The 139,817-nt window shown below is 46.3% G+C and overlaps 30 protein-coding genes across 30 annotated transcripts in view, besides 18 other annotated features; 14 read left to right on the top strand and 16 right to left on the bottom strand.

Moving 5' to 3' along the window:
- Positions 1-37: a repeat region.
- A 4-nt stretch (positions 38-41) lies between these two features.
- Positions 42-77: a microsatellite.
- Positions 78-127: a repeat region.
- Positions 128-202: 75 nt separating this feature from the next.
- Positions 203-258: a repeat region.
- A 19-nt stretch (positions 259-277) lies between these two features.
- Positions 278-400: a repeat region.
- Positions 401-412: 12 nt separating this feature from the next.
- Positions 413-450: a repeat region.
- Positions 451-1,819: 1,369 nt separating this feature from the next.
- Positions 1,820-2,591, bottom strand: FPSE_10144 (uncharacterized protein; the record flags this gene model as incomplete). The annotated part of the gene is made up of 3 exons (XM_009263261.1): positions 1,820-2,260; positions 2,340-2,405; positions 2,559-2,591. 3 exons carry the CDS (start codon positions 2,589-2,591, stop codon positions 1,820-1,822), a joined length of 540 nt encoding a protein of 179 aa, XP_009261536.1.
- A 10,933-nt stretch (positions 2,592-13,524) lies between these two features.
- On the bottom strand, positions 13,525-17,114 carry FPSE_10143 (uncharacterized protein; the record flags this gene model as incomplete). The annotated part of the gene is made up of 8 exons (XM_009263260.1): positions 13,525-13,818; positions 13,874-13,993; positions 14,044-14,415; positions 14,459-14,500; positions 14,549-15,248; positions 15,368-16,259; positions 16,311-16,768; positions 16,819-17,114. 8 exons carry the CDS (start codon positions 17,112-17,114, stop codon positions 13,525-13,527), a joined length of 3,174 nt encoding a protein of 1,057 aa, XP_009261535.1.
- Positions 17,115-18,652: 1,538 nt separating this feature from the next.
- Positions 18,653-19,213, top strand: FPSE_10142 (uncharacterized protein; the record flags this gene model as incomplete). The annotated part of the gene is made up of 2 exons (XM_009263259.1): positions 18,653-18,928; positions 19,127-19,213. The coding sequence occupies 2 exons, from the start codon at positions 18,653-18,655 to the stop codon at positions 19,211-19,213; spliced, it is 363 nt and encodes a 120-aa protein (XP_009261534.1).
- Positions 19,214-27,784: 8,571 nt separating this feature from the next.
- Positions 27,785-27,935, bottom strand: FPSE_10141 (uncharacterized protein; the record flags this gene model as incomplete). Its single annotated transcript, XM_061988456.1, has 2 exons — positions 27,785-27,813; positions 27,890-27,935. The coding sequence occupies 2 exons, from the start codon at positions 27,933-27,935 to the stop codon at positions 27,785-27,787; spliced, it is 75 nt and encodes a 24-aa protein (XP_061844431.1).
- A 6,388-nt stretch (positions 27,936-34,323) lies between these two features.
- Positions 34,324-34,358: a repeat region.
- A 5,566-nt stretch (positions 34,359-39,924) lies between these two features.
- Positions 39,925-39,949: a microsatellite.
- A 2,164-nt stretch (positions 39,950-42,113) lies between these two features.
- On the bottom strand, positions 42,114-42,810 carry FPSE_10140 (uncharacterized protein; the record flags this gene model as incomplete). Its single annotated transcript, XM_009263257.1, has 2 exons — positions 42,114-42,389; positions 42,712-42,810. 2 exons carry the CDS (start codon positions 42,808-42,810, stop codon positions 42,114-42,116), a joined length of 375 nt encoding a protein of 124 aa, XP_009261532.1.
- A 1,149-nt stretch (positions 42,811-43,959) lies between these two features.
- FPSE_10139 (uncharacterized protein) lies at positions 43,960-45,615 on the top strand (the record flags this gene model as incomplete). Its single annotated transcript, XM_009263256.1, has 1 exon — positions 43,960-45,615. One exon carries the CDS (start codon positions 43,960-43,962, stop codon positions 45,613-45,615), a length of 1,656 nt encoding a protein of 551 aa, XP_009261531.1.
- A 2,134-nt stretch (positions 45,616-47,749) lies between these two features.
- Positions 47,750-48,310, top strand: FPSE_10138 (uncharacterized protein; the record flags this gene model as incomplete). The annotated part of the gene is made up of 1 exon (XM_009263255.1): positions 47,750-48,310. The coding sequence occupies one exon, from the start codon at positions 47,750-47,752 to the stop codon at positions 48,308-48,310; it is 561 nt and encodes a 186-aa protein (XP_009261530.1).
- Positions 47,754-47,809: a microsatellite.
- A 2,676-nt stretch (positions 48,311-50,986) lies between the features above and the next one.
- On the top strand, positions 50,987-52,078 carry FPSE_10137 (uncharacterized protein; the record flags this gene model as incomplete). The annotated part of the gene is made up of 1 exon (XM_009263254.1): positions 50,987-52,078. The coding sequence occupies one exon, from the start codon at positions 50,987-50,989 to the stop codon at positions 52,076-52,078; it is 1,092 nt and encodes a 363-aa protein (XP_009261529.1).
- A 613-nt stretch (positions 52,079-52,691) lies between these two features.
- Positions 52,692-54,991, top strand: FPSE_10136 (uncharacterized protein; the record flags this gene model as incomplete). Its single annotated transcript, XM_009263253.1, has 6 exons — positions 52,692-52,755; positions 52,971-53,847; positions 53,894-54,100; positions 54,150-54,305; positions 54,355-54,532; positions 54,584-54,991. 6 exons carry the CDS (start codon positions 52,692-52,694, stop codon positions 54,989-54,991), a joined length of 1,890 nt encoding a protein of 629 aa, XP_009261528.1.
- Positions 54,992-55,499: 508 nt separating this feature from the next.
- FPSE_10135 (uncharacterized protein) lies at positions 55,500-56,561 on the top strand (the record flags this gene model as incomplete). The annotated part of the gene is made up of 3 exons (XM_009263252.1): positions 55,500-55,657; positions 55,707-55,884; positions 55,935-56,561. The coding sequence occupies 3 exons, from the start codon at positions 55,500-55,502 to the stop codon at positions 56,559-56,561; spliced, it is 963 nt and encodes a 320-aa protein (XP_009261527.1).
- A 3,033-nt stretch (positions 56,562-59,594) lies between these two features.
- Positions 59,595-61,772, bottom strand: FPSE_10134 (uncharacterized protein; the record flags this gene model as incomplete). The annotated part of the gene is made up of 1 exon (XM_009263251.1): positions 59,595-61,772. One exon carries the CDS (start codon positions 61,770-61,772, stop codon positions 59,595-59,597), a length of 2,178 nt encoding a protein of 725 aa, XP_009261526.1.
- Positions 60,462-60,492: a microsatellite.
- A 2,799-nt stretch (positions 61,773-64,571) lies between the features above and the next one.
- FPSE_10133 (uncharacterized protein) lies at positions 64,572-66,584 on the bottom strand (the record flags this gene model as incomplete). Its single annotated transcript, XM_009263250.1, has 3 exons — positions 64,572-64,643; positions 64,704-64,753; positions 64,805-66,584. 3 exons carry the CDS (start codon positions 66,582-66,584, stop codon positions 64,572-64,574), a joined length of 1,902 nt encoding a protein of 633 aa, XP_009261525.1.
- Positions 66,585-67,066: 482 nt separating this feature from the next.
- Positions 67,067-67,097: a repeat region.
- Positions 67,098-67,676: 579 nt separating this feature from the next.
- FPSE_10132 (uncharacterized protein) lies at positions 67,677-68,328 on the top strand (the record flags this gene model as incomplete). Its single annotated transcript, XM_009263249.1, has 4 exons — positions 67,677-67,704; positions 67,766-67,821; positions 67,875-67,916; positions 67,969-68,328. 4 exons carry the CDS (start codon positions 67,677-67,679, stop codon positions 68,326-68,328), a joined length of 486 nt encoding a protein of 161 aa, XP_009261524.1.
- Positions 68,329-74,069: 5,741 nt separating this feature from the next.
- Positions 74,070-75,905, bottom strand: FPSE_10131 (uncharacterized protein; the record flags this gene model as incomplete). The annotated part of the gene is made up of 5 exons (XM_009263248.1): positions 74,070-74,242; positions 74,293-74,864; positions 74,915-75,114; positions 75,174-75,454; positions 75,548-75,905. The coding sequence occupies 5 exons, from the start codon at positions 75,903-75,905 to the stop codon at positions 74,070-74,072; spliced, it is 1,584 nt and encodes a 527-aa protein (XP_009261523.1).
- A 940-nt stretch (positions 75,906-76,845) lies between these two features.
- Positions 76,846-76,866: a repeat region.
- Positions 76,867-77,164: 298 nt separating this feature from the next.
- Positions 77,165-77,194: a microsatellite.
- Positions 77,195-77,437: 243 nt separating this feature from the next.
- Positions 77,438-77,468: a microsatellite.
- A 35-nt stretch (positions 77,469-77,503) lies between these two features.
- FPSE_10130 (uncharacterized protein) lies at positions 77,504-77,944 on the bottom strand (the record flags this gene model as incomplete). Its single annotated transcript, XM_009263247.1, has 1 exon — positions 77,504-77,944. The coding sequence occupies one exon, from the start codon at positions 77,942-77,944 to the stop codon at positions 77,504-77,506; it is 441 nt and encodes a 146-aa protein (XP_009261522.1).
- A 1,680-nt stretch (positions 77,945-79,624) lies between these two features.
- Positions 79,625-79,646: a repeat region.
- A 4,588-nt stretch (positions 79,647-84,234) lies between these two features.
- On the bottom strand, positions 84,235-85,936 carry FPSE_10129 (uncharacterized protein; the record flags this gene model as incomplete). Its single annotated transcript, XM_009263246.1, has 3 exons — positions 84,235-85,426; positions 85,479-85,537; positions 85,589-85,936. The coding sequence occupies 3 exons, from the start codon at positions 85,934-85,936 to the stop codon at positions 84,235-84,237; spliced, it is 1,599 nt and encodes a 532-aa protein (XP_009261521.1).
- A 1,184-nt stretch (positions 85,937-87,120) lies between these two features.
- Positions 87,121-88,932, bottom strand: FPSE_10128 (uncharacterized protein; the record flags this gene model as incomplete). Its single annotated transcript, XM_009263245.1, has 1 exon — positions 87,121-88,932. The coding sequence occupies one exon, from the start codon at positions 88,930-88,932 to the stop codon at positions 87,121-87,123; it is 1,812 nt and encodes a 603-aa protein (XP_009261520.1).
- A 6,818-nt stretch (positions 88,933-95,750) lies between these two features.
- On the top strand, positions 95,751-95,949 carry FPSE_10127 (uncharacterized protein; the record flags this gene model as incomplete). The annotated part of the gene is made up of 2 exons (XM_009263244.1): positions 95,751-95,761; positions 95,856-95,949. The coding sequence occupies 2 exons, from the start codon at positions 95,751-95,753 to the stop codon at positions 95,947-95,949; spliced, it is 105 nt and encodes a 34-aa protein (XP_009261519.1).
- Positions 95,950-96,938: 989 nt separating this feature from the next.
- Positions 96,939-97,526, bottom strand: FPSE_10126 (uncharacterized protein; the record flags this gene model as incomplete). Its single annotated transcript, XM_009263243.1, has 3 exons — positions 96,939-96,980; positions 97,060-97,187; positions 97,241-97,526. 3 exons carry the CDS (start codon positions 97,524-97,526, stop codon positions 96,939-96,941), a joined length of 456 nt encoding a protein of 151 aa, XP_009261518.1.
- A 1,311-nt stretch (positions 97,527-98,837) lies between these two features.
- FPSE_10125 (uncharacterized protein) lies at positions 98,838-100,400 on the bottom strand (the record flags this gene model as incomplete). The annotated part of the gene is made up of 3 exons (XM_009263242.1): positions 98,838-100,019; positions 100,071-100,205; positions 100,257-100,400. The coding sequence occupies 3 exons, from the start codon at positions 100,398-100,400 to the stop codon at positions 98,838-98,840; spliced, it is 1,461 nt and encodes a 486-aa protein (XP_009261517.1).
- A 947-nt stretch (positions 100,401-101,347) lies between these two features.
- Positions 101,348-103,017, bottom strand: FPSE_10124 (uncharacterized protein; the record flags this gene model as incomplete). Its single annotated transcript, XM_009263241.1, has 4 exons — positions 101,348-101,694; positions 101,748-101,931; positions 101,985-102,308; positions 102,364-103,017. The coding sequence occupies 4 exons, from the start codon at positions 103,015-103,017 to the stop codon at positions 101,348-101,350; spliced, it is 1,509 nt and encodes a 502-aa protein (XP_009261516.1).
- Positions 103,018-108,835: 5,818 nt separating this feature from the next.
- FPSE_10123 (uncharacterized protein) lies at positions 108,836-110,076 on the top strand (the record flags this gene model as incomplete). Its single annotated transcript, XM_009263240.1, has 3 exons — positions 108,836-109,133; positions 109,188-109,628; positions 109,685-110,076. The coding sequence occupies 3 exons, from the start codon at positions 108,836-108,838 to the stop codon at positions 110,074-110,076; spliced, it is 1,131 nt and encodes a 376-aa protein (XP_009261515.1).
- Positions 110,077-111,157: 1,081 nt separating this feature from the next.
- Positions 111,158-111,225: a microsatellite.
- Positions 111,226-111,798: 573 nt separating this feature from the next.
- On the top strand, positions 111,799-112,571 carry FPSE_10122 (uncharacterized protein; the record flags this gene model as incomplete). The annotated part of the gene is made up of 2 exons (XM_009263239.1): positions 111,799-112,070; positions 112,124-112,571. The coding sequence occupies 2 exons, from the start codon at positions 111,799-111,801 to the stop codon at positions 112,569-112,571; spliced, it is 720 nt and encodes a 239-aa protein (XP_009261514.1).
- A 272-nt stretch (positions 112,572-112,843) lies between these two features.
- Positions 112,844-113,935, bottom strand: FPSE_10121 (uncharacterized protein; the record flags this gene model as incomplete). The annotated part of the gene is made up of 2 exons (XM_009263238.1): positions 112,844-113,001; positions 113,056-113,935. The coding sequence occupies 2 exons, from the start codon at positions 113,933-113,935 to the stop codon at positions 112,844-112,846; spliced, it is 1,038 nt and encodes a 345-aa protein (XP_009261513.1).
- A 3,606-nt stretch (positions 113,936-117,541) lies between these two features.
- FPSE_10120 (uncharacterized protein) lies at positions 117,542-119,149 on the top strand (the record flags this gene model as incomplete). Its single annotated transcript, XM_009263237.1, has 2 exons — positions 117,542-118,815; positions 118,870-119,149. 2 exons carry the CDS (start codon positions 117,542-117,544, stop codon positions 119,147-119,149), a joined length of 1,554 nt encoding a protein of 517 aa, XP_009261512.1.
- Positions 119,150-120,016: 867 nt separating this feature from the next.
- Positions 120,017-122,048, top strand: FPSE_10119 (uncharacterized protein; the record flags this gene model as incomplete). Its single annotated transcript, XM_009263236.1, has 2 exons — positions 120,017-120,142; positions 120,189-122,048. 2 exons carry the CDS (start codon positions 120,017-120,019, stop codon positions 122,046-122,048), a joined length of 1,986 nt encoding a protein of 661 aa, XP_009261511.1.
- A 131-nt stretch (positions 122,049-122,179) lies between these two features.
- Positions 122,180-122,213: a microsatellite.
- A 297-nt stretch (positions 122,214-122,510) lies between these two features.
- FPSE_10118 (uncharacterized protein) lies at positions 122,511-127,537 on the bottom strand (the record flags this gene model as incomplete). Its single annotated transcript, XM_009263235.1, has 3 exons — positions 122,511-126,198; positions 126,245-126,544; positions 126,591-127,537. The coding sequence occupies 3 exons, from the start codon at positions 127,535-127,537 to the stop codon at positions 122,511-122,513; spliced, it is 4,935 nt and encodes a 1,644-aa protein (XP_009261510.1).
- Positions 127,538-129,707: 2,170 nt separating this feature from the next.
- Positions 129,708-129,731: a microsatellite.
- Positions 129,732-132,156: 2,425 nt separating this feature from the next.
- FPSE_10117 (uncharacterized protein) lies at positions 132,157-133,848 on the top strand (the record flags this gene model as incomplete). Its single annotated transcript, XM_009263234.1, has 5 exons — positions 132,157-132,838; positions 132,895-133,160; positions 133,214-133,462; positions 133,511-133,627; positions 133,675-133,848. The coding sequence occupies 5 exons, from the start codon at positions 132,157-132,159 to the stop codon at positions 133,846-133,848; spliced, it is 1,488 nt and encodes a 495-aa protein (XP_009261509.1).
- Positions 133,849-137,335: 3,487 nt separating this feature from the next.
- Positions 137,336-138,195, bottom strand: FPSE_10116 (uncharacterized protein; the record flags this gene model as incomplete). Its single annotated transcript, XM_009263233.1, has 2 exons — positions 137,336-137,951; positions 138,014-138,195. 2 exons carry the CDS (start codon positions 138,193-138,195, stop codon positions 137,336-137,338), a joined length of 798 nt encoding a protein of 265 aa, XP_009261508.1.
- Positions 138,196-138,675: 480 nt separating this feature from the next.
- Positions 138,676-139,817, top strand: part of FPSE_10115 (uncharacterized protein) — a gene marked incomplete at both ends in the record, with an annotated part of 1,795 nt that continues 653 nt past the window's right edge. Inside the window, 2 exons of the mRNA XM_009263232.1 lie at positions 138,676-139,027; positions 139,086-139,817. The exon at positions 139,086-139,817 is cut by the window's right edge and continues 94 nt beyond it. Coding sequence (XP_009261507.1) covers positions 138,676-139,027; positions 139,086-139,817 — 1,084 coding nt within the window. The remainder of the gene's footprint in view (positions 139,028-139,085) is intronic.

Below are 139,817 nucleotides of genomic sequence, written 5' to 3'. Positions count from 1 at the left end.
ATTATATTTTTATTATATATTATTTAATAATAATTAAGATTTTTATTATATTTATTTATTTATTATACTTACTTATTAAATATATTATAATAATTATACTTTAAATAATAACTATAAATAATAATTACCTTTAAAGATAGATTATATATAGACTTTTAAATAAGTTATTAAAAGCCTTAATTATAAAAAGGCTAAACTTATCTTTTTTAAAAATATTAAAATATCTTTTAATAATATCTATTATTATTAATATAAAAACCTAAAGAAAAATAACTCCTTTTATAATATTAATAAGGCTTTTAAAAATATAATTAATAATCTATTTATTAAAATATACTATTTTAGCTATATAGCTTTTTAAATATTTTTAATTATTTATTATAGTAATAAAAAGAAAAAAGCCTAAGAGAAGATTATTATACTTAAAGATAATATTAAAAATAATATTAAGGATAATAGATTTAGCAAGGAAGAAAAAGAATTACTATAGGCTATAGTTAACCTATAGCAGTAATTAGCTAATTAAGCTAAAGAGGATAGAGAAGTTATAATATTGCTTTATTACTAGTGTTAATAGGGGGGAAATCGGTTATAAGCTAGGAAGCTAGACGCAATCACACAATAAAGGGCACACATTGAAGTTTTTCGCCCATCTCAATCAGACTTGGCATGACTTATTACATCTCCTGTGATGGTACTATTAATGTGCATCCATTGATATTACTCTTATCTCAATTGAAAGCTAATAAACATTTATTCTAGTGACTGAACTTGAGAACTTCCAGCGTTGTTGTCTTGGGCGTTCAGTAACCTTGGTGTGATTTGTAGTTATGAAGATTAATCATGACACAGACTCTAGTAAGCTGTGCCACATTACTTCTAAGTACGCGTCGTCATTGCTGTAGCAATTGCTTCTGTAAGACATAGAACACCATGAACCCTTAGTCACTCGACGGTATAAGTAATAAAGCCGATATGATATACACTGAATATAGAACATAAGTTCGCAATTAATTCTTTTACTAAGAATTGTCTAGGCAATTAAGCTCCCATCTCTCTAAGACCCAACTATAGACCTTTTAGTGTATTTGGTGGTTAGTACCACTAAAAAGGCCATTTTACCCTGATCACTTCTATATATTACCTGGCTTCAATGACAAAAAAAGAGACGGTATCTTCCATCCGTTCAAGCCTCTGGGTTATCATCGCATAATGAAGCTGCCTTACTCATTCTCCGCTGTGGCATAATGTGGACCGTGATCAATTTAATGGAAAAATACGGTACTTGAGGTACGCTTGATCTCTTAGTCAAAACAATAAAACTTTACTAACTGGGTATTCCGCTTTTGTATCTTCGATGTCTCCCGCTGATCAGCGACTTCTCATTGGATTACTCAACCACACACTAAAAGGTCCATAGTTGGGTCTCTAAGAGATTGACAGGTCTGAAGAAACGACTGTAGCTGTGAAGAGTGTCTAGAAGGATCACGTTCCCAGTCATAGACCGGATTATGATGTACGAAGTTTGCTCTCAGGGCATTTTCACAAAGGTCAAGCTGACAGTACTGGTGGTATTAGCAGAGCTCATCTTGCGTATTTCTGATGGAAAGGCCGTCCTCTAGAAGGCTTGTAGGCTAGACAACTACGGGGCTTTGCGCCAGGCACATATGTCAATTGAAAGCATTAATGAAAGCGTGGGTGTGACAGCATCTGGACTATTTCGTTTTTCGCCTTGTCTTGTCGTCTGTCTTTTACAACTGTGTACTTATGCTGAACAGTACATCACCAGTGAGCGGCAACAACCTGTTCCCAGTAGCCATTATTGCGGGTTTGGTCTCTCAATGTCATCTCTATTGAACTGCCAGTACGAAGGCGCGTTAAAGAGATTCTGCAGAGGGTGGCTTCCACCGGCAACCACCGAATATCCTTCCATCGTTTTGCGTTGGGGGTTAGGTACTGCATCTATCATTATTGCCACGTATTCATGCCACTCCTGCACAAGCATAGCGTGGTCTTGTTCGCTGCCGATGTGCTGTACAATGGTCTTGACATTCATTGGCTTCACATCTTGCTGCGACATAGCATATGACACGCTCAAATTGCGCAAAGTGCCGACGATAATCACTCTCAAAGCAACAGGTGGCTCGTGTTGCTCATTATTGTTTACGTCAGCATTCCTGGAGGACTTGGCCACCATCATCTGACGTTGAACGAATTGGGTTTGGTCGCCATGGCCCTGGTGCACGCGCACCTTAGCCCACTGTTTCTCAAGGTTGTGCCGGTCTGGGTATTGAAGTTGTGAAAACCGTTGATTCCACAAGCCAAGCGGACGTAGTCACCTCCAGATCGCCGAGGTCGGGGGCTTGAGTTAGCAGCTTGTGGACATACTCGTTCAACTCATTGTCCTATCTGTGATTAGTGGCGGCCCATTTCACACCAATGCTGTATGTGACGCGTTAATTGTAGTCACAACGGCCGGTTAGCAGAAAGCGAGCGCCACTGCACTCAAGGGCCGCCTGTATGACCTCTCCTCGTATCATGATCTTCACATAACTCACGCCCTCCCAATTGCGTTCTAGGAGACAAATCATGGTGTGGGCAAAGAACGCCAGCGCGTCCTTATAGATTACCTTGGCTATTAACATCAATCCTCTGCGTCTCATCTTGATTTCTAGAGCCTTGGAAACTGAGCGGAGTTCGTCAAGATACAAGGCTTCCAAGGCCGCGCTCACGTTCGAGCGTGGAGTTGCTGCAACGTAGGTGGAACGCGTAGGAAAGGCTCGCTATACGTTGTTGCGGTACAGGTTTCGCGGATAGATAATTATACGTACTCCAATTAGCTGTTTCTTTAGTTGGACACGGTATCCTTAGTATAACGTCGATTTCACAGTTGCCGTCGCCTTCTGCATCGAAGACAACGCTTTACTACATCATCAGCGCGGTTGTACACGAACATCGAGGTATGATGCTTAAGATTGGCAGCGCGCCCCAGTGTTTCCGCGTCATAGACCAGAAGCCTTGTTTTGCTGATTATTTTGTTACTGTTGAGTGTCGACAAGACCTCCCCTGTTCTCTGACTAGGTCAAAGACTGGAATCGCGTTTTTACCAGTAGCACCGATTCGCTCTTTCCATGATGACGTCGACATCAACCTGGCAACGCGCGTCTGCGAAAGATTGCTAGCGGTAAATAAGTTCATTGATGCTTGCACAGGTTAGCTAGTTCAGCTTCAATGGTCTAGTGAGCATCTCCGTTCGTGTAATTGTTGATGACCACATTTATAGTCTCTATCATGATAGGGCGTTCCAGATAATGAATGCAATAGTCCCACGCTTGCCAATCCCAACATATAAGCGCATTATTTTCGCGATGATATGTTTCCGCGTCGTTGTAGCCCTCAAGCAGCTTCATGTATCGCGTCAATACTTGGACAGAGCTTTCACCGACGTCAAGGCGGCCACAGCGAACTTATTTGAGACCATTCTAAATGACACCATTCTGAGAGATTGTCAGGCACGTCGTGGCGAAGATGGGCAGTATGAACCGCGCTCGTCTACCTTGGGCATCGTTTCAATGATCGTCTTGCTCCAGCCGACATTGTAGACGTCCCATTCGCTGCGTAACATGACATGCCCTGTCAGTGAGCCTATTGGCGCCATTTCAGGTCCCAGAACATTGCAAACCATCTGGGGTCCAGACCTACACCTGCTTACAGTTTTTACTCATAAGCAATTGCCTTGCCTACAAATGTAATCTAGCTTATCTCCAACTGTGATTCCACAGCACGTGAGACCTCGTTCACGTATGAAGAGGATCCGGGCATCTGGCTTTCAGCTGGTGGATTTGTAGTTGTCCACGGAAAACAGAAAAAGTTCAATCGAAGTAACTTCTATGCTAGGGTTAGCGTTAGGATAACTGACCATGTCGCAAGCAGTCAAGAACTACTTAAGCTGGAAAGATAGTTCGCGTATTTGCTGGTGGAAAGAAGCAACTAAGTGTCACCTGCGAGATTGACCCCTTCAATCACAGTCTTCATTGCGCGTCCATTGCGTATAGTACCGCATCAACTGAGCAAATTGGGTAGCGCGCGCCATTCCAAGCTATCCTGAAGAGCAGATATTATATGCAGATCTTCCTTATTGATATCAGACTGGCCAGCTAAAAGAGAAGAATCATATCCACAAGAGGTTAGAGTAAAGTGGCGCGCACTACCTAATTTGCTCAGTTGATACAGCATACGTGTCTTGGGCAAATGACGCGAAAATTCGCGCCTTGATGGACAGATGTACCATAGACCATGGTGAGGTAGATGCATTCATACAAAAGACCCGCGGAGTAAACCTAGACAAGCAGGTACTTAGCTATGGCTGAGAGTAAATCCCACCGCACAAGTTCAGTCACTTTGTTGCGTGTCATCTTGTACAAGCCGGCGATGTCAAGTGGTTGCATCTCTTGTTGCCAAAGTGGCTTGGACATTGTTCGGGCGAGGCAGCGTGCACGCGACACGTAGGCGGGGCTTGCCATTGTGTTTAAACGGTGGGTCCGGCAAGATGCATCCGATCCACCCGCACTTTAGCTATGGGGCTACCCACGATAGCTTCAATTTAACTTTCCCCTCATTGTAGTCAGCAGATCGGCGGCCATTTCGATGCAACGTGGCTAGTGGAGCAGTCAGATCGCCAATGCACAAACTCTGCCTTCGTGTCATAACTTCAAGTCCACATGTCAACGCTCCCACCAATTTGAACATGGAACTTGAGGTAGTTAGCATAGATATCAAGACAGGACGTGGCATTGGGAAAGGGGCAACAGGCCAGTCACGCAGTTGTTCATGCATGTGCGATCACGTATCCTCACGCAGTCTGGGAGGCTTACAGGTCATTGGCGGATCACATTGCCGCGCCTGCTGACAAAGCCGAACAGCCGACTTACCAATCATGTCCCGTTCTTGTGCCGAAGTGCAGCCGGATAGATATCAAGAAGCCCAGCTGTTCAATCTGTCATAGCTTCCCAGGCGATAATCTTGCTCCTGTATTTATTGTCCCATTGTGTTTTCAACCCTATCACACCAAGGTATATCACTCATCTGCAATTGGCGATAAACAGCTGCTAATATTTACTCGTGTCGATCACAAGTACCAGTTGTGAGTACAGCTGCTCACTAAACGGCTCCCAGATATGGCAGTTCCCATTTCCTTGATTGCTGTGGTGACCACTTTGGAGATGTCAAGCTTATTGCAGACTGGACTGTGAGTCTGCAGTAACTAATGTCTAGATTACTATAACCTACTTGGTTTCTCGTTCTGGTATCGCCTTGGTATTGAATAGATATTGTTTCATTCTGCAAGTAGCTGGTGGAAGGACCCAATTAAGTCGTGGTGAATGAAACACACATATACAAGTGATACCAAGGCTGTCGGTAAACGACATCTCTGTTGACAGAGCCAGGTGGGTACGGTTAAAGACTGAACCCTGATGGAAGATCGTCGGCTAATAGTCGGAACACAATGAGCCGTTCACGCCCCCAGCCATCTTGAGACTCAAGTTCGGTGGAAAAGTACAATACTGTGAAAGCCCGTCGCGGAACGTCGCTTCTCTCTACTTTATTTGAATCACTATTGATGTCTCAGCAGCCGATAACAGTCCTAGGTCCATGTGATGTAGACAGAGCTAGTGTTTTCAACGCACCCTGTTGCTTCTTGCTCGAAAGGCTAGTTGGGGCTGCATCCCTCCAACTATTTTCGCATAGTATAAGAGCGCATTGTCAATGCCGGCAGAATGGCGTCATTCCACCACGTCAACACTGACAGACAGACCCTCAAAAACTGGGTTGCACGATAGCAGAGACTATTCATGCCGTGCCTTGATGAATGAGTTCCTTATCGCGTAGCTGGTTCAGCGCCTATGCTATCAGAACTGGTTATACAAGTCACAAACCTCCAGCCTGTACCCGTCTGCACGGAGAAAAGAGGTTACAGTAAAGATGAAATACCTCATGGAGGCGATCAACTCGCATGGTAGTACACAAAGCAGCGGCGAATGATGTACCTGAGTCAAGTCAAAAGTGATTGGTTCGATGTTGGAAGTCGTTCTTCATCACGACTTCTGCTAGTAGGCTCTGGATTGTAATATTATACGCGGAACTCAGCACCAGCTCACCAATTGCCAGCGATCAATTGTCAGGGCGTGATTTACTTGCCACACATTGCATTTCGAGGACGACAGTTGGGAAGTGTTGTGTTTGCTCTCTGATATATCAATAAAGTCCTCTCTATGTTTCGCGTAATTCAATACATTATGCTGAGTCTGCTATGTATTGTCTCAAAGTCGGTGAGGCTCTGTGACGTCTTTTAGAAAACAAGAGGTCTTGAGAGGAGGTCAAATGTCTCATGTACAAGTCATTTGCGATGTCCTACCCACTATAGGAATATGTCACAGTAGATTCTCAATGTAATCAACACTGTGAATGGTCACCATATGTGTCGAAACGTTTAGGTCTACCTTGATCTTTGTGGTTATTGTGCATGTCACATGGAATTTCACACTTCTACTCGAGGAGTGAACAGTTGATTTGTCGGCATCTCTCACCACGAAGCCGTAGGAGCTCCACGTAGGACATCGCATGATGTGTCGCAAAGAGCATATATTAGAAATATCATCGAATTATTTACGAAGAGCTAGGTTTCACTCATTGTATCTGGAATTAATATCGAAGACTGAAGATTAATGGAAGACGTTCGTCATCGGATGTTGTCAGTACGATAGCTTAAGACTTCATTTTTCCAATTCATTATGTTGCCAACTCAATGACAATCGCACTATTGCTATCACCACAGCTTCCATCAGACTGGGCGTTCTTGGAAACCTAAGGGGATTAGAAACACGGTGTTGAATCGATGACAAAGTGTATTAGCATTCCGTCATTTATGTCGTGACACCTATGTCTACAGTGTCGGTATCAGCATCTGCCAACTACACTCGGACAGTTCGATGCCGTCCTTGGATGAGCTACCTTCAATGACGATAGAACGAATTTACAATGTATCATTGAGGTAGTGGAGGTATTGGTTGACGCGTCGAGACAACACAAATGGGGACGCTATGAAATAATTCCCCGCAAAGATATCCATCCAATACATCTCATCCTAAAAAAGGAGATGTCCCGATCGCTGAAGAGGATGGTGGAGATGCAAGGCAATGCCACCATTCTCATTTGTGTTTACCTTGACATAGCCATGGCGCATGTCAGTAAAAATGAAGATCTGCAGGCATGTCAAGGTCTACCAATCGCCATTCCATACTTGCAAATCCAAGTCTGGTAGCATGTTGAGGTTTGGGTGCGGAACAATGCTGATTAATTTGGGAAAGGCCTTTGCTTCATTTGCATCATGTCCACCGCGCCTTTAGAAGTCCCACGGAGGTTCAACCGTCACGAGGTAACCAGCAGTTCTATGACCAGGCGTCTCATCGACGTCACCAACGTAGGGTCTAAAAGCGGGCTTTGTCGGAACACGATTACAAAGAGGGTAGGAGATGCGGTCATGACTGAGTAAGCGCGGCAGTGTCAGTAGGCAATAGGCCTCAAAATCGGTGAAAGTCTCATTATCCGGAAGATCCGGGATGAGTGTCGCGTGACCATGGTTAAATGAGACTAGCCGGGCATTCAGGCCGGTTGTGAGTCTTGAATGATGGAGGACATTGTCTATACAGTCCTATGACTAGACCATGAAAGACCAGATAGCAGAAACAGCTCTAATACTGTCAAGGCGATCCAGTTCGATCGCGTGATGGTCTTTACATAGTTGATCCTGAACATGGGAGAGTGCTATCTCATAAGCGTGACCATGCGGATTTCTCTCAAATACCGTCCCAGATCTAGATTGACAAACACCCTGAAAGAAACTGGATGACTCTGGGTTCGCTACTAAGACCAAAGTTTCTTCGCAAATATGCCACGTCCCCGCCACCGAGACCTCACTACAATGGCGTAGGGCCAGGTGGTATGAATAAAACATAGGGCAAGTATTAAGCAATTGGACTTGGCACCTCATAAACACGTGTCAGCAGCGGCTGACCTTGAGGCGACACTTCGTGATTGGAACCCGATGTCAACGCAACAGAAGCTCACCCAAGCTAGCTACTGTTGTTCGTTTCTGAAAGGGATGGCAGCGACTGTCCTCTTCGGTTCAGAAACTGAGTTACCAGCTTTTGAAACAATGACAATCAAAGACTAAACCGTCACCCTCTTAAGGGCAGTACAGTGCTCCGTTCGCGAACAGCTTGCGAGACGGCATCGCAAAGCATTGTGAAGAACATTTGATCACTCTGTAAAACCGGGGACTAGCCCGTGAATCGCGGGCGGCTAACCAATGGAGTAATTGGGGCCTCGTGGCTCAACTGAACTGAGTGTTGAGATCTTCAACCCCCGAATTCTACCACTAATCAATTGAAGGTTCACAATTGAACGGGGTTAGTAGTTTTACCTTGATGTTGAATATTCTGACGTCTCGACGATCTGCCCCTCCCCAATTGCAGTCGATATTGCCGAAGGCTTTGAGCGATTCACTAGAGGAAGGACCTAGAGAGTGCAAATTCAACAAGATGTCTGTTTAACATTCCAATAGAAGGGCTAAACGGTAGTCTTAAACATGCTCTGCTGACCCCATTGCAGCTGAAGGTGTATGACGTTACGAATCGTGGTTTGTTGTCACTCGATGACAGAAGCGCATTTCGACACGAGAAGGGTCTCAGGTCCATTTGTTCGTTAGAAGAGCTTAAACAAAGCCTTGAGAATCAACGTCGTAAGAACGTTCAAGCACGAAGTAGGTATTAGATGATAGAGTAGTATATGACTTATATATCTTGTTTAAGCTGCCGACAATCACTGCGTTCAGAAGAATGGGGATACCTGAACATTCGGCTACAGAAGTACATCAAGATAGGTACGAGATAATTACCCAGATGATTACAATCAATTTCAGGTTTCGATCGCCTCTTTAATGTTTCTTCTTCTTAGCTGCTATTAACCCCCTCGCATTTATTTGGAAGTCGTGTATCCTAAACATCTACGCCATGTGATAACTAGGCAAGTCGTGGCGATCTAATTTAGTAATAGCTCATTTGTCAACTCTTGTATTAGCGCCACTAATATTTATGGTAGACCTTCCAAATAAGGCTGTCCGCGAGCAACTTGTTGTGAGACTCCAGGTTATAGCCAGTTTTCGAACGCAATGGTACGATTCAATTGACTGAGCTTTAGGATACGCTCATTCGTTTTTCGTCCTGCAACTTGTGCGACGATTGACTAAGACGTGGTAATGCTCCAGCCAGGTATCTACTTAGTACAAAGTTAGGTTTCCACAGGTGAAACACACAATGCGCATTTGTATCTCACATAAATGAGACATTACCCTACTGTTGATGCGGCTACGCCCCTTCGTGACACGAAATAGCCTTTCATGTTGTAGAATGTCTACTGGAGAGGTTTTGAGGCTATCGCAACGTCTCCAATTGCAGCCTCCCATTGTTAGGCACTCGTCTCAAAGCCAGGATGTTCAATCATTAGGGCAACGCTATATGTAGCACTGGTCCGGAAATAGAGACAACATCTTGCCTATTTGTTTGTGAGAAAGAAATCAGTATTGCAGATCGCTATCCTTTGACAATTATACACATTTTACAAAATTTACAACTTTCTAACCATTTTACTTCTAATATCTGGTCAAAATTGGTCTTGTCTAATTGAGACAGAATTCTTCTATATCCAAACTAGGCCCCTGTTACGTTAAGTACTATCTTTTGGCTACATATAGCATACAGACTCGTTTGCCTTTGCAGCTATTATGAGTGTTGTGAGCGTTGAGTTACGTTACTGGACGTTCTTAAAAGAAAAGCTGTTCCCTTGCTTTAAATACGATAATGACCCGTTATGGATTGTGTACGTAGAAGAGAATGTTTCCTTAGCAAGAGCGAAAGGCAGAGATCTTTAAAACGGAGAATTAGAAGGATCTCACGATGGAATTTTAAAGTAATGCTGGAATGTTATTCGAGCCGATAACTCATTAGATGTTTGAAACAAGCTCAAGCAGTTAAGCTGAATGTAAGACCAATCTCAGCGATGATAGTTTGCGCTTACTAAACCTGGACGTTCGGTAAAAGTAACCGCCTTACGTGACTAAAACCTGCACAGGTTGAGATCGACAGGATCTCAAGTTAAGGTTACAGTTCTCAAGAACAGATTATTATAACCACTACAATCAGTCATTCGGTACATACAAAGCCCTCTAAGCTATCTCTGCGAAAGGTTCAACTGGATATATGTCGTACGTTGCCTTGGTAGAATCTGCAACTGCAGACTCTGCCTAACCGACAAACCACATAGTAGGTCGGCAATGGCTCATGAGGCTTATCTTTTCTATTAATAGAAAAACGTTCCGTTGCTATGACTACCTCATGAAGTGGCTTCCCTATTAGACATTGCTAGTATGCTACTGCCTTTTACATAAGATACACTTGTTAACTTAGTAGTTACTATCGCATAAGGTATACTTTATTAAAGGCAGGTCTCTAGAGTTGACAAAACAGATTGCTAATTATCCTCTCTGCAATAACACAAACATAGCGTGGAAAGACAAAGAATCATGTAAAGAACATCCGATGATCTCAAGCCCGCGAACCAGACATGGGGTAACCTTGCCAAAGCAACTACCTATGTCTCATTGATATATACGTGATTCTGCCTTGGAACTAACATCAATATGCGCTACAATCTGGTTTGTGCCCATCTCAAATATATCTACGTGAAGGTCAATGTACATGCCTGAAGATCTCAATGCAATCAACACTACTCTGCAAAGGGCTGTGTAAGATCTTCTTACAATTCTTAGCCAGTGTCGCCTGATGGTACCCAGTGCTAGTGCTACATTGCAGCAGAGTGTTCAGCCATCCACTGCACGACATTCACTGTGTAAGCCATTTCATATGTATCAGTCTCTATTTCCCGCTCTAATGCTGGCATTACTATAGAAGCTATTGGGGAAGACGTTCTGGTAAATTATGGAGGCACACCCCTTCAGGCCCTCTGTCTTTATTTAAATGCCTTGACGAGAAGTTCCAGCATCGCGCAGAGCGTTGAGGTAAGGGTGAACCAGATCATCGCATTTGACAACATCGACAAGAGCGGCCTAGTCATAATCCGCGTCGAGGCTCAAACATCCAGGGACCAAGATACTGTTGGGTGACTTATTTATATATTACCTAGCCACCATGATCACGGAACAGCTTAGCACATAGTTACGAACGGACAATCACCACAGAATTCCCACAGTTTGTTGCTGTCCACGTACCAGTAGAGCTACCATGTGTGATTACCTTCTGTTTCTTGCCATTGAACAATGCTTTGATGATTGAATTCAAATGGAACTTGTAATTGTGACGATCTATTGAACCAGCATGGGAATACCTTCATGCACGTACTGTGGAGCGCGCTTCGTCAACTACCGATCGACGATCTCGGCTAGTTTGTTCCGGGAGCCACTGTCAGGGATCACGGGATCGTCCGACAATCCCGACCTGCCTGATAAATTTTGAAGATGGGCCGTCCCGCTCATTAGTCTCCACCCTTACTCCCAAGCGACCCGAGTGTCAAGTGGCGCTTTCGCGTCTGACACGCGACAACTGAGGAGTAACGCGTCTGGAATTTTCTCTTCAGCCAAAAACGGGATGATACGAAAAACATTAACTCTATGAATCACTCTGCGACGTGTCCAATACATGAATATTGACAATGTTCATCAACAGGTACGCGATTGTCAATTACCCTTGTCTCATTTATCATGACTCTGATAATTCGACACAGAGGGTAGGCGCGTTTCAATATGTCGATGGATCTTCTGACCAGGGTGTAATCCTATCATTTTCACTCTTCATGGAAATCATTTACTGTATGGACAGGCTGTCATGCAGTATTTGGCACTGCAGCATGCTATCGAGAGAAGTCTAATGGCCTTCAAGTGCCTTCTCGGCTATGGTTTCGTAAGCACCATCATGATTGGCTGTTGCTGCATGGTAAACCGTACATTGATGTCTCGATTGACTTTCCCACGACAACGTGTTACTTGTTTACCAGTGAATAATGAAAGATGGTTATTGGACAACCCTGTTCCACCAGCAACACTTCAACGGTTTGTCTCTAAGCACATTGTTGCGCGTCCAGTACAGAACACTGTTCATAACTATCATTCATGGAACAAGAGCCGAACACTGGTCAAACTCTTATCCTTGCTGGAGTTGCATGCATGAATATTAATGGTCAGAGACACCTACAATTTCGCTGTAACTGTGATTTCGATGCATCCATGTATTCTTCTCAAGCCCCTATTATATTACTAACTTCATGTTAAACTAATAGCTATGAGTACCTTTAAACTACTAGCCCTATATACTTGGATTTCGGAAAGTATGGAAAAAGACTATTCTCATTTATATCTGCTAACATGCAGGTATAAAACTGCCTATTGCCAATTCGGATTATTCTTATTCTCATAGGAATAATCTTCGCATAGTTTCACCACAGCTCTTGCAGTGACCGTTGAGATGCCAGACCTGCGTATAAACTAGCGACAGACGGGTCGGTAAGGTGGACTTGCACTATACTGGCATATTTGTGTCCAGAATGTTAGCAGTGGCTCAAAATCGCCATATTTCCAGTCGTAGTTACTGGAAGCGTCGACGGTATTTTAGATAGAGCCGGGCGGAGGCTAGCCCCAGGCATCTGCTGTCGATGGAATTGAGATACTCAAATATCATATCCTGTACCTCCTTCGGCAGGGGCAAAGGCGGCGCTAGATGGTTGTTCATAGTTTGCTCGCCAACAGCAGGAGAGCCGTATGCGATTTTAGTATTCATGGCCATGAGAGTAGACAAGAGGATGTTGTGCTTCCACTTCGTTTGTTTGTCAAGGTGGCGGTTGTTGCTGCTGTGTCGAGGGGCTGCGGTTCTAGGCGCAGGACCAGAGGAAGGGTGAGGTTTCTCTAACTCGACGAGTATTAGGAAAGACTTAAATAACACAAACTTTACTGGTAGATTTTTAGTCAACTCGGTTATAATTGTTCACAGTTAGGGGAGATACTTTAACTAGTACATAGGGGGCAGAACTTTTAATATTACATTAAAGAAAGTTTCAGTTTAGGAAAATATATATTTGGAACTTCTGGTATTTAAGAAATACTCAACTAGCTGGTATAATTTTAAGTAAAATATGCCTTTATAGATTAAAATATAATATATTCCTAAGTGTTTACGTAAAGATTAAATAGATATACTTGCATTCTGGTCCATATTAATAAACCTTGGGAATAGGTGCAAAGTCACACATCTCGATTAATATTCCTTCAATTTGTATTTACTCTTAGTCCTCCCAGCAATACTTTGAACTTGGAGAGAACTAACAAACCGAATCATCTCAGAAATTATAAAAGAAACCCGCAACCGTATCCAATACCTAACTTCGAATATCTGCCGTATCCTACTTGGCCTCATTGTAGGTCATTTGAAACGTCACACCATCCTCTGTATGCGCTTCAGCAACAGGAAGCTTGACAACTGTAACGCGCGAGTTGTTATCAGTACTGGAAGTGACCTTGCTGTTAGACGAGTTGACCTGCACAGTGGTAATGTCGACCAAAGGCGCATGCCAAAGCGCAACTGTGTACTCGGTTCCGATCATGGAGGTCAGATCACCGAAGCCGTTGAACGGAGACTTGATGGTGACGTTGCGGATGAAGTTGACCCCAGTTGATTCGTTGAAGGATTTAGTTGTCTAAGAGTTTTCAGTACTGGAAATTTGTTTTCTTTCAATGACTACACAGACATACCTGAGAAATGTTAACTTGGCAGTATTTGTCGGCAGCCTTTTCATCGCTGATATTGAGACCCGATCCCACAACAGGAGCACTGTCTCGCGAGATACCATCATCCAGGTACATGATGTAGTTCTAGCAGATGTAAGCTTCGTAATCATTGACTACGTAGTGACGCAACTTACGTTGTCCTTTCCGGGGTAAACGTGCAGGGTAATTGGATTGACATCCTGCACTGGCAGGGAAGGATCGGGGATGTAGTCTCGGACTTTGATCTTGGGAATGATGCCACCCTCCCGGATATACATCGGTGTTATGTAGGGTAGCTGAGAATCCTGGTCGCTGATGCGGCAATCATACTCAACCCTGCTTCCACCATTGGCAGGTTCAATCAGTGCAGCTCCGAGGTCCTCGTCTGGTCGCAAGTTCATGGTGAACCACTTGTCAGGATACGGTAGGTACAGTTTGCGGGTGCGACGCTTGGACTCGGGGATCAAGGCTGGTGCGACAAGGAGGTCATTTCGGACCATGTACTGGCTGCGAGTAAATCCTTGGTTCTGACTTGTTAGAGACATGCGTTGATGATGGAACTTAACTTACGTCAGCACTGAAAAGACTTCGGTCAATATCGTCAGTGATAACCTGGGATTGATGTTAGCAGGGCTTTTCACAAAGGGTGAGCAGACTTACCATGGCTCTCGCGATTGGCAGTCCAGTGACCATGTTCTCAAACATAGCATCGTACAACAACTGCATCAAACTGTACCGCAGACGAATGAGGTAGCGACAGACTGGAAGGACTGCGCGGTAGATAACGGCTTCCTGTCCCTGGAACTTCCAGCTGTTCTCCTCATAATATTTCTGATAAGCATAAGGTTCTTGAAACAACTTTCCATCTTTCCTCATTGAACCCTGCCTCGGGCCGTCAACCCAGTCTCGTCTCTTGGTGTAGTGGTTTCTGAACCACGGTAGTAGAGAGTAGGCAGAGTACCAGCGGATAAGCAGTTCTGGGTTTGCAAAGTCGCGCTCAGAATCAATGAACTCGAATCCACCAACATCCTGGCCCGAGATGGTGATACCCGACATACCAAGAGCAAGAACCTGCGCGACAGAGATGTCAAGAAATTCCCAAGTAGACGCGTTATCGCCTGTCCATAGACCAGCGAAACGATGACTGCCGACGAAGCTTCCACGACCAATGATGAAGTTCCGTCTGTTCTCACGCCATTCCAGAATTGGACTGAGTTTGTGGATGTTGTTCAAGCCGTGATACGTCGCTTTGTGCAGGTTGTAGCTGTACAGAGACCAAATCTCGATTGCCTTTTTGCGGCTGAGCTTCGTAGGGTCTTGACACCAGCCATCAGAGTCGAGGTTGAGGCGGAATGGAAGACTGTGAGCGTCAGTGTATGCATCATCGCAAGTCATTGTATTACTTACCCTTTCATATCACCGTATTGCTCGGCGATGCAAGGCCCAGTCATGTCCTGCCAGACGAAATCAAGTCCGCACTCAAACAGGTACTGATACTGTTTGCCCCACCACTTTCGAACATCTTGGTTGTTCAGGTTGGGATAGTGACCAGGATGGCCATTTCCCCAACCATAAAACACACCACCATGGAAGGGCTTCTGACTGTTGAAGTTGTCTTCAAAGTTTGACTTGTCCTCTTCAAAGTAAGGTGGCTTCTGCGTGTTGGGGTTGATGAGCATCTGATTTCCGACAGACCATCCCACATAGCGCTGTTCCCATACGTTTGGAGCTGACGGATCAACGTCGCGATCATCTTTGATGAAGTGGCCCTCTTTCAAACCCTCGTTAAGGGTTGAATAGGTATCGCTGGGCATAGAGCTGATGTAGGGAGTGATGTTGGTGCTGCATTTAACACCCTGCTCTCTCAGAGTCTTGAACATGTGGACGGGGTCAGGGAAATGTTTGTCTCGCTTGTCGATGGTGAATGTCCGGTAATCATCCTGCATGTCGACGTCGATGTGCATACCGTCAATTGGGAAGCCGCACTTGCGATACTCGGCGACTGACTCCAGAACAGATTCTTGGCTGTCGTAGCCATAGCATGCTTGATGGTAGCCAAGAACGTATCGGGGCTTCAGTCGAGGCTTTCCGACGATAGACGTGTAAGACGAAATGAGATCCTGCATGCTGTCTGCAGCAACCATGATGGCGCGAAAACTGTTGAACCGAGTCGCGACGCGAATAACACCCGTATCCTTGACGCCGACGTCTACACAGATGTGGGAGTAGTTGTCGATGAATGTGGAGACCTGGGATCGATACCCAGGATGAGAGTCAACTTCGATCCAGAATGGCTCTGAATGGTACAAAGGTTCGCGGTCATCATGAGATCCTTTTCCATAGACATTCTGGTACCTCATATTGTCAAAGTCTGGAAACCACATTAGTGAGAAACGTCCAGTACGTCGACAAGTCAACTTACTAAAGTAGTTCATGTATGTCTTCTTCTTGAACAGGTTCTTTCCACCTTGCTCACCGAAACCCATAAAGTCGGCAGTGACAGACTTTTCAATGGACAGTATTGTGGCTCGTTCAGTGTACCGCAATCCCCTGGGTCGAGTCTTCCAAATGATGGCAGCCTGTGCACCCTTGTTCCCCGGAAGCTTGAGCTGTTCAGAAATTTGGGGATCGACGCTCTGCAGACCGGGAAGTCTTTCTGCAGGGGGGTTGCTTTCGAGGACGCGGACAACGGTAATCTGGAAAGGGTCTCGCTGGATCCAGATTTGAAGTTGTACTTCACGGTTGGGTTTCAGGACAGATTGAAGGATGATGTACTGCGCATCTTGAACGAGTTCAACATCCCATTGAATGTTCTCAAGACTATCAAGAGTCTGGATGAGACCACCAGAGCCACCAAGAGTGTCTTTGACAATGGTTCGTCTATTGACGTATCAGTCGCAGGTGATGGATGAGCGCTGTTTGTAACTTACGTGTTAAAGTCGGTAAAGTCATCGCCACTTCGGTTGTTTGGGTCGAAACGAATCTGCCAAACCTTGGGTCTCATAAACTGGATCAAAAGAAGCGATTCATCGTCAAATCGAAAAACGCGACCGTGGGAACACGCAGGGTTGGGTTTTCCGTCGCTCAGAAGTTGATCATCTTGATTGAAGGTGACGGTGCGGGGTCGCTTGACGTTGGATCCACTTGCGTCGATACCCTGGAAGAAATCGTCAGACTTGACAAAGATGTAAGGATCGCGAAGTTTCGTGTCTTCTGCCCAACCCATTGTGATGGTTTGAACGAGGGTTGAGGTTCTGGAATGGATGTAGCTATAGGCACCGATGGTGGACAAAGAGAGAGTATTATAATGAGATCGAAGGGAGGTAAGAAAGAGATTCATCGTGTCAAGATGCTGACTAGTTTGTATTGGTTGCTCAGCTTGTCATGTCGTGTAACGATATCATAGGACCTGATTGAATAGACCCGCCGACGATGCTCCATTATTGTTTTTAGTCTCATCCACATATGCAGCTGTGTACTTCCGGAAATGAATTGGCCAAGATGATTCGTCAATTGCCAATTTATTCCATTCTTCGTACGACATTTGGTGGTTGTTGGTAAGCGGGGATGTAAACCATGCCTCAACACGAACTGGCGGAGTTACCAAATCAAGATGGAAAATGCGCATCAATAGAATTAATTCATTCCGCGTTTATGATATCGGAGAACGAAGAAAAATAGAAAACGCATCAGCATTGTCATCACAGATTGAACAGCACTTATTGCTTTCATATGAAGGATAACTCACCAGCACATACAATGGACGCAAGTGCAATATGGCCAGGGGTATTGCAACACATCCGACGGAGTAGGTTTTCTACGTCCAATTGAGGACAGGCGATCACAAGTTGTATGTGATTGAAAGCCAAGTTGGCGTGTGACACAAACCGCTCAAGAGACAGAAATGCGAAATTGAATTTGGTGGTGGTGGCGGTGGCACCGAGGAATGGCTTGAAGTACATTTTCACGAAGTTGGTAGAGAGGAGGAGTAAGCCAGCCACGGCGGGGTCCGGGTAAGATCATGCCGCTTTCCAATGATTTGCCAAAGGGTTAAGCAAAGAAATGACTGCCCTACCTCAGTATCGTGAAAGTGATTGGTGCTATAAAAGCGGCGACATCCGGTGACATGGATGAGTGAGCTTGCCTCTCTTGACCAATATTGTTAAATTTTACGGCGTTTTTACCATGCAGTCAAGCCTACATTTGACGATGTAAAATAAACACTCTATCGACAGTTGGTCTCGTTCTAAATTAAACAAGTTGCAATGTTGATTGGGTAGTTGTTGTCATGTGATGGTTCATACAACGTTAAAAAGAAAGATGTTACCCTGTAACGTCAGTTGTCATATCAAGTCAACGACATGCCGTCTTACTTTTGCAGGACGTCCAAGATATTTGCGCAATGCCAAAAAAGAATAATTGTAATTGTAGTTGCACAGACTGATGGACTTGGCGCCGGAGACTGTAGTTTGGATACAACTTTTCTACATTGCGCATGTCCTTTTACTCAATTGATCACGTTACCGTGTCAACTCGCGACATAGCGTGGCACGGGCTATGGAATGCCATTACCAATACAGACCGACCTTGGTGACGCGTCAACCGAGACTACTGACTAAGACCCGATTCCATCTGAAGTTCAATTGCGCGACGGCAAAGTGTTTTCGTCGCACGGTACACAATTTCGCAAGCTAACACGTCATTGCAATTGCAGTACACAACGCTCGTGTCCTTGTTCCATCTGCAATGGCAGACGATCAAACCATGGCTCATTTTCCAATCGGCCGTATCGGAGCAGGGATCACGCACGCAGCCACAGAGGAGATCAGCGCCATTATTCATCCAACCAACATGACATCACAGGATTGCCCAATTTGGTCTCGCTCGGTTTCTTTCCGTCGAGAACCAACACCTCCAAGGCTCCATGCGTACATCAGGACTAGGGAGTTGGCCGACATTATCATTGATTGCGTAACGTCGCCCTTTTTGACATGGAAGACGCGCCGAGAACCTGGATCTACCTCCAGTGATCACACTCAGGTATCGATAACCGATGCCATACTCAATAACATCACACACTTGGACAAAGTCCAGTGTCAAGGGAAATATTCCTGTATTCTCATCGGGTCAGTCAGGAAAGTGTAAAGTTGACAATTTTGTGAAGAGGCAGCGATATTTGTGTATGGAATGTTTAGTATCCCACCCCGTAGTCAACATTATGCTACTGAAATATGGCAGCTGAATACTGGTCATGCTACAAACCGCGGTCAGAAAGAACAACATACTGAAAGATGTGCTAAAATCGCTGACAACATAAGTCTCTAAATGATCATTTCCGGGCGGATCACTGGTGATTAATAAATCAATTCAGACGAGCGAAGAGTATTGAGTAAAACAACCCAGAGGTAGAATCACCAATTGAATGGCATGCGACAAGTGCATCGCCGTGTGGAGATTGATTTTTCAACACGGCTTTCCATTGTTGGAATCACGCGTCGGCCCGTTCCGTGTAAAACCTTATTAGTACTGCCCCGCTGGCTCTAGCGTTGAGCCAATCTCCTCTTATGGGGCTACGGCAGTTCTCGTTCCGCGGCGTTCGGCACGGCACTCCTACGTGCCCCACTGGACATGGCCCACCCAACACCAAGGTCAAGTCGGTGCGGAAGTTGGGGATTGCAGGTCATCCTTGGACGACGTTGATATACAGGTGTTCTACAGATAGACATTGTACGAAATAACATTATCAGTATCTTCATTATCGTCTTGCTTGGACATTTAAAATCTGCTTTCAGAGACAGAGGGAGGGATTGAACTTTATCAACAAGCCCATCGTTGATGGTTCATGGTGCATAAAGCAAATGCTCCATCTCCCCTTCATGCCAGCAATTGCGAATCGACGTCTCCCTATCAAGACTATACCAGGGTATTAGTATTCATTTACGGTATAATGGGCGCGTAGCTCATTCTTCTGTAATACCATGCCACCCAGCCAGTTCGAGTACATGAGAGACTTTCGATATTATGAGAGGTACAATAATAATATTAATACCCACGCGGAGAGTATGACCGATGCTTGACATTAGTAATACTAGCTTAGTAACATGCAGCGACGCGAATAACGGCTGCATTGCACGGTTTGTGTTTTCCAGGCATGACCAGACTAATACTGAAATAGTACAAGAGCCAATTAGTCTTCGATACCTCATCTAGATAGGAATTATCCAGACATGTTTAGGGCATTTCGTTACCCAACACATGACAAGGAAGCACAATGAGGAAGCGTGTTTAAAATGTTAGATGGGCTGGAAAAAAGTGGAAGAACTGGTTAGTGGTCAACTGGCGTCATTTGTGTGTCACTATGTCATGAGACAATTCTTTTAACAGTGCTCCGATTCATGTTTGACTATGCCGATTTAAATAGAGCGCAATAATAGTGGCAGTGATATTCTTATGTCTTTCATCTCGATCTCTAGAGCCACTACATCCCCGTCGACAATGGCTCAAGTGGAACTAGGTTCAAACTTCACAACCATGTCCATCTATCTAACTGTGGGGGCTAAGATAGGGAATTGAGAAGTTGGGTGTAATGAGACCAGCATTAACGCATCATGTCAATTGACAATGATCTTCATTATCAGACACCAGGTGACATATCATTGGCGAACTATTGAGCCTGGATCAATGCAATGAAGTGGTTGACGTTTTGTGAAAGAATACTACGTTGCGAAGTTGATCTTGAATCTCGTGTCCCTGATTTGACTTCAATGTGGAGAGTAGCAATATTAAAGCATAGCAATTTACTCAGTGAGCAAGGTTCCGAAACCATCTTCATTGAGTGGTTAGTACACGTTTAAGCAAGATATGCCTTCGGCGCCCTGCATCAAGAATCATAGAAAGTAGGGCATAAGCGTAACCTTAGAAACCATCTTCATGTTTATGAATTTATCTACTCATATCGGTAGACACAGGTTTACCGAGAATAGTCCGTTGTTTATCCGGAGTTTAAACGACCCTACAACATACCTTGCAGTAGCTTTGACAAAATTGAATGATCCACTTCCCCATGCCGAAGGTTCATGCGGGGCCGCCTCGGACCGTTGAACCTTAAAAATGCTCGACCCATTATTTTCAGAGTGTCACGTTTGGTTTCTGGCGTTGAATGTCGCTATAAGTCCTCTGGCAGCATTCTTGGACAGATTTAAGCTTACGGTAGTCTCATTTCCGCATTGCATGTAACGGGGAGAAATTCACACGGAAGCCAATCCCTTATGGCAAAGAATAATAATGTTGAATGTGAGCTAATTGATTGTAGGTCTCACTAGTGCTCTGGACAATTAACGGATAGTAGACGGGTGGAAAAGAATCTGGATATATGTAAAGGCCGATCCTCGGGAGATGGGAACATTGAACGTACCTATCTCTGACAGCTGGTTACCCATTTGCCAGCAGATAAGCCAAGTGCCCAAGTCTAATAAAGAAAGAAAGTTGACCGATGACGATGAAGATCAGATGCACAGTGGGGGCAGTAGCTATCAGACATTGAATCTTCGTGACTTTCTATCTCCCATCTGTCTTATGTCCAGTGTCTTTACTATGACTGTGCTGTATGTATTTGTTATCCTTCAGCTTCCGGAAGTAGGATTAGATTTGCAAGCTACTTCAGTTTCCTCTAATAAGTCTAAGATTGAGTATCTACTGCGTGGTGTGTCGATGTCTCCCACGGACTCTAGTTTAACATTGTCCTACACAAGGTCTCCCAGTAGAAATAATTGAGTTCCCAGTGCATATTCCCTTTAAGTCCAACCTTCACAATCTCATATAAACGTATTTAAATGGTATCTTGTCAATCATATTTTACAAGTTCATTCTCATTCTCATTCTCATTCCTTCTCTCACTTTCGTTTATTATTCCTCATGGCACGTAACCGAATTCTACGAAACAACCATAACATCACTTTCTGACTCTCAACGTCCACCTGTGTTCCGGCAGTCTACATTTGCTTCACCATTGCCACAGATAGCCAAGCGTCGCTGTATCTGTTACGCGGTGTCCTTCAGGCAACTTAAGATGCGGACATCACCGCCAAAGAGTAAGTTCCAGTAGTGCACTCTGCTGCCGCTAATACTATCGAGCGTGGTATCCACTTACCCGTGATCTCAATGATGCCTGGCCATCTCAACCTATACGTACTCACCCAATCGCTCTCGCCTGCTCGTACACGGAATGGAGAGAGATAGATCCCACTGTTTTTGTGACTAAACGCCTTTTCCCAAAGCCTCGACCAGCTGACGCCTTGTGGTGTCACGATGATGGACTGGACGACTGTGGCCTGTAGCCAGTCCCCTCCAACCTCTCCGCTTGCGCTTACAACTTATTCCTCAACCAGGACACCTTTCCGTTTGGAACGTAGCCCGACTATGTATAACCAATTATCAAAGGAATACTGTAAATTCTCTAACAAGTCATTGACGTCGACTGCTTCCCGGAGTTCCACGTGGAAGTAAAACGCGCGACCCTCCAGTCACTGGTTACATGCTGCGCATAGACACGCGTCTGCATGCGAGACGCGCCTTCGGCTCTAATAGTAGCTTCGCGCCTAATGGTCCAATTAGCTTACCTTCAAATGAAAGATGGCGAACATTCACCATCTTTCCGTATTGACAGAAAGCAAACTAACTTTCACAGTTCCAGAGGCAGTGGTTTGGGATAACTAAATGACAAGGCTGCTGAACGAGGCTGGCCATGGATGCACAATTACGTGATCAGTCGTCGCTACTGGTACCGCAGTGCTTCACATTCACCTTGCCTCCTACATTATCTTTGCCCATTTTATTAGTAGAAGATCCTCGTGCTACTTCAGTTTCCATTGAATTACGTATCTCCTTGCCTGTACTCATTGATGGTTGCGCCCGGTTGACTCGCGGACTTTGCACGTCGATTAGTTAATCACCTCAACCCTACGTTTTGACATTCGTTTATTCTCTGTCCTTTTCAAGCTTTCCAAAGGAGCTCAAAACTCGGACATTGACTTTCAAAGCTTCACTCATCGACTATTCTATGAAAGAAGGATTGAAATTTGATTGATTCGCAATAGTGACATGGCATTACGTAGTTCAATGTCCACGCTGGAAGATATGGTCTTGAAGTCTTGTTTACCTCATGAAATAGAAACAAGTTGGATAGTTATAATTATATCATTAAGACTCATATTTGAAGATGAAAGGCACAGTTGTCATAGGTACAGCTAATGACAAACTCTGTCTATTACTATTGTATGTGTATGTACTCTCGCTAACTTCAGTGTAAGTGAGAGAAGTCCCAGAAACAACCTACAGCTAGTGACTAATGATAATATTTAAAGACAATCATATGTCGATTTCACGTGTCTATGGATGGCAGTGAGTTAATCTTTACCTCAAGCTAGGACGGGAGCTTAGGTCATAATAGTTTGCAGATAAAGACAGCATTTATTTAACTTAACGAACTCGCACCTCAATAGTTAACCTGTCTACAGACTTTACTAAGCGACATTTTACGATCTATTGCAAAATCTGCTTTCAATTAAAACTAATTATCAATTGCAGAGTTCTTATCTTGAGATAGGACTAACCTAACATGCAGTAAAGCTTAACCTTGTTAGAAATTGCTCTAGCGCATCTCGTCTCTATTAGACTGCTATTCCTTCCGGTTTATAAGGAAGTGAAATAATATACACAACCGAATTATAAAGTCTCAAGTAAATAACAACCTGTCTTGGAACTCCAAGACCATATCTCAATTTAATGTTTAACATTCACTTCCAGGATGAGTAGCTCCAAGGACAATAATTGAAAGATCATCCTGTTTCTTCTAGGCCTTATGTCGTTTAACTGTTGATGCGGATTGGGCACGATATTCTATCGGCATTAATGACAGCAAATGAATTCACTCAAGCTCCCTTTCTCTCTTCTACCAAGGCCCATTGTGGTAACAGGTTGTACTGACGTGGGCCACGTGCACAATGTTCTGCTCACTCAAATTGCTACTCTTGACCTCTAGCAAGAACTGCTGAATGTACGGAAACGAGGACGAGTCGATAACTGAACAACAGCAGGTGCATGCTGAATCTTCTACCATTCAAAGGGGGTGATCTACGTGTCATGCGGTGCGCGGTAAACGAAGTTGCCGGAGATGACCGAAACGAGACAACAAGCACAGGCAGTCAGACGTGCCGTGCGTCATAGTGCTGAATATCGATATGTTTCATGGAAATGTTCATCAATCCCATAAGGTATTGTCGCTGTGATTCAACGCTAGGTAATAATGACGAGAAGCCTTCCCTTGAAGTCCCCATAATGCTTGATGTTGCCCCGGAACACTGGGGTCCCCGAAGATAATAGTTGCATTCGGTGTCTAATGAACGACATATATTAAAGAAACTTTCTTTGCCATTCAGCATTTACCTACTCTATGTATGAGTACTTCATCCTTCTTCGACGCTTCTTGAGTTGATCAGCAAGCAGAGGAGCACTAAACAACCTATCGTCGCACCGCTGAGAGGTTGGCGTCGCAGCTACATCAATCGAACGGTGCTGATGCAGTTCTGACCAATGACTTTAGAGCTGGAAGAGAAAGGTTAACTTATACAGTAGGTCTGATTTATAAGTTGAATGTAATTGTATACTACTGTCATAGTTGGAATGTAGCTAATGCACAGCGATACTCTCCACAACTACGAAATGGCTATAGCAGTGTGCAGTGCTCTGACGAGCGACTCTCGTGCCATCCATTTTCGATACAGATTCTCACGAAGAGTCAGTACATCCCTGCCCAACACCAACGTACTTGGAAAGGATGGAATTGAAACACGGTATTAACACATCAAAACAACGCATCAGGAATACAGAAACCCTCCCAGTTAGATTACTAATTCCGACAAGACTTACTAATCACAACATCAATTACTAACTACAGCATCAATTGTTCTGATACCTGAATGCAATGCCCTAAGCAGCTAATGCCCAATGTCTATTGTTTGTAAGAGCTATACTGGATTATGAGTTAGATGATATATCTTGGGCCATTAAAGTTGGCTTTACATTGCCAAACTTGAAGTTTCCGAATGGTGTCGTTACTGCAGGCCAGGCATCCTAGAATAGAGTCTATACGCTTCTTAGCGACAATCACTACGAAGCACAGAAGTTAGGTAACAAAATAGGGGTATTGATTGACCTTAATCTATTTTACCTGAGTTTTCAATCTGGTTGACGTTTCAAACATTCGAGTCTGTTGGAGCTTACTGTAGCTGTAGTAGTACTGGAGATAAGGTTGAGTTGTGTAGCCACGAACATGTTAGGAGACTATTTACATGAAGGCGTGAGAGGAATTGAGTGTACCTAAGCGACAAAGAGCTTACTATTGTCAAATTGTATTGCGGAACTATTTTAGACAGTAATGATCTTGCCTAGGTAGGTGTTATTTACTAATCTGTAGTTGGGATCGAGAGTTAAGGTCACTGAGTACGTCTTAAAGGGTTAAAGACAATGGTTACTTTAGAACTTAAGCACTTGTTAATAGGTAATACAGTTCTCTGCAAAGAATATTATTCCCAGCATTTCTGGACATATACAGAATAACATTTAAGACTCTTGACTGAGTATACTTAATTACTTCATATGCAAGCTGTATTCTTACAGTTTTAGTCAGAGCTGTATAGTACTAAATTAGGCATGATAGCTATTTTGCAGGAAGACCTTAATTAAAGCTTAAAGCCAGATCTATAGAGCGACAATAGTCTTCTCTTCTTTTCTGAGTTTAAACAGCATATGTATTAATACTACATTAATGCTCTATAGACGGTCTTAAAAAGAATAGGAAAGAGCAGTATTTAAGGTTTTACTAGGTATAACTATAGTGGATGTCTATATTCACTTCCTATGTTCATTATTCCTACATTAGGCGACAGAGATATCTTGCGCTTAATCTTCATATGTAAGGATGCTATTCTGAATACTGATTATGGCTATAGAAATACTCTGTTGTTATGGGTCTGTCTTCCTACATAGATTTAATGCCTTGGGTAAGGACATGTTCTACCTGTGTTATGATACTCGCACTGCACTATTTAAACTTGCAATAAATATTGTTCAACCTCATGCACTTCCCGACATGCTATACATGTGATTGTGGGTTGTTGTAAAGACAGTATCATTTGATACTGGGATAGAATCGAGGATCGGACGCCCTTGATCACGCGCTCAAGACTCACATGTAGAAGGCGCCAGACCCCAAAATGACCATGTATTTAGATGTACTGGTTCTTCCTATAATGATGACGTTTCTGTTTAATGTCGCAATGGTCTCATTAATCTTGGCAACTAAATTGTATATGTTGCTGGTTGTGTTTTTAAGAGCGCGTAGCTAGATATTGCAATCCCTATAGTTCTTGCCAGGTGTATTGGGTTTACGCAATGGATTACGATCCAAATCCACGTTCTGTATATGAAGAATTTGAATGAGTTTTATTGAGCTTCCACGTCGCCCCCAAATTAAGAGAAACGCACTGCTTCATTTGGATCAGTAGCCTTGTACAGAAAAGGCTAGGTCAATTGTTGCCACGCATTTACAGAGACGTGTCTATATGGAAACAGAGGAAAGCCAAACTCATACTATTGGCGTCTTGGTCCATTAAGCAAGCAGTCGCCATACACCAATCAGTGAATGCCATCGTTCAAATTGAGATTGACTCATGGACAGGCCGGGTAAAGCTCGGATGTACCACGCAACTTGTGTCGCGTGACATATCTGTCCGTCATTACAGCATCCTGGTTGCGTTTCATATTCTCCAATCATAGAAACATGTCGCGTGGATTCTAACAATTGACATTAGCGTTTCGGCGTCCATTTTCTCTCATGTCTGGCTGGTCGTGGTGGGTGCATCCGTCTTTCACGGCTTCGGCATCCGTGTTATGGAGACGGTTCATGCAAGCACTAAGGATCGTGATCCTTAACTAAAGTGGTGGGGTATCGCCGCCAACCCCGCGCTCGAATTCGGTCTGACTGTTCCGGTTACCCCGCCTCTGGCGCCATGGCTGTGTTGTATCATGTGATACGATAAACATTACACGACCAGACCACGCGATGAAAAACCATGCTTCCCACAATTGACATACTCGGGAACCGCCTTCCGTGTCCGCATTGGGTTGCTTTCAATTGTCATGGTTACTGTTGCAAGCAGGACGCTTCCGGACCTAACCCTTTCCTAGTTGGTTCCATGTTCAAACTCTCATCGTCATCTCAATAATCCATCCGTCAACATGACATCTTTGACGGCCTACAATAAAGTCATTTGTCAAGGAAGTTGGCACTTTAAATAAATAGACCTTTGTTCAATGCCCCAAGACTACCTATCTTTCTATTGATGATGGCAATAGACACCATATGCTACAAACTCGCCAATGGTATGTGGTATACTTCCAAGCACACCATTGCTGTCAAAACAGAACATATATTCATGCAATTTGTAGTTCTGGGTTGTCTATTTGAATACTGAAGCTCCGGTCTTTCCATAACTGTAGTGTCATCACATGGTTTGCTCGTAATTAAAAGTCAGGCATGGTAACTATTGCTACACAGGTCATGTGTACAGAGCTAAACACGACGGACTGTTATTGCGTGTTTCTGTTCAGCTCTGCTTTCACTGACAATCATCCCGGGTAGTTGAGTCTCAACGTCTTGGCTTACCAATTGATTGAAAACCGTGCAGAGCATTTGACACACTTGCCATCCTGTATTGGGGCCGTCAAAGGAAGGGATTACAGCAGCTAGGCCGATAGTAGAGAATCAATCCCTTCCATTGTTCCCATCATTCATGCAGAGCAAAGAGCTTCCTTGGTAGCTTTATTGCCCACTTCCCATCAGCTCTGTGTTTGATACCACTTATGTCCTACAACTGTGTTTAGAATAGTGTGTTCTCCTTAGCGGAATATGTCATGCGCTTTATTAACCAAGCTAATACTCACTTGAAAAGGCTTGGTACGGCTGACGTAAGACGACGTATGGATACATTTCCAAGATAATTATTCCCGGGCTTGCATTAATATACATTCACCCTCAGTCTCAATACGGGTAATACACAGCTCACATCATGTCTGCAAGGTTGTATCTAAGCATGACATCATAGCATTTCTAATTGATTCGCGTTTGAATAATGCCATATCGTGAGTATATTAACAAAGGTATCTTAAGCAGTCTTTGCTGTCAATTCCAGCTCGAGAGAGATATAATATAGTGTGGATAATACCCAATTAATTAATAATATAGTATAACTTGTATATATGAAGCTAACGCTAAGTTACTCAGTTAAAATAGAGTATTAAAATGAATCCAGTTGCCAGGCTGATATGCAATTCAGTATAAATCTAACAATTACAAGGCATCATGATAATGGAAGTTGTTAATATAGAGAATGTAGAGGGTTTATCTAATAGACTGGATATTACTTGCACGCCGGATCACACTTGATACGCCATTATACACTGCTGATCTTTACATAAGTCCTAGAGTAAGTAAAGCAAATACTGTCTTATCTGCAGTTACTTTTCTTTTTAATATTATGCAATATTGGGGAAACGCACTATAAATAACAGAGCTACAATGCCATTCTCTTTCCCATTACAACCCTCTCACCCTATAGAAATAGTAACACAGAACGCTTAGACTTATAATTACATTCAGCTACCGATTAAACATACCATATAATTGCTCAGCCTTTACACTAGAAGCAATCTAAGTATAGTCTATAAGTCGGTTTAATATGCTGTCTAAATAAACCAGTTACGCAGATACCCCATATCTTAACATAGCATTATTCCGGAGTAGGTTTAGGTGCTTAATACAAGATTTAACGCATGTGAGCATTCGAGTCATAATGCTCGAAAGTGTAATTGAAGATGGAAACCTTATCGTTAGGGATACAAGATTGCCAGTAGGGGGCAGATGAATGGCTTCATTGTATAAGGGGACTGGCTTTTGATCTAATATTATTGTAATATGAGCTCGTCGGTTGACCCGAATCTCAGATTTGGAATAGAACGTTACAACGTATCATTTTGGCAATCGGAAGTTGCCATTTCGAAGTAGGATTCATCCAAATATTAACGGATACATAGCGGCCGTTGACTTTGAAAGAGCAAGTTCTAACATCTACGCACAAGGTGCGGCTTCTACCTCCATTGAATGGATCTCGGATTTGACACAGTCACGTGGTCGGTTATCCATAAAACGAAGGGTAGGCATAGATCCAGAACGAGACATCACGCCGATATTTACTGAACTATTCTTGGACCAAGACACATAATGATAATGCGATCATATCACTCATACCACATTCTTCCATACTCACCATCCACACAATTCTGCATCAGACAGGTTGTCAAACCTGACAATTAATATTACTGCATGGTTCAAGGCGGTGGGTTGTCCAAACATTCGAAATGTGTGTTGAAGATAGGATGTGATTAGACAAAATACAGATCAGTTATCTATCTTGATGGTCAATTGCACATTGATACATAAATTATTGTAAAATCTCCCTTATAGGAAGGCTGCTAATTAATTCTCGATGTGTATGAGAGTTCAACAGGGATCGCGTCTCTCAGTATTCAATTGCTAATGCGCCTTCCACGTTCACTTATATGACGTGCAAAAGGTTGACAACGATGGCTGTCACAAAGATCAAAGATCCTACAGCCGTAGCAGCATAGTCACGATGTACAAGAGCGTTGAACGATGAGAGATTCACTCTGGAAATTGACATGATGTAGTTCCATTAACGTTGGGTACCTGACACAAAGCATGTTGCCAATGATAAAGACACTCCAATCTATTCTCGACAAGACTTGGGTCGTGTGGGCCAAGTACGCTGGGAACGAGAATAAATTTCATGGTATCGCTGTACTGTAAGCAGTTTGTGTTCTTATCCATTTGTTTCAATATCTCCGTGACTGTCGGGACAGGCAAGGGAGTCACTGCACTACCACGACAGCGTATATCCGACTATGAGGTGTGTACCATCATCAAAGCAAATCCCATGAAGACCGCAACTCTTCAAGATCCAGATCCTGCCTTGCTGGCAATTACCAACTGTGAAGCCTTCCAGGGCATCCTGTGCTTTAAACCGCATTTAAATAGCTTAGCGGCAGCCACAACGAGGCACACCTGGGCATCCATGTATTTGGTCCTTTCATACAGATGGACCAATCTGTGTTAGCACGAGACATCCCACCTACCAATTACTGAAGGCGAAGTAGTGTTGTTGTTACGCCTATTAATCACCTTTCTCAGCCGATACAATACTCTGCCTCTTTATAGCTGGAAGTTGTTGTTTATAATGGTTTACTTAATAATGCAGATGTCGACATCACGCCAGGAGACAGACTCCTGCAATAGAGGTGCAGACAAGGGCAACCTTGTCTCGCCTGCTGATGTATTCACTGATGATATCCAGCTACGTGAATTGATATGTCATTATTTATAATTCGGGCAGATGGGAGGTACAAATGATACTCGACCCAGGGTTTGTCGAATGAAATACCACTGAAGATTGATCTGATGCTTTCCAAAGGCGCCTTTACCTAAACGTTGCGAATCTGGTTCGAACTGTAAGTATCTAAATTGTTGGCCCAAGTTGCTAACCACTGTGATACGGGTCAGAGGTATGTTAGACACCTGAGATGACTGAAGTACTCGTGGTGGAAAGTAATCATTGCTAGCACATGACTCGAAAGTCAGGCAATGATCTATCTATTGAGGATTCCTCCGTGATGCAATGACCGCCGATTGCATTGAATCTATTTTCTATGATCTCTTAAGCCACTTCACTAATCGAACCGTATGGTCTGAGTCTCATGCCGACCTAAGTGTCATGTGACACCACATTTAACACCAGTAAGAGGCTCAGCAGACGTCAGAACGCAGGTCTTGACCCTTGAATGTGGAATATTGAGACTATGTAGGTATGACTATATCTCGATTGTTTACAAGGAATGTCGACACTCATCGGCACTTGATCCATAGCTGTGAGTTAAGGGAGGGAAGGCTTCTTCCAATTGACAGCCAAACTCGCCTGGCGCTTGTTGAATAAAATAAGAAACGATGTCATCTGTTGTCTGTAGCGTTGGAGTAGATCACATAGTCTACACCTAATTTAGCTATTGTAACACCTTTCGTTAGCTGTAAAGCTCAATAAAGTCACTGGTACAGTTAATTTAACCTATCGTTTAAGTGCAAGGTATACCAGCGACATAGCCCTTGGATTAGATTTATAGTATTAACTTCCTATGAATTAATGCCACGTCAGGTCCAGTGTTTAAATTAACTACAGAATACAGACTAGATTTTAGAGCCGCTGATTATTGACTTAATATTGTTTACTATTATTAATGGTTATAATAATGCAGGTACCAGGGGAGCCTACAGTGCAAACCACGACATGACCTATGTTCAAATAAGACATTATAATAGATGCAGCCCACTGGATTTATTTTCTTTGTTTCAAAGTCTATGATTCTCACTATGAGATTAGTTTCGAGAAATTCGAAGTCTACTCTGCCAACATGATATCTGAAGACATTGTAAAACAATTACTCCCTGCATTTGACTTTCAGGTTGTTTTCTCTGCTATATGCACCTCGTCTAATGCACAGAGAGAATAGAGGTTTTGAAAGAAGGCATGTAGTATTTTAGACAGTTATACCGAGGCTATTGTGATTGGTACATCGCAGAACGATCTTGGGAATGGAAAGGCATCCAATATACAGTACTAGAACTCGACTTACACAAAGTGCAAGTGCTCAATTTACTAACGTTATCGTAGAAGGATAAGTATTTCTTATGTTTTACCCGAAATACCTATCTCATGTTCCCAGTACCTGTTAGCGGATGAGTAGCAAATGTTATGTTAGTGACTCCTCGACTGGGTCTTAGTCCTCTGAAGCTATAACGGAACCTACGGGGGTCCGTTTGCCTGCAAGGTTTGAGCATCTTCCCTTGTTCCCCGAAGTGGACGCTGGCGGCGTGCATTGATTGCTTTTGGCCCTGGACTTGGGGTGTAACTAAAGATGGCTGCGTTCGGTCGTTATGACGGTTCTTAAAATGTGTACAGCATGTTTCGTTACATCTTTAGCTAAATGCAGTGGTCCTCTACGACAAAGAATGGCTTTAATGGAGATTAAGCCTTATCTCGGGATTCGTTGTGTCAGCGCTAGACGAAAGAGAACATATTCACATAATTACCCAACCTAACAGGCCCGAATGTACAACACAGTCCTATCCATAGTCTCTGCCATTAAAGCACTAACACAAGACTTAATAATATCAACTCTACTATTTATATAATAATAGAACTCCATTATAATTTAATGTGTATAGAAGCTATTTAAGTTAATTGTAAAATAGTGTAAAGATACCCTATGATAATAGATAGATGCAATATTATGCTGCACTATCTCTTACCGTCGTCATTTTGCTATGTGTCGCAATAACGCTTATTAAGTTAGTCTAGCTATAAAACTATCGACAAGTTCTAACTACATAACGAAAGGAAAGACAAGTTATTTTCTTAGTCTTGACTAATTTATTAACTTACTGAAAATAACTACCCGCTGTTAACTCGATGGAGAACAATCCCTGCCGGGGTCGGAATATTGTCCCCGGGTAAATACTGAATATCAGCAAGGGTTGAAGAAAGACATTAAAACAATAGACAAGGAATACATAACGGAATGAGCGCTCCCGATGATTGTACATATTCATGGCGCTTTATCAGGCAACACGCAGTAAATAAATGCTTGTTTATGGTTCTACTTCTATAGAAGATCATAGCTACAGAGGGGAAAGATATAGAAATTTAAACAGAAACCATTTGAACACCATATTGTCAGGACATGAGGCGAGCGGTTTCTAGCTGAACAGATGCGATTAAAGAGTCCACGTTGAATCCATATTGTTACCACCGTTGCTACTACTAAAATGCCTAGCATGGTCTATATAGCAGCTTGCTAAGGATCAATAGCGTGGGTAAATGCATTAATATATATTTCACGAGAATACTGTTGATGTCAGTTCCACAACACTATACAGGGGCAGATTTGAGCCCTGTGGCTCATTGACTTGCTTACTGTTTCTTCTATAATGTTGTACGGGTTTTTTTTTTTACTGTTAAACTTATATCTCTTAAAAGATCGAATGAGTACTTCATTTATACAGGGGCAGATTATCTAAGGTTGCAAGAGTTTACAAGGCCCATCTTCTACGTAATGAGACAATGAGTCAGGCTAAAGATCGTGATTTGGAAGGCCGATGTAGGACTTATCCTTCCAACTCACAGTCACTTGAAGTACTGAAGCCATTCTTTGCGTAATGGTATGCTGTGGATCTTGCTAATGTGACGAGAAATGTTCAAGTAGAACATAATCATCAGATTATGTAGTGACAACTGCAGAGCCACCCTTTGAGGCATTGAATCTTGCGATTTTATCATTAACAATACGAAGACTTGGTAAACTGAGTTCGTTGCACTCCCTTGCCACTACTGTCAGTGCGCTTGTAGCAGCAATTTTCATATCTCCAGCACAGTTTTGATGGAGCCATAGTGAGAGAACCAGAATGACAAAGCCAAGTTGGGAAGCGTTCCGGGTTTTCTTCGGGTCATTCTCGGTAGTGGGCGGATCAAGTTCGTGGGCAAAACATGTACAAGTGCGAGGTACAGTGCGAGGGTGTTTCTCACACTATGTACTCACCTGATGGCAGAGCCGATATGACAAGTGCTGGAAGTCCCCACTGCCCCTGCGTCTTTAAATCAATGCCCCATGTTCCAAACTCTAACCTTTCACCCCGCTACTCCACCCTTCCCGTCACGTCATTGCTCCTGCTCTGCCGGCGTTTCTCCGTGAAGAGCAATCGTCCACTTAATGCACACTGCACCACGTCTAACTTTTCATCGGTCTCTTCCCAAGTCATTGACAATCTCCCCTCCTCAGTTGAATTAAATCTATACATTAACTTCACTAAAACCTCAAATTAATTACGCAGGCTAAATTCTCCTACCTCTCATCTGTTCAACAGTTAGGACCTTCAATTCAAGGTGTACCGAAACGTCTAGAAATGCTACAACTCGACAGTCATTGTATTACTCCTTCAGTCGCGCTTCATTCACGAGGTATTTTGGTCATGCCATAATGTCGCCAGACAACCAATAAGCTCGAGGAGTTCCACAATAGAATTCAACTCCAGATGCCGTCAGAAATCTCTACCGATGCCCCTAATCTCGTGGCTCCAGAAGCTTGGTCCAACGCGACAATGAGATCGAGGCTTGTATTAATATAATAACTGATATGTCAATCGTTCGATCTATACCAAATCATTGTCCTTTCTCAGCCATTAAGTTTATATTGCGAAAAAAGATAATATAAATTAACATATTTATTAAATGTAAATGTCGTTTAATTACTATAATGCTGGGGTCTCTGACTGCTACAGTACGTAGAGCATGAAGAATTGCTGGTGTTTGGAATTGATTACCAAGGCATAATCTGTTAGCTCGCTTTAGTCCTGTTGCTAATGTCATTCAACGTCGTTCAGAATATGTTACTCTGACGTAAACAGGTCCTGGATCAGTTACCATCCAGCTACAGTATGCGTCTCGATTGACCTACGCAACCCATTAAATCGATTGAGTACTGTCTGTCAGTCACCATCAACACTCAACGTCAAATACATTTGTTTCACGTCTACTGTATGTTGGAAATACAAATCTACCCTCATAAAACCCGAACCATGTCTCCAAGTTTATCTTTGTCCCTATCGTGATACATGTTATGAACTCTAGATTGAAGCTGTTGGTTCCATAGGTTACCCGCTTGATCTAAAGAAACGAAGGAATGACAATCACTGGCAAACTTCATTTGCTGTCCGAAATCAGAAACAAAGTACTGCCCTTGCCTGTGTTGAATACGAACATTTGAGAGAAATTAGGTACCCAAATGTCCTGTATACCAATGCAATGCATGGATTGATAATTGAACCGTCATCCCTACAGCATCAGAACAATAACATGACAGTGAATGTTCAGCAGATACAATGACGCGCGAGATGCCCAAACTTGGCCACGAAACCCTGTGATGATAAACACAGGGTGGGTGGACCTCTAAAGCTTCAAAAACATTGCATCTCAACCGATGACTCATCAGTCAGGGGCCCCGACTTCTGTTGGACACATTGTTCCGGAGTACTCCATGATGAACCTCGGTCGCTCTTGGTTACTCACCACTAGCACCAGATGTGGAGAATGTAGATCGCACATCGTAAGTTTCTACCATACTCATCGGGATCCTCATGTTGTCAGAGATGGGTAAAGGTAAGGCAACTTGTCTATCAAGCCAATAGAGGATACGATACTGCTGACAGAGACTAACTGCTAATCTCTGCCAGGTTCAGGAAGGGGAAGATCATCGGAAAAGACAGTCAGAGGATTGCATTTGTTCAGCGCATATCCCGAGGAATTTGGTAGAAATGTATGGTAGGCCGTCACTCCACTGTCCATTTCGTCTTCCAAAGGTGAGCCACGTCTGATTCTTGTTCAAGAAGAACTTCTTCGTGATTGATCATTACCTCAACAAGAGCATTTGACCTGACCGTGTCCTATCGCACTTCTCGATTATAATTGATGATACGACAATGCTTAAACTGACAAGATACTAGACACGTAAGTGTGACTCCATCACAGTTTTGCAGGTTATATTGCCCTCTTCGTAGTTCTCTTCAGTACCTTATCCATAACTGAACATACAAATCCATTAGGCCAGTCACTAAACAATTAATGATCGACAGGGCTTACGACTGCACGCCGTAAAACTCTCAGACGTGCTCGCATCGAGAGAACATATCTATTAGTTGTTCACATCCTCGCAAATTCACTAGTATACTTTGTCCTATCTTCGATGACTTACCGATGTTTCCCTAACGGCGCTTGGATAATCCAACCCAACATCTTTCAATAACAACTGAACGATGACATATGAAGGCGCCGTAATAGATATAACGAAACAAATACCTTTTGATCACGGTTGAGTATATTTCGAGGTCTTGCTAGGTTGGGTTGACAGGACTTTCCTCATCCGCCAAACACGATGAACATTCATAGAATTCGGTGGAGATTGCTGGCTAGATGGCGAATCATTCATGGCACCATTGATTGCTCTAGTAAAATTAGTCAGCTGATGTTTGATTGAGCAAGTTCCACATGCGACTGAAGGATTGGGGAGACAGTCTGAGATTCGTCCAAGTGCCAGGAACCTCAAACGGAGCGATAACTTCAAACTCGCAATCGGGGTCGAGCATCAAAATTGAAGCCGCGTTTCAAGACCAACACAAGAAAGCAGCAGAACACAGCGAGGACGTCGAATCTTGCGAAGTTGTTAGCAATATTCTTTCCAGATACATCCCATAGAATACCACCCCGCAAGTATGGTTACTGAGCTTCCACTTCTGAATTTGATCAAGATCTTAACAAACTCTTTATCTGCGCACAGCGCTTCTGATTCGAGTATGATACACATTCACAGTGAAGTACTGGTTCAAATAGAGATTGTCACTGTCCGTCTCAGTTGTGCTAGCGTGTTTAATCTATAAGCACAACAGTTGCTTTTAGCACCAGCTCTTAATGGACATGATTCAATTGAGAGCTGTGCGTGGGTGAGCAGCTAAAACTAATTGACGTGGCCAGCTACCGTAATGGATTGTACTTGAGAGCAACAAGAGATTTACATATGATTTGTATTCGAGGTTGGTCCATTTGAAACCGGGAGAGAACCTCTCACTGTTGGACGACACAGTTGGGAACGTCGTGTCATGAGATGGATTGGTCAATTTGGACCCCACACTGCATGAGGAAATCATCGCGACACTGACCCACTATTGCCCAGTGCCGCGTGCCGGGTCATGCATGATCCCGCAATTCAATCAGACTCGACCCACAGTTGGGTTTCCACATCGGCACAGGCCGATGCCCCACGGCTATCACGGGCCGTGCCGCGTCGGCACCACGATTGACCATATTTGCCGGAGTTTACCCAGCCCACCAAAAACTTACACCACCATTACTCATCAATCTCCCAGCATCCATCAAGTTGCCGGCATTGCGCTACTCCATGTCAGAAACTTCACATCCCCATCTTCACCACTTTTTCACAACCACACCTCCTATAAAGGTACTATATAATATTGCTAAAGCTTGTTGCAAATGCATTGAGGTGTAATTGACTCAGCTGTCACCACCATACCTCTAATCGACAAATGACATTGTGTTTGCAACAAGCGGTACAAGCATGTTAATATTCGCTAACAGGTGCAACATTCGCCGCCTTGGATTCTTTGACATACCCGACGTTTCTGCTACTGTTAATTGTTGCCTCTGAAAATATGGAATGGTCAACGCGACATGATCCGTTACCTGCCTTGGTCTCGACCCCGTTGTTGGCGTCCAACTTGTTTACAATTATGGCGCATTCCCTGGCGACCATGTTAGTCTCGCGGGCTTGTGCCTATACTCGGTGTCTTGGATTGGACCATTGCATTCAAGTCTCCTAATGCGACCCTCACACCACAGTAACTAACGAATAAATTAAATGCAGCATGGCTGGCTGCATTTGGTCCGTATCGAACTTTTCTATTACTCGCATGTTCTTATGTTCATGCAGTGATTTGTATTGACAGCGTTTTTGACCAAGAGGTACAGCGAGCGTGGTCAGGGCGCAAGTATCTGACTCAACACAAAGGCTAAACAGTCAGATTTATTATGTGGCCTTGCACCGTCCGCCCGTTGGTTCTTTTCATGTACGTTGCTGGACAATGCGTCTCTATAGTCTAGGGACCATTGACCGAAGGATAGACTAGATAGCTCTCAAGTATTTTCTTCACGTGTCGAGTATCATATGTAATACGACGCAGAGTACATACAATTGTGATCATGCCTCTCACTCGCAATGGAGGTGTGGAGGCCACCTAACTATAACCACATATTGAACATTTTGATGGAATTATGCACCATGTGTGCCCTGCCACAATGGTTTATAGGCCAGAGAAAATGGTCAGTTGATGGCGCTCTAAAGGTCTTAATAACTGCGCGATGGCCTTCTGTTTGTTTTCATCTACCTAAGATAGTATACTGAACAGATTACTATAGATATGTTAACTTGCATAGCGCAAGCGTCTGTAGTGGCTGATATACCGTACATTTCCATGACATTGATCGCAGACCTCGCCGCAGAGGGGTATGGACAAGGTAAGTTGGCCATCCGGTGATTTTAATTGATATGTTCTCCAGAGGGTTGACCAAACAATTGAGTGGCTGCCACACGTTCAAGCAAAACTATGCCTTCGGCGCCCTGCATCACGAGTCATGGAAAGTAGGGCATAAGCGCAACCTTATCCCGCACAATAGAAAAGCACTGCTCTTCAACCCGATTGACCAAACAATGATAGCTTCTCTTTCATCTGTTATCCAGATACAGAAGGAATCGTCATAGAAGAGCCAGCTACCATGCATTAACCATGCATTAGTTGTCAGCTAACTACGATCAATTTCATGGAAATACACGGTAGTAGAGGCTTGCGGTACAAAGTCCCGATGCTGAATTTGTCATCATAATCATAGGCAAGATCGCGCGCTACACGCTACGCAAGCGTCTGCTTATTACTACTGTATAATCAACATGTACCTAGCCCAGTTACTACTCATCATGTCTATCGATGTAAAGAGAGGGAGTTACCCATATTTGTTCAGGTCTGTCCAGAGCCAATGAAGCCAAGCGACCGGGTTCCCAGTCCGCACAGAGACAAGAGGCAGTTTATTGTAAACCTCTGGCTTTTCATATGATGTTTCTTCTGAGAGAGACAGTAAGCTACGGCTCTTTAGCAAGCCAGTCACTAAATACTGCCTTTTCAATGTAGTAAATTTGGTATCGCGGTTTGAGCTGTATGTAGTTAGCGTGATAATCTTCTAGTGCAAAACTAGAGAGATATTGTTCCTAAGCCACCTAGATGGATCAAAACGCGCTACCAAATCTCATGAGTCCATACGGTATTTGGCTAATGCTATAACAGTAGATTGCTATAACAGCTCTGGCTAATTTAGAAGCTTCAAACTGATGGGAATTTACCATTGCCCTACGGAACTTGCTCAGTTGCTAAGGTACTTGTAAAGATGTCCATGCATGCCAACGAGCTTCCTCCTCAGCTTTTCCTACTCAACAACTCTCAAGTCTGGATTAGCCAGAGTGATAGTTTTTGACTCCAGGACATCACTGAAATGGGTTATACTACAAGTTTTCATTCGTAAAGGCTGTCCATCATACTTGCGAATTGTCATCTGTCTCATTTTCATGAAATCAAGGTGTTGTCAAAACATTCACAAACCTAGACCTAACGAGGCTCTGGGATCTTTTCATATGACGGAGTACTGCATAAGGTATGCGACGGGTATTAACGAACGTGATGCAAGGTCAAGATCACGTATATTCCCCCCCATGGATTGCCTTGACTCAGTTGTTAATATTTATGTCCGCAAACAAACGCATGTTCAAATTGCTGCATTACACAATGGGTTTATCAAAATCACCACACTATATTTGTTTATCAGCTTTGATCAGCCCAGTAAATAATCAATGCTATCCTTCGAGAGGGACGTACAAGGGCATACAGTCATCCTTGATGAAACAAATCAAGGCATCACGACTGTGACTGGGGGAAGATAACGGACAGCTCTTGTGATCTACTTTGGATACATAAGTCAAGTCTATCTCTATTCCAACCTAATTTCATAACCCCAAGACAAAACAACAGTGACTGCCCAAGACACAACACCAGACTAATAGAGAAAAGAGAGACTATAATTTATCTGCTTGCCCTCTGGCTAATCATCGGATAGTCAAGTTCCCTAACCCAGGCCCCACTCTGTAATTGACTCCACTCCTTAAGTGCTGCGGGATCCCAATTCAGACCCACCCCCACCCCCACCCCCACCCGAAGACTCCACTACATCTCCCGTCAGGTGATCTAAGATGACAATCCGATGATTAACCGACAGTTTGACAAATGAATAATACCCTTTCTTCCATTAATCATGAGGTCTGCATAATAGACGGAAGTAATCGACACGGCATGGTTCGGTGACCTGCCTCAGGCTTGATGTAGACCTCGATTAAGTTTGTGGAAATGTAGTAGCTTCGTTAACGCGACGTCCGACACTCTCGACCAATATCCCAAGGTTTCACAGTGGATTGCACATTGGCGAAACGACCTGTCTCCTTATCCTTTAAGCAATATCCCGTGCTGCACAGTGAAGATTTGCCCCGAACTCGGCGGCAACTCTGGTATTACGGCAATCGTTACAGACAACGGTCGGAGGGTCGAGTCCAAGAGATGGAACGTTACCACCACGTATCAAATAACACGAGGCGCTGTTGGCTGTTATTCAGACTTGTGTTTTGCTTGAGCTGGTTCAGTTCGCTTTGGGGGACGGTTTTGTCTATCGTAAGATCTTCAGGTAGGTCGGCCGCACGAAGGGAATCTCTAATAGGGACTCAGAGATCATATTACATCTCGCAAATACCCATATCTCGGTGTCATACCTCTGTAGGTGCACAGCCAACTCAACAAGTTCGGTCAGCAGCAGACAACTGGAAAACTAGTTTGACAGCGCATGTTGGAATGTTCATCGCATCCAAAATAGTCGCGATCAGTTCTACCACACATAGCGTGCTATTGATATGGCCAGAGGTAGAATAACTTGACCAACTTGTTGCTACAATTCATTAATTGATGGCCAGGTGATAAAACGGAAAGGTATATCTTATTGACAAGCAGTGAGAAACTCATAATAAACTGACATCTTGTGCAATCAAGGTCGCAGATATGTACAGCCCTTGAATATCTCAAACTCAGCCAAATATGACCAGCTCCGAAATGTGTTCCTGTATTATTTCACTCCAGTCTGGGGGCAGGACAAGGTTTTCATGTCACGTCCTCATCCTGATGACAAGGGAGGAGATGTATCTCTATTTAAGTGTACTTATCAGGCAAACCCAAATATCCCGTCAATGCTTTGTTTCACTGTTGTCGGTTTGTCAAACACTCAGAGACAGACAGACGGTCAGGAATGCTAATAGTTCTAAATTGAACGACGGTGTCTTGCAAAACCTCTGGCCCGTACTTAATCTTTATATAGTGTCCCGCGAGTCAATACATCCTTGCTCCCTGTCACTTGGAAGTGGATATTCACAATCACAATTACTCATTCATTTTAAACACACCACTACTGTGTTGTCAAAGCTATCATGTTTACCGGTGACTGTAGTTGTCGCTGGCAAGGTGTCGACGAGTCAACTGAGAAAACGCCAGATTATTAAACTTGCACAACGATAGGTCTGGCCTTCGAATCTGAAGAATGGTGTTTTCTCACGAATGCACGTTGTTAATCAATCTGAAGTTTCACGGTGCGCGCGAATAATTTCACGACAGTTGTAGATCTCCTCTAATAACACAGTCCAAATCTCTATCATGCTCTCGCCTCTAGTCAAATGGCTATATACTAGATAATGCATAATAATACACTCCGTGTTCAAGGCCTTCGAGTCTCCGAGTCTATCCTACCTCGTCCATAATTTTTATAGGACTAGATGCTCAACGTTCAAATTATATCTGTGTCTCTGATTGAAGGAAGTAGTACTTAGACACTCGGAAATAAAGCGCCCCTTAGGCATATTCATCACCGCCTGAGGTATCCGAATCTCATGAGTCCTATCTTGACGGGCAGAGATAACCTACCGCAGCATTTCGGGAAATTGGATGAGAAAAGTGAGTCGCTAAGGCATGTTATCTATGTCTATCACTTTTAGATATCATCTAGCCTGAATGATAAAGAACACAGAGGCTGTTATTAATTTGCTTAACTGCCAAGTTACCTTACCATACCCCGCTGTGGCTGGCTGACTTTTCTCGACTAATATCCGAAATATTACGGTAGTTCAGAGAGTAGATGGGTGAACAGTAAACATTGGCATTGAACTACCAGCACCAACGGTTTCATTGCAGCTAGGGTATGATCATAAAAACATCGAAGATGTTGAAAAGACCAGCAGACACGATAACAGTGGCGCCGACATCGATGCTGTTTTCCAAATACTCCTCTCAGTTGAAGTCAATTCCAGGGGCAAGCTCGATGGTCTTGACGCGCTGACAGGTACCGGGCTTGATGACGCCTCGTTGAGTAAGAATCTTGATCCACTCACCGCTCCGCCTCTTGTCGATCTTGGTGTCACCTTGATCTATGGCCTCGAAGAAGATATCACCTCGGGTATTTCCGAATAGGCGCTCATACTTGGCCACAGAATAGCCCTTCTCGCTAAACGTCATGGAACGACGAACACAAATGAAAGTATCCTTGTCGCGAATGATCTTAACGTGCTTGTTAGGTTCGTCAGTGTACCTAACATCGAGGTCATCTTATCTGCACTGACTCTCGGATTGTCCTGGAAGTCACCGTGACTCCCTCAGAAGAGCCAACGCATGCGCTGCAAGTAAGACGCTGAGCGACCTGGATTGCGCCCTGGTGACGGATTAAGCACTAGCTATCGATGTCCGCGTCACAGCCGCAGTTCCAAATGCTCTCTCTGTGGCTGTCAGTTGCTCAGCCCAGCAAATCCCAGGACCGGCCACTTGCTACGAAGTCGGGATTTCATCGGCTAGCTAATATCGGATTCGGAAAACTTATGGTCACTCCAGTTACAGACATTTCGCGATGGCACTCAACTATAGCGTTGTAGGGCAAAGTACCAGAGGCAACTGTTAAGGCAATAGCGCAGGCAAGCAGAGCGTAGTTTTTCATGGTCTGACAAGAGTGAATCAATTCACTCTCTGATGAGGTGGGAGTCAATGGGTTGGTAGAAATGAACTGTTGATGAGTGAGATGATATGAAGGAGATATGGTACATATTCTTATACATAATAGCCTCTCGAAGTTGGGGAACTGCAATATATTTCTGAGAGATTGGCCAAGAGAAGTGAGCCGACTAAGGCATATTGCCAGGTCTTACTGTGTTCATCACTTCCAGATATCACCTAGCCCAGATGATCAGGGATATAGAGGCTAAGGAGAGGCTATTATTAATTTACTTGACCCTCTGGTAAATCACCGGATAGTTAAGTTAGCTTACCTAGACTCTGCTGTAGCTGGCCTACTCCCTTGACCAATTTCACGGAAATGTATAGTGTAACTTCCTTTTCCAATTTACTGTCCTACGGGAAAACGACCCCGGGTCGCCATCCTGACAAAAGCGTGTTCTTGATATCATTCACAGACAAATGAGTCCTACTGAATGGGGATCTAAAGGCCAAAGCATCACATCGTCGTGAAAGGGACACCAAGAAAGTATATGTAATTCCTTCGACGATCCAAGCACTTACCCAGTCCGAGCACATTAGTTGATCTGGCAGTGGGTTCGCCAAGGATCTCAGTAGCCTATCCGAGAGGTGACAGGAAGTCATGGATATACAGTGAGCGGGCGATAATGCTGTAGTCTTAAAGCGACCAATTGAGAATAGATGTCCTATTGAACTCGTGTAGGTAATGGATGCTTGACAGGTTCCACGGCAATACTTGCCAATCGACAAAGGTTCTTTTACTTTTGGTGGTTGGTACAATGTCAAGCAAAATATGCGTTTTGCGCCCTGCGTCAAGAGTCATACAAAGCAGGGCATGTTTCACGTCTCAGCACCAATGCACAAGGCAGAAGGTGAAAGATCAATCGACCAAAGACTTGTAATAAATAATACGGTAAACATTCGAGCTCTTTGAAGATGTGAGAAAATATCCACCAAAGAAAGAGATGAAATGTATCACTCAGCCTCTGCAGCTTCGACAATTTGAGCTCTTTATTTTTGTGCAGTCAATCAGACACAACCTCTCAGACTTACCAGGAGTTTTTCAATTGACATCTTCCGTTACCTGGACTAAACCAATCTTGTCTCGCAAGAAATGATTTTCCTTTTGCTCTTACCGTTTGTGGTTTCGCTGCTCATGCGGGAGGCCGACCAGCTGAAGAGGGGCAACTCCAGCACCTCCCATCTACGACAGACAAGCACAAACTTCCCCGCTGTAACATCATTTCACTTGTCCATCAAAACCCATGTTCTGAAAGACTCAGTCAGCATGAAGATCTTCAACAGCATCACCCGACGCGTCCGCCTTCTCGTCTCTCCGTCAGCTTTTCACCGTACACACTACACAGGCTCCCTGCTCTTCAACCTTGCATCCTTTATCCTCCCCGCTCTCTATGGAACGCTGTCCAAGCTATGGGTCGCTAATATCGACTCATCAATGGTTGTATTGACTGATGCGTATACATACATGAACACAGCTTCCGAGGCTGTGAATGAAGGGTTACCTCGGGCTGCTTGGGTCATCATTGGCGATAAAGCATCGAGGTCGCTGGCGAAACGACTGCAGTTGACGCATACTCTTATTGCATTTCAGACGGCCATCGGTTTGCTTCTCAGTATCATCTTCTTAGGCGCTGCATCTTCCTTCTCAAAGAGTTTCGTTCCAGTTGAAGTCAGAGATGTGAGCCTGACTTATGTACGCATCACTTCCTTTACTGTCTTGGCTGGAACATTGGAGACGGCCGTTTCTACGTCAACAAGAGCCTTGGATAAACCTGATATTCCTCTGGCCATCAGCACCGTCAAGTTTGCTGTCAACATCATTCTCGATTTTCTCATCATCTCACGCTTCCATGTCGGTTCCTTCACACCCACTGTCAACATGCAAGGCACCATACAGCTAATCTGCAATCTCGTTGCCGCTTTCGCCGGCCTTGTTTATTTCTTGTGGTCCAATACGTGGTCTTTCGTCAAGCACACACCACATGATCCCCAAGACACAAGGCTGTGGCCAAGTTTTGACTGTCTCAAGGTGCTTCTGCGCCCTGGGATCATATTCTTCACCGAATCAGCTGTTCGGAATGCGTTATATCTATGGCTCGTCAGCACCATCGTTGCCCTCGGCGCCGTGTATGCTACCGCTTGGGGCGTCTTCAACACCATACGCTGGGGTCTAATCATGGTGCCCGTGCAAGCGCTGGAAGCCACCGCGCTGCAGTTCATCGGACACAACTGGGGAGACTGGAGGAGACGCGTTGACATTAGCACACGAAAACCCCGTGCCTCACTGAAAGACTTGCAGTGTATCGTACAGCCAGCACTGCGGTCTTTGACACTCGCAATCATCTTTGAAGTCCCGATAGCAATCTTTCTCACTCTCTTCGGCGCCAAGCCTTTTGCGTTATACATCAGCGGCTCAGACGAGGTAGCTGACGTGACGGCGTACATGTGGCGGAGTCTCGACTGGTGCTATGTCTTTTACGCCATGTCCACACAGCTTGCCACGATCCTTCTTGCGACGCGTCCGAAGTGGTATCTTTACCAGAGTCTCGCGAGTAATCTTCTTTATGTGCTACCGTGGGCTATCGTATGTCAGGTAGATGACTTGAATGATGGAAATGCATGGTGGTATTACAAGTTTGTTTTTGGAGGGAGTCTTGTTTTCAGTTTTGGTGATATTCTTGTTGTTGATACGCTTTGGGCTTGGAGTTTGCACTATGGGAAGACCAAGTTGGAGGCTTTCAGAGAGTGAGAGTGCCTAGCTTGGATGATATGGCTGTGAGTGTATACTCTGTTCTACAAATTGGCATCGCCAGAGACGAAACTTGGAGGTGCGTTGGTCTAGCTTTAGGTCCTGATATCAACTATGAGAATCATGAGCAGCGCCACGACAACTTCACCGACAGCAATTTACTGAAACTTGGTAAGACACACAGTAGATATATACTCTAATTCGCTCTAAAAACGGCTTGCACAATAATCCTTCCTGGTATCGTGTCCTCTGTTGAGTTCGTACTACCACCTCGTCGTAACATCTCTCAACTCTATCAGTCTCAGTTTATCCGGACTGTACTGGAGTCAATTATTCTATGTCTACAATTAGGTTAGGTTTAATGTTACCTAAGAATACCCTGAGTGGTTGATAGGGTTAACACCACCAAGTTGATGGCTCCCCTTATATACAAGCAGATACTGAAGCCAGAGTTAGAGATGTTGTTAATGCTTCAGTTTACTAACACGTCTTGATAATTTTGAGACTCTATCGCTGATACTGAATGGCTATGGAATGTACAAGCGCATGCCACAATATTAGACTCTTGTGTGACGCTGTATTTGAAGTGTTGGTCTTTAACGCGGTGAAGTTTTCTACAATGACGCCAATCTTCCAGCTCGGTTAATTAGTTGCCCCGCGTTGGCGTCCGCGTTCGCGTTGGCGTTCGTGTTGGCGTTGACGCGTTATTGGTGGGCAAGTCACCCAACTCCAGCGCACCAAACTGAGCTCCATTAGTGGGAAATGCCCTGTGAGCCGCCGAGGAACAAAGGCTCCACCTTGAGAAATTGGAGCAATCACCGCAACCTTTCGACACGAAGAGACCTTGCAAAAACACAAAGGAAAAACTGTTGCAAGATTACCTTGATACAATTTCCGTGACTTGCTTGTATTGTCGATTCGCGTGCACCAAAATACGATTGACAGGCTGCGTGAGCATTGGGATCCTTGTTCCTCATGTCGCTAACCCACAGCTACCGAGGTACCCAGAATCACTCTCAGTCTCCACCTGGAGATCATTGTCACGGATGCAGGCTCAACAATCATGCGCACATAATTTATTGTCGCTGTACTACCATAAACAATTTTTCTCATGAATAAACTATTTCGTGATCAATTTGCATTTTTTCAGTTTCTTGTTGTCTCAAGGCGACGATTTACTGGACTGATCCTGAGCCGAGGTATGGTTGATCGACAACTTGGTGACATCATCACGGTCTTGTTCGTTGTGTTGCTACCCTACAACGACCGAACTGCAATTATTCACAATTGATCTCCATCCAGAGATCAGTCATTGAGACAGATATAAATTTGTCTACTGTACGCATGATATTTATTTTCGCTATACCATGGTTTAATTTATCGGTAACTGATAAGTTGTTTGTCATGTGTTGGTATTATTCTACTTGTGTTGTTGTCTCAAGACATTTATTGAACCAAGATACAGAATAAAAAGTTGAATCAATTGACGCATGGAGCCACTCAAATTTTCAACGTCCGTGCATGATGCAACCAATTTCCCGTCGGATCCGATCTTGACAAGAGCTCCACGTTGAAACCTCGAAGCATCTCGCTCGTCACAATACAGCAGAACAATCACCAGCAATATCCAGTCATTTATCCACCTCATTCAAGTTCCTTTTTCTTTGTCTTTGTCTCGCGACAACAAACACCAACCAAACTCGTCTTCCATCCGTTACGCCAAAATCTCACGCTCTGATCCTTTCCCCAAGTTGCCTGGCAACTGGGTCCTTTCCTTTTCCCCCTTGGCGTGTTCCCATATCCTGGAAGTGATACGAGGGGCCGCGACTGGATTCTAAATTTGGAGTCGCTTTCACGAGCAATGATAGGCTGAACCACCCCGGACTAACCCCCTTAATGCGCTGTCCGAGGCCTGGAACCACCCTGGAAGCGAACCATCAAATCTCGCCTACGCGTTCTGCTTTATTTTTTTCCCTCTTTACTCTCCCTACCTCGTTTCCCTCTCATCCATCACCGGTCGCATTTCCAATTACCAACCGACATTCGTTGTTCCATTTTGCACAATCGCAGGTTTTTTTTTTTAATACTACCATTTTAATTTAATTCGTCCCATCGCGATCAATCACTTGCCAAAATGTCCACCACCGTCACCTCCTCCGCCGCGGCCGCCAGCGCCAGCACCGCCTGCGCCGCCCAGCTCTACAACCAGCCCAACCAGGACAACACGTGCGCGCTCCGCTACACGGATCGTTACCTCCCCATGATGGAGAAGTGCTGCGGCGACGCAAAGATCGTTAGCTACTACGACGACTGCGGTATCTACTGCGTCGCCCTCGACCAGACCATCGACGACCTCAGCAGTTGCCTCTTCAAAGCGGGCGCCGCCGACGCCGACGTCTTTTGCAGCGGAAACAACAAGACCACAATGACAAAGGACGCCGAGGTCCCCGCCACCGCCCAGGCGAGCGTTGTTTCCAGCAAGGACGATGACGATAAGGATGGTGATGACAAGGATAGCTCTTCTGCTGCTTCCACTGGCACAGCTACCGGCACTGCTTCTTCCAGCAGCGAGACTTCCTCCGAGACTGGTAACGCTGCACCTTCTTTGGCGCCCAAGAGCGGAATGAACACTGTCGGCCTTGCCATCGGTGCTCTGCTCTTTTCCTCTTTCGCTGCTGGTATTTTCCAGCTGTAAGCGATTCATCCATCGGGGTTGCATCTTTTCTCTGCGGTTTCCATCATTCTACAAGTCAATAATTAGGAAGGGGGTTTCTGAAGTTATGTATACACGCGCAGTTGGCGATAAAACAATTGGACATTTTTATTTTAATACGTATTTAATTGATGTTGTCACGGATTGACTGTGCTTGACCCTGACCTTGCCTTGTCGCGACCGTGCTCAACAACGTTTCCACTGTCTCCATACGTGAAGCCATCGGCGGGTCTAAACATTTTGCTCTCCCATCGAATCAAAGTCACGTCATCTAGAGGCCCGCATGGTCAATGTTCTGGAAGCGAGGACCCTTAATCGCCATTTGAAGTCTTGATTCTTGGGGATTGTTGGTTTGGTCATTGCGCAGCCCGACTTGGACAGCCTCGTCCCACTCCTCCAATTGTCGCAAACCCGGCTTGTACAAAATCTGATGTTGGCACACAGTAGCTGGACAAGTCGACGGCGGTTTTTACACGCGTATTTGTCGGTCGCATTTTATTCCCCGTGGTGATTTCTGTATTTAATTAATTGCGCTAGTCAATTGAGCGCGTATCGGCCGTTGGCAACCCAATTAATGTACCATCATTCGCGCAAAGCGAGATCTTGGTTGCCCAAGCATTAAATGCTAGAGCTGGAGCAATCGATGATTTGATGCTGTATACACAAGCTGACGACGTATTTCCATGCCTGACACCATTTAACACGTACCGGGCGCGTCCAATGCAACCTCCATGCAAAGCATCGCGTCTACCGGCTCGGCTCGGGCCTCTCTGTGCCAAGGTAACTCAGGGACAGAGCCAATCGACGGTCATGTAAGGTGAACAGACGCATGCGCCGCAACGGGATCAGTGTACACAAAGGTCCACAGTAGCTCGAGCCGGGCTTCTGTCGGGTGTACAGCTAGCCTTCTTCAGTGCTGTTTTAATGACAAGAAGTGAGGCACATGACGCGTCGGGATCTGCCAATCCGGCGACCTAATAGTACAACCCTTTTGCTGAACATTGTATTTATTAGCTGGTGATGGCTATTTCGGGGAAAGCGATGTATTGTCGCGGCTGTTGCGCGGCTGTCTGGTCCCTCCGTTTGTTGTGCAATGCACCTCAACATGCGAAGACTAGACATCCTGACGTGATACAGGTGACAATTAGGGACTTAAGAAACGGAAAGGTGTTTGCAATGGCTTGAGCCAGGTGTACATGCCATGAGCATGGTACGATGCGAGATACATCGAAGTTACACTGCATGTGCAGCAACAGATTAGACCCCAAAGAATGGCGCTGGTATGTTCGTTGCCTTCTGTCAAGCCTGTCAATGCGTAGAGCAGATCCACCTCGAGCACAGAACAGGTGCGGGATTAGTTACAACGGAAGCTTCGTATTGTCAACACCAATCATGAGGATCAAAGTAAATCTGCTTTAGAAGCGTGGCAGAGACTCTACCAACATCCCGACAACAAGTTCTCAACGGTCAGGCCGTGCAATATTATTATCGTTATGGAACCAGTGCCATAAAGCACGTTAAAACTGGAAGAGGACAAGTGTATAAGCAAAGGAAGGTTAGACGTACTGAATAACAGTCAGTGAGGTACTCCGCTATATTCGCTATTCCTTCACCGCAGAGTCGATATGAGATGGGAATTCTTGCAAAACAACATCCAACTGACCCAGCTACTTGGGCCAATGGATTCAAATATCACTTCAAGTCTCGTGATACCTGGTTTCTGTGTAGACAAATCTGGGCATGACTTGAGTGACTGAGTTGGGGTTTATGGCGCACATCATCGATCTCCAAAAAGCAGAGCGACACAATAATATATTTCTCAAATTGAGTGAGGCATCATAAAGCATAGCTAATGCAATGCCGTCGAAGTATCAACGTGAATGGGCTTTTAAAATGGCATGACTAGACTCCCATCGGTTGACTGGGCTAGTCTTTGTAGTAACTCAATATGCAATCACAATTTGCCTGCATTGCAGATCTGATATCCCAAACTGGACTTTGTACCTGAGGTTTGACCTGCACATGGCTAAACAGAGCTATTGGCTCCAATTACATTGCTCTAGATGTCATCTGCCGTCAGATTAGAGGTACCACCAGCAACACCGCTCATGGACGGACACTAGCTCATAGAACGTGCATCCAAGTCATTACCACCAATTTAAAACATTTTAGCTCATACCGGATCTGTCAGCCGCAATAGTTAGTGCTGCTCGAGTCAAATCCCCCGACCTTTTGAGTTGTCAGGGCTGAACACCACTCGCTGATACAACGGTTTCCCACAGCCACGTCACATCCCCCAGTTATGCGAGGTCAAGGGTCCTTTACGAGAGGGGTAAACACTTAGTAAACGATTTGCTCAATTGGTCACCTCCTGGCGATCCGACGGAGAGTGGGTTGCACTTGACCCTTACTCTCCGGATAGTAAATACCCAGACTCGTGAGTTGGTTGAATGTTGACAAAACCCCGTTATTTAGAGTTTATGATAACAAGCATCCGCAGCCGGTGGCGCTTAGAGGCGGTGAATCTCAACGTTCACCAACAGTTAGAGAATATCGTTACTGAGGTTATTTAAAGTCAGTAATATTCGGTTCTTATCTGAAAATAAGGGTCTGCTCCGCCTGTACAACAAGTCTCTACACGAAAAACAACAACTCAGAATGCTTCGGTCACGTTTCCCCACGTCTCACCACTTCACCGTCTCCGTCTTTGGCTGCCAATACCACGCTGAGGCGCCAAGCGCTGAAAAGACAGAGCTCATTGGTCGCTTTGACAAGCTCATCGATAGCGCCGCCATCCACGTTGAACACCTCGAGCAAAACGATGTTCCTTCCAAGATCTGGATGAGCTACTGGGAGTCACCCCAAAAGTTCAAGCAGTGGTGGGAAAAGGACGACACTGTATCTTTCTGGGCGTCACTACCCGATGACGCGGGTTTTTGGAGAGAGACGTTTAGTCTTCCTGCTACGCGGGCCATGTATGAAGGGACGGGCAAGGATGCGTATGGGTTTGGGCATTGCGGGAGCTTGCTTCCCCTCACCACCAAGACCGGGTATTGGGGAGCTTACCGTTCTCGCATGACGCCAGACTTTGAAGGGGACACGTTCAGTTCTCCAATTCCGATGTATGCGGACCAATCGGTGCCTGCAGACAAGATCCGGCCTGGAAGAGTGAGGATCACCGACTTTCCTGATAATCTTTGTATGGTGGTGGAAGGTCAGCACTATGCTGATATGGGGGAACGGGAACGCGAGTACTGGAACGAGAACTTTGATGGGTTGACGAAGCAATGGGTCACCAATGTTGTTACAGCGGGCCATAAGCAAGGCATGGTGATCGCGAGGGCATGTCACGGATTTGCGGGGGAGAAGAAGCTTGGAGCAACAAACGGTCCAGTTAACGGCATCTTCCCGGGTTTAGACTACGTGCACCAAGCGCAGATCCTGATCTGGCAGGATATCTCCAAGATGGAATATCTAGGCCGTTACGACGAAACCCACGTCAAGCTTCGCCGCAATTTCATGAAGGCGTACGGACCAGGAGGAGAGATGGAAGGCGGAGATTTGCTGCTGTGGGTGGATCTGGGAATTCTCAAGAAGGACGAGATTGACGCTGAGTACGTGGGTTGTTATGAGAGCACGGGCTTCTTGAAGCTTGACAAGGGTCAGTTTTTCAAGGTTGAGTCGACTGCAGGTTCGAAGCTGCCGCCGTTTTTCGACGAGCCAATAGAGTCTAAGCCGATAGAGTGGTAGTTTTGATAGGGCTGCATTTTGTGTCAATGAAGATTAAAATACCTATTGGAATTGCGGTATTATGAGAATGACTGGTTGTTTAATACGAGGTGCAGACAAGAATTAATTCGACACGTTAGAGTGAGCAGTGGAATGGCAGGGAGCGGTCAAGGGTTCAGCGGGTAACAAGTATCCGGCGTGCGGGGTAGCGCCTCAACTGCCGAACGCTGTCGTCTTGACAGCAAACTTGGCCTCGATAAGAAACATTGGTGGAGGCAAAAAAGACAATTGCAGTGATGCAGTTTCTGTCATTTGAACCATACTCTTGGGTCTCTTGTTTTTATGTACTGCAGAGCAAATGTCAACCTTCTTATCAAGTTCATGCGACACGCGACAGCCTCGTCCCAGCGCCATGACAATTCTCTTCTCAATCAGGTTAGAATAGTGAGGGGATCAGAGGGTAGATTACCTCCATTCGTGCTAGTCCTGAACCTTGCTCCCTGATAAGCTATCGCAGTCCGTGATCCCTCGTTTAGAAATAACAGTGGGGGAATTTGTTCTGAATTCGCCATTTTAATTCCCTCTGTCATACGTTCGAAACCTACTATACATACATTTTGTCACCAATCTCACAATGCCTGAAGCAGCCCCACAGAACCCAAACCCCAGAAAGAGGGCATCTGTGGCCTGCAATGGATGTAGAGTCAAGAGAACAAAGGTAACACCAGCCCATGCATAGCATAACCCATGTCCATCAAATTCTGACTCCCATGTACCTAGTGCGACGGAAGTCAACCCCAGTGCAGCGCCTGCGGTGACCGACGTCAAGACTGTGAATACACACAAACTGAGAGCAACAGGAAGCAAGTCACACCCATCACCCATCACCCAAGTCTTGGCTGAATGCTTACAGTCATATTCAGACGCCACACCAATGCATACATAACCGCTTTGGAGGCGAGGGTTGCAAGTCTCGAGAAGCAACTTGCCATGCACGCCAGACATCCCGAGTCGCCCGACTCGATGGATAATTGTGGTCCCGTCGACGACGAAGCCGCACCACCCACCACGGACCCATCGCTCAGCCTTGCACCCGTTGACTCAGCAGCGGACGAGATGGATGAGCTGACAAACTCCCTTGGATGCTTCACCCTCGGCGAGATCGGAGAGCTGCGCTATTTTGGCGCGTCCAGCAATTTCTCCATCATTTCCAACCACGCTATCAAGATCCCCTCATCACTGCAGGCGAGGAATCGGGGTATCGAAGCAGCACGGGCAATGCCTGGTTTCTTCGAACCCACCGATCAACTCCGCGACGAGCTTCTCACCATCTTTTGGAAGTGGCAGAACTCGTGGCAGTACATCGTCCCGAGAGAACTATTCGTTCGCGATTTGTACGTTGATCATGCAGGGCGGTACTGCACGCCACTTCTTCTCTCAGCCATCTTGGCATACTGCTCAAGGTACTCGCGGAGACTAGAGCTGAGAACGGACCCGGACGACGCAAACACGGCAGGAGAAGCATTTGCTGCTCAAGCTAAAACAATGCTGCATCATGAGTATGACGCCCCGACGACATCAACAGTTCAAGCTGCTGCACTGCTCGGTCTGTACTGGGCGTCCATCGACAATGAAGGGTTGGGTTTCATGTACATCGGCATGGCCTCGAGAATGGTTATGAATCTAGGTCTACACTGCGATTGCTCATCGTACGCCGTCAAGAGTTTGATCTCCGAGGATGATGTGGAGGCGCGCACGGTTACGTTTTGGGGCATATACGTCCTCGACAAGTAGGTCTCCAACGCATTGTACACAATACTCACTGACATCCGCAAGACTCTATTGTCTCGGAATGGGAAGACCAGCCAGTATCCAGGAATACAACATCACCACAACAAAACCGAAAGGAAACGTCCCACACAGCCCATTACTAACAGACGACCAACTGGCATCCACGAGTCCCTACCCTACCTCTCACATCACCGAAAACGCCATGTATACCTGCGAAATATTGATGGTTACATCTGAAGTCATTGATCAATTGTGAGTGCACATGATTATCCACCTTGACACTGAACCTAACCGAGGACAGATACGCTCAGAGATATGCGTGGACAGATAAAGAGAGGGAAGATCGAGTCATGAAGGCCCACTTGGAAGCTGTGGGGCTGTTTGATCGACTACCAAAGAGCTTGAAGATCTCCAACTCTAGTCTGCAGTGCTCTCCCCCATATGTCTACCAACTCCAGTACGTTGTCTCCGTTCTACAATACTGTTTATACTAACATGCGTTTCAGTTTACAATATCACCAGGCCATACTACTGCTCCATCGACCATTCTTCCAACTCCTCAACCCTGGCAAGAACTCCATCTTTTATGACCCCGAAGGTGGAGACATCCACTCGCAGTCAGTCAAAAACTCCGCCGTCAGAATAGCCAGGATCTTGCAGATTTTCCGAAAGAACTACACAATGGTAAATACCCTCCCCACAAGCACTCACAACCTCCAACGCTAACAACCCCAGCAATGCATGCCCATCTCAGCAGTCCACCCCGCCTTCACAGCATCCATAATCCATCTCCTCCACATCAAATCCTCAGGCGACATTGGAAGGACCGAAGCCATGCGATGTCTTAGTATCTGCATCGTGTCACTGTACGAGATGAACGTCAGCTGGAACTGGGCCAATCGCTCTATCCGGGCTGTTCAGTCGCTTGCTGCGGAGTGGGAGATTGATATTTGGGCTCATGGCCTGGCGCAGGAAATCACAGAGGAGAGTAGGTTGCAGTTTGAGCGGTATGAGATGGACGACGTGCCGGTTGCGCGGGTGGAGGATGTTGGGACTGCGGAGGTCATTTCTCTTGATGATATTTTTGAGTCGTGGGCGTATGGGCAGTGTTTTGGAGAATCGTCTCTTAGTTTCTTCCATTGAATGGGATTATATAATTATCGGGCATTGTTGATGCCATGTTTGTTACTGATGATGATTCCTGACACTTCTCTGAATAAGAACTAATTGTACACTCTAACTACCGAGTTCAATTGCGCATCAGCATATCCGTTGTCGTTCACAAGCCCGTGTATCTTGTCGCGTGAGATTCTTATCTGCGAGGTCCCCGCACTTCAGATCAGCTATCAGAGCTAACCCCCGCACTTCTGGAAACATGGATGATAACTCGACAATCGCCGGGGTCAAGGAGGGGTTCATTCCGGATTTCACTCATCCGGCCATGGAAATTTGATACCCGGATAACACACATCCATGATCTGCGCATCCGGAAAACATTCTTCCAGATGTGATGTATCATATCATGGACATTGTTCAATCTCAACGATAAATAGTGGTGACAGCCGCTGTCTGGCAGTAGTCACAACTCATCAACACCAACTACCAACAGCACACGCCACTTTCCACCTCAATTTCACTTTCATTCCCCACCATGTCCAAGACTCTCAAAGTCGCCGCCATCCAAGCCGAGCCCGTCTGGCAAGACCTCCAAGGTGGCGTTGAGAAATCCATTCGTCTCATCCAAGATGCCGCCAGCAACGGTGCCAACGTGATTGGCTTCCCCGAAGTATTCATCCCTGGCTACCCATGGTATGTTGCTTGTGTGAAAGCATGGGCAGATCAGCTTATTCATTTCTAGGAGCATCTGGGCCAACTCGCCTGTTGAAAACGCCGCTTGGATCAACGAGTACTTCAAAAACTCCCTCGAGAAGGAGTCGCCCGAGATGGACCAGATCCGAGCTGCTGTTCGCGAGGCGGGTGTTTTTGTCGTTTTGGGATACAGCGAGAGATACCGGGGCACGCTTTACATTTCACAGGTTAGTCAACGTTTTGTGTACATCATTTTCTTACTTACTGACATTGGCAGTCTTTCATCGATGAAACCGGTACTATCGTCCTCCACCGTCGAAAGATCAAGCCCACCCACGTCGAACGCGCCATCTACGGCGACGGCCAAGGCGAATCCTTGGACAACGTCATCCAGACCACGTTTGGAAAAGTCGGAGGCCTCAACTGCTGGGAACACACCCAACCACTCCTCCGATACTACGAATACTCTCAAGACGTCGACATCCACGTATCCAGCTGGCCATCCGTCTTCCCCGAAACCTCAGACCAGTGGCCCCACCACATCACGCCCAACTGCTGCAAAGCCTTTTCCCACATTGTTTCCATGGAAGGCGCCTGCTTCGTCATTCTGTCGAGCCAGATCCTGACGGCGGAGAACTTTGAAAAGGCCAACGTCAAGGGTTTTGACTACACCAAGAATGGCGGAGGTGGGTTCTCGATGATTTTCTCGCCTTTTGGAAAGGAGCTTGTCAAGGCGTTGGATCCGGGTGTTGAGGGGATTGTGTATGCGGATATCGACTTGGAGGATAAGTACAAGGCGAAGCAGAACTTGGATATCGTGGGACATTATGCGAGACCTGATGCGCTGAGTCTGAGGGTTAACCGTCATCCTGCCAAGCCTGTTTTCTTTGCCAACGACCTTTGAGATGGTCTTTGAGCCTGTGTCTCAGGTTTGGATGTCTGAATTAGATAGTAGTCAATTGAGATTCTGATCGAGTTTATCTGTATTGTTGTGAGTGAGCGAACTTACGTGACAGCCGTGTGCAGGTTCTGCATCAATGAGCTTAGAGATAACGTAGCCAAGCATTCTAGACTTGACATCTGTGAAGCACAACTGATCAGTCACTTCCATGTTTAGATCCTTTATGTTTGCATTGAGCCGGGTTCGGTTGTCACTTGTTTAGTCTGCTCAATGCGGTTCCTTTTTGTATCTTGTCGCATCATCATTGGGATTTCCAAGCGCGCCTTAAACAACTGTATTACGTGAGAAGATTAAACTATTGCTCTCGTACAGTTAATCCCTCATGCAGTATAAGTGGCCATAGAATTGGCCTTTGGTTGATATGCAGCGATATCACTCTTCAGTCTTTAGCATGATAATGCTTCTTAGGAAGGAGCGAAGTTTAGGATCAAGATAATTATAATGGTTCGTTTTAAGGCTCAGCATACTGACTTGTCCCTGCGTTCAAGAGTCCAGATGCAGGATTTGTGTGTTCGAGGCGTCTTATAGTCAATCTGGAGAGAGATACGAACCCACCGTTAATACCGCAGCAATGCTACAGTATGGAATTATGCGTATAATCTTGCGAGATTATCATTTGGTGGTTCGTATAACTTTAAAACAAAAAGAGGTTGCCCTGCACCGGAGTCATACATTTGCGAAATTGTCATCATGTCACACTACCGTATTAACATGTGAAATTGGATAGCGCGTTTCTGACTTATCCATCCTAATGTAGAGCTTATGTATGCAAGGCATAGCTCGCATAACCCTGAATAAATGGAGATGGCCTCTATTGCCATGCTAGGCCTAGTTGAGTCCACGTTAATCCAGTGTGGCAGTGGCTTGCAGGGGATCTACTGGGAAAACGTTACGCTACCCAATCTCACGAATTGATACGGTATTGCATTCAGCCATCTCTTTTGGATCGGCGATCTAATTGAGCCTTGTCGAAGCAGATGGACCGAAAGTTGTCATCAATAGCTGATCGTCTTAAAATAGAGCATGCCAAAGAGTATTTAACGAGCCTTGAATTCTCTATCTAATTGAAGGGAAACGGTGCGCTGTTTGGTTCAGCCTTGCAGCCTTGCACGCCACAGACAAGGTGGCCAATCATGGCGCCGCATTTGCTGACAAGAGTCGAGTGGGGCCGAGTGTCATGTCCTCCATTGGATCGCCGAATAATCATCATTGAAGGGTTGCAGGACAGCAATGAAAATACTAAGAGGATGACATGGATCTCGAAGTGACTGAATTACTTCGTCTTGTACTGCTGGCCGTTCGACTCCTCCGATAACTCAAGACGCCGCGCTCATGTATCTTTTATGACCCACAGTACAGGACGGCTTCGCCATGAAAATACGTGGCAACGTTGGGCATATTAGAGTCTAGACCTTGAGCATCTCTGATCATTTGACTGGGCGGCTGCATATGGAGTTGTCATTTCAGAAGCAGTGCGGTGCCACAGATTGTGTTTGATGGGCGTTGACCTTGTGTGGGCCATTACGTGTATCCGTGAGAATCGAGTCTTTAATGATATCTAGACTGAATATGGTTACTGCTCTCTTATATTTACTCTTTTATGTAGACTGGATGAAACACAAACGAGAGGATATTGTTTATAGCAGAGAGTTACAGAATTGAGCGACGATGGTGTGTTATTAAAGACGGACATAGCTAAGATAATTTGGCGTTTGGGCGATTTGCTAGAGGCATCTTACGACATGAACAAACCAGTAGCACCCTCCTCTCCATCTTTCAGCAAACCTAGATGATATAAGGAAGCGATTAGTGATACATAAGCTATGAACTCACCTTGGTCTTGATGCTAATATAGATCTACAAAGCGTGTAGCCAAGATGCAGCAACCATGACAGCAGTAACCCAATACTGCAACATGACGACCAACGATACCATGTTCAGTAAGACCACAAAACGCCAACGGAAACTCTGTCATTCATTCAAGCCTCTGGATGGTCATTAGATGAACAGAGTACGTTACTTGTACCACCTTCTAACCTGCGCTGCTGGTGGTTAATTCTCTGTGGACATGTACGGCATGTCCACGAAATTAATCGAGGCCAACATCATGCAACTGCGGATTATAAGTTAAGGGAATTGACCTTCTTACAATTCCCAATATGTTCGATTAACTTCTGTCGGCTATCGAGCCGAGACCATATACGGAAGTGATCAACGCGGTAATGCTCGGTACCCCATATCCGTCTGTCAGGGATGCCGGTAGTGGCTGTGGAGACGGACAGCAGTCCGGTAGTTGATACCCGTCCTTCGGCAGAACATCGGGACCGGCACTTGGTTGAGTTTTGATCCTGGCATACAATCCAACCAGTAAGGACGAGTAGCCCTCTTCACGCAGCTCCGAGTAGCCTACAAGCCCCTCCCAGCAGGCAACGCGAACAACTCATTCTGGGAAACTACCGAGGACCTGCCGAATAATGATGAGCTCAGCCACACGACTGCGCTTCGTGTTGATGACTTGACAACTTTCAACGAACAACAACTATGACAATAGAACATATGTTGTGCAACAGTCAATTGACCAGTAGCACCGTTTGTCAGGCGGTTGATGTTGCTGTCTTGGAGTTTGACATGCGCGAGAGGCGAGAGAGGCGAGAGAGGCGAGAGAGGCGAGCGAGACCAAGCGCACGCATCAAAAGATCAAGAAAAATGAGAAAGCTCATCAATTGTGAAGAAAGAAATCATTCACCAAAGTCACAAGTCACCAGAAAAAGTTGCAAAAAGTATTAGATTGAGTAGGCTATTCCCAATTACTCCCTCCCATAGAAATCTTCCAAAAACCTGCTCCGAAAAATGTGTTTTTCATTCCAACTACAAACCACTCATGTGCAATGCAGATCTATCCATCTTCCCAAAGAGAAAAAGGCAGAACAAGAAGAGAAAAAAATGATGCTAAGCTGTGATGCAATGCACAAGCGCTTAGAGAAGAGCAGCAGCAACGGCAGCGAGGAGGGCAAGGCCGCCGACAGCCTGCTTGCCAGCGGAGCTGACAATAGTGGGCTCGCAGTGGTCGCCAGAGCAAGGAGCCTCGCCCTTGGAACCGGAGTCGGAAGAGCCACCGGAAGGAGGAGCGGGCTTGGAGCCAGAGTCGGAGGAACCTCCAGAGGGAGGAGCGGGCTTGGAGCCGGACTCTTCACAGTTGTCACCGGTGCAAGGAGGAGCAGGCTTGGATCCAGACTCATCGCAGTGATCACCAGTGCAGGGAGGAGCAGGCTTGGATCCAGACTCATCGCAGTGATCACCAGTGCAGGGAGGAGCAGGCTTGGATCCAGACTCATCGCAGTGGTCGCCGGTGCAAGGAGGGGTAGGCTTGGAGCCAGACTCCTCACAGTGGTCACCGTAGCAAGGAGGAGCGGGCTTGGAACCGTGCTCGGTCTCGGGGCAGCCAGAAGAAGAGCAGACAGGGAGCTCAGGAACCTTGGGGTGGTCGGGAGTACCGTAGCTGTTCTCCCAAGGCTTGTAGACAACCTGGCCGTGCTCGCAAGTGTCGCAGTCAGCAGGAGTGTAGCAGACGTCGTAGTTGTACCAGTCATCACACTGCTCAGGCTTGTAGACGGTAAGACCGTGGCAGTCACCGTTGGAGCAGTACTTGGGGACGTATTGAGAACCGCCCTTGCAAGAGCAAGCCTCGGAGATGTAGACGTACTGGCCGTCGCAGTCCTCGCCGGGGTAAGGCTTGAAGATGTAGACGATGCGTCCGCCCTTGCCGGTGTCGGGGTAGCACTGTCCGTTGTAGCACTCGTAGATGGCGGTGACGGTCTGGGTCTCGGTGGTGGAGGCGCCCTCGATGGTGGTGGTGAAGGTGGTGGTGATGGTGGACTGGTCGGTCACGGTGGCAGTGAGGACGTTGGTGAGAGTAACATCAGCGCCGCCGAGAGAGACGTAAACGGTGAGGAGGATGGTGTTGGAGATGGCTTGGCGGCGGCTGAGACGGCTGCGGCGAGCAAGAGGAGCATCACCACCACAGAACTCGGAGTCGTCACCAGGGCACTCAATGTCGCAGAGGTCAGAGTTGACGCGCTCGGTGTTGTCGTCGTTGATCTCGTCACCAGCGTAGCAGTCGTTGTCGTGAACACCAAAGTAGCTGCGGCCCTCGCAAAGTTCGGCGCAACGGTCGAGGTCCATGGAGGCAGAAGACTCAACAAGCTCAAAGGTAGGGAAGCCGCCGGTGGAACCGACACAGCCGAAGAAAGCAAAGTTGCCAATGGAGCCAGGGAAGCCAGCAGCCGAGGTAGCGGTGGAGGTGGGAGCGGTCTCAGTGCCGGTAGCAGTGATGGTCTCGCCTTCGGAGTTGGTGGTGGCGCCCTCAGAGTTGGTGTTGATGTCGGTGGAAGTCTCGGTACCGGTGGGAACGATGGTCTCGCCTTCAGAGTTGGTGGTAGCACCCTCAGCGTTGGTGTTGGTCTCAGTGTCAGTACCGGTAGGGATGATGGTGTCGGTGACGGTGGCAGTAGGCTCACCTTCGCCGTTGGTCAGAGTAGTCTCGGTCACGATGGGGTTACCACCGCCGTTTCCACCATCACCCTCACCAGCGCCGATCTTGACGTTGGCAATAGTGGCTTGAGCAGGGTTGTCACCACAAGACTGAACAAACTCAACGTTGGGAGGGCTGTCACCACCAAGAGTTCCCCTGCTGGATTTGCTAACAAAGCCGCCGTTGGGCGTGAGACCCTCGGCGAAGACGTTGACGCCGTCGACAGTGACATCGAGGGTGCAGTCTGTATCGGCACGCTTGCGGGCGTTCTCAAGGAGCTCCACAAAGATTTCGAACAGGATGGCAAATAAGCTTCCAATGAAATCGGCGAAAGCGTCGTTGGGAATGCCGATGGAGAAGGAAGCTACACCATTGGGTCCGGCAAAGAGAGCAATGGCGATAGTGCCATCAGGCCTATTGACGAAGGAAGCGCCAGGACCAAGGTTGGCAGAGCCGAGGTCCAGGGGTTGATCAGGCACTTGGGTGTCAGTGGGTGAGAGAGAGGTGGTGGTGCCGGTAGCAGGTTCAGTAGCAGACCCGGTAGCAGGAATACTAGAGTTGGTGAACCGCTGGGCGGTGGCACTCGAGGCCAAGGCCAAGAGCAAGCCGGGAGCGAAACGCATTTTCGATTGGAGCTTGAGCTGGGAGAAGATGCAAAAAGTGATTCGAGAAAACGAGCGGATTGAGTGAGTCGAAAGCGATGCAAAAAGCGAATGTGATTGTTGTTGTTGGTGTAAAAGAATGACCTGGTCCTCGATGGGAAGATGAGAGAGTGAGGATGAGATGAGAAGGATTTGGGAAGGAAGATTGTCCAAGTTATATACAAGAATTGGTCAACCGGATGGGAAGTGAAGATTGAGACTCGTGTGTGTATTTTTCGCTCATTGGGAATTTTCCCCCTTGGAATCTCAACCCTCTCCTGCATGCAAAAAGCATTCCTTGAAGGCATCGCTAGACCATGCAGGGCAGCACCAGTTTTACTCCCTGCCGACCAATCAAATGGCGGTGGTCAGTCACAGTGTCTCACCATGACAGGAACGAAAAGACGCAAAAGTCTGGATTCAGAAATGGAGATAAAACAAGTCCGTTCTTTTTTGGGCTGCGTCGTAATCCACGTCAAGGGACAGACCAAAGTCAAAGCGCTCCCTTGGGGACATTGACTGGACTGTCATTTGCCATTTCCAGGCCCTTGGGTTTTGCCGGATTCAACGCTCTTGGCAATTGTTTCAAGCCTTGCGGGCGCATCCAGGTTGTAGAGTCAGCTGCGTCAAGAGTGATTCAGCAGAGAACGTTGATGGTAGGTTCGTCGGTTGGACTGGATCCGCGGCTGTAGTCAAGCAATTGGTGATACTGGTATTGCAAAATTAATTTCCTTTTTTCTTGACATCAATTGTTCCTACCAAATGACTGAATTCCTGGCTGGATTGATTGCGCAGGTGGTTGACGCTGTAGCAACACAACATACCAGAGACAGCCGGTAAGACACGACCAAAAAAAAACATGGAGTAAAAAGACATGAGCTGGCCAGTCGCAACCACAATCACTGTCATTCCTTGGCGAAACGTGTAGCGGAATGGACCGAAACATGCCATGACGAACCCGGGCAACACATTTGCAAGTTTGGTGATTGAGATTGCTTTCGGTCGAGACGCGCAAGTCTGGGTACATGCTGTCTCACCCGCTGCGATATTCCACCGCGTCTGGAAGCGGTGGTACTGGTCGGGTCATGTTTGCGGCTGAGGATGCGTGCGGGCAATGAAACAGTTCTAATGCTGCGAAACGGATATCGGCATGTTGGACTGATGAATTATTTGTTGAATTATTTGACTGTAGTTGATGGTTCGATTGATTGCAGGGGAGTCATGTTGAGGGAGGAAAAAAGAAATCATCCATACCCTGTACCACTCCCTAAGACGATGACGTTTAGTGATGGAGGACAATGGCCCGGCGTCAATTGCACCGTTGTAACCCTTGGTATCCTCAACGTCTGCGAAGCGAAAAAGCTTATTGCTCTAAATGCCCGTTCACCACAACTGTCAAAGTCATTCAACGGAGATTAAACATTGTGCTACCACTTATCGAATTGAGTTTCCCTGGGTACCGACTGTCACGACAACCCATGGACATTTCCTTGCCAATCACATGGAATGAAACCCACCATCAACATCCATGTCTTCAATTCCAACCCTCGTTCCATTCTAAGTAGCCTCAACAATGCGCACAATCATTCAGCCATGTCCCATTCCCGACAGCGGTGACAGTCTGTGACTCAGAATTCCTTGGTATGTTGCAATCTGGACACGAACAAGCTTTTCCTTCTTTTGACCAAGTCTTTTCTTCTCTCAGCCAAGCCTTTTCTTCTTCCAAAAGGGTTGGGCTTTGCGACAGAACTATTGGTGTGAAGACGAGGGCTGTCTTAGACAGTGCAGGGCGCGCTTGAGTTCCCCTTCGTCTAGACCTGTGGTATGCAATTTGGGTGACGATCTGCGATGATGCGCCCAGACTTTTGCTTCGTGGAATGTTGGACGCAAAAGATGGATTTGTTGATGAGATTTGAAGTTTCGTTATCGGGAAGGGGGACGGGAGTTGACCTGGGCGTGTGCTGGTCCAGGGTTTGTTCACAAAAATGACATGGAGTTTCTAGCTAACTGCTGGACAGCGCAAAATTGCCCCATCAACGGAAATCCATCCTACTGCTAAAATACAGGGCTGAGGTGCCTGTACTCGACCACTAAACCATCACGCTGTTCATCCTCAACAGCAACAACACCATTTATCCCGCCAATCTACATCGGCGTGATGTTCTTTCCATCTTTTTCGTTGTCGCTATAATCCAAAGTAGAAGAAAACTCATTCAAAACCTGCTGTTGAATTTTATAGAATTATTAACCCCAATAAACGTGTAACCCACCATCGTAACTCATCTCCGCCTAAATGTATTTTTTTTTTTTTGCGACGCCTCAACCGCTACAATCTTCGTTTTAGTGGACTAGTCCCCTGTAATACCACCTGGTATCTCCTGAGCAGCCTTTGTCGTGAAATAAATGCCTTTCAACTTGCGGCACGACTCTAAAACCGTTGCGCATTTGTTTTGTAGCTTGTGTTTATCACGACCAAGGATGTGGTAGTCCAAAAGACAAACTATTTCGCATGAAAAAGACGTTCTTGTATCCTGCAAAGATCCAAGGTTCTCGCGGTGACACTTGGTGGTTCCTGCCCGCTATAAGCACCGCTGAATTACAGTGGTGCAAAACTTCAATTCCCATATTTCAAGACCAACACGAGATAGAATTTGGATATTACGATGCGCAAACGTTGGTTACGAGTATAGAATCATCCATTATGTACCTCAACTCATTTAAACTAAAATCAAGACCAGTCCTCACACAAAGACGATTAGACAGTTACTGATCCTCTCAGCGTCAACCCCGCGCGTAGCGTTCAGGGAATGTGCCCATCACATCAGCCATAACCTGCACAGCGACATAGCGACTCTAAGCAGTAAAGAATTAGTTGGGGGTCACCTGTAGACTACATCTCGCGGTGAAACTTACAATCCATCGACACATCCAGAATCCAATGCCAGCAAAGTAAAGATGGGGATCTAATGAATATCAGCACCATCTTCAAAGAGAGAAACAGAACAAATACTTACGACCGGAATATGTCACGTAGCCCGGAGGCTCGCCCTCCTCGTCAACACATGGTGCGCACACATTCTCAAGCTTACCCGCTGATTCCCTATCAATAAACCCAGCATCGGCGTACTTTTTGGGCAAATCCTCATTCTCGTAGCCCGTCGCAAATACAATGCCTCCAGCTGGAATCGTCTTTGACTTATCCTCAGCCTCGTCATACACAACGAGTCCCTGTTCTGTCAGACCCTTTGCTTCGCCCGTGGCAATCCGGATGCGATCCGACAAGACCAGGTCAAACACCCTTTCTTGATCAATGTAGATAGACCGCCCACGTTCCTCGAATGCTCTGCAGGGCAAACAAACCTGCTTTTCGATCTGGTAGCCCTTCTCCTGGAGGAGCTTGTGGCGGGGTTCCATGGTCTGATTGAGGGATGACATTAAACCACTAGCCATGTCTCTCATTACGCCCAATGGCAGAGAGTTTTCCTGAAAGTCTGCTGCTTCGACAGGCATCTGGCCTTGGTAGCGCATCGAAACGATGGAAATAAAAATGTCAAAGTCTAGCAGTGTCGTTGGGCTTCTCTGTAGCATGGTGACGCTCTTTGCGCCGTTGAGGGCAAGGTCTTTGGCTACGTCGTGCGCAGAGTTTCCGGAGCCGACGACAATTACATCCAGGTCTTTGTAACTGGTTGCGTCGCGGTACTCGGACGTATGCTGGGCCGGGCCCCGGAACTTTTCTCGACCTTGTAGAGGTGGGATATAAGTGTTTGCCTTTGAGATGAGAAAGCCATTGGACAGAATGAGGTTTTTGGCTTTGATGGTGGATGTGTTGCCAGATTGAATGTCTTTGAGGTCAATTGTCCAATGCTGGGCATCCTCATGCCAGACACTCCCGACGACTTGTATGCCGCCAAAAAATGGAAGCTTGAGTTGTTCTACAGCGGATGACATGTACCTTGTCAGGTCTTTGCCTCCCATATACTCTGGATAGCTGTCAGGTGGGATGGGAAACATGGGCAGCTGCACCATGCTCCTATTGTGATGAAGCACAACACTGGAGTATCGCGACGTAGACCAATTCCCGCCCGCCTCAAGCTCAACGTCAAAGACAGCAACGTCGGCGCCAGCGGAATCGAGCATGATTGTGTTGGCCAAACCGCTGGAGCTTCCTCCGATGACAACGGCGTCGAGCACACCAGAGACATTGGGTAGACCTTGAGCAGATGGGTTGCCTCGCTGGGAGCTGTCGATGGAGGACTTGGATAGGCGAGGGAGGTGCTCAAATGGGTGGTCAATTAGTTCTTGGACGGCTGTGCTCAAGATCCAGATTAGCCACTTCCCATCTACACGGACGAGTTTCGCTTGGCCAATGCATTTGGAGCGCGGCTCTTTTGTGCAAAACCCAAAAGGCACGTCCAGACAAGCAAGCGTAGGGGAAAAGCGCATGTACTGGGGAGCCATGCCCCAAATTCCTGTTGGATTGTCCGAGAATTCTGTGGGTTTGCGATTGTGATTTTCGGATAGAGTCTTCCATGCTGACAGTATCGCGGATCGGCCATGGATCGTACGCTTGTCGAATGTGAGGGTGAGGGCGTCTCTCCACCAAGCATCCTCGACAAAGAGGTCGGCGAATTTGTCCCAATCTGCGCTGGTCACGGCAGATGAGAATTCATTGATAAAGGCTGAGGCAATCTGGGATTTGTCGAGTGATTCTTCGCCGTCAAAGGGTGGGACGTGAGGAAATCCAGAGGCGAGGTCAGCGACTCGGGCCTTGTTGCGCTTTGGGTGTTCTGTCATGGCTACTGCTGGAGATGATTGAGAAATGGTACGGGGTGGAGGGCAGGTGGTTATACAGCAAATATATTCACAACTCTCATCTGTCTAATGGGAAGAACAATGGTATGCCATTTGAGTAATTAACTAATTGTCTGTCGTGCTTCTGTGCACCGAGACTCGGATCATGAGATGCCGTGCTATGGATGAGGGTGGTGGTGAGAAAGATAAGCGCTAAGAGTCCGAGCCCGCCCGTAAAACTGTAGCGTTTCCTTTAGAAGGATGAAGGATTTTACAGTGGTTGCTCCACTGTAACATCACTTGTTAGTGCTGACATGTTAGGTGATCTGCACCTGTAATCCATTGAAAGACAGAGTGTCAGCGGCGGTTAGCGATTGAGACGTTGACAGGCTGGTCTCTGTCAGCCCTCATCCAACTGCACAGGCTGTTAAATGTCATTCATTACTTCAATCCTTTTGAAGCATCTTGCGACACACGTATTCGGCTATTTAGAATTTTTTTTTTTTTTTAAAAAAAGCCCAAGAGTAGAGGGAGACAATTCGACAGTGGTCTGACACGTTGTGCATAGTAAAGCAATTGGCTTGATCCTGTTTCAAGCACCACGGGCAATAATTCACGGAATTGCTGTTGTCATTCTACCTCAATAAATCACCCGGTCATCGCCCAATTATTGCGCGTGTCAACTGAAAGGCGTCCTTAAAAATGCATTTCCATCCATCGCATTAATTTTACCCATTAGGAATACTTAATATGCTTGTATTGCTAAAGACTTAAAACATTCTCTTTGTGCCGTATTGGGTAGCAGAAATGTTAACCTCCTTAGACTTAGGTTGCAAAAATAAATAGCCTAAAGAGCATAGTCTGAGTAGCATAAGCTGATCTACTAATTTCGCCTCTCATGCTTCCAGCGGCCAATTTGTCTGGTACCCTGAGGGCTGTCAGTGGAGAAATTGCCGCAAATGCAAGCGGCGGAAGTTCCGTCGAGTTCCGAAACCACGGAATCTTGACCGAAATCTCAAATTAAAATCCCCAACAACAATTTTCCAACAACTGACTCAATATTGATTGGATCAAGTCAAGATCATTCACGAAAACATGACAACTTCACGAGTTGACCCCGCAGGTGAGTTCGCATTGAGCAATCGCATACTCGATCTCAGTCCGTGCTAATAATCATGAGATAGACGCACTGCAGCTTGCGGCCATCACTTTTGACTGGGGAGATAGTTTGGATACAAAGGTTAGAACACTCCTATCTCCAACATCAATACTGTATAACTCACCTCTGTCTAGGACTGGGCTCGTTTGGAAGCCATACTTGCCCCGGAGCTCGTCGTACGTATCATCCATGACAAGAACACCTCCATGTTTATCTAACTCCACCCAGGTTGACTACACCGAAGTAACAGGCCAAAGCTGGGACGCAATGCCAGCCAAAGACTTCATAGCCATGGTCTCAGCCCCAACCTTTGTCGGAGATCCTCTCGTGGACTCGCAGCACTTCATCGGGGGCTCCAAATACGAAGTCGTCTCGACTGATCGTGTTGTTGGTAAACACCAACTGCGAGCTGCGCACCAGCGCTATACTGGAGCTGATAAAACATCTGTCGAAGCCAAGGGCCATTGTCATGCTTTGATGCAGCATACCTATGTCAAGATCGACGGGGAGTGGAAGTTGGCGGGATTGAAGCCAAAGGTTTATTGGACCGAGTTTGACTTTGATAAGATCTTTAAGAGTAGTTTTTGAAGATGTTTGTTATTATCTTATATACTATTTACTTAATTCTTGACGCAGTTCTTCTTTCAATAGAGTTAAACCCCGATTTATCGAATCATATTCTCTTGTAACGCTTTTCTCTATCTGAAAACAAGACATGCCCTTGTACCCAGTAAAAAAGAAGCCGTAGGGAGCTCTTCCGTCCAAGTAGCTATAGTAATTAATCCAGCTACAACGACTCAAGGTGGCTGCCACAGACCAATCTCAAGTAATAAGTCGTCCAGACTGTAAATGTCAGAAGTCTAAGTACACCTCGAACTGGTTTGTCTTGCAAGCTAATCTAGGTACTGCAACATACCGAATATCCAAACCTACCGCGTGTCCTCGCTTACTCCACGAATATCGCCTTCTCTTTGCATCTGTATCGCATATCAAATCGACATCCATGGGATAGGTATTTCAAGGCCTAGATTGCCTGGCATATACTGTACATTTCGGCGAAATTAGTTAAGGGGAGTATGCTGACTAAGGCATGTCACCGGGCCGCGCCGTGTTGTGCCGCGCCGTGCCGTGTCAATCACTTCCACTTATCGTCTAGCTAGATCAAAATGCAAGGCCGCCATTGATTAGCTTAACCTTCTGGCGAAACATCGGATAGCCAGGTTACCTTACCCAGACCCCACTGTGGCTGGCTTACCGTACATTTCCAAGAAATGGAACGACGGCGGCGTCCTGCCACAGCAGGATATAACTAAAGTAACTTGGTTTTCCGATAATGACCTAGAGGCTTGAACAAATGGTGATCGCTTCTCGTCTATTTGTCATCTCGGCTAGATGATATACGGAAGTAATCGATATGGCAAGATCTGGAGGCGTGCCTTAGCCACTCAGCTACGATCGTTCAATTTCCTGGAAATGAACGGTACTCCCTCCGACCAATTTCTCGGAGATATGTGGTGGCCAGCAGCAAGGCCAGACCATTGCAGAGTCATGATACTAGCAGATGTGATGTTCTTCTGGATAACTCGTACCGTGTGGGCGAGTAGAATCACCTCGCCAAGCTACACAGTAACAGTCAGTCACTGGTCGAGAGTCCGTTTTGCGCTGGGAAACCAATCGCTGGAGAAGGTGTCTTGTAGACTCCCCATAGGCAGAACTGGGTGCCCCGGCTTATGAGCAAAGAGAGACTGTCTGCTTTCGATATGGACCAGGTAGTGCTTAATGTCTCAGAAGCCGAATTTGATTAACCAGGCACAAGTAATTGAGAACTGCAGATAACATTGCCATCTCGGATCTTAGATTCTAGAACAAGCCCGTGCCAGGAACTTCATCTGGCGAGATCCTTCAAGTAAGAATAAGAAGCTAGTCGCCGTCGTGGGGAGAGGTAGGATTGAGGCGCTTCCCCAGCTAATGATTTCGGATGTGAGTTTGTCCGAATCTTTGAGCCACAGTTCGTTTGCTCGTGTTTCTTTGATGTCTGTTGGAGCCTTGACAAAGGTCTGGAATTCATCATTGACCTATGATACCTGGTGGTCTGGCCCCTGTGACCACTGGGATAGCAGCTTGTAGCTCAGCTAAAAACCCAAAGACGTGAACATTGAACTGCACCGTCCAATCGCGAACTTTCTTTTCCATGTCCTTTTACTCTATCTGCTCGTTACTCACAGCGTCTGGTTGACAATTTTACCAAGGGTACCTTTCGCTCCATCTCACAAAGACTCCGTTGAACCTTGATAACAAGATCCTATTAACACAACGACGACGGCGAGGAGGAAGCCGCCAAGCCTACGCCTTTCAACAATCTCAGATGCAACGCCCCAATAGAATCCTCCTGAGTCGTCATCCAGGACACTTTCCTTGACCTCTTCGACTCCGGCAAGCTCGACTACGCTACCGCTACATCCACCTGCTTCTAAAGCAATGCTTCGTCATCTGGTACTAACTGTCGGTATGCTGATTGGAATCCTCGCTGTGCAAAGGCGAATTGAATTTCATGGAGAGCTTGGAGGTCTTAGTTCACTCAGCTTGCAATTCTCTAGCATCACCAGAGTATTTAGCGCAAGCACTTATGAAATGAATAATTAGAGTCCTTCATGTGATACCTGTGCCGAATAATTCATGATCGAAGACATGACATGAGCCAAGTATGTTTAGAATGGCCACTGATTATGGTACTGAAATCCGGTACAGCAAGAGAGGGAAGTCACGGAAAAAGAAAAAGGCTCGCATCATCAAATTATCCAGGGTTTCTTTATGACTCAAGCAAGGCTGGAGATGCCGAGACTAAGCAAGACCTGTAAGACACGGGCTCTATAGACAGGTAATACAACATGAAGATCTGTAATCGGAGCTCAACAGTCAAGTCAGGAGTGGCGTTTCCTAGGGTTATACTGAAGGAAGCCGTAGGCTGCCGAGTAGTGCTGTTACATTGTATAATGTAGCGGCACTTTTATCTCCAAAGAGTAAATGTAAGAGAGTAGTAACCATAACAGTAAAATCCCAATGATTCAACATTAAAGGCCAACAATATAAAGTTCGACAAGGTCACAAAGCTGCGCAATCAATAAGGTTCAACTGGATAATAAAATCCGCAACAAAAACCTCAATGATGCAGGCTTTTATATTGTAAAGGATTTAAGTTACTTCTTTATGCCCTTCTCTTCACAACACTTTATTGTAGGGTAATATGAAAGTCAGTATTGGCTTTAAGTTGTACCAAACTACTAAAGTAGGTGTCTTCACGTCTATGTATACACTCAAATACTAATACACACACAGTCCTCGGAGGGAATAAGACGTTAGAAGCTAATAAAGTGGATATGGGCGTCTGACGTGTACAGTTTCGTTTCCTTCTCTAGACACTCTACAAGTTGCATATGTCAATCTCCGGTATAATTGTTCAAGTGGCATTGAAAGTCCCTGGAAGGTTGGGTGGCTCTTTTGTCGCTTTTCTGTGAGAGACTAGGATAGACAGACAGATAATAAATACCAGATTGCAATCTCTTCACATCTAACAGAAGATTTAGAAAGGCAGATATAAAACACAGTGCCATTGTCCCCTACTACGGTGGGCTTCGTTTTGGGAAGAAGTCATATTACCCAACCCTTGGTCTCAAGATGCAACAAAGCAACCGTGATCCCAGCCAGAGCTTTGTGCTTGGCTCATGGTGTTAATCTTGGTGTTTCACCAAGCTCTGCGTACTACTCTCAAATGAATTGCCTCCATAGCAATCATGGTTCTCAAAATCTAACCTGCTGGATTGCTTTATCTGTACACAGGCGGCACGTTTATTATGTGTATAACTCTACCTTTTCTTTGCCACGGATGCAGCAAACTCTCACCAAGAAACCTTCTGCACCTACGCGAGTCAGGGCGTGTCACCATTTAGAGTTGGCGAGGTTCTTAGGACTGGACAGTCACATGTAAGAGAGGCCCGGTACAAGTTCTCACACGATGATGAATGGGGTCCACCCTTCGCCGAAAAGACGACCACATTCGCGAGTTATCGCGCAGAAACGTCTGAGCGTATTCATGCAAGAGGCCAAGATCCTTCATCAAGCTTGACAGTGGCGAAGTTTATTGCTGCATTTGCATTGGACAGACGACTTCACAGAAGGAACCCCAGCATAAGCAGGAGTTGGCACTGCTTTCAAGATCTGCATTTGGGAGTACGAAAAGTCATCTTGAAAATAAAGGCATTTCGCCTCAACGTATGTAGTTTGGCCACTTGCCAGCTGTCACTGACCATGTCCATTGGGCATCCGCCATCGATACATCGAGCCAGGCGACATATTAGTTCAAAATAAGAATAGTTATTTGAAAAGCATTGGTATATCTAACATGGGTATTGTCATTACGTTCTAAACTCCGGTGCTGAGATAGGCTCGAGAGAGAGCAACAGTATCCTGTGCCACAGGGGCTCAGAGCGGAAATAATTGTAGCAAATTTGTGGACATCTTATGGCAAGGGGGAGCGACTTCTAGGAGAACATTTAAATGTCACTCAGACGCTGCTCGCCCTGGTGTAAAGTAAACCCATTGATAATGAGCACACATTGGTTTAGAGCATTGAATAGGATGACAGAAGGTAATTGATGCTACAAGGCTCTGACACTAGCAATGACGGACGCACAAGAGGTAAAGAGAAGGTGGCCAGGTTGGGCCGCTGTTATTCCATAGCACTAAGGACGAAATACTCATACAGTCAGGCTATCAACAGCCCAGCACAACGAGATTGGTGACAGCGTATCTGGCATTGTGGGGAACGTACCAGATATTTCTCGTCACGGGCTCCTGGGCCTCTCTGTTGTAGATTCGCGGGTTCTAACACGTGCCAATGATGGTAACCAAGATGGGCATCTGCGCCTACTCTTGATCATTACGTTAAAGCTAGCTTATGGCCTGTTACGTGGGACGAGGAGTTGGGGGAAACTGATAAAATGCGTCAGTCTTTGCCTTCGGTTTGATGCCCAATCCGCTTCCAAGTGCTTCGCCCTCGATCGTGTCAAGCATCGGCAGTCCAGTTTATCCCTGTCCTTTACGTCCTCGAGTTTCCATAACAAAGACCCTCTTTGATATCCGACGACACACGCACATAGTTAATATCGATGGAATTATTTTCGACATTGGAAGTGGCGAGTAGGGGTGCTCTACGTTCTAGCCTATGTCGGTGTTCCAATAGGCAAAGTACTGTAGAATTCATAGATTACATGCGTGGAAGACATGTTGGCCTGTCCAGCAAACTTAGCTTGTCACCCAAATGGAGAACCAGGCACTTCAACGGTACGGAATTTTCGAGAACGAAACTGTGAATTCTCCTCCATACTTACAGACACCGCGCATGGGAACACTAAATCTATGCTCTGGTTCATACTGGTTGCAAAGGCGTCTGCAAAAAGGTGACTGGTTTCAGTTATTCTCTGCGTGGGAGTGGCCGAGGATGATTTGGTGCATGTGTCAAGCTCCGAGGCGTGGAAATCTCCTGAGTACCATACTGCGATTTGCAGAGTTACACAGATTGTGGCACATGACAATATCGTGCATTTGTCTGGTGTTGGCCGAGAGAGGGCTGGCAAGGATCTTATGCATAAGTTTGACGAGTCACAGATTTGAGATAAGTGGAACAAGTGACACCGTTATATTTGGGGAACGGGACTAGACGTTGTGTAACATGAGGCAACATGGCCTGTCCTATAACTATTCCTCAGGGCGTCATAAAGATTAGCCGCTAAAAACATAAGAGACGAAACTATTAGATCAGCTTATGCTTCTTAGAGTAGGCTTCTTAGAGCAGGCTTTATTATTATGCCCTAAGACTTAACAGGCCAACATTTCTACTGCCTACTGGCTGCTGTCTCTTTTGGAGATACTCGAGTGAAAGCCTGTCCTGGTGACACCAGTGGTGACACATACATGAGGTGCGAGGCCCTTGCCTTCCTCGTCAGTTTTAATTGACCACGTTGTCAAAGGTACTGTTTGACATTGAGGCCCAGACATCAAGGCTCCACCACATTAGAAGTTGGGTAACAACACAACATATATCGAATTATAACTATCTTGGTATCATCCTGGCCAACACTCAGATCACTTATACCATGATCAGGTCAGATCTTGGATCCAACACCAGGTATCTATGGGTATCAAGCACACGGGCACGACTTCAAATCCTCGCACGTATATACACACTGATGTTCAAAACATATCAAATCAAATGCTGAAATAAATTGCCAAAGCATCTAGATCCTGCTCACTCCGGAAGCAGTATTGCTTCTCTAGTCCTCGTTGGTGGGGGGACCGGCGTAGTTCTTGTGACCCCAGGCCCAGTACCATATACCAGAAACGAGGCATGCGAAGACGAAGACGACGGGGGCGTAGTTGACGGTTTCTGGGGTGACGGGGATCGTGGAGGGCATGCAGAAGAGAGGCATGGCGAGGAGAGACCAGGCTGGACAGGTTAGTAAGGTACAAAGATTGAGAGGTCAGTGAACAACATACCGATAGCAATGACGTTGGCGACAGCGCCAAACTTGCCAAGGTAAAACTTTCCAGTCTTGACCTGCTTACGGCCAGTGGCGAGACTGATGGCAATGGGGGTAGCATAAGAGGCAGTCAAGCAAATGACACCAACACCGGAGAAGGCGTTGAAGGCGGCGGATGAACCAAAGTAGATGACACCGAGGATGATCTGGACAACCATGCTGAGCATCATGGCGTTGAGGGGAACGTCGAGCGAGGTGTTGACCTTGGACCACCACTTGGCACCGGGGATGGCACCGTCACGAGCGAAAGCCCATGTGCATCGAGAAGTGGCAGTTGTGCAGCCAATACCGCAAATGATGGCGAGGATGATGAGAGGGAAGAGGAGTCCAAAGGCGCCACCGGAGCTGCCAACAGCGGACTTGATGATGAAGGGCACTGGCTGGGCGGAGAGGATGACTTGTTGGAGATCGGGGAGGACGAACATCAACGGGATGATGAAGAGGAGACCGGCAAAGGTGTTGATGAAGATAGTGGCGACCATGGCCTTGGGGACCTGGACCGAGGGGTTCTGTACTTCCTCGCACATGCTAGAGATGGGGTCAATAATGCATCTGCACAGGCAGTCAATTGAACTCACGAGATGATCATGCCAGTGGAAGAAGTAGCGTAGGCAGCGTGGAGCAGACCGACACAGAAAGACCAGCCCTTGGGCCATCCAGAGTTGGCCTCGAAGTGACCAAAGACGTAGGCAGCATCGCGACGGCCTTCCTTGGCCATGGCGAGAACACAAACGACAATGGCAATGACACCAGCAAAAGTCCAGAACACAGCAGCAGTCTTTGTAACAAATTATCAGCACACCATTCAATCACAAGAGACGAACACGGTTCACGTACATCAATCCAGGGAAGGTATTTGTTTCCGAGGGCAGAGACGGCATTGCACAGGAATGTAAGGCCGAGGAAGACGAGGAAGACCTGGTAGGCCTCTCCAGACATGACACCGACGCCGGGGCTTGATTCGAAGACATTGACACACGAGACAATGAACAAGGCGGTACCGAAGTTGACAGCGAGTGTAATCGTAATGTTTCCGACAATGTAGAGCCAGCCGCAGATCCAGCTCGCAATGCGACGCCATCGAGGAGGGGAGAGCATGAAAGCTTGGTAGTAAACGCCTAATTATCACGGACAAACGAATCAGCGACATGTTTCACAGTGCACAAGCAAGCGAGAGAGCAAGGGAAAATTGGAGAGAGGGAAAAATGTACCTCCAGCTGTAGGATAGACACTGGTGATTTCACCAAGGGACGCAGCGACACAGACAATGATGAGAGAAACAGCGAGCCATCCCCAGATAACGTTGACAGGGCCGCCGCCAATCAGCGGGTAAGCCAAGGTTGTAGCGAGACCGTAGGGGATGGAAGCGAGGACGAAGGACATGAAGGCGACCTGGAAAGTCGAGCGGTTTCGCGACAGCTCAGCCTTGTAGCCAAGGTTCTCGAGGAGCTGATCGGCAGCATCTGGGTTGCCTGATCCGGAAGCTTTGGAGTTTCGTCGAGGCTTCTGGTCGATGGCGGGCTGCTCCATGGCACCGGTGCTGGTGCTGCCCGAGTCGTGTTTGGACATGATTGACAGGGCGGAGGAAGGGAGGATTTGTTGTTGTGGTGAGAGAGAGAGTGGGAGAGTGTGAGGGGAGACGGAGGGGAAATGAGGGGATTTTAAAAAAGAAAAGAAAGAAAAAAGCGACAGGATTCCAAAAACCAGGTCCAAACTAATAAATGGAAAAGAGAGAGAAAGAGAGAAGATCGAATTGAATCTGGGGAAAGGGAAAAATGACGGACGGGGGGGGGAGGACCTGGAAGAAATTTGGAGTAGCGCACTCACGGGAAACATGGGGGGGTTGACCAAACCAGGCTTAGGCCATTGTTACAGTGGGTAACAAGCAAGAGAACCATGGATCAGGAATCAAGAGAAAAAGACAAGACTTGACAGGGGAGGGATACAGAATGGATCCTTTCTCACCGAGGTCTAGTCTCAAAGAGGAATAGAGGAGGATAAGAAGAGAGACTTGGACATGGGTTCCCACATGGGACAATACGATTAGAGAGTGGTCAAGCCCATCCATCAGTCAATTCAACAACAAGGGCAATACCATGCAATAATTACAGGGAAGAGATGATGCTGCAGTGGTCAAGTTACAGGAGGGCAGGCAGTGTCTGTGAGCCCAGAACCAACAGCTCGAGTCTGTTGCTGACTCGCGACTAAACCGCAATCATACTAGCCCACTTCTTATCCTGTACGATAAATGCCTCTGATAGGCGAAACCCATCTCTCTAGCGCGTGGGGCTGAAGCGAAAAGAGAAGGAAAAACTCACGCAACAGAACGAGAACAAATGCCCATAGGCTGCTACGTCATGAACTACAGTGGAGAGAGTGCACCAAACGGACAGGCCGACACAAGGTTTCGGCTTCAACCTCAAACTGGAAGGAGATTAAGCTTACAACAGCACGACCAACGTTGAGAACGGTTTGTGTATTGGGCCAAGCTTTCAGCACATCAGACCAGTTTAAATTAAATTATTTAATTGATGTCTTTAAATATTCACATGCCGCGGATTGCGCAACAGCATGTGAAGAATTGCACTACAACATGTGAAGCATTGCACTACAGCTCCCCTGTGAAACAGCGACAGCCAACAACACCCTGTAGCCTGTGTCATATGCAAACAATCACCACTCTCTCTCTGTCATCCCCGACAGCCCGAATTCCGGTTTCTGGTTTGACGATCCCTCAGCTTTACTTGCCATACTTTACCTATTTTGGTGAATATCCAGTATGTGATCGTCAGGGTATCACCACCACCACCATCACCCTGGTCCTTGAGGTGTGTGTGTGTGTGTGTGTGTGTGTGTGTCGCGTGCATTCAAAGTTGACAGTTTTGAGACCATGGTGAGTTTCTAGGTTGAAACAAGATAAACATTACCTTCCCCGATTATCATGCATGCATGATGGGCTTATTCCTATCTAAGAAGTCCGGCGACACACGTCCTTAATCCCGTCTCTTGTCTTTCCCTCACCGACACGTGACCGGTGCTCAATGTCGATAGCTGATGATCAATACGCTTGTCATGACGGGCCGTTCCTTGCATGTGTACTCTGTATGTATGTGCGTGTGTATGTATGCATGTGCAGTAAACGCTATATGTGCAGCAGTAATACGCGATTAACCCCGTCCTCCATTGTAATCAGCACCACCAGCCTTCCTCAACCGAACCACGATATCCCTCTCGTCCAGCTCCGACTTGTCCCCCGTCGTGACAGCGATGCTATGATGCGAAAGCTGCCTCTTGACATCGCCGCTCTCGATACTGACGCGGGCCTTGCGCATGACCTTTGTCTTCTCCCCGATCCAGACCACGAGTATGAACTTCACGCGCGTGCTCTCCTTGTCGTTGGCGTACTCGACGCGCACGTAGCCGTACTGGACTTGCCCGTCGTCCAGATTGCTCACCAGCTCTGCCAGACCACCCGTGCCCGTCTTGGTGAGCGCCAGCTTGTTGCCCACGGCCGATGCGTACGAGATAAGGAGCCAGTTGGTGGGTTCCTTGTCGGCGCGCACGGCGTCGTAGGCGGAGGCTATTTCCTGCGCGTCGAGGCCAGACATTATTGTATGTATGTATTATCGTATCGATTGATTGAATTGGGATCGGTGTGTCGGTGCGTCGAGGGTCGAATCGGATCCCGTCGAGCTGGGATTGACAGAGACAGGTAAGGACGGTAGGAGGAATAAACTGGGCCTGGTACGTAGTTTCAGTTCCAGTTCCAGTTGACCAACAGAAGGATTGTATTGTGACTGTAAAACAATTAAAGGGTTTAAAAAAGCTTGGTCTTTCCTCTTGAATTGTTTGACTCAGGGGCTATTTCCTGTCCGTCCTTCTGTTTTCCCCTCCCCTAACCTTGTCTTCCCCTCGGTTGGGGGAAGGGGATCCATTTCTGCTCTGGGTAAAGCTCGGATATCTCGTCTGACCAATTGTAGCATGTTTTTGCCAGTATCTGCTGTTATTGGATGTTAGTGCGCCATCAATGCACAGAACACGCTCTAGAAGCATGGCGATCCATATTTCGCGCCTTGACGCTAGAAGAGAAACGGACAGACTCCGTCGTCTTGGCTTCTTCTTCAGTAATCGTCTGTTCAGCTCCAACATCAGACTCTTTCTCAGCCCCTGAATGGCGGCTCCTCATACCGGAGCCCCGGCAACGACGAGATACCTCCACGATTAATGTTGTTTTCCAGTACGTAAGAAACACGATTAGCTATTCCCCTCCCCCGTGGGCAACTAGCCAAGCTCAACGTCGGATCATTTGTCTAGTGATGGTTCCAGGGCTAGAGGGTCATCAACGGCTATGAACCATCAAATGCTTCTGCGTCGGATCAAAAGTCTCACTCACTGCATGAACCCTCCCCTTTCTGCAGCCAAGGCTGAGCTTTAATTCTCAATCATGACAGGTTCCATTTTCCTGGTCGATTATTCCTTCTTTGAGGGACATATTACCGATATCTCCCTCTCCCTTGTTCCCACGCATGGGGGGACCATGCAAGCCTTTCCCCCCGTTCCTTGAAGATGATCAATTAGTTAAACTACGGCAATAATCGCAGATTTTTTGGCCTGTTCAGTTGTCAGTCGGCCCGAGAATTGACTCAAGCCGACAGTGGAGTTTTACGAGTCTTAACGGGCCGCCGTTTCACTTGGCCTCGAGCCTACAGTGCAACGCCAGATAAAAGCCCGAGACGATTGCGTTCAGCGACCAATTAATTGATCCATTTGATGGTTCATTAAATGAGTGACAATTTGTACCAAAATATGACGACTTTTGACCGATAAAAATGTTAGTTGCCAACACTGGAGATGCTATTTTCGTATCTGTGCAGCATCGTACTAGACCAAGCAATAAATGCATGAACCCCCTTGTTTTGTCCTTCAACCAACAACATTCTAGACTTTTTTCGTTGTCGGTCGCAGAATTGAAGACAAGCAAATGAACTGCCCGACTCCGACAAACCCTGTCAGTGGATTGAGACCAAGCTAGGATCCCCCGTTGGTCCCAGTGAAATTGACCCTATAACAACGTGGGAAAACAGCAGCAATTTGGTAATGGGTAAAAAAAACAGGGACTGAGAAAAATAACTCATTTTTTTTTGTTGCTGTCTTTCGTCGGGTTGCTTCGTTTATCCGCGCTTTTGTCACATTGACATTACTACGCGAAATTAGACAGCGACCAACAAGAATGAAGCCCACTCATGTCGTGCTGTTTATCAATTAATCGCGTCTTTATTAATTACTGGAAAATAAAAAAATAAAAAAATAGAACAGTGCACGACCAAACTTGGCAGGTCACTCACTGCCAATGTCATGAAGTATCCGTGCCTCGTTCGCCAAGTGTCACAACTGAATCAGACACAACAACCCCCATGGCTTAGACACATCACGCATTGAACCCAGCAGCGCACAGTCATTAAACATTCCAATTAACATCCGATTAACGTGTAAAAGACTTGTGAAACGCGTTTAGCATAAGATAATTGCCACTCCATTGCTTCATCCTCGCTAAGCCCTAGCAATAAGACCCTGTATTTGCGAATCCTTCTATTGTTCTGTGCCTGCGCGTCATTTACATGCTACAGACCCAAGCCTCGACTGACTCGTTTGTGTCTACTCACTGGCCCGTTGTTCATGGTGTCGGTTTGACTCGTCCCCGGGACGTCCTGTTACCGCCGCGATCTGGAACTGTCGTTCTTTAGTTCATTAAACGCTAAACTTTATGAAGAGAAAGCACAGTTGAACCTAATCTTTAGGAAAGTCTGTAAGCCACTGGCCTAACTACAATAACATTGCTATTGAGCATAACTGAGCCAAGATCCATGCCTGCTACATGACGGATCCAAGGGGATGTCTTGAAAGTTATCCACCTGATACACTTATTTACTGTTGCTTTAATTTAAGTAGGAGAACCACGTAACATTAGTCACTTCTGCTCAAGTGTCAGTCATTATATAGCTCACTTTCTTGTTGTCAGCCCTCTAAACTTACCCTTCAACAGACACTACGAGGCAACCTTGTCAAAGTAGACCGGTGCTCATCGATAGGTATCGTGACATATGGTCTTCTTCTCTGTTCTACTGGTCTGTATAGTTGCAGGATGCTCGGATAGTGACTGGTACGTATGCGTGATACGGATGCTGAACACTCTTATCCATATCCCTGGCAGTCAGAGACTAACAGTATCCGGAACAGCTACAATATCTCCGACTAACCTGTAGACAGGCTCCCCTATGTATATATTACTGTGAAAACAGTTACTAAATACTTTGACAAAGACTTGGTTAGTAACTCACAAGGTAGTTGGATGACACAACAGATGAGGGCAGTCATCGCGTGTTTAGTTATTGCTGCTATAAAAAACAGCTTGCTAGTATGGATGCGTTTCCCTATTGGCTTTCAATCTTACCATAACTCTTGGCCAATCACTCTCCTTGTTATAAAACGTTGCAACGGTGCTCGTTGTACTAAATTACTTGGCTTTAATGGCTACCGTAGCCTGACGTTACGAAGCCACTGCCACTCATTCCCAGTTTGGCTTCTAGTAGCTGAAACGTATAAATTTAGTCGCCACGACGAACTGTAGTTTGAGAAGTAGCTATTTGTACTCAAAATGATGCATTGAAGTTCGATCTGCTACACTCAAGTCACATATCAAACCTCATGTATCAATAGGACTTGCGTCATAAAACATGTCACCTTTCCGTCGTGCTCTGAATGTCACCAAGTGGTGTAATTGAGGAAAGGTGAGTGACCTGAAGGCTCGTAGAATGAGCCTTGTATCATGCTGCTGCCGCCTAAGCTCTTCACGAGGCTGTCTGGCTAATCATGGTTAGTCCAGCTGACTATTCTGAGAGATATCCATGGAACGTTCCTAATGTTCGACTGCGGTTGCTGTCGGATCGAACTCCGTTCCCTTGCATCCATAGATGCCCAAGCTAACTAGATCACATCTTACTTACCGCTAAATAGCTCGAATCTGATATACACAAGAAGACTAAGCACCCACACCCAAAGATCCACAGATCGTGAGGCCTGATATCTTTTCTTTACCTCCAAAAGACCAACTCGCCAGCTAATGTAGTTCTATTCTGTAATACATACTTATCTCGATCGTTATCTCACCTAGATACTTGCTGGCATCTAGGGTAGACTCATGATAATGTGCCAAAATGCCATTCTTTGTTCTTTGCAAGAGTATTACAGCTTCTAACAGCCGTCTATCTAATCGTAGTATAGGTGCCCACTCGATAGCTAGGTCCAGGCTGTCTGCATAGTAAGGGTTAACAGTGTTCTTTGACACCTCTGTCGCTTTCATAAATGAACTATCTGCAAGCTTCAATTTACCAGATAGTTCTCGATATAAACTCGCTGAACCTTTGATCTCCTGAAACATTTATAGATAAGTCTCTGCTTACATGCATTGATGATAGTTTGGTGCTCATGAGCCGTATTATCGTTTCTATCCTGTGCGTGGAAAATAGCTGCTAGGTGTTTCCGGCACATTATGGTCTTTGTATATGCCGGCTCAAGTAACTCCTCTTGACCCTTTCTCACTTTCAGCTCTAGATCCTCAGCTTCACTCAGGGTCTTGAATATCTCTAGTGTCTTCGTCACGTCGGATGTGATGTCAAGCTTTGCATACTTCGCAAGACCATTCACTGCAACCATTCTATCTAGCAACTCTCTGGATGGCTTTGGCCATTCCTAGTTCACCCTAATGAAGAAGATAAGAGCTAAAACCTTTGCTGCTATATGAGACACGCCGATGAACGAGCTTCCACTTCTTCCTTGATATTGGCTTGCACACTCTTTGCTCTGGTTCTTGAATTTCGTCAGAATCTTCTGTGCTTGATCAAAGTCTTTCCCAAGTTGTGTGGTGCCACCTCTCTCATATTTGTTAACTAGTGTCACCATGATGCTCTAAATAATCTCAGTTACACCATTCTCGGGTCTGAGTGTTAAGTTTCAGGCTGTTTCGAGTACCCCCTGATCTTTAAGCACCGCAGCATAACTATTGACGATTTGACATGTGAGGTGATAATCATTATGAAGTGACTTTTGAACAATTGGAATAAGGTCTTTCAGTTCCTCGGCTTGATCTATCTTGCCTTAGCGTATATATAGATTAGCTAGGTACTTGCCGTTCTGAATGGTCATAGGATGTGTTAGACCTAGGCCCCTGGGCAAAGCGACATGTACGGTGTTCACGAGATCTTCCGTTTTGTACATACATGCTTAACCATGTATAATCATGCCAGAACCTAGCCCACCATGGTGAGTTGTGATCAGAACCGCTACCTCGTTGTTTCGACGCCTACAGTCGGTTTGAGATTTCCGTAGCATTGTTGACTCGTTTTCGAGCACATGGTACGTCCATTAACTACGTCTCAATATTGAATGTCTGCTATTCCCAGCACATAAATGGCCTCAAGCCCATGCAGCCCTAAGAACCTGAGTCTCTGCTTGGAGAATTTGGGGACTTCCATACCAAGCTCGTGCACCAGTCAGAAAGAAGCCTCTACGTACGAGTTCTGCATAGTAGGTTATCTTTACTGCATCTGATGGGAGTGATTTCAGGTCGAAGACACGTCGATGAAGCTGGTCGACATTGGCTTTCGACTTGGATAACCAGCTTTGAGCCTGGCTATAATCTATGCCATATCTGAAACATAATGTATAGCAGAACGCCAACTCTAATGCGGCCGAGGAGCCACATGCCTCGCAAACTCTAGTCGCCCGTCTCTCTAGACCTCTCAATATTTCTGTCCGGACTCAGTAGTCTAAAGTTACGAGCTAGTGCAGCGCAAATTTGACATATAACGCCCGGACATTAGTCTCCAAAACAGTATCAAAGAGCAGAGCTATGGTATTGAACAGATATGCAATAGGAAGTCTATTATTTCTCCATCCTAACTTACTGCAAGGGTACTTGAAGCATGCCCAAGATGTGGGTACTGATCCAATGTACAGTAGATACTTACTCACTGGTAGCTGTGTAGGTGCTCAAGAATTATATCAACACGCTCCTTATCTGTCAATCCGTGTCCCTTGTTGATGTAAAACTGTCAGATGAAATCATCACGACCTGATGTCGTGAGAGTTATCAGTGAGGTACAGCCCGTTCAGCACGACTGAGGCCAAGCACGTTACATTCTCTACAGCGCTAGTGAACATTGGTGTCGTTCCTCTGTTAGCTAATACAAGAAGACTGGTGCTGTCTATCATCCTTCGTCGCATCTGTTAACAATCTGTGCTAGCGATGAGCTACTAATTCCTTTATCTCTAACTCTTGAACTTAACCGTTACTCGTCAAAGAATCAGCTGATATGTTCAAACCTGTCCCACGTTGTTATATGTCAAGGCTAAGAGCTACACCGAAGAATTGAAGCAGTGACTCTCGACGTTCTGGACCTGGAGATCGTTTGGGAAGCTCTTCGAATAATGACTGGATGGCTACGACATAACTGTCTTCATAGCATGGATGCCAAAGCTCAGCGAATCTCTTGTGCGACAACATCCATAAGCAAACCATAACAGATGCGTAGACGTTTATCAACTTTGCCTCCGTGATTTGCAACCCTACCTTGAAAAAACAACTCAACCACAAGCTGACGGTCTAATGAGTTTCAACCGGTGCTCAATGCATATCATACATACTACTCATAGGTAAAGGTGATGGTTTGAAGGAGGAAACTGTCTTTCGTTAGTGTGACATGAGTGTTCACAAGCTACCGTTCCGCAAACTGACCGATCACTCAGCTAAACACTCCATGATACCACCATGATACAATGACTATATAATCTAAACGAACTATACAAACATAACTAATACTGCACAAAGACGTGCCTCAACTCATCCATCGAGCTTTGAGACAACAGGGCTTGATGTCTTCTCCTTGGTAGAGTAATCTCCCTCATCAACACTCACTCCATCTCTTCCAACGCCCCCAGAGCTCTCCTCATCCGATGCTCTTGAATCAATGGAAGAACCCTCATAACCGTTCTGCATGAGTTGAGGGTTCCTCCGAGACCACCACAGCAGTCCAAGCTGCACAAAAACAGATCCAAACGAGAACGCAGTTGTGAGCGGGAATCCGATCGGATACTGCGGCGCGTCAGAAACCCTAAAGGCACGAAGAGGAATAGTCGCATGCCCAATATAGACGATCATGACTGTCAAAGCAACAACGATGGATCGTGCTTCAGGCTCCTTTCGCATCAACTCGGCGAACCACGCCATCAGGGCTGGGCTTCCTGCGTTGACAGCGTAGGTCATGAAGTAGAACCCCATGACGACCTTGTTGTCCGATGGCCAGGCGCAGAGAACACTCAGCATGATGCCCAGCATAAAGGCACAGCCTGAACTAATCTGCCACCTCCAGTGCTTCCAGTCCGACAGGCCGTTGAGGATCAGGTTGGTGCAGATCTGCATGGCATAGCCGCCCAACGGAAGGATGTTGACTTGGTATGTGCTGTAGATGCGGTTGCCTGCACTATCCTTGAGACTTTCGATGTACAGGACAAAGTACGCGTTTGCTCGATGTGCCCATGCGTTCATGACGAATGCACAGAGAAAGAAGAAAGTAACAGGGTGAGTAATCAGCTTGCGCAACTTTTGCTTCAGAACCGAAGTCGGGATCAGCTTTGAAGTTTTGGCGCCAAAGTCTCCCATGCGCTCACGGGAGAGTCTCTTCTCATCTTCCGTCAACCACTTGGCACGAGTGTACGCAGGCGTATCCGGAATGACAAAGAACCCCACGATTCCCTGAGCGATGGTGATGACTCCCGAAACGATAAACAACCACTGCCATCCCGCGATCCCGTGAGCGCCGTTCAAATTGCGGTATAGAGCTGCCTGGAGAGCGCCGAGAAACATGGCGCCTGCTACGTCGGATACGTTGAAGCAGGCGATCCGCAAGGCAAGCTCCTTGGGAGTGTACCAGTTGAAGATGAGAGAGACGACGCTGGGCCAGAAGACGGCGGAGAAGAGACCGAGGAAGAAGCGAAGGACGTAGACTGTGGTTGCGCTTTTGGCTTGGCAGGTTCTGTACGGTAGTGAGCTTTCGTACGTAGGTCAGTTTAAGGTTTGCTGCTTACACCAAGACGAAAAGTCCCCAGATAATTTCACATGTCGGAAGGAAGATGGAAGGTCGGACCTATCAGAGTCAGTACACTGCTATATGGATCCATGAGATGACTACACTCACCCTCGTCTGAGCCAGTTGCCCGGGAACAAGCCCAACGGCATACCCTATGGAGAAAAAGGTATTGAACATGACCAGCTCATTTCCATACAAGCCCAACGCCTCTCGCATTCCGGAAACATAAGCTTGCGTGGTAGCGGACTGGTCCATCTCCTTCATGATACCAGCGATGAACGTCCACGTGAGGAGAAGGCAGTCGAGCTTGAGGATCAAGACATGTCGTGGGTTCTTGAAATAGGGGATGATGCTGGATATGTGCTTGAAGATGCCGGTCTGAGGAGTATGTGAAGTCGTATCCTGGGTTGTCGTTGAGTCCATGTGTGCTAGTGTTTCGGAAGTAGTAGTCGCCATTGTCTCGACTCGTTTTGCCACTTGCGACAAAGGCGTGAAGAGTGCAAATCAAGATAATAATGATGCCGAGTAAAAAAAAACCCATCAAGATGAAACAGGAGTTATATACAAGGGCCCTTTCGCACCCTGTCTTTCGCGTCGCCATCCCGGTAACATCTTGTGCCTCTGAATCGGCCTCGCAGCGATAGCGGATCAAGATAGGCATTTAGCGGGCCACTCAAGGCTCGCGTCATTTGCAGCGCAAAGAACGACATGGGAGGAGGATTATCCCAGACAGGTAATATCCGTCGGACCAAACCCCGATATCAGACAGGGAATGTTTAAGCTTAATTGTTACATCGCGACGATTGATACCTGATTGTAGTAATCTTTTGTTCTGCAGCGGAAGGATCGCGCTGCATGATCTGGATGAGGAGTTTTATTGTTACTCTCCAACAGCTCTGTAACGACCTTCCTGAGATAAGATACACGATAAGATACTCGATATCGATAAGATTGTATCACCGATAAGATTGTATCGCTGATAAGATCACTCTGTCTACACGTTGATGTACGTGCCTAAGGAACAAGGGTGATTGTGTATAGCATGAAACGATCTGTCTTAGTTCTTCTCAAAATTCATCCTTTCTTCTTTACTTCTACCTACCCTTATTATTATTTTTACTGGCCTGCGGATAAACGTGCTGCAATGCAAGTGAGTAAAATGCTATGATTGGCTGACTGGTCTTCAGCAACTCCTGGACATATCACACAGAGAACAATGCATACTAAACGAAGGAAGCAATAAAGATGTCTGGGTAACATGGATGAATCTGTTTCACATTGATTGTTTTTTTCTTCCAACTGACGATTAAAGACTTTAATCAGTCTCGCTAAGAACGAACCAGACGCAGCGTCAATAGCTGGGCTACGTATTGTAAGTTTTGTCCATGTAAGGACAAATCGAGTCTGGCATTAGCCTTTAACGAACTGACACCCCTGTAATAGAGAAAGGCGGGCAGGATTGGCACAAGATTAAGATTCTTGTATATCTAGGTAGAACGCCATTCTGTAAAGGTCGTCTTGGTGCACTGCGAAATATCATGTACACGATGCTTCTGAGCAGTCTTGCGATACAGTGCATAGTGAGTTTATCTAGTTAAAGACAGCTAGACTAGAAAAAGACAAAGGTAAACAAAAAACTGCTACCGATCGTCTTGGGTTTCCCATAGAGCCCCGATAGATACCCATGACAGGATGCATTCTTGGCTTGTCTGAATATCATACTGTCGAAGTGTCGCGTCCTTATCCTCCTCTGTTCTAGCTAAATTGATATAGTTGTTAAGCCACTCCGTTGAGCTCCAATACTCCCAAATATCACCCGGAATGATGGCCTTGGCGGCATTCACGAAAGCCTCGCAACCCTGAGGTACCCCCGGGTCGAAGTCACATCGGAAGACGGTTGATGATTGGTTCACTAACTGCACAATGGCATTCTTGAAATCATCATCCAAAGTGAACCTGCCCCGCAATACTTCCACCTGGCTACCTGTAAGAGGTTGCAATAGGCCCTCTTCCAAACACTTGGGCCAGGCCTGATCCCTCGCAATGCAATAGTGGACTCTTTGCTGAAAGATGTCTGTGCCAACTTTGGGGTTGTCATCCGTTTCGAGTAGCAAAGTCAACGACCCAACAGGAATACCTTCATTAGACGCACCGGCAGCGTTTAAAAGCCAGCGGGATAAATTGGGTATGAGGGTTTCGTCATGGAGACTCCAATTCATAGTGTCGTACAATACCTCCCATACGGCGGTAGCAACGTGACAAACAGCGTGGAGGGTATTGATGATATTGATACGGCGTTGTATCTGAAGCGCAGGGTTTTCTTTCAAAAATGGCACCAACCCGTAACCGTGGAGTGACATATCGTTCACAGACGCAGAGTCCTCAAGGAGAACTATTGTGCGGATTGACGTCCTTTGAGTGGTTGAAAGCAGACCAATGAATCGAATGGCAGATGAAGCGGCAGAGAATCTGATCTTCTCGCGTGTACGAAACTCGAAATCGAATGGAGGATCTTCGTCATCGAATTCTGGTGGGCCAAGGCTGAGGGGATTCTCTTCGTAAATCCAAGTCTCAGAAAGCTTCCATGCAAAATCAGGGATTCCAAGACGATCCATAGCGCTTGCAACCTGAGACCGTGAAGGGATAGCCCAGGTTTCGAATCGGAGACCCAAAAAGTCATGTGCAGGGTATTTGCCTCTCCAATGTGGTAAGCACGTGAAAACGTGATCGCCAAATTCTTCTGGGTACTCCTCTGCGATGAGTTGTAGGCAATGAGTCAAACACTGGCGAATTTCCCCAGAGTACTTGTCCCATCGCCGGAAGTCACGGTCCACCAGGCCCGGGACCCTGCGGTAGTTGTCCCTGGTCGAGGTTGCGCTGTGCCTAACACGATTATGTACAAGACCATAGCCATCGTACTCATATCGTTGGTTTGGTAGAATGCAGTCAATATTCCACTCGAAGAATTCATCGACAAACTGGCATGCAGCAGGTCGGAAACGGACTTGGGATGTGTTATCATCGCCAGTGTCCCAGACGCGAAAGTGAAAGGCTCGTTCAATTTCAAGCTTGGAACGGAAGTTGGGAAACTTCTTCTCCAATTGCATGTGCATCTCTGGGGTGATGAGATGAGCAAGATGTAGCACGATGTCTTGCTGCAGAACATAATAATATGTAGCTACAAGATTGAAGCATCCAGCTAAACTGCGCCAGTCCTCACGATAGAGAGTTGAGAATTGAATCGTATTGACAGCAAGAGGGAGGTGCTTGCAGTCATTGGCAATCGAGCGGCATGTGTAGATGAGAGAGAGGTCGATCGGGGTGTTTTCAATCGTTCTGAGCTTATCTGACTGGCCATTGTAGACGTAACCGCCTGTGATTGCGAAGTATTCGCAAAAGATTTGTTGTCGTATCTCTGCAGGGAGATCCGTGATCCGTAGTCCAGTAGACATGGAGGGCGAACGCTGAGAGAGAGACTGTGCGTTGATGAACGAAGGATGGAGAAAAGTCGAAGTTTGGTGTGGGCAGTGGAATGTGGCTTTATGTTTGCAGAATATGAGTCATCATTCACCAGTCAGCCAATAGAACCAAGACAAATGCAGCACAAAAAGCTCAAAATCAACACCGTACCACATGCATGCGCAGCAACAGGAGGGTTTTGTAACCAAAACATTCTGTTTTATTTTATATATCTCTAAATTGAATTCCGACCCTTCTCAATTCACTTCAAATGTCTCAGCAATGAAAATCCATATGAATCAAATACCCAAATGTATCATACCAAGGGTCCCCATTCCAGATGATGGTAGCAAGTCCATGCTATGCCTAAGGATGTCAAGTTACTTACGACTAGTACCCTTCAGCTAGAGGATCTGACTTCTGCTTCTGTGTGAGGAGGCTGCAAATGGAGAGCTGGGTGAAGAGATGAATGACAAGTATGATCAGGAAGACGAGGTGGAGAGAAATCGTCTCTTTGAAGAGCTGACACTGTGGATGGAGGAGCAAGAAATACTTTTTTCGGGCATGCTATACACCCTTGCTCAGACAAAGTTCCTCTCGGCTGTAGACGGCCTGCATAGGAAGGTTAGACCTAACTATAGTGTCTGGAAGAAGCTAACCTCCCATTGTTGTATTATCGGTGACAAGATACTTATTTGATCGCCAGAGCCCTAAAAATTGACTTGTTTGATGTTCAGTATTTTTCTCTTTTCGTGATGAATGGTCTTTGCCTTCTGTTACTGTTTGTGGTGCGCTTTGGAAGTCAGATATGGTTATTAGCTGTGCCTTATTGCTAGAGGACGGAATAGGTGTAGAACGGATTGGTAATCAGGAATGAAAGGCATGTTGAAGTGAATAATGCACTAGAGTGACAAGAGAACGCAGGAAAGCGTGGCTGGTATAGACGTTGGCGTACCGGTTGATGAGAAGGAACAAGAAGTACATGCAGGAAACGAGTTGATAATCGAGTTTGACTTTAGAGTTCGGAGTCAATACACGTTTGGAATATTATTGTGATTTGATGGTTGAGTTGTTACTGTTGGTATATTGATGGTCATGTCAAAGAAAGGAAGGGTTCATACCATGGGAGAGGAGGAAGGGAGAAATGAGGCTGATATATAAGAAGACAAGTAGTTCATATGCTGTGATATGTTGTAGTCTTAATGGAAGCTGATTTCTCCTCAAGAAGGAAAATAAATAGGAATAATATCTCTTCCCTTTATCATCAAGACCAGATACTGATACAGGAGAGACCATATTGACGAAGTCAGCTGCCATGCATTAGATGTACATTAGCTGCCAGCTAACTGCAATCAATTTCGTGGATATATACGGTAAACGGGTAACGTGTCGGTAATTAATCTGAGTGGGTGCTATGGGTCGCAGTATCCGGACTCCGATGCTGGTATGGGTCATGCTAGGGTTCCCCACAATCTTGTCGTTACATCCATCGGTTACCGGGCGCGGTACCCCGCCAATCTGCCGATCAACACTGATGTCATCCATGTGAGATATTGCCGCTTTGTCAACAGACATTTTATTCGTAGATTGGTCTGGCAACCAATCGCGCCACGCCTACCAGTGGAACATTTGTTAAACGACAAAAGCGCAACAACTAGATGAATTTTGCAGAGAAGCGGAAGAGGAATGCCTTCAACGTGATTTGGTTTGTCAGATGCGAATGCTGCATTGGTAGTGACTGCAACTGTTGGTCATTCCTTTTGAAATACAATGATGGCCTCTTAAGGGTAAATAGATTTGAAAAGGTGTTGCGATTTACTCGTAGTCCATCCATGCAAAACGTTTGATTCAACTGTCTTTGCATAATCGAAATTGATAACACTGACTGGGAGTCCCATTCTTTAACAAAGGAATTCATTTACAACACTGGATCTTGTGTCCTAGCGGTGTCGCAAGTCGGTCAATCATCAGATAAGTTTCTTGACATGACATATCTGAATTCAAAAGAATGCTGCTTAGCTCCACAACGATGGGAAAAACCTCGTCAGTTTTGAATCAGAGAGGGTCAGTGCTTTAAGAGAACGTACTATAGCGGATATTATACATTTTGATAAAGGCGAGGTCACAGAAGAGTGTGTCCAATACATCCAAATGGAACATATGGTGATTGAGGCAGGTGAATCAGAGGTAATCCACAGGTCAGAGTTCAACATCGTGGCTAAAGCGAATGCTGCAACTGTGGAAGTGGACGACTCTGTGGAAGTTCAAAACACGACTGGTCCATTCATCAAATGTCGCAGAATAATTGACCTGCATAGAAAATCGACCCTCTCCAAGGACATCGATAGATAACCTGCGCTCGCCGATCCTGCGAAACTATGTCAATTAGCAGGGACCGGAAAATATCTTCCAACTCTATGTGAAGACCGCTCATTAATGTCTCTCGAGTTTCGCATATTCCGATAGACAAGCTAGTACAGAAATGGTATAAGTACATGCTGTCATCTTGGTCCACCGTTTCCATGGGGATTACCACTACATATGATAGGGGCTAGTAGAGGTTGATCACTGGTATGGCTAAGATAAGACATTGCATCACAGGTATGCCGAATTAAAACCCAGACCTTGTAGGCGCAGTGTATCCAAGCCGGAAGTGAGTTAACCGGAACTATCAAATATGGATTTCTAATTCTCTGGGGCCCACGAGGAAAGATGATCCTGCCAAATTGAATTATCCGTAGTCGGTTCAAGACTGCAAGTGTCCGCTCCGTCTATGGACTTGTTCACTTTGGGATTGTATGTCATGTGACAGTCTATTAAACGAGGTTGATTGATCATGAATACTTCTTTCTACTGTGCGCAGACTTTGAAAAGTCTTATATATAAGCCATTGGTTCTGTTACCTTCGGGAATAGCAATTTGAACTTATGGTAGAGTTGGAATAGTTGATTTTCACTTCCAAGGATTCAGGGTTGGGGCGCTTTCTTCAGAACAAGAGAGATCGTGTTTTCGAGATTATTTGGAAGCTCCATAGAATTGAATCATCAAAATGAAACCAGCCTCGATTACATGCCGGACTTAGACACTGATGCGGTCAGGGATCAATGCGATCGTTTCTATGTCTCATACAACTTGGTTGAATTGTTGTGTCAAACCAATACTTACTTTCATGACCAAGGTACATGAACATTAGATGGAAGTGCACCGACCATACCAGATTTGGCATCGAGTTAATCCAGCGTCTAGTCGACATTCCCCAACACTTCCACAGTTATACCCCGTCGAGCTATTCCATCACTGTACACAGCAACGCCAGTGCAACATTAGATGACTGCGTTGGAACTCACCTCTCCCGGGATCAAGGGGGTCCAAAAGGATTAACTCTATGCAGACCTCAGAGAAACATTCGGGTACTTTGTTTAAAGAGACACTTGGTCAATTGACGGATGGGCTTTGTTATCTATTTGAGAGCACGTCGTGTACAATCTGTGCGAATGGATCACAGCGCGGCAGCAGTCAGGCCAGTTATGTTCCGAGTTAGTACCCATTGCGTATTTGAGATTTCAACATCGCTTTAAATCGAGGTATTATTCCGTTCGCCCCACTGCACAGCTGTAACAGAGTCCATTCAGCCTGGATATTAGTTGTTGGAGTCTGTTACAATAACATGGCTTGGATTATTTCCAGGATGACTCGCTTATCATATTCCCTCTGAAGGATATTTTTAAAATATTCAAGTTTGTAGAGTCCACATTGGTTCTTTCTTCCATACTTACTTAGGGCCATGTTGAGATACTTACATCCGTCATTTATGTACACATACTACTCACTCGAGCTATACTCAATCGCAATGGTAAAATAATAAATAGTCGGTCTTAAATTTTAGTAGGCTTTGTTTATCTCATGGTGGCGCATCCATCGACAAGCAGTGGTGTTGGGCATGTAAGTCTGAACGGTCTTTTTCAGAGTCCAATTATGTCTCAATGCCTTGGAGGTTAGGTCAATTACTGTAAGTGATTCCCAATGCGGGAACACATTCATTTTACAGAACTTGATTGTTTTGCAGTCAGTCTACGGGTCCGAACACCATTGAACCCAACATGCTTACTGTAAGACTTTATTACCTGTTAGAATGGCCAAGCGTACCATATTGGATAGAGCGCAATCATGAGTGAGATGCAAGTAGACATGACATAGGAGCAACGATATGCGTCGCATCTTGCAGAGGCTGATGTTATGTAATTCCAGGTATAATGAGATCCAGCTTCGTAATTTCTCCGCTAGGGTTGCTTAGGAAGGGCTATTGTCTCAGACCTTTTTGATGAACTAAATCAGTCTCGTCGAATTTGATGCAAAGTGATCGAAATCTGCTTCGACTTTCATCTAGTCACTTCTGCTAGGAACATCCAATGTCAATTTTTGTGCACTATTAATGCTGTACAAATGAGCTGAAGCTATCGTAACGGCTTGTGTATTTATCTACTTTACTATTGCCATATAGTGGCAAAGACCAGATTCATACACTAAGTTAATAACATCATAATAACGTTACAGTAACTCGCAAGTTGACGAAACGTTGCGTCCTGGTTGTCGGTTAACTCAAAGGACATAGCAAATTGCGTCAATGTATTACTTTTGTGATAGCCACTGCATGAGCGTCTCGTGCTTCATCATTAATGTCTGCCATAGCCTCGAAAAGAACCAAGGCGTGAGACAGGAGTGACTGGTCAATAATGTTGGGGGCAGATACCATACCCCCGTTGGAAGTCTGCTTAATATACGTCAACTCAGAAATCTCTTCAGCAATTTAAATCAAGCTGCTTAGAGTAAATATTGGGAAGCTCATTTTTGAGGTTCCGCAGCACAAATACGACAATATTGGAGGACGTTTATAGGATGCAGGTATATGCCATACAATTCCACGATATTGAAAGACAGTGGCACGTTGGTAAAGAGAGGTAGAGGCAAGGTAACGTCAAGCATACTTGAATCGGGACAGACCATTTCTCTGCCAGGTACCTAACTTGGATAACACAGAGGAGTGATCAATAAGGTAAGATCTAATAAATTACCATAGTGTGAAACTACTGTCGTTCAATTACCTACAAATTTACGAGGTTTGTAAAAGAAACCTTTAACTTCTTTATCGCTAAAGTGGATATCCGATACATGCCATGTTGAGGGTCATGCCGAGACGACCTCAGTCAGGTTCAGACTCAACGTGTACTTGAGAGCTTGAAGTAGGTTCCCGTGTCAAACCTTGTCTCTTTTCGATGTGCGACACTACACTCCTCTTGAGATGATTTTGCTGTTATTGAGGCCCTAATAGTTAGAGAACAGTATGGCAAGCAGTTCATGGATTGACGAACGCTCTCTTCAGAGATGAAAACCGCATCTGTTAACAAACAGGTGAACAGATGAAGGACTGATGTGATAGGCCTGCTTTGATTGAGCTTTGCGCTTGGGTGGCATGAATCAATATGTTGGCGAAAGTGCCCTTCAAGGCACCTAGTGGATAAGAGTCCCATCCAACTCGTTGTTCTAATGCAGTCAGGCCTAACACTTGATTGTTCCATGAATTGTCGAGACCAATCGCAGGGTCAATGGAAGATCAGCCTCATTGCGCCAGCTCTGGCAATGACTTACTTGACTGACGATTCCCTTTGAGTCTTGGAGGAAGTTTGATTGCCGTAACAGGCTGCAAACAGCGAAGTTCGTTACCCATATATGTCCTAATGCATGATGGAGATGTCATTCAATAAACAGATCTAATTTGAGACTGCAGGTCCGATTTCATCTCAATACCATTGTTCCATCCCCAAAGCGTTTATCGCTTGTGAGCTCTTGTGCTATAGTGAAACTTAAGGCAAGTACAAGTTGACTGGCAGAGAGGCTTAATATTAATAGCAATCTGTTGAATTGAGTTGAAGAAAGAAAGAAGAAGTGTACTGCGGAATATGTGTGTCTCATAGGAATTTAGTATTGCATCAGAGTCGAGTAGTTCTTTGAGATCCAATTTCTGTGAATTGAAGCTATAAAACGAAGTGGAAAGGTCGATATCATAGTTCAGAATTTGTGAGTCATCACCAAATAGTACAAGCCGTAATGTATTTGTTTCATCTTGTCGAACATGACAAGCGCTACCGTCGCGTCAACCCGACGAGGTACTTTAGTGACATGGATTCGAAGGGTACTCTACAGCTACATAATGACTGGGGACCATCGTTCGTCGCGTAGTCTAACTCTCCGTGATGTACATCATCAACTTGTAACGCCACAATTGACTGGTAAGTAGTATATAATGTGATATTATGCCTTTCTATATTGATAAGGGTTATATTGGTGGTGTAGTTTATATAAAGGATGGGTCATGAGAGACGTATTGAGGCAGTACTGACGAGCAGTTTATCGATTTTACTAACATGAAGTGATAGCGCAAATTCCATTATGAACTGATTCCGAAGAAATATATAGGGTTAATATCCTCTGAAATGGAGAGAGTACTGGTTTCTCTGTTTAAGCACAGGTGCATAACTCATACTTCTTTTAAATGTATCTTAACCTACCCGCATGATAACGATGCAGGCGTCCTAAGAAAAACGGGATAGATATCATGATTGGCTTCTTTATATCTGAGTGTTCATTCTATGCGTCCCGGGGAAGACATACAACAACGCTATTGTAAGCAAGGTGAATCCTAGATCTCAATCTACTTTAAGACAACATTTATCTGCTGTGTTCTATCCAAGCCGCTAAAACAATCAATAGAAAATGTAATAAACTTCAGAGGAAACCCATATGTGGTGACATCATGCCTTTGTGGTATTAAATTCGTATTTATTTCGTGAACATTTCATTCAATTCTTCTCTTTCGATAACTCCAATCAGAATATAGAATAGTCAATATGTAAAATAGGACGCAATTGGCAAAACGCCAGGCCCTACTTTTGTCGGTCTCTGCGTTTAGGCATGGTGTCAGCGACAGGGATAGGTGCATGCAGGAGAAGTAGATTGCCGAATAGAATGCTACTATTGTAAGAATAAAATACTCTTTGAGTCCTAGCCTGTATAACTAACAACTGCCACATGAGAGATCTATATTGATTTTAGACCTTGGAAATCACAAGACACTGTGAAATTGGCCAGTATGCATCACGAAAGCCTCAAGACTACCAGGGACTGGTAACACACGCTGGACGTATTGAAGGCCATGAGCCATTGTCAAGTACTGACTGTTAGGGCGATAAAAGGTTAGATTGATTTCATAATCATCTTACTCAAGGTTAAATAAACCTTAGCGCAGTTATCTGTCTTAGGTAAATAGAACGCAATTAGTGAAAGAAATACCTATGTTACAGTAGGAAACAGCCCGTTAACAGAGGTGTAGTTACTAGAAATATTAAATAGTAGCTAAAGATCAGTGAGACAAATCAAGCCATATGAGATAGCTTAGGAATATCCCTGGCAGTAATCCTTAACCTAGCATTTAAAGCTAATTTTGCCAGTGTATAACTATACCCTAAGAAAATACAAATTGTCTTATTGTTAATAAAGACGTAAATGATATATTAAACTCCATCCACAAATAGAACGCATTGGATTCAGTGGAAACAATTCAATCAGTATCTAAAGCTACATTCTGACTCGCGAGAAAGGACAAATATAGATAAAAATATTCCGACAATAACTTAGAACTCGTGGCTGTAATTTTGTACCACCTTGCCCGTAGGCACCTAACTCCACGATCGCTCTACTCTACACATAAAAGAGAGTAGCCTTGAAACTAGGGGTATCCATATTCTCATATCTATAGTAGGACAAGGCGACAGTAAGATCTATGCCGGTAGCTCATGAACTGTCTTTCGCTGAATGACCCTCGCATTTGACTCCACAAGCACACTTCCAGGACCGGCGTCGACTTCTGCGAGTGCAGGGTTGAACGTTGTAGTACTTTTATCCCTCTTCTCGCATTCATTGTTATTAATGTTGGCCTTCCCGTTCACCGGTGCTCTCCTGCGACGAAACCGCCACCAACAGAGACCTAGTAGACCAATAATAACAACTACTCCTGCAACAACACCGCCAGCTATCGCTGCAACAGGGGTCTTGCGACGGCTTACATGCGGACCGTCTGTGACTGAGAATTGTCGCCCTTCGAGGTTACAACAGTTTGATCCTCTTGAGTCACTCCAACAACAATAGTCCTTGGACGAGCACTGTCTGAGTGGCTCTGCACCCCCTGTATTAACTGCCGACGGTCAGCGGAATGTCATGTAACATTCTTTGCGAAAGCTTACCTACCTCTCAGACAAATGTCAGGGCAATTGTTCCAATTCTTATTGGTGCAGCCACCGCGGTACATAACTCCAGTCTCGTTAGTATCGGACTGTAAACACAAGCCATTTTCCAGACATTTGTCGCCATTCCCGAAATCGCAGCAGGTCGAGTAAGTCGTGATCTTGGAGCTACATGGCTTGTAACCAGGACTCGTCTGGAAGGTCTTTGTTTTATCGCCGAAGAAGTAGCAAACTTGAGCAAGAGCGTGTTGGGAAAATAAAATTAAGAGGTAGCGCTCATTCATCTTCATTGTTAGAATGATCCTGAAGTAGGACAGACCTGAAATGCCAAACGATGCAAGTAAGACATCGAGTTACTGGTACAATTCTGATCGAAAGCCTGCGCAGAGAGGTGAAGAAGAGAACATGGTGATTAAAAGATCAAGTGGCTATACGAGGGGTACGAATGATTTAAATTATTATGCCACATCACTGGTGGCTGCAATGACGTCAAAATAGAAGAAAATCAAGATACAGTCTAAGGTGGGAACATGAATATTTTATCCATGTTATGGATGGCAGTTCAATTGGACTGGTCCCTGACTTTGGGCTTGGTGTCAGCGAATTAAATATCACCTTATAGATGAGTGTTTGCTTGAGAGTCGCCTTGTTCCGTCCCAGCGGCCTGTAATACCATAATAGGAAGCTTTTGGCCCCCACGTCCCTATGTGCCAAGAGAAACAAATACGAAATGGATAGCGGAGGTTGGGACGTACGTATTGTATTAATCTTCCTGATTGGCGGTGCAGATAGCTTCTTGCAGGTAACCAACTGACAGTACATCAATTATATTCTCTTACTTATTACCTTGAAATTCCCGTTGGATTTCATCAATCGCAGTGGTAAGTCACCATAAGCCCCATGATTAGTCACTCTGCTATGTCAAATTCGGGTTACTTTATTGCGGCTGCTTTGCACACTTCTTGTGAGACTATGAATATTGGAACATGGCGAACCATCCATGACTACACTCGCACTTCTTCTACCTAATTGTTTCCAGATGTAACACAGTTCATAGACAGAACCAAATCCTCTCAACTTGTCCTGGCTTTTACAGTTTTCACAGTAACTTCTAGGCACTAATTGACTTACAGTTTATAGATCACCAAGAAAAACGTCTCCAGTCAGCGAATAGTTGAATCCTATTGAGATGTATATTGATATTAGCCACCGTTGTTAATTGTCTTTAGTAAAGGTCAGCAATGAGAATATTTATTAGTAGAAACCGAGATATCAGCCTTAATGGAGGCTGTCTTGTTTGTCATTTCTCTACATCATTTCGACTTGCTGACTGACTTGAACATTACCGATACTAATTTATTTAAGCTATAACTAATCTTGCCATGCGCCTCTTGACAGAAAGCTAGACTCATTCAATTGCGTGGAAATGCGTGGTATTAGTCTCCAGAACCGTTTGGGACATACCAATCTGAGCTGGGCCAACTAAGGTCAACGTTGAAAGCACAACACTGAGAGCCTGGAAAGGTAACATTGTAGTGAAAACTTGTTGTTCAATTGAAGAAAGTCTGGCTGCCATGAAGATTACATACTAGCTATCCTCTTTACCACTTGGGCTTCTGGAAAGCCTTCTCAGTCAACTTGACAACAAACGCACCACGCTCAATGGTGTTGATGAAGATGTATCCCGACTTGAAGAAAGCATACGAAGACCAAGTTCCAACAAACGCAACACTGCCACCACCGGAAAGGTTGTCATCCTCAGGGTAGATGTCGAACCAAGCAGCCTCGTAGACTCCAGCTCCAGTGGGGTCGGAGGGAATGGATCGACCGTCGAGAACACGAAGACCGGCGCCGTAGTGAGACTGGTAGATGTAACTGTCCTTGACATACTGGTTGTGGTCGATGGACTTGGTGGGATGTTTGAAGAGACCGGTCTGTTTGGGGTTCTCGAGGTCGCGGATGTCCCAGATGAAGGTAACGGGGAAGCCGTCAGATCCTGGGCCGGCACCGTTTTGCTCGTCAAGCTCGTCATCCAAGACAAGAAATTCTTGGTTCTGTGTGTCGAGAACCCAACCCTGATGGGTATAAGAAGCACCCTCGTAGGAGATACGAGAGATGATGTTGGTGACGTTGGCCTTGTCAGTGACATCGTAAATGGTGAGAGTGTCTTCATTGTAGCCATAGCAGATGTCACGGCCCTGGTATCGCTTGTCAGGTCCACGGTAGACAATGCACTGCGCATCATGTACATATCCATCACCCTTGGCGCATCCAAGAGACTTGGGGTTGGAAGGATCAGTCAGATCAAAGAAGTTCAGACCAGAAGCACAGTTCTTGTCGTTTCGGGGCATCGCGCCAACAGCGACGGCGTACTTGAGCTCCTCGTTGACGACAACGTTGTGAGCGCGACCAACAGGAAGAAGGGCGCTGAAGTGGCTGGTCAGGTCCTTCTTGGCGTCAAAGGTGACAGGCTTCTTAGGATCGATCTTCAACAGCTTGGTAAAGTCGAAGATCTGGATACCATGACCGACGGCCTCAGAGCCAATGATGACGTAGTTCTTGTAGGCACGAATCTCGCGCCATTGGGAGGGCACGGAGTACTGAGGGAGACGACCGAGGTAGACTAGCTGACCCTTCTTGGTGATCTCGGCGAAAGCAGTGCCATCGTATTGACCGATGGCGACAAACTCACGACCGTCATCGGAAGTCCATCCCCAAGAAGAGGAGCCTCGACCTCCAGTGCTGCCGAGGTCAGCGTGGCTCAGGAAGGAGTACAGGTCAGCCTAGATGCGTGTCAGCAAGTGCAAGTAAGTGGGAGATTGGAGGTAACTGACGTTGTGGCAGGCAAAAGTGTTCTTGGCATCGCCCTTGATGGCTTCGGCAAAACCTCGGACACACTTGGTATAACCAAGCTTGGGGTACTGCTCGCTGGCGAAGGCACCAGCGGCCTCTTGCTTCTCCCACACGGCCTAGAGAATGTCAGTCGACAAATTGCAAATTCTTTTGGTCAAAAAGCATACCTGCTTGCTGGCCATGAGCTTGTTGTGAATCACTCCAGTATCATAGAGTCTGTGAGCCTTGTCCTCATTAACCTTCATCTCCTTAGCTTGAGCATAGGAACTGAAAGCGGCAAGAGCGCCGAGAAGAAGAGTCGACTTGACCATCGTGGAGGGACACTAGGGATGTGTGATTGAGAGAGATGGAATGGATGAAGTCAAGTATTACGGTTCGAGGGAGAGTTCTCCGTTTTATCCTCGGCGGACAATACATCTGGTTGAGATAATTTTGGTACCTTGATAGATCTCCATCGCTTCCGTCTCGTATATTGTCCGTAGCCACCTTACTGTTTAGTCCCCTAGCCGAGGAACCATATTCGCGCTTGGAGGTCTACCCGCAAAGCCAATTAGATGTTATGTAGGGTTACAATCCGTTCATTGCCTATTCTTGGCGACGGTGACGGCATTTTCATGTCTGCCGGATGGATCCCAGATCTGGAAGGTGAAGAGACAGGGGTACCTTGTTATCAGAGCCTCTTTGCGGCTGATAAGCTCAGATAAGGAAGAGACACAAACAAGGCAGCTCAAGACTAACAGTGATAGCCCAAATAAGGATGCTGGTTCTTTGCTTGTTGAGTCTAGGAACTATGTGCGAGAAAAAAGTCCCAGCCATTGCAACCCAAGAGAACAATGTCTCACAAAAGTCCTTGAAGAAAAGCAACTCGATAACGTTCAACTGAACGAAACGGTATGTTCGGTGTTGTAGAGTCACAATCAAGATGGAAGGTCTGGACAGGTGGACCTGCAGATTGATACCAGGACTGATTAGGTAGGTCAATCCAGTTAAGCTTATTGGCTGTAGACGCTTTTAGTCCGTGTTCGGACATTTCGCCGATAATCTTGATAATCTTATCGGGAAGCTTAAAGACGCAATGCGACCCTGGGAGACTTGGCATTGCAAAAGGTCTTGGGTTGATTGGATGGAGAATAAATTTGCAGTACCGATTGGCGACAGTTCTACCGCTTTTGATATTGTTCTAAGGAACCAATGTTCACATATACATCATTTGACCATTGTGCGTGCGCCCATATCAAAAGCACGCGACTAATATCCTCTAGTAAATGTACCTGAATCCTGGTTCTCTCAACTCTGAAGTTGCAGCCAAGTCGCCCTTGCCGTTCTCTTCCGCGGCTGCATTCGTTTCGTTCTCGGCTCTGTCCAGCTTCTTGTTCTCCCACTTGTGGACATAGCGCAACATAAGAGCAATCAGCGCGACAAGAACACAGATGGCTGTGTTGGCGCTACCACCTGGAATGTACTGTGGACCATCGCTGCTGGGGTACATGTATGACCCATATATACTTGCTGTGTTACCAATCATGTTGCAGATGGCGATGGTCGCAGAGCGTTTAACCAGAGGGCGGGGAAAAGAATTGGCCACCCATGAGACAATGATTTGATCTGTAAAGACAAAGTCAGAAACGACACAATTAAATGCAGTGAACAAAACTCACAAGATGATACCGCACCCATTGGCATGAGAAACATGGCAAAGAATCGTGCTCCAACTACCGTGGTGGCTGTTGCGATTGCATTGCCAATTGCTGCGACAAGCATGAGACAAATAATATGCAGCGATCTGTCATTTGTCTTGGCCGAGCTCAACGTGACACAAACCGACAAAAGGAATGTCGCAAACTATTCGCATCAATTAGCGGTGACTTGCACAGAAATTGGGGTTGGTAACTCACCCATGCTGGAGCTGTAAGCCACAACGTAACAATTTTACCATAGCCAAGCGTCCCCACAATGGTGGGGAAGAAATACTGGAATGTCTGAGAAATGAGACTGACGTGTTGGAGAAGCACAAAAAGGTACAGACGATAATCTCGCACTGCCATCTTGACACCATCCCAGACTGTGCTTTCGCCGTAAGCATCGACTTCGTTAATGTCTTGAGCCAGTCTCCATGCTGCGAATGCGCGTTCCTCCTCGGTCAACCATTTTGTGGTGTGAGGGTAGTTGGGAAGGATAAACATGGCGATCAGAGAAAAGCCAATAGCTGCTACACCCTCCTACATAGTCATCGTATTAGTAGACATTCGTCTTTTGTAGAGTAACAAGACTTACAATGATGAACAGCCATCTCCAGCCTGCTTTGCCATGCGCGCCATCCATATCACCCAGAATGGCTGCACCGAGAACACCACCAAACATATTCGCAAGCGCATTTCCCGAATACAGCCATGCGATTCGTCGCGTGAGCTCAGCACGGGTATACCAAGAACTCATCAAAAACACCGCACCCGGAAAGAACGGCGCCTCGACAAAACCGAGAAAGAATCGGATGACGATAAGATGTGAAAACTTTTGCGCAGCAGCGTTGCACGTCGACACAACACCCCAAAGACAGCACGAAGCGCTGAGATATAATGACGGTCGCAAACGTGTAAGAATCAGGTTCGACGGTAATTGCATGAGTAGGTATCCGACGAAGAAGATGGATGTGGCGAGGTTGAAGTCTGTGCCTGACATTCCCAAGTCTTGTTCGAGGGAGCCTTGACGGGCTTGGGCGAGGTTGGAGCGATCGAGGAAGTTGAGGAGGTACATTATGACCAGAGTGGGCATTAAACGTGTGTCGACTTTGCGGAGAAGTTTCTTTTCAAAGTCTAGTCGCCATTCTTCGGTCTGGGACGGGAAGTTGAAGTTGTCGAGATTCTGCTCTTGACCAGCCGGTGAGGGGTCGCCTTCGTCCATCTGGACGGATGGTTTCGCGTTGTCCATGTTGGAGTCTGAAATGGACAATTGAGGTGTGTCGTTGGTTGAGCACAACTATCTCAGTTGTTGAAGAATGTGATAAGTGCAGAGATGCCAAGTAGGATAAAACGTCAAGCTTTCAGCTCCAGCGTCATCCCAAGACGTTATTTAAAGAGAAAGTCACTTCTCCTCACGCCATGCAGCATGAAGTCAGAGAACGGCAAAAACGGCAGTAGACTCGGTATTGAGATGCCCCGAGACTCTCGACAACCAGGCCATTCCATTCGTCAATGGCCACGGGATCATCTCAAGATGTAACATGAGGATGTGCTCCAGACCAAAGGCAACCAAGATCATCGAGTTGGTAATGCAGATCTTTCCCCGCAATGGGCATCGCTTACCCCGCGTTGTGCTGGATTCGGTATGGCTCTGGGGTAATTCGACAGGGTCAATGACTCAATAGCGAGAATTGACTTTATCCGCTGCTCAACGAGTGGTCAAGAAAACATGCTTATTATTGCAAAGGTTGGGAAGATGAATGCGACCAAAAACAATTCGTCGTTCAAGGCCGCCATTCATCGCCGTTTGGGTAGCTCTTTGAAGTTCCATTGATGGTTATTTTTGTGATGCTGACAAGACACGACTGGGGAACCCTGACAAGTATTTCCGTAACCAATGTCTGATGTTGTCGCGCAATAAGGCATGTTGTTGTGTTCTCATCGTCCAGTATCCACTAAATTACCTGGATACGGAAAACCTTGTACGCCTGATGAAACATTGCACAGTTCAACGCGACCTAAACAGTACGATGAGCCTCGGGACTTTAAGCAACACAAATAAATACCATCAATTCCCAATCTAAACAGAATAAACTGACTCGGTATTTTTGTGTGTTTTGTCCTTCGTAAGGCCATGTTATCCACGATCGCTAAGCTGACATAACTCAATCCTACTTACTGTTCACAACTCCTACAAGCGAAGCCTGACCATTGCAGCAGATCGTTGAGTCTTACGCCAATTCATCCCCAACGCATTGAAAGGCATTCGGGTGTCTCTTGCATCAACCCCGAATATCTTGCATGAATAGCAACACATATCCTCGGTACATTGTTGAGTGCAATGGTTACACCAGCATCCCAACAGGGTTACTCCGCACCGGACATGCCCCAGCTTGCATGACCGCGGAGACAGAATTGGCTGCCGTGAACATGCCCGCTTTTACTCTGCTGTTTGTCATGAGAAGAGCACGACCCAAAGCTGCAGATGTCAGCATTTTTGACTGCCCATCATCCTGCCGCTTGTGGAAATACGTTGTTCTTCCCATCGAGCTTCTTTGAGATAATTCAGATTACCACCCAAAACCAAGATGAGTATATTACCTAAGAGGTGCCCAGGAGCGTCAAAACGCAATGTGGAGAATCACACGAAAGTCATGGTCGGCCCAAGTAGATAATTCTCAAACTCTTAGCCTGTGACACCAATGAGCGTTGTTGTACCAGCGGGACGGGAACATCGAATTGATTATTCGTATCTATAGATACATGAAGTTTCCGTCTTTTTTTCCCGACGTGTTCCTGCAATTTTTAATTTGGTACATTTGGCGTATGCTCCAGAACGCAGATGGTGTTAAACGTCAAGGATATCACGTGAGAGTATCATGTAATCACATCCAACGTCATCCATCAGTCTGCGGTCCTTCGTCTTCGATCTCTAAGTAACTAATTCATCTTCTCATGACTCTCGCATGCCAATTGATTGTGCTTTTCTCCATCACTAGCCGAGGAAAAAGAGTTAAGGTCCTACAAGCAAAAGAAACCAGACCAAGGCAATTTTATACAGTATCCTGATCACAGCATTATCCTTCCGTCGGCTGACTCATAACCGCAGTTGTGATCCCATACATACATAAAATACTTCCTGGTGCCATTGATTTTCGAGACGTTTGATCTGTAATCACCCTATCAAGGCAATAGAATCTCGCTGAGTCAAACACATACGTCTTCGAGATATACAAGTTACTGGCGCATTCTGGGACGATATGGTGTGAAGAAAAGGTATGAGTGTGTCCGGTGCGTAAGTTCCTGGCGAAACACCAATCACAGGCCGATGTTCAGTTTTATATCAACTCGTTTTCTCCGATATCTACACCATCTCGCAAAATCCGAGTTCTTATCTGATGAGATTAACATGCTCATGTAAAAACAAGGTTGCTTCTTTGAACTTCACCTACCATGGCTCTTGGCTACAGAATGATGGATAAAGTCGGTATTTGACTCTAAATTTCTTCACGGCGCTGTCCCATCTGATGCACGAACGAAACCTCAGCCGAATAACTAACCATACGTTAAACCATACCCAATGATTAAGACATCTCAGGTATATATCATGATGACAGAGACTTGTGGATTTGCGTGTTACAGGATGTCACTTCAGATCTTAGATGAACTGATGTTTTTGTAATTGGTATTGCTTCCTTGTGTCGTCACCGGTCCATGTGTACTAAACATGTCTCTTCACGGGGCATCCAACAATGGATCATGTTCATGATATATACGTATCAGTACCGTTGTTCATCCAAACTTTAACTTAAGCTTGTGTGTCGAAGGACACTACGTGCCATTGTGGTGATTCTGGAGGGCAGGTTTCTCCTATCAGTTATAACGAAGCCTATTGCAAGGTTGTTGACGAGGAGGTTAGCATTGCGTTTCGAATCTTGGGTGGACTTCATTCAAATCAGCGGTCTAATGCTCAATCCTCACATCCGTTTTGGAACATTGACTGAGTCTGACTAGCAATAGCTCAGCTGCATCATCTATATGTTGTGCTGAACACAATGACGACTTACATTATCTCTAGTCTGTTTTACAATTCTAGCTTTCCCGCAGTTTAGCTAGCATACGATATCATCTGGGATTCAAAGCTCTGCAATGTCGGTTCCGCTCGGGGGTAGATGAGTAACGTGTTTACTAGTATTAAACTTGGAAGCCTTTGGCTCTATACCAACTGATCTACCTACGCATTCGAATAGAGACGTGCAGGCAGAAAAAATAACACCAGTAAACATATATTATCTCAGCGATAAGCGACAAGTTTTCTTTATACTAAAAAATAATAATGACAGGTTACTGGTTGCCAGCCAGTTGGTGATGTGTACGTAAAGCATAGTTGAGGCAAGTAAGCTATATATTCTGTGTAGCTTGCAATTAGATGCCATTTTCCTTTGTCCAACTGGTAAACATGGTCTATTTTGTGGCTTTAACATGCAGAAGGCAAGGCATATCTAGGTAACAAGTTATCTAATGCGGCTCCATGGCGTTGAACGTAAAGGACATCACGTGTTTAACAATATGATTACTTAAAACATGACCTCTTTCCTCTGTTCATGGTCCTTCAAGTTGGATCTTAAATCAATTATCCATTCATCACTTTTACAATTCTTCAATGGAGAGAAGACTGAGATTAGGCTTCTTGCCGATATTAACCATTGCTTACCTACTGCTACAAAGGGTTTTACCATCATCTTTAAAGGAACAAACATGCATTTCATAGTTTACTACTTTCTGGAATTCCACTTAAACGCTATGTCAACTTGCTGTTATTTCTTGAGTCTAAATGGAATGCAGTTGTTATTGTCCCTACGGAGCTTTATACACTTGCCAGGGGATAGGGTTTCTATCTTTAATTATACTTTTTTAAGCATCATGACTCTAATGCCTAAAAAACAGTTAGCTGCTCTATCTTATCTATTTGCTATTTTAAATCCCTCTACATTAATATGTTCCTACCTGCTATACGATAGGGGAGAGATCTCTATAGAGTAAAACCTCCCTTAAGGGTTATCTCTAGTGCTTAGGGCTGCAGAAGTTTTAGCATTATAAGTTACCTGCATAAGTAAGCGGCTACTGCAGCATTTAGGCGAGGCGCGGCAGAGGGCTGGAAGTGCAAGATGACTAGAATTGGGATAGACGGTTAAGCAGGTTTGAGCGCCTTCCCTATTAGACTATTACAGTCTTATACACTTGCGTTCCGGACATTCATACCTCAAAGGTAAGTAGAACCGTTAATTATACGGTAACTTAACATAAAGCTCATGATACTATATAGGAAGTTCCTTACACTATATTTTTAAATGCTATTAAGCTGGAAACTATATTAGGTGACTCAAGACGGTCTAGTTATAGGGAGATACAAGAGTGGCTGGGTTGTTGTAGTGGCGGCTGTAGATCTTGTAGTTGTGCTACACTCAGTCTTGAGCTTATCTGTCGATGTCGATGTCTCACCCTTACTGGCAAGGGTTATATGTGTATGTGTAAGAGGGAACTTTACTATATTCTAGTCGAGTGGTAGAGATGGCCTTTTCTATAACCTTTTCTGGATAGCTGATTTATGAATAGACAAGCTACAGTGGGTCCCTTGATTGTGGCGGTATCAGTTTTGATCCAAGCCTTCGTTGTGGAAGTGAAGAAGCATGCTTCATTGCCAGTACCGCGGACTTGGAAACAAATATCAGATGACAGGCTTGCAGCACGAACTCTTGCACCTCCTCGCCAACTACCATCGAGCGGGTCCCCTCGAGCACGACGAGGTTTCCAATTGCCTTGCCTTGTATGGAAAAGTAAAGGTCTGGTCTTTGGCATGTATTACATTACAAATCGCACAATTGACTTCTGTACAGTCGGTCACAGATGCATATGAGACTATCCTGTGCAATATACAGTACTGTCACAGATGAGCCGGGTTGATATTGAATGTCTGGTGAGTGCTGATAGACTATGGAATCGGAAACTATTGTGTTGGTTACAGTCTTTACCTCGGCAATTACATCGCTCAATATCAGTAGTATTATCCATCACAGTAGTGGTGTTGACCTTGGGGGATGTCGTGGTGACAGTAACAGCAAGTGACGTTATTACAGTATCCAACAAGGTGCCACACAGAATGAAATTAGACACGGCTTATCACACTTGGTTGTCTTTTGCATGACTGGACGACGTTGAATGATGTTCGTTTTTTTAGGTGGCCATCTAAATGACATTTGTGCTGGCATACTGTGGTGGTATACGTATTTCTAGGCTACAAAGACTCTCAAAATGGGTTATTATGATTTAATAGCTTATTTCCTATACTGAACCGTCTATCTTTAAAATGGCAATGTTCCATGCCACGTCTTGACTTTATGGCAACTGGTAGTTGCATATTATTGATGGTGAAGTGGCAGGAATGACAGCAGCGAGAGGCGCAAAGAAAGTCTAGATTCCTATCGTCCAGCAACCAACACAGAGGGTAAATAAGGCAAATCCAGCTAATCCGAGACGTAGGGGTCTTGCCATCTTTTGAACTTGGGCTATGGGCTGATGTTTCCAACTGTGTGCTGAGTTGAGAGCAAACTATCGATTCGATCCAAGTCTTTACTGGTCGGTAATGGGGTTCTTTGCAAGTGCACTATTAGTTACAGTGGACTTGAGTTAGTGACTCAGCCAATCAGATCACTGACCGCCGGTGGTCGCCGCTGTATTTTGATAGCTGAGAACAGGGGACAGCACAAACTATTGGCAGTAGTCGCCTGTAATTATAGAGCAATAGTTCCGTAAACGAATCCACTTGTTGTGTTTGTTGCTTCCCAACTTGTCGAATCCCTTTGAATCCCTGCTGACAATTACAGCCGAGTTTCCAATGAACAGACATGTGAGTCTGGACCGGTCTTTTCGCTACAGGTAGCCGTTTTGTTGCTAGCCAAGTTACAAGAAGCAATATTGTGACTGCCCATGTGGTTATAGATGATGGACGGTACTCGCCCTGTACCGTTTACAGCTGAACCCTGCTCAACCTCATCACGTATGCCACAATGGTTGCCCTCAAGTCAACTCTTCTCGTTATCCTCGCCCTCGGTAACGAGGCTTTTGCAGCCACTACCGGGGTGATCTGTGCTACAAAGTTAGGCACTGTCAGTGTCGCGTCAAACAAGATCCCCCGGGCTACCGTTACTTTCAAAAACCAGATCACTGTTATCAAGAAGGTTATCCGCAAAGTCAATGTCATCGTTGTCCCTCAGCCGCGCACGACCAGTGAGACCCAAATCTCAAAGACAACGGTGACCACGGATGCTGACCCTGATGTCGAGACAGCCATATCGACAATTACTGGTAAGAAGGAAGCCATTGTGGCCACTGACATAGTCGGATACTAACTTGGGTCAGACACACAAACAACAAGGATAACAGAATTCACTACGACAACTTCTACAACTGTCACATCCACGGCTGTCACCAGCTACTCTACCAGCACCATCAAAGCCCCCGACAACTTCAAATTCCTCCTCAACTCTGGTGGATATGTACCGAAGCTCAAAGGCCGCGGTGCCAAACCGATCTTGCCTCGTGGCACCACCTCTCAGTACCCTCAGCGAGTGGACTGCACCAAGAGTGTTCCCTCAACTACGATCAAGACTGTCAGCACTACAGTCAAGGGCGTTCGTGTTACCCTACAGCCCAAGACAAAGACGAAGGTTGTTGTGAAAACAGAGACCGTCACTTCGACCAACTACCCTCCCAAGGTGACAAAGACAAATACCATCACTGTCTCACCCACGGTTACTGTGCATGATACAGTTACGCGACAAGCTATTGCTACTGATACAGGTACGACCCATCACTACCACTCTTAGACACAAGCATCAGAAACTAATACAACACAGTTACCGTCCAGACCATCCTGCCGGCCGATCCCTATTACGAAGCGTGTGGCTCAGATGCCTTCCTAAAGACTGCAAATGATGGCAATTCGGTCAATCTAGCCATACCATTCTCGACGCCTTACACCCAGCAGTACTACTTCAGCGCAGACACCATGAGCTCGTATTTATGCTGTGTCCAGTGTATGAAGAGCCCCAAGTGCTTCATGAGCCAAACGTATAGCGGCAGTATAACTTGCTACAACTATCTATCAACGACTACCGACAACGCCTGTCCCAATGGACAGATCCAATGGGCTTCTTACTACGGCAGTGAAGGCCCAGCATTTTACACATATGCCAATGGTCCTTGCGGTTTTATGAACAACATTGGCTTCCAGGGTATACAAGGTTGATCGTGGACTTTGGCACAACAGAACGTATCTCAAGCTGGACAACGGAAACCTCAGCTTCATAACACTTGATAGACCTCCAGGGCTTGTGGGATCAGGGACAAAATTGGATTGTGTTCTTTATTATTCGAGACATTTAGATTACTTTTATAAATAGCGATAGATCATGAACAAGACATTTAGACACAAACCACTCTGTCCAAGATCACTGTATGCAAAGCTGCATTACCTCGTAGCGCTCTTGAAGATGTCCAGATATTGCAAAATGCTTCGATGTCACTGTAGTTATTCTCTACCGCAAACAACGATGAGGAGCAGTCATCTTGGCAGGACCTGGGAGCTTAAGTGACTTAGAACTTGGTGTAGAACAACACGACAAATGGCCATGCCAATGGGGAAGAGAACCATGACAGAGTCTTTCTAGAAGCGACAGTCTCTTTCTAATCTTCAATGTTCCAAGTTCAACCTTGGAGTATTGTTTCCAGGCCATCTCCAATAGAGCGGATTGTCTACCCGTGAGTAGCTTTACGTCTGTCTGTGTTCCTCATCGACTTGGTATACGAATCCTGACAAGACAAGATACTACCACTCAACGCAAGGCTTAGACATCCCTACACAATCTCAGTCGATCAGTCCCTGCTCTTAAGGGAGTCAGATGGCCTTTGCTTGTTTAAACGTTACCGACGCTGTGATCCTCCTCTTGGTATAACGCCAGGTCTGTGCCAGACGGACAGAGGTCGACGTTGGCAGAATGCACACCGAAAGCCCATTCCAGTAGGCAGAAGAGAGATTTGCCTTTTGTCTTCGATAAAATTAAATAACCTGAGAAGTCTGGCGTAAATTGTATGAGCTAGTGTACTGATTTCGTGTCTTTGCTTCTGACAGCCGATATGTCTGCTACCCTGAAGCGAGCCCAGGTTGACTGTCAAAAACCTCAAGCCCATGTCTAAGATAACCATTGTATCATTAGCATGATAAGAATTGCTTTTGATCGCTACTGTATCTCTGTATTTTAATATAATTGCTGAATGCAATTGTCATGAAATCAAAAGCGATAGAAGTAGCTGGACATGTCTTGCTGTTATGTCTAATCTTATCTGATTATGCTTATCGTGGCTTATCATATCAAATCTTATCTTATCAAATCTTATCATGCATCCTTATCGCACCTTGTGTCGTCAGAAAACGAAACAACTTCCGTCCATCAGTTATCTCTCTGTTTATCGCTATGTAGCATTCCAGGCCAATGCAGTCTTGAACAACTCATCACAAATGACTTCACATACCAAAAAGGTGCATCCGAACGAGACAAAAGATCAAAAAGCGGTATATACAAGTTACAAAATCGTCTAGACGTCCAAAAGAAGCCCAGACCGGAGACGGATAAATTTCTCGTTTCAGACCCTTCCGCGGAAAAAATACCACTTTTGTCTCAGGTTCAGCAACGTCCGCGCCCGACATGGAAATTACGGGCAATCGATTCCGAAATAACCGAAACATCCTAGCATGACCCAATTGCAGATTGAGCAAATGAGCCGCCTTTGTTTCAGCCTTTAGTCCCTAATATCGCCTGTCAATTTGCATCCCACCAAGCATCGTGCACTCTTTATATATATCCCGTAGCTTGTCCTTGGCAGCTTGGCTTTTTTTGCTTAGCATTCTATTCACTTTCGATTCTTATTCTTTTTTTTTTATCCTTCCAATTCCACGTTCATATTCGACATCATGCTTCGCCAAATTGCTCTTACTGCACTTTCTGTGCTTCCTCTCACGCTCGGCCAGGTCGCTGAGGATTTCGAGAGCGGTTGGGATCAGGTCGCTTGGCCTACATATGCACCTGACTGTGACCAGGGTGGAAAGGTTGTTCTTGACAAGACCACCGGTAACAGTGGTACCAACTCTATCAAGGTCACTGGTGGCCCCAATGGCTTCTGTGGTCACAAGTTCTTTGGCACCGATGCCATTCCCAGTGGTGATGTCTATGTCAGAGCTTGGATGTAAGATAACTTGGTCGATGTTGTGCGACAGTCAGTCACTGACAACACTACAGGAAGTCTGAAAAGACCCTTGACGATTCTCACGTCACCTTCATCACCATGCCCGACGCAGCCCAGGGCAAGGGCAAGCACCTCCGCATCGGTGGCCAGAGCAAGATCCTCATGTACAACCACGAGTCCGACGACGCCACTCTCCCCGATCTCTCCCCCGAAGGCATCGCCGCCTCCAAGAACATCCCCGCCAACCAGTGGCAGTGCCTCGAGTACCACCTTTCCCCCGACGGCACCATCGCCACCTGGCTCAACGACAGCCCTGTCAAGGGTCTCGTCTACAAGCCCAACGACCCTGCTTCTTACAGCAACGGCTGGAAGAACAGCAAGCCCAAGCCCAAGATCCAGGGCGTCTACTTCGGCTGGGAGTCTTACAGCGGTGCTTCCAACACTTTCTGGTATGATGACATTGCTGTCAGCTCCAAGCGTATCGGATGCTCTACCAAGTAAGGGTGTCTTGGACGGTTTTGAAGGAAGGAATGTATATAGGATTGGATTAGGACGTTGCCAGGTGCAACACTTCTTTGTATCTATTTTATCAGAGTATTTATCTGCCAAATACAAAACATGAATGCCGTTTTGTCTCTCATGAACGTCCATTACTAATTAACAACGGTGCACTATTGATGTCCAAAAGTAAGGTCCAATGACCACAACAGTATTTCCACAATGACCAGGGTTCATATTTGTTGATGCCAAGACGCCATGGTTAACACATTCGTTCACTGAGATCCAAGTTTAAAGTTCCTTCTTGTACCAAAGTACCCAACATCCAGAGTTACCATGTCATCCAAGTAAGCCAGATCAACTTCCTTGGGACTCTCATCATCTTGAAAGAACTTGAGGAGACGCTTCGCTGTCCACTTTGGGTTCTCATCCGCTAGTTAACGTTGTTAGTAACATGTTTCTTCAAGTGCTCGAGCTCAGTACTTACCGATCCAGTGTCCAGCTTTTGGAATAACATCAATCTCGAGATTCGTCGAGATTGGTTCGTATGATTCCTGAATAAGAGCTTTGAGTCCCAGACTTGCCTCACCACCCATCCCAAGAAGTGGTACGCTCAACTTGCTCTCGTTCAACGAAGTCTTGAAGAATTCGGCATCCTTGAAGACAGTCGTGCTCGAGAAGGGTCCTAGCATCGCTCTCAGGAATCCTGGCTTTGAGATGCTGCTGGTGTACCTGTTGACCGTCTCTTCGCTGAAACTCTCGACTCCAGAGTAACTGCTGTGGTAAAAGTACCATTGCAGGAACTGTTTCTCCTTGCCCGACATGAGAAACTCGGCCAGATCGGTGACTTGGAAGAATGCCAGCTGCCAGTTCTGGTAGAGATCCCAGTAAGCAGCTGGGTTTGCTGCCTGCTCATATCCAAATCCAGGAAGAGGGTATTCGGCCAGTGACAGTCTCTTGACGACTTCAGGATGCTTGATGGCTAGAGCAGTTGCCATCCCGACTCCCTTGTCGTGAGCAAAGACATACGTAGACGTGATGTTCAAGAAGTCCAGTAAACCTTTGAGATCTTCGGCTGAAGCAGCGGCGGTATAGTCTCCGTTGGGAGGAATGCTCGAGTCACCGGCGCCACTGTTGTCGGGTGCAATTACAGTGTAGTTCTGGGCGAGTATGGGACCGATGAACTGCCATGTCAGGCTGTGTTGGGGGTTACCATGGACGAGAAGTAGCGGGGGACCTGAACCAGCATATCTGAAATGGATACTGACGTCGTTCAAAGCAACACGTCCATGAGCCCAAGTGTCAAAGGATGAAAGGGCTGTCACGGCAGAGACCAAAGAGGCCAATGTGATGTTGAAGAATCGCATGTTGTTGGTGATATGATCAAGAGTGAACAAAGAACTGTTTTGAGTATTGGATAGTTGATACTATTTTCTCTCTATTCCAGCTGGCTTTATACTTCAAATGCTTCTCATATAAGACGTTGTTGGCAAGGTTGACGATCCCATGATTTTTAAGCTCCGATTACTCCTTTGGGCGAACGGTGTTCCTTTTGGGAAATGTGGGCTTTGTCTTACACGCCAAACCAATCAGTGCTTTCAATTCAAGAGACTTGCCAATGGCTGAATAATGGGGAGGAATAAAGCACAAAGAATATGAGTTCATGCTGACAGGAAAAAGACTTGGTGCTGACATGGTGATTTGGTAATAATGTCGAACAATTGATAGACGTGAATGCATGCTTCATGACGCATCCTTTAGAAATACAGGTCAGTTGTGGTGGCGTTTCACCCAGGTCAGATGGCACACGTGTGGTTAATGGTTCCAGCGGTTACAGGAGGTTCATGCCCTGTAAACCATCTGACAACGTTGGCAGAGCTCATGCACCACCAATTCCCATCTTGGTCAAAATAAATGACAGTGATCTAATAATTGAGAAACGTACCATGAATGCGACATTGACAAAGATGAATTTTAAGGGCCTTGGGCGACGCGCGACAAACGACACGCGACAATGAAAAGAATAAGCCAGAGTAGTTGAAGCATTAGAAGGTTCAGGGTGTTCAATTAGTGCTTGGTTACAGTGGTCATGACCTGTAAGACTCCCCTACAGAAGCCCGGGCTGGTGAGTTCATTCAGGCCATCACTCTGCTGGATTGCAATGCTTCAATCCATCAGCCATCGCGCGCTCCAGATACATTCAATTAAGCATACGCAATTTAATGCAAGTGTCGGCCAGCATTTTTGGTCTATATAAAAATAAAGGCAGGCTGCAATTACTTAATTGCTGTATTATCCGCTGGCTTTGAAGTTGACCTGCACCTCAGAGCGAGAGACTTTGGTCCACTGACGATTGACTCCAGGTGGATCAGTGAGAAACCGGTTTATGAGGATGACATAAACAGCCAGATCAAACAACATGCTATCAAAGCCTCCAAGTGAGCGGTTATTTATGTCGGCTCCATCAGGATGAGCTTCAATGCCGGATTGTTTTTCCTCCCGTTTGCCCATCACCAGCCGTCATGTCAAATTGACGACACTGGCATTAAGAACTCCATTCAAGGATGGAGCACTCAATTGACAGCGTTCGTCTGGTAAATGTTGGAAAATAATCGGACGCCTCAAAGCAAACATCAATTCCTAATTGCCAAAGGATGATGCAAATTCGGTGATGGTGGCGTGAACAGTAAAAGTCATCTAATCTGCGATGAAGTGATTGTCATTCAGGGCTCATGGGAATTGAATCATGAACTTTGGCGTTCCATTCAGTAAACCCTGGCAAGACTGAATCCTGTTTTTTTTCCTCTCCATCGACTAACCGAAAAGAGAAACTCCTTGCCCAACTCGACAAGGTTAGTAGATGTTCTCATGGGTAATTTCTTATCCGGCTGGAGTGGAAGCGAGAAATGAGTGAGCCCCATTGACCACTTGATGGTGTCTGCTTATTGGCCATGAGTTTCACTGTTGTAGGGTAACAGAATCTCAATTAAAACAATTTATCTTGAAATGGCTTTATCACGATGAACCCAATGTCTGGACTTTAAGAATAAACAGGACGATCGTTTCTCAAGCTTATGCAAAGATTAATTTATGCTTATTGTTGTGGAAGAAGCTTATCGACGCGACGTTGTCATCAGTTGCTGGTTAGTAACCCACAGTAAACATTTGGTGAGAACATACTCATTAGCGGGGATCATCAATTGGGATGCGTCGCATGAAGCACACAGAGTATCATTCGGTCAATTAACTCCTAAAACACGAAACAATGCATCTCATCATGTCAAAACCTCCTTTATTGTACATTATCTCGGTCGCGATGCGGCCGTGATGCGGTGTTGCTATGGAGAGACCTTAATTTGTCCGACCGATTGAAGCAGCTGGCGGTCACCAAAAGTTTATGTACCAGAGTGGAGGCAGCACAATTGCTTCAAGCGCGAGCAACCTTTGCATGATTCTGACCTGCAGTTTAATAATCGGGAAGCGGGCGAACCGAACCGGCATGTAACGTTGAGCCCGTTGTCGTGACCGTCGTTGTTTGCGTGGAGGTTCGTGGGGGTAACCTTTTTTCTCTTTTTTTCTCTCCCCGTGAGAAGAAAAGCACAGTCAATCAGAAGGTCTGTTGGAGACTGAGGGGAAAGGCCTAAGTCCGGTAGTTGAGGTCATCCGAGCCAACCTCCCCCAACTCCATCCTTGGAGTCTCACCGCGACAGTGGACCGAACAAGTTTTTTACTCTCTCTCTCTCTCTTTTTGTTGAGGGTGACACAACCTAGAAAAATATGGGGTACTCCGTATTAAGACCAAAGATTACATCTCATGAGCTTAATATTCCCCAGAAATGAGGGGAAAAAACAAGGGAGAAAGTGAAAAAGGCGAAGGACCCTTTGAACGTGTCCACAATTTTATTAATTCGCCGCGTTTCGTTGGTTACGAGTCTCCAATTTCCCCGAAAAGTTGCCCGTTCCCCTCCAATTATCCATGTATGTGTCAATTGCAACTTTGGACAATGGCGATTGACATGATTCAGTTTATTTTGTTTAATCAGTCAGTCAATTGAAGTAACGAAAAAGAGAGAGAGATTTGATCATGAATTTTAGTTGGAGGTGATGTCACGGTTGATGTCTCGCCAACTGCCGTTCCTCCAAGACGGATAAATCGGCCAAGACTCGTGGCTAACAAGGATAAGATCGACAGTTCCTGGCCGAACTGTTTTCGTTTCGGAAACCTTCGAGAAGGAATCGATTTCCGCGGGATGTCTACGAGTCAATCTAGAGATCAACTTTGTTGCGTAGTCTACAGAGTACTTACTATACGGGTTGAGTGAGTACAACACAGGTGATCCCATTCCCTCGTGTTGCCCTCAAAGCAATTGACTCCCCCAACAAGGACCACCCATGTCTTCCACTGCCGTAGATGCAGGTCCCTACAGAGTACACGTTCAGCCTCAAACTGCCCTACAGCCCAGTTCTTTTCGACGGCAATCTTCCTCTTCAGGCTACTCCGACACTCAGACTCAGACTCTGAGTTATTTTCCACTTTTTCTTCTCCAACTCGTGAGTCGCCAACATGATGATAGCGGATTCACGGACCCAGTTTCTCCATAAAATGTGAAGCCACCGAAAAGAGACCGTGCCGTATTAGCCGTTGAAACTTGGATCGCAGACAACAAATCCCAGTCTACAACCGGCCAAGATAACAAATCGTACAGAAAAATAAACAATGCTTTCTCATCTTACGTTTTGCTTTGCATCCGGTTCGCTCCCCCACACATACGGGGCAATTGGCTCTACGTGATTGATCCCATGGGGCTCCGCAAGAACGACTCTCTTAGCTCCAACTCTGAAGTTTTGACAATGACTGAATCTGGGTATAAAGAACCATACTCCCCAATTGTCTTCCATCATCGCATCCAGTCAAAGTCAGTACCTTGTTGTCATTTGTTTTGTAATCCCCATCACGCAAACAAATCGTCAACATGAGCGTGCCAACTTACCTCGGAGCCAGCGGCAAGTCCCTGGCTGTCCTCCAAATCGCCGCCATCGTCGCCCCTTCCTTTGTGCTCTTCGGCTACAACCAAGCTGGCATTGGTGGTCTTCTCTCAGAGGAAGATTGGGTCAAGACATTCCCCGAGATCGATACCGTCAACTCCGAAGGCGCTGAGAAGAGCCGAAAGTCTACACTCCAGGGCTTTGTCGTTGCGACCTTTGTCATTGGCGCTCTCATCGGTTCTCTGTCTTGCTCGTGGACTGGTGACAGGTTCGGTCGTCGCAATGTCATCTTTGCTGCTGCTGTCTGCTCCTTGATTGGAGAGATCCTCGAGGCTTCGTCCTTTGGCCTTGCGCAGTTCATCGTCGGTCGTGTCATCATCGGTTTGGGTATCGGTCAGTTGAGTTCCATCGTCCCTGTCTGGCAGAGTGAGACATCGGCCGCCGTGAACCGTGGTCGACAGGTTGTTCTCACTGGTCTCTTCATCTGCCTTGGATATGTTCTCGAGTCGTGGATCAACCTTGGCTTCTTCGAGTTCGAGCATGGCTCTGTCACCTGGAGACCCCCGATCGCCATCGCCATCCTCTTCTCCCTCATCCTCATGGCCTCCATCTACTGCTTCCCCGAGAGCCCCCGATGGCTCGTCCTCAAGAACCGATCCGAAGAGGCCCGTCACGCCGTCGCTGCCCTTCGTGGCCTCCCCATCGACTCCACCGAAGTCCTCGCCGAGGTCGCTGGCATCGAACACTCCCTCGAAGAGACCTCAGACAAGGCTGCTCGTCTTGGAGACATGCTCAAGATGGGTGACGACAAGCTCCTCTACCGCTTCGCTCTGTGCATCCTCCTCCAGTTCTACCAGCAGATGAGTGGTTCCAACCTTGTCAGTGTCTACGCCAATGTTCTCTTCCAGAAGAACCTTGGCCTCGACGCCGAGACATCCAAGGCTCTCACTGGCGGTGCTCTGACATGGAAGTTCCTCGCCTCGTTCCTCGCTTTCTTCACCATCGATCGATTCGGCCGTCGTGCTGTCTTTATGATCAGTGGTGCTGGTATGTCAGCTTGCATGATCGCTCTCGCCATCACCACATCTTTTGGTAGCGAGAACGAGCCTGCCATGATCGCTGCTGCTTGCTTCATCTACCTGTACAACACGTTCGTTCCCATCGGTTTCCTGGGTGCCAACTTCTTGTACTGTACCGAGGTCGCGCCTATTCGCCTTCGAATGGCCATGTCTTCCATCTCGACTGCCAACCATTGGCTATGGTAAGTTCTTCTTCTTCGTCTTGGATCTTGTATCAGTCACTAACAAACTCACAGGAACTTCATTGTTGTCATGGTCACACCCGTCGCCCTCAACACCATCGGCTGGCAGTACTACATCGTGTACGCTGTCATCGCCGCTTGCGTTCCCATCTCGGTGTACTTCTTCTTCCCCGAGACCATGGGCCGCAGCCTTGAGGAGATTGAGCTCGTCTTCAAGGAGTCGCCTTCAGTCTTTGCGACTGTCAAGTTCGCCAAGACGCGACCTCGCGAGACTCCTCAGCAGTTCCTCGCTGGCAAGGAAAAGGCCGACCACTTGGAACAGGGCGATGAGTAAATGGATTTTGGAATGGAAAGCGAAAGAAAGCGATTGTGTTTATGTTTGACGACACCTTGATAGAAAACTAGATCTTGCAGAATAGAGAATACTAGTATGATTACGACATCAGCAACTGGCGCGCATCCTTCTTTTTGTGATTAAACTATTTGTCATTGACCTTGTCATTTGTTTTTATTCCATTGCATAAATCGTCCGACTTGAACCATATTAGCCGGCGATCATCAGATGAACCGGTCCCGTTTACAAACGTTAATTCGTGGAGGAATTAATAAACATTTTTCACCCGCAAAACTAATCTCATTCCAGAGTCTAATACCGAGTAATTTACGGGGGGATTCTGGAAAAATACGACGCGAACCCACAGAAGCTCCAAAGCTCGTTGATGCGCACGAATCCCAAGAGCCAATTCCTCAACCCCTGGTCTTACTCCAATACGCGAACAAGCCATGATCGGCAAAAATCTAACGTCATTCATCCTGATCACCCCCAGAATTCACCCGCAATTGTCTCTTAATTCCCCCGCATTTCAATTCATCAATTCTCCAGGTTCCCTTGACTTTTGTAGCCACCGGTTAAACATGTCTTGTCGCCCTCGGCACTCGCTTTGATTCGATCGACAAAAGTGCGGAGAAGAAAGATCAAGAGCTTATTGGACCGCTTCTTGAGATCGTCCAGTACCTGCAGCTTTCTCTCTCGACAAAGCTTCTTGTCCGACGTCACATGGCACATGTTACTGGGGGCGGATGAATTAGAGTAGCATGTTGTGGCTAAATTGGAAAAAATCGCATATTTATATGCGCTGATCGTCCTGCCATCACACCTAATTCTGACCTCACACCATCTGCAAAGTGTAGACTTTTCATCATGGTTCGCTTCAGTTCACTCTTGGCTGCTGCGGCATGCTTTGTTGCTGCCGAGTCGGTCAGTATCACGGTTGGCAGCAAGGGCGGTAACGCTACTAGCGGTCACCAATATGGTTTCCTTCACGAGGTGAGTTCCAGTTGAGCGTTGTGTTGACATAAGCTGACTTGTATAGGACATCAACAACTCCGGCGATGGTGGTATCTACGCCGAATTGATCCGCAACCGAGCCTTCCAGTACAGCAAGAAATACCCCGTCTCGCTTTCTGGCTGGCGTTCCATCAATGGCGCCGACCTGTCCCTCGACCGACTCGATGAGCCGCTTTCCGATGTCCTTCCCGTCTCCATGAAGGTCAAGCCTGGCAAGAAGGGCAAGTCCAACGAGATTGGTTTCCTCAACGAGGGATACTGGGGCATGGACGTCAAGAAGCACAAGTACACTGGCTCTTTCTGGGTCAGGGGTTCCTACAAGGGCCACTTCACTGCGTCTCTGCGCTCCAACCTCACAGACGATGTCTTTGGCAGCGTCAAGGTCAAGTCCAAGGCCAAGAAGGACAAGTGGGTTGAGCACGAGTTCTCCCTCAAGCCCAAGATGGATGCACCCAACAGCAACAACACCTTTGCCATCACTTTCGACCCCAAGGGTGCCGACGGAGCTCTTGACTTTAACCTCATCAGCTTGTTCCCTCCCACTTACAAGGGACGCAAGAACGGTCTTCGAGTTGACCTTGCAGAGGCACTTGAAGGTCTGCACCCCAGTCTTCTCCGTTTCCCTGGCGGTAACATGCTCGAGGGCAACAGCAACAAGACCTGGTGGGACTGGAAGGACACTATTGGTCCTCTTCGCTACCGTCCTGGCTTCGAGGGTGTCTGGAGCTACCAGCAGACCCACGGTCTTGGAATCTTGGAATACCTTCAGTGGGCTGAAGACATGAACCTCGAGATCATTGTCGGTGTCTATGCTGGTCTGTCTCTCGACGGAGGTGTCACTCCCAAGGACCAGCTACAGCCTCTGATTGACGATGCCCTTGACGAGATCGAGTTCATCCGAGGACCTGTCACTTCCAAGTGGGGTAAGAAGCGTGCCGAGCTTGGCCACCCCAAGCCCTTCAGACTTTCCTACGTCGAGATTGGTAACGAGGACTGGCTCGCTGGTTACCCAACTGGTTGGAACAGCTACAAGGAGTACCGATTCCCCATGTTCCTCGAGGCCATCAACAAGGCTCACCCCGACCTGACTGTCATCTCTTCCGGTGCCTCGATCGATCCAGTCGGCAACAAGAACGCTGGCTTCGACATCCCCGCCCCCGGAATCGGTGACTACCATCCTTACCGCGAGCCTGATGTTCTTGTCGAGGAATTCGACCTCTTCGACAACAACAAGTACGGCCACATCATCGGTGAAGTTGCTTCTACCCACCCCAACGGTGGAACCAAGTGGGAGGGTAAACTCATGCCTTATCCCTGGTGGATCTCTGGTGTCGGTGAAGCCATTGCTCTCGTCGGCTACGAGCGTAACGCGGATCGCATTCCCGGAACCTTTTACGCACCCATCCTCAAGAACGAGAACCGCTGGCAATGGGCCATCACCATGGTCCAGTTCGCCGCCGACGCCGCCATGACTACCCGTTCTACCAGCTGGTACGTCTGGGAACTGTTCGCCGGTCACCCCATGACACACACCCTGCCCGTCAAGGGAGACTTGGATCCTCTGTTCTACGTCGCTGGCAAGAACGAGGACAAGGGCACTCTGATCTGGAAGGGCGCTGCTTACAACACCACCAAGCACGCCGACGTTCCTGTTTCTCTGTCGTTTGAGGGTGTCAAGGCTGGTACACAGGCTGAGCTGACTCTGTTGACCAACAAGGAGGATACGCCCTTTGCCTTCAACGATCCTCACAAGGGTAACAATGTTGTCAAGAGCACCAAGACTACTCTCAAGGCTGACAAGAAGGGTGCCTTCAAGTTCACCATGCCTGAGCTTAGCGTTGCTGTTCTTGAGACTGTCAAAAAGGGAAAGCCTTATGCTAGTTGAGACATGGTCACTGTGATGTGGTAACATGCGAGGAGGAATGACTTTGTGTAAATAGTTAGTTACTACCATGATGATATATGCTAGAATGAAGAAACACTTCTATTGTTGACTTGATGTGTCTATGGTTGTATATGATGAAGATGATGAAGATGATGAAGATGATGACCAGTTAGTGGTTCCGTATATGTTACAGTGATGTGTCTCAGTGTACTCCAAAGCTGAAACACAAATTTAAGATGTCACTCAAAGGAAGAAAGAAATGTAGATAAATAATATTATCATCGATTAAAACTAAACCCATCTGTAGAAGGATCCAAGGTGCCCAAACCAGAACAACTCTAAATCTAAAACTTTTGAACCTTACCCAACCCTAAAATACATACAAATATTACAACCCAACCCAAGATGACTATGGAAATTTACAAAGAAAAAGGAAAACGAAAGAACGCGGATGATCGAGACTCAGACTCTTTTGCGAGTAAATCTCTCCGCGGGCCAGCCCTGCATCGTCGACTTCTCCTCCACAACATCACCACCCATGATGAGTGTGTGCTCCAAGAGACAACTGTCATTCTCCATGCGAGCACCACTAAGAAGTCTGCTTCCAGTGCGAAGAACACATCGATCACCAATGTCCACACGGTTCAAGTCGAACTTGCCACGAGTGTTGATGTGTGCAACAACACTGGCATCATCAACCACGACACGGTCACCCAGAGAGATGAGCTCAGGCTCGGTGAACATGAGACTCGGTGTGCCATTGGCAAACAGGGCACAATCCTTTCCGATCTTGGCCCCGAGAAGACGGAAGTACAAGACAATCCAGGACGTTCCGGTGAGAAGGTTCAGAATGCCGTTGCCGTTGTAGCAACCCCTTCGAAGACGCTCGATGCCAAGGAAGATCTGCCAACGTTGGCAGTAAGACGACTTGTCCCAGTCGTAGTTGCCCGGCTGGCGACGACCCATGAGAACCCACTTGGACATGATGATGATGGCCAAGGCGAGAACTGACTGGATGGTGGTGAGAACGGCGATGGCAACGAGCATGGTGCAAAAGATGGCAGCCAGATCCTTCCACCAAGGGTGGCCAGGTCCAAGAACATGGATGAGAACGAGGCGAACAAGCTGGATGGACGAGATACTGGGAGCGTCCCAGTAGATGGAGGTGAAGATGGCGATGAAGGTGGAGTAGCAGAAGATGGCGAAAGGACCAAGGACGTAGTAGGGTGCCATCTTGAGGTAGAAGGCTCGACCGAACGGAGATAGATCATCCTTGTCTGGGCCCTCACCAGTGATGCTGCCAGAGGTCTGACTGGGGTCTGTGTCGCTCTGGAACTTCTTCTCATCAAAAGACATGTCGAGCATTGATGATGGAGCGCTACCATCCCTCGAGCCTTCACGACTGGTCGTCAGACAGACTGCATCACCACCCTTGGAGCCAACATAGGTACCGTCAGAGTAGTTGCCCCTTCGCCTGGTCAAGGCACCAGAACCCATGGTAACTCGTTCTCCAACAGACACGCCCGGAAGAAGAGTCACTCGATCAGCAATCATGGCCCGGTCCTGGATAGTGACCTTCTCAGACCCAATGCCATCAGAGGTAACGAGGTGAGAGCGAGATCCGAACACGACGTCGTTGCCAACCTCGATCAGATGGTAGTCACCAATGCTAGGACCGGTTCCAGGCCAGTAGACACGCTGTCCAACCTTGGCACCCAGAGCCCTCAGAGCGATCGACGTAGCCTCGTAGTGCTGTCCAAACAGACTTGTGAGCCTGTGCAGCGTCTTGACAGGATATATATCCCTCATCAAGCCAGCTCTCCAAGCTGCCACAGTAGACGTCTCCTGCTTGGAACCAGAGCGAAGCTTGCCGAAAACACAGTCCAAGATGGCCTTGACAAGAACGATGAAAGCGAAGAGGAAGAAAGGACCAAGGACGCAACCTGCCACGCGAGCGAGATAGTGGTATCCGATTCGCTTCGGCTGACAAAACCACTCGACACTGCTTCTCAAAGGCTCCACACGTGGTGAAGCCTTCTTCAAAACCATGCCAACAAGACCACCGGCCCATGGAAGAGCGGCAACAAAGTGAGAGAGACCCATCAGTGGGAGAGTGAAGAGGATGTTGAGAAGCCAGTGAGGGCCCTTCCTTGCGCTGGGGAGTTGATCACGGTACTCCTCGCTGGCGTCCTGCATCTCCCAGGTGGACGAGTTGAAGCCAAGACAAGTGTTGGCTGGCATGGTGGTACCCGGAACAACAATAGAAGAGAAGCCAACTGTGCACTTCTCACCGATGGTGATGCGGCCAAGATACATGGAGGTGTTGCCCTCTGCAGCGAAAGGTCGACAGATACATCCAGTGATGTTCGCATCGTCACCGATCTTGACAAGATCCCACTCTCCGATGAAAGACTCGTTGAGCTTCACATTCTTGCCAATGCTAGCACCCATGAGTCGATGGTAAATCCTCAGTGTCATGTCGTTGGTCTCGAAGAAGCCTCGACCACACACGGCAACGATCTTCTGAACCAACCACCATCGAGTGTGGTACGATCCCCACATGGGATACATGCCCTCACGATAGCGACCGATGATGAGCCACTTCGCCAAGATGCCAACGAAAGGTGAAACGAACTGGGTGACGATGCGAGAGATGATCATGGAGACGACCAAGTTGACGAAGCGGCCGGGGACGGAGCGGTTGGTGGGAAGCTTCTGACTGTAGGCGAGTGCAACAAAGAAGCATGTCCACTGGAAGGCACGACGAAGGGGATAGACGATGACAAGAGGAACAAGCTGAAGAAGCATCAAGAACGGGTTGGTAGAACTGTGAGTCTTGGTACATCCCTCAACAGTGTCTGCTTCTTCATGTCCTTCACGCTTGCCCTCCAGCATCTTGTCGATGTGAGCGGCAAGGGCACTGACAGTTCCCTCGTTGAAGACGATGGTGATGGGAAGATGGATGCTGAACTCGGATCGAAGAGCAGCGAGAAGACGTCCAGCTCGAAGGGAATCACCCCCAAGGCTGAAGAAGTCGATGTCGCGGGGAATGTCGGCTGGTGGGAGAGCAAGAACGTCTGCGAAGGCCTTGGTGACGAGACCTTCTGTGCTGGCTTCGAGTTGCTTCATTGAAGCCGTCAACAACTCATCGAGCTGTACTTGGAGCAAGTCAACATCAACTTCTCCAGAAGGGCGTCGAGGTAGCGGACGATCGAAGATGTGGATCTCGCTTGGGACCATGTAGTTGTCGACGAGGTGACCGAGTTCGTGTCGAATGGTGGTGGTCAAACTGGTGTCCTCGACAGCAACATCGTTGGTCTTGGGTGCCAGGACGACTTGAGGGGCACCGTCACTGCCTTGTAGACAAAACACATCGACATGATCTGGAACAATGCCCTGAATGTGAGTCGAAAGAACGTGGTAGTCGACTTGACAAGGCGAGCTACCAATGGATGCAGACAAAGGAGTATCGGCAGGGGGGCATGTGGCATCCCAATGTCTTCCCATGTGAGGTGTATCATCGGTCAGGCATGGAAGGTCCATACGCTTCCCAAGGTTGATGCGAAGAACCTTGTTGTTGTTCTTGGGAACATCATCCATGTAAGCAATGACGACAGGCCACTTTGCTTGCTGAAGGGAAGCCTTCAGTGCAGCATGGAGAGTTCGAAGGTCGACACGAGGAACACCAGACGGTGTCACGAGAATGACTCCAACAACTTCCTGGAGAACGTCGTGAGTGGCCGAGAAAGCCAATGTCTGTGATACCCTTCCGTAGATGGGTGAATTCTCGGACTTGGAAGCAGTCATGATGGCATTCTCAACCTCGAATGGAGAGATGAGTTCACCACCACGGTTGATGACTTCCTTGCTGCGGCCGGTGATGTACAAATATCCATCACTGTCCATGTATCCCAAGTCGCCCGTGTCGAACCATCCGCTTGCGTTGAAGGGTGACTTGTCGTAAGATCCATCAGCCTTGAGATATCCTGGGAAGATAGGATCGCCGCGAACGCAGATTCGGCCGACTGTGTTGATGGGGACCTGGACTTCGGACCAGTCGAGGATGGTGAGTTCGGGGCCAGTGCTGATACCGGATGTACCTTCACGATCGAGACGGTAGTCGAGAGGTGGAGTGGAAATGGGCATGCACCTGGCAGTGTTAGCACTCGATGTAAGTGAGTGGATGATGAACTTACTCTGTCATTCCATAACTGGGGAGGACTACACAGTTGAAGGTATCACGAAGCTGGTATGCCAAAGACGGAAGCAAACCACCAGCAGCGTTGCAGGCAAGTCTGATACGGCTCTTCTGTAAAGCTTCAGGTCTCGCAGCTGCCTCGGCGACGATGACGGAGTGCATCGAAGGTGAGGCATAGTACCAAGTTGGTTGAATGGTCTCAGCTACGTCCCAGAAAAGGTTGGCGTCGAAAGATGGACAGCAGACTGTTGAACCGTTTGCGAAGATCGGGGCAAAGATGTTCCTTACCAAACCACCACTATACAATGTTAACGACAATGAGAATGCATGAGGGGTTGACTTACACGTGGTACAAGGGCATCATGTTCAGACAGATGTCCTCCGAGGTGAGACCCCATGACTCGATGACGGCGACTACTCCAGTGACGATGGAGTGTGTTGTCAACGGTACAACCTTCTTGGTACCAGAAGTACCGCTAGTGAAAAGGATCAAGCTGATGTCGTCGGCTATGTTGGCGACTCGCTCGACTATGCCAGTAGGAACTGACTTGCCATCTAGTGTCTCGACCGAGATGCCGTCACCAGCGACCCAATCGATAACATAGACTCGAATGTTGTTGTCCGAAACCCATGATGCATCGAGTTGCAGCTTGGTATACTCCTCCCTCGTCGTCAATATAAAATTCGATCGTGCTTGTAGGATATCGGCTCGGAATTGTTCGGCACCGGCGGCGGGGTTGATGGGTGATGCAGTGTAGTATGTCGTGACGGCGATACATGTTGCTGCGAGGAGGGGACCGTTCGGTAGTGCGATGGAGACTATGGGCTTTCGACCGGGTGATTCGACGGGAAGCTGGAAGTTGTTGACGAACTGGAGTAGTTCGTGGTGAGTGATCACATGACCACCACTTGAAGTTCGAAGGGCTGGCTTGTTGTCGTTGCTGATGAACTGGGCAAGGGAAGTGTATGAAGCCTTGACAAGATCTGAAGTCTGCTTTAGAACAAGGGCGGACTCAGTATCGTTGCCAGTCTTGACATCTTCGGGGAGATTTTTGTAGACTCTTGTCAAACACTTGACAAGTGGAAACACAGGCCAAGGTCCAGAGATATCTTTCAAAAGAGTGTGAAGAAGGTGAAGAGGTGACGTGGATGGCTCCCCTGTCGTTGGAAGTGATGCCAATAGGTCGGCCTTGTCAAGGGTCATGGCATGAATCGACTGGATATGTGGGCTCTGTGCGACGTTGCCCGCGGGCAAATCACACAGCTCCCGCATCAGAACACCCAGTTCCATCTTACGATGCACCTTTGATCAAGCGATTGGCGAGCTAGAACAAAAAGGTAAAAGAGAAAAAAAGGAAATGGAAAGGGAGATGGAAATGTCGTTGCGCTAGACTCTCAGATCACTTCCTAATGTCAAGCGAAAATCTGAAGATCTCAATGTTCTGCTTCAACCACCTACCAAAGGTTCTGTGTCTCAGGCTATATACTCGGATGCCATATCCCATCTTATCCGACAAGGCGCCCTCCTGACGATCGTCACTGATCATCAACATACTTTGTCGAGTGGGATTTTGCCCATGCGATCCGTACAAGGGCCCGTTTTGCCCAATCGACCTCTCGGCAAGTTCAGAATCCGGCATGCCTTGTTTTTGCTCAATGGGTGAACATCACTGCCGCGATTGTAAAGTAAAGGGGCGAGCCTGTCTGTGCTGATGAGCTCGTCCTCGATAGACAGCGTCTAGTTACGACGACCAATAGTCTCAGACATGGCAATCAAGGCACTGCCGGGACTTAACAGATGGTTAACACTCATTATTCCACTTACGGCGATTGCGGCTCTGTGACAGGCCGCGCCGTATCTTGGCTCGCATATCATTTCCTGAAACGGCAAGGATCGTGAGTCTTCTGCCGAGCGCTAGTCCCGGCCTGACAAAAATGGACAGGGTTACGCAAGCTCCCACACCTAAGCCGCATACTCGGTCTAGACAGCATCACTGATATTTGCTATCTGATAAGTGACATGCGAACCGAGCTAGGCTGTATTTTCTAGAATTTGCGGTTTTCCGCAATTATTTCGCACAAAAGCCACTGGAAACTTGGACACTTGTGGAGTATAGGCCAACACTCTGATACCGATCTACAGGCCGTGCCATGACTGCTTTGACAGCAATACAGTCATGAATTGTTAAAAGACGCAAACGAAAAAGCACAGGACAGAAGAAATGAAAGAATTTTCGCTTTCGCTGGCTGTGATTTGAGGCTTAACTCGACGGGACGCGTCATGGCATCAGTGACATTCTGTCGCATCCTGGCCAATGGCTTCAGATTTATAACATTAACATAATCCTGATGTAATTAAAGGGCACGCACGTTCACTGCCCCGTTAATTGTCGCTTACTCGTATTAAGAACGTTGACTGTCATCTCTCCAGACGTATGGACTTTTTGCCTGTGCGCGGATTTAATCCCCATTGGACCTACCGTACATCCCACTTCTGACAAACCAATAAGGTTCTCACCAAGCTTCAAAATAACTATACATCTTATGTCATCTCGCCTACTGCCGATGAGGTGAGTAAGCGAAACAAAGAATAGCAATTTCGAAAGAGTATCTTACGCATGCACTCGGAACAATGAAGATCTTGCAAGTAGAAAGTCGGAGAAATTGAGCGGTCCGATTGCGCTCGACAATGTTTCAGTCGGATATTTTCTTTGATCCATTGATTGACAAAAGTTGCATTAGTGAAGCGGATATCTTATCAAGGAAGAGGCTCTCGACTCGGTGTTATTGAAATGCGCTTTGACGATCATGACGGGATCTACAGATGCTACCAGGGTGCGCGGTTGATTCTTTATTTCCCGGCGCCTTGGCATTGGGCCCCGAACATCTTGTCCACGTTGGGCAGAGAATATGTGGAACAGTTTTCGCATTGAGTCAGTGAATTCGTTTCGACCTTGTCGTAACGCGTGCATCTTATCAGTTTACGGATGCGAACTGTGTATGCGAGACGTATCATCCCAGGTAATCTCAATGCGACGTGTCCTGCAATCAAGCATACGATAAATATGTTCCGATTAAGTTGTTAGTCAAAAACGTTAAATTCTACAAGTTTCATTCAGATGTGTTTGCTAAATGTTAATTGCGGATTCAATGGAGACGTCAATTACATGACAGCAACAGTAGCACGAGGGAGAATATTACACAATTGAACAGTTTTTTTGTATGGCAATCAAGATTTTGATTACATTTGGAATGATTGACAAGACAGAGTGCATCAAGTTGAAGTTAATTAATGTCCAGTACCAATAAACATACCAAGTTCATGGAGTTCAGGGAAAGGATCAATTAAGATAAGCTTATCTTTAGGGTAGACGTTGGCGAAGGCACTACATGTGGCGTTGTGGCGCAATGGCGCAGCCGTTATCGCTGATAAGATTTGACATCATATCTTATCACAGCAGATCTTATCTTATCTTATCTTATCTCTCCATTCTAAGAATAGCAACCAACGCCAGTAATCTCTAACAACGTCTATCAGGAAAAAAATTCAATCTATACATTGACCTTCTTTTGACGAAACTGCCTTTATACATAACATGCATAGAGTTAGGGCGAGAACCTGGGCAGGTCAACTTGCAAGCCAACTGGCAAGTCTACGTTTGGTGTTTTGTGAATCGTAAATGAAGCTTGATGATGGGTTGAAGTAGTCTTTCATCCGGTTATGTAAAAGGAAAAGAAGTGGTAGCTTGCTGCTGGGCAGGCATGGCGTTTGTATGTTTAAGAATAAGGTTACGTCTTTAAATTTTGTCCATTACAGGCTGGAAGTGTAATAAAGGTCAACTCTATTCCAAATAATGCAATTAGCTAGTCCCAACCCATAGGCTCTAACCATATCTCAATACTGTTAGCAGTGAATCGAAGTCAAGCAGGTACATTTTGTGCGTGCCAAAAATCACCTCCATCACCTTGGCGTCCTGTATGACTTTTAGCTATAGAGTGAGAGATGAAGTCAGCATTGGAATCTGGAAATCGCACATGACTGTGAAAGGAGATGAACAGAGCCCCACAGAGTTATTTGGTTAGCTGTTGCCACTCCTGGCAATAGCAGCTAGGTAGGACAAGTGACACCCTGGTGTCTCTTTCACATAGTTGGTTGTATGTATCGAAACAAGAAGGACTGTAGACTGACTGCTGAGCGTCACTTACACTGCTTTTGTATGTGTGATGATAACTTAACTGGAGTGCCCCTATAGGTGGAGAACGGAGGGGTCTCTTTACTTATAGATAGCAGCACTCCGTTGATGGATTTGGGAGATCCATTGCTACGCATCAGTCAATTTACTTTGCAAAAATGCCTGCCGAAACTTGTTAAGTTGTTCATTCTCAGACATAAATACTGACTATTTGGTGATCAACCAAGGCAGCGTGCTTCTGCTCAATGAATCATGCCACCTTGATCACCAGAAGAAACCGACACACAATGACGCATAAGCAAAACAGAGAAACCTGCTTCAATATCCCAATTCACACACTAAGTCGACTTGAAACATTCGCATATTGGAATATTTGTGAACGTATATCCATTCTCCTAGCACTTGTATACAAGAGGAAACATCTTTATGCCTTCCACAAACAGTGTGATCAATTTCTTCCATGGCTTCTTCCCTCCATTGCTGTGCCAAGTGACGCTATTTCTGTTGATATAACCCTCGTAATGAAATGAACTGGGCTCATCTGGTCCGTTTCGGAGGGAATGCAATCGTTTTGGAAGCCAGAGCCTAAAATCTCAGGAGATCCTCTTAACTGCCAGCCCTGCAGGCAGAGTAGTGATTCCTATCATCAGCACGGGCCTGTCCGGTGCGGTGATTTTCACACCCATTCCAGCAACTACGTCAACTAAGAATGAGCTTTAGCCATTATTTTTGAAGTTGACGGCTCCGTTTAGGGCCTACCGGCAAGGACCCGTTGAACGTGAAGGCATCACGAGTACGATCACGTGATCACACACATATATGTACATATTGTTCTTGTCTCTTTGGTCCTTCAACTTAGATCTTCAATTAATTCTAATCATATTACCTCAACGATTACCTCAATATGTCTCAATAGGACAAAACACGAGATCAGTGAGATAGTTTCAAAAATGGAGATTTAACTAATCATTCTAACCACCATTCATGGATTGTCACTGGGAGATATAGCATTGAGGTAGCTCATGGAGTCGCTGTACTTGAAACGGCAGATATCAAAACTGAATATATATTACAAAATAACTCCAATTGCAATTTTCATTTATTGATCTTGTCGGTTACCTCTTCACAAAAGATCGGAGTCGACCTAAAGAAGATGATAAGAACCTCAACGTTACCAGCGGAGAACTAATTAACATACCTTGGCCGGCTCGGAAAAGGAAGTTGGGTAGGTGTGAGGACTGCTCAGTGTTGTGCGCATGGTAATGATTCGGACATGCTGCGCCCTACCACGTGCTTCGCAACAACAGAATCCCGTATCTTCAACACGCCCCAAAGTTAGAAAGAAATGACCGAAGTTCCGAAACGCCGACACTATCAAATCAAGATTCTAGATCTCCCCACGCTAGACAACGCCAAGTTCAAATAATCTGGGGTAATCGCGGGGAACCCAACGCTGTGATCCCACAGCCCCAAAGCCTAGAAGAGTAACATCGCGGGGTCAACCCGTTTCTTCGAGTCGTTCGTGGCATGCCCCACACTCTGATGGGAGTCTTAGCGGCTTGAATTAACATGCCCAGTGCATGCGTGTGTGCTATCATCTTTATTTAGGTATAAATCAGCCTGTCCTTTCAGCATGGTGTATATCCAATCTTCACCATCAGACTTACTTCATCAGGAAAGACATCGAATAGATTGTCGATAACCACATCAAACAACAATGACCGTTCAACGCACACTATCCCATGCCAGTTCTATGGAGAAGCAATCTGCAACCCATGTCGAAGGGCAGACGGTAGACGATGAGTACCTCATTCTCTTTCCCCTCTTGGCCAACAAAAGCCTCGAAGATCGTCAGCGTATCGAGAAACAGCTCAAGCGCAAACTGGACTGGGTTTTCCTGCCGGTTGTTACCCTCATGTTACTGATGGGCTACCTCGATCGCATCAACGTGGCCAATGCTCGGCTGGCAGGTATGCAGGACGACTTGCACATGTCTGACACTATGTGGTCTGCTGGAATCTCGCTCTTCTACGTTGGTTATATCGTCACCCAACTTCCTGCTACTGTGTACCTCGCCAAAGGGCTGCCGCGATGGCAGATGCCAGCTTATGTCGTGGCATGGTCTATCATAACGGCCTGTATGGCTGCGATGACTAGTGGATGGTCCTTCTTGGTATGCCGCTTTATGGTAGGAGTGGCTGAGGGCCCTTTTCTTCCTATGGTCAGCTTGATGACTTCCTCGTGGTACACCAAGGAGGAGGCACCTTTGAGAATGGCCATCTGGCATGCTGGTAACATTGCTTCCAACATCTTTTCCGGGCTCCTTGCTGCCGGTGTCTTGGAGAATATGAATGGCGTTGCCGGTATGCGTGCTTGGCAGTGGTTCGTTATCATCGAGGGTAAGTCAAGAAGGTCTCCTACTACTAAGATACATGACTCACCCCAACCTTGACAGGCGTTGTTGGGCTGTTCGTCGCTGTCATGGGACTGTGGTGCATCCCAAACTTCCCCCACAATACAGGCACATACTTCATGACACCCGAGATGTCAGAGATGGCCCAGTATCGCATGATGGTGTCAGCAGGTGGACGATCCGAGGACGACGAAGGTGGTGCCTGGGAAGGTGTGAAGCTCGCATGCCAGGACCCGTTCACATGGATCTACACTGTTCTTCACTTTGGTCTTATCGTTGCCCTTTCGTTCAAAGACTTCTTTCCATCGGTAAGGCCCACGTATAAACTGCTGCAAAGATTGAACATAACTGACTTGTCCAGATTGTGAAAACTCTGGGATACTCGAACCTCATGACGTATCTCATCCAAGCTCCGCCGTACATTTTCGCTTACATCGCCACCTGTGCAATCTCTTGGTCGTCGGGAAAACACATGGAGCACTGCTGGCATATCATTGGTAGCACAGTCGCATGCATCGTCGGCGTCATCATCATGATCTCGACTCTGAACCCAGGTGCCCGGTACTTTGGCATGTTTCTCTTGTGTGCTGGACCATTTGTTGGCCTGAATGTAAGAATACATCAACTTTAGTCCAACCCCATACTGACAGGAATGTAGGTTCACATCCCTTGGGAAACAACCAACGTCGCTCGCCCTCGCACAAAGCGTGGCGCTCTGGTTGCCATTACCAACTGCATCGCATCAGTCTCCCACTGGTTCACACCATACTTCTTTGTAAGTTTCTCGGCATCAGTGTCTCAGACTCTTACTGACCAGACAAGCTTCGCTCGCAGGAACCTCGCTACCAGAATGGTGGAATTTTGATCATTGCAGGATGTGTTTTGGGCATTGTCGGTTGCCTGATTTGCAAGTGGTATGTCAAGAAGCTCAACAAGAAGATGGAGGAACACGAAGCGGCCAACAACCTGCCAAAGAGATGGCGGTACGTTGAGTAGGGTATATGGTCTGGGACGACAATGGTTACATTAGTAGTTGTGTTTGCTTTGGTCATGTTTCGCGTAGTGGCTGTGATGGAATGGGTTATTGAGGTCTTCTGTAGTGAGTTCAATTCAATCAATTTTGCTCCAGATTGGCATTCATCACCGTTGCACACTCGAAAATGAAGAATATAAATGATCTGTTCATTTAAACGTTCTGTTTTACAGTCATTGAAACTTTTGCCTGTCTTTTGTATCTAGTATTTCATCACACTTTGAGACTTTAGCAAGCATCCATCTGCTGTCTTTAACGCAAATTCCTTCCTTAGATCCATGGCTAGAGGCACTGTAGTGGATTTGGGGTACTGAAATTGTGAAATCATAAGGCACTGCGCCAAAAGATATAGCGCGGTAAGCGTTAATTGCAGTGGCATTTTTAGGTCTTATAGGCCAGTTCAACATAATTAAATGGCGGCCAACCCCCAGAAGTGCGGACTGCTACTGGTCATTACCTCTCGTGCTTCTAGCGATCAATCTTACTGGGACACCGTGGCTTCTGCCCGAGAAGAAGAAAAGAAAAGAAAAAGCCTTCAACGAATCCATCAACTATAAACAACGTTGACTGGTGCATTTCACATCTGTCTGCACTGTTAACCGTTGGACTTTCCAGTTACCTTGCTGTCGTAAAGACAAATGCAGGTCAATTTGGTGAGGGGTAACGTTTGTTGGAACGCTACCGACTGTGATATCAACCCACGGAGCTCATGGAGGAAGACCGGAGATCCGGCGAAATACCGAGTCGTAGAAAGAGGCTTGCATGGCTAGTGGTAATTGATGCGCTATAATTTGAGCTTACAGTGGCTCAGTGGGTTTCATGGCAAGTCGCCGTGTCAAGCCTTGGGAGCAGATTGAGGATAACGACATGAGCACAGCTGTCCCCTTTCACTGTCGTTTCACGTAATTGAGATTTATTAATTAACTACAACTGTGCAAGTCCAAATGCGAACTCACAGAATTGGTCTTGGTCTTGGTCTTGGGAGAATGCTATGGTCCACTGTGGTCGTGGTCTACATGCCAGCCACCATTCACAGATGTATACTTGTTTCCTTTTTCGGCCAAGCTGGTCGGCGTTTCGGTGTTTCGGAACCGCACCAACATGTTCAAATTCCAGCCTCTCCTCCGTCACTTTTCCCGACCGGCACAATCTTCACAACAACACCGATGGTTCATCCAAAATGCTTGCCTGTACACTCTGTCACAATCGCAAGGTCAGTGTACGTGTCCAGAACGCTCTGTCTGGATGATCAACACCGGCTCGGTCCGATCGGATCTAGTCTTGAGCTCAATCAGGGCCTAGCTTGGTCCGCAGATTAGCTAACTTCCTCCCAGGTCCGCTGTGAAGCCGATGCCGAATCAAATACCTGCGTAACATGCAAGGCTGCTGGAGTCGAGTGCATGTGCGGACCCCATCTCTAGATCAAGGTTTATCCAGTGTAGGCTAACCTAATACTCCAGTCCACGCTCCAGAAAGCGTCGTCGTGCAGGAACTGCCCCCAGTGGCCGACAGCCAGATGACCATGGCAGTCAGGGTTACCGGGATCGCCAGAGCGTTTCCCAGGCGTCTGGCGTAGGCGTAGAGATACCGGTGGAACAACCTGCGTATCAAACTCCATCCACCGTGAGTCACCTATTTTATGTCCATCTAGATCTTCCGTACCCGACTTCATCAAGAATGTACCTATTCGTAGCCATTCACTTCCAAGGCAACAGAGAAGTCATGGATTGGTCTAAAACTATTCTTCATCTGATTAAATACTAACACGTAACTGTAAGAGTCATGCCACCACATACATCGGCAGAGGCCACTATATTGACGACGACGACGAGATAGATGAGACCAGTGCTCGTGCATTCGAACCTGCCCAGATCAAGGTAGGCCCTCATGCTACCACCCAAAAGGAAACATTGGTCCTATGGAAAGCTTTCGACGTACCTCCCCAAGCAGCACGCCAGAGCCTGCTAAGTGCTTTCCTGGATTATTGCAATCTATGGACGCCCGTTCTGGAACCGAAAGACATCCAAGAACTTTCATGTTTTGACCAAGAAAAGAGTTCAATGCTCGTGGCACAGTCATTGGTTGGCCGGTAGTCGAGTCACGAGTGCACCTTCTGTAGTTGCCTTTGCTTCATCAGATGACTTCTATCACCGGGCCAAAGCAGTCTTCTGGTCTGGCGCAGAGACGGATGGGATGTCTGCTATCAAGGCCTCACTGATGCTTCAATGGTACAACCCACAGGCTCCTGAGCATATCTCGTTTGACAATAGCGGTTTCTGGCTCAAGATTGGGGTTGGCATCGCCCATCAGATTGGCCTCCACAAAGAACCTCCTCCAGGACCATCCAAAGCAATCCGTCGGAGGCTATGGTGGAGTTTAGTGGTAAGTACGAACCGATTACATCGTTAGACTTGTGCGTTAGTTCATACACTAATAACTTCTTAGGTGCGAGACTCATTGATCTCAGTCGCGCATGGCAGACCACGAGTCATAAATCTCGATGACAGCGATGTCCAGCCCCCGATAGCAAGCGACTTCCCAGACTCCCTCTTCGCATTCCAACTATTCTCCGCCTGGGTCAATATCTGCCAAGTACTTGGAGATATCTCATCTTGCTGTATGAGACGGCATATGTCACGAACAAAAAGACTCTACATCGTGAACGCGTTGTGTTGTTGGACAACGAGTCTGCCGCAAGAGCTCTGGGTCGCGCCAAGTAACCAGCCACCGCACAGCTATTTTGCAAACAGTCACAACTTGGCGGCACGCCAGTTGTACTTGCCATACTTTACTAGCTTAATTGTGCTTTCTAGAATGCAACACTCGGCGGGGTCGTTGTCGGTAGTTGCAACGCTGGCTGCATCGTTTGTTGCCCGCATTTTTGAGGATTTCCTGGCCAGGGACGAGATCAAAGTTCTGGCACCGATCAGCACTCGGTATTGCCTCATTTCAAGCATGGCACTGGTGTCAGTCATGCCTGACAAACGGTTGTGGGATGCTGTCCAGCCTGATCTGGAGATACTTCAACTTGCACTCACGGAACTTTCCAAGCGTTGGCGGTCGGCAATTGGGGCTTCTAGAGCACTCCAAAATGCTATCAAGAAGAGACAACAACGTACCGAAAACTCTACAACCGAACTACGGATGGACAATAAAAATTCTCTAGAATACTTCAAGATGATAGACCTTAGCTATTGCCGCATATGGAGCACTTTGAGTCAGCGAATATCCTCAAGCCCAGTGGATGTCCAAGGGCAAATGGCTGTGGTAATGCAACCACAAACTGATGCGTTAGAGACCGATTACGAACAGTTCATGGGGGCAGGGGAGGCGTTTGACCTGGGGACGATTCAATTTGAGCATGTAGAGAATTGGATTCTCAACGATGGGTTTTTATTCGACCCTTAGTTTATTAGGTACTGTATATCTGAATGCTGAACAGTCATACTGCTATAGTTTATGCTTCTTCTGCCCTTTCCTCAGTTTCTCAAACTCCTTCTGCGGAATCCCTTGAACGTTTCTCTCCAACGCTCCAAACACTTCATCAACATTCTGCGCGTCCAGTTCACGTCTTGATCTCTGTCTAATCATCTTCTTAATCTGCAACATGCTCGAGGAATTCAGACCGTCATGAAACCTTTCTTTGACCTCCTTGAGCACCTCAGTCCGAAATGACTCCGCGGGACAATCGAATATCTGGTTCACGAAACCTGCCTGAAGTAATTCCTTGCTGGAGATTCTTTTCGACAGAATTAGAGCCTCGTTTGCCTTCGAGATTCCCATGCGCTCCGCGAAAGCTATCGACGAGACACCTTCGCTGATCAGACCCAAGCTAGCGAACGGTGTCAAGAGATAAGTTTCTGGGGTGCAATAAATGAAATCGGCAAAAGCAATCAGCGCAGCAGCCATGCCAACCACAGGGCCATTGAGTGCTACTACCAGGATCTTGGGGTGTGTGTAGAATGCCCGTGCAAGATTCATGTTGCTGGCTACGGTGACGGTCAAGTTGTGTCGGTACAAATCCGTGCCCTTGGGCGTCTGTCTGGAAACTGACACGTCTGCGCCGCTGCACAGATTTGTCAGTAACAATACCAGTCAGATTCACAAGACGATGAACGAGCTACTTACGCCGAGAAAAACCTTCCAGTGCCTGTCAACACAGTCGCTACCACTTCGTCATGGTTGCTGACTTCCTGGAGTGTGCGTGCAAGCTCGTAGAACTCGTCTTTGGTCAGAGCATTCAGCTTGTTGGGTTTGTTAAGTACGATGACCGCAATGGGACCTCTGTACTCAACCTCGATTACTGCCATTGTTGGATGCTGTGTAACAACAATATTGAACACGATTTCGATGTGGATTCGGTAGTAACCTCTTCAATGTAGAGCTAAGTAGGATGCGTCACAGCTCTGTCCATAAAGTCAAATTCTATCAATTTATTTGCGCAGTCTCTGGTAAGTTGCTAACGGCTCACAAGTGGCTGGTTTGCCACGACCAAATCATTTCGCCGAAATGGCAGCGGAAGAACTTACCCATAACGCCGAACGCCGATAGCCCGATGTGGACCCACCCGGAGCTTCGGTCTCGACACGGCCCCACATTGTCAGTGCTTCCTAACGCCGGGTCTGTCCGGAGTCCGGTGAGTGAGGAAAGACAGACAACAAGCATCTAACGAACGGAAAACAAAACACGCTATGGCAATTTAGTGTTCAGAATCAGAATGTATTTATCATATCTCGTGCTAATGAGAAATCAACGTGGTCACACATCACAAGTCAAGCACCTATCTAAACATGGCTATTGATACTAGCACTGCAAATTTGGATCGCACACAGATTGTGCCGTTACATGACGGTCCACATGTGTTGCCTAACAACCCATTGTTCACCAGGCTACTTCGACATGCGCATAGAAACTACCTTGCCATCAGAGACCGAGAGCTTGGCGTCTCTAAGACATACGGAGAGTTGCTCGATGCGGTGCTGGGATTGAGAGATGTGGTACGGGCAGCGCTGCCCTCCGAGGTCATTGAACAACTGAACAATGGCAATGAGGTTTACGTGGGAGTACTAGCCGCAGGAGGCTATGAGTTTACAGTCGCTGTTCTGGCAGTTCTGGCGCTGGGGGCAGCGGTGGTACCTATGTGTGCGTGTATCTCAACCGTTCTTTTGTTTAGAGTGAGTGACTGATTTCATCCATTTAGTCCCGGCGGCACCTGTTGACGAGATCGTGTACTACGCTACAAAGTCACAGCAGGTGGCCATCTTATCCAGCTCTGCAACGACGCAACTAGCCCAAGAATCGGCTCAGTGTTGTGGCATCGCACAGCTCAACATTCTACCCAATCTGCCTCGCACACCTCGATTCGAGCCACCCGACATTTCGCTGTCTTCCAACCCACCACAAGACCCCAGTGCACCTGGCGTGGTTATCTTTACTTCTGGTACAACTGGCAAACCCAAGGGTGTAGTCCTACGACGTACCTACACGCACGAGGGTGCCATTACCGTCGGTGATAGCTATGGAATCACCCACACAGATGTGCTCCTACACACGCTTCCTGTACATCATCAGACTGGCTTGGGCACATCGTTCTTCCCATTCCTCAACGCGGGTGCCTGCATCGAGTTTCATGGCAAGTTTGACGCAGCCACTGTGATGCAACGATGGCTACAGGGTGGCCTGACAGTCTTCTCTGCTGTTCCTACTATCTACATGCGCTTGAAGTGGTTCATCGAACAGCTCCCAGCGCAGGAGCAGGTCCCTTACAAGCAGTCGGCTACCCAGTTCCGTGCATTCCTGTGTGGTTCTAGCGCTTTGCAAGAGCATGTGCAGGACTTCTGGGCCGCTGAACTGGGTCGCCCCATCCTCGCACGCTATGGTGCCACCGAGATTCCTGGCTGTATCCGGGTGTCTGTCGAGCTTCGAGACGTTC

The sequence above is a fragment of the Fusarium pseudograminearum genome, chromosome 4, assembly GCF_000303195.2.
Source record: "Fusarium pseudograminearum CS3096 chromosome 4, whole genome shotgun sequence".
Lineage (NCBI taxonomy): Eukaryota > Fungi > Ascomycota > Sordariomycetes > Hypocreales > Nectriaceae > Fusarium > Fusarium pseudograminearum.
The sequence above is the reverse complement of the archived record's forward strand: the minus strand, read 5'-3'. Positions and strand labels throughout refer to the sequence as shown.